A 133,021-nucleotide genomic window follows, 5' to 3' on the forward strand; every position below is an offset into this window, starting at 1 on the left:
CCGGCCAAGCCCGCCCAAGGCCACGGCGGGGCGGGGGGGGGGGGGAAGCACCCACACGCTCCGCACCGGGACGGCGCCGGCCACCCCGACCGGGACCCGGGACACCCGCCGCCGCCGCCCCTCCCCCCGCCTCGCGCCCCCCTCCCCGCGCCGCATTTTACTCGATTGTTTATTATTTTCCAAGGGGCGGTGGCGGGGTGGAGGCGCCGACCAACGGCGAGCGCCGTTGCCCTGACGGGCGACGGGCGGCGGCCAATGGGCGGCGAGGGCGGGCCCCGGCGGTCACGCGCGGCTCTAGAGCATGACATCATCTGTTTGCACGGCGCAGCCTAGCTTGGTGCGGGCGGGGCGGGGCGGGGCGGGGGGTGAGGAGGAAGGCGGGGCTGCCGCCGGGGGGGGCGGGGCGAACAGCCGCCGCGGCCGGGCTCGGCGGGAGCGGCGGGCAGCGCCCGGTCCTCGGCTCCGCCGGCGGGGCGGAGGGCGGCGGTGACCCCGGCGGTTCCCCCCCCCCCCACCCCGAGCGGGAAGCGCGGTCGCCCACCGGCGCGGAGTAACTGCCGGCCGTTGGGCTCGCAGCGCCTCGGGGGCGGCTCTGCCCCCCGCCGGTTAAACGCCCCGCTGAGGGAACCCCGCCGCCGGCGCCTCGGGCCGGGCCGCTGCCCGCCGGGGTGTGGGCAGAGGAAGGTGTTAAATCGTAATAGTGGAGTAATTAAGCGATAAGTGCGTATAATTAAGCCCGTATGGGGTAACCGGGGCGGGTTAAGTGACGTGCCCGGGTTGCGCAACGAGTCAGTGGCGGGGCAGAACGGCACTTGGCCGCTCGGGCCAGCCCCAGCCGAGTGGAAGAGCTGTCTGTCTGTCTGTCTTCACAGGTATTGGGGAGGTCTGTGGAGGTGTCCTGGTGGGGCAGGAGGCGTGGGGAGATGGCTAAATATTTCCTTCGATCATTAACAGAAACTGCTGTTGGGAACGTTAAATCCTTTCGTGTCACCGAAGATGAATGTAGGGGAGGAAAAAAAAAAAAGAAAAAAAAAAAGGTGGAGTTTCGTGCTGGATCTTAGCAGTTTGACTCGTTTCGCCCTAATGATATAAACTCAATAACTGCCTGTACTTCCAAGTATTCAAAAATTATGATGCAAGCTTTTGAGTAGCGTAATGTCAGCTTAAAAATCAGGTTTTAAAAGGTTTTAAAATATGCAATTAGGGTTGGGTTTTTTTCCCTACTTTCTTGCTGGCCCTGAAAGTATACTTGGGTCACATCCATGGCGCATCAGGAACTTGGCTTTTGGTTTAAAATGGAAGCTGAGATGCTCCTTTAATGGGACTTTAAGAACAGGGATCTCGAGAAAACACCAGTGTTGCAGGACTCATAAAGAAAGCCGAGAGAGCTGGCAACACCGCTATGCATTGCTATTTGTGGCTGTTATTAAGTGTACGAAACACTGTTAGAAACCTGCTTCTAGCCACAAGAAGCTGAGCCTTTCTGGGCCTACAAGGTGCAGCTTTTCGTTGGGCCTTGGCAATGCAGCTTCAGCAGAGGTGAGGCTGCTTTAATAACAATTTTTGAAGCGATAGGGTTGAATTTTCCCACTCCCTCAGCTTCACAGCTCCTTATGCGACCAGGTTTTTTTTGAGGTTTCATTGTAAAGATTGTTTCTTCCAGAAAGGTGATCCTGTTTTTTAATGTGGATGACTGCAGTCACTGTACTGCACACAGTGCAGAAATGGGTCACAAATTCTTCAGCAGTGGGTGCTGAAGTTTAGGTGTATGCAGAGCTGAGTGCTTCTAGCCTTAGAGTTCGGTCCCCAAATTGTCAAGATCCCTCGAGGAAAGAGTTCTTCTCTCCACAGTAGTAATGTCACTGTCTCCTTTTGCTACTGTACTTTTCTTCCTTCCCCTCCCCTCCGTTAGAGCGGTCAGTCAGCCAGTTCACAGGCTGAAGTCCAACTTCAATTGATCTTTAAATTGCTGTTCATCACTTTGAGGAAAATTTTATAGTCAGAACGCTGTAGCCGTCTTTGGCAAACCCTTCATGTCTCCGTGGCACAATTTGGACCCTTGCTCTGTGTCTATCTGCCAGTCAGCCAATCTCCCTGTAATAACTGTGGAACCCATTAGCCAGTTCTAGCCAAATTGGGCAGAAAGGTTAAAGTCTCAGAGTATGAAGTTGGCCGGCTTATAGACGACATTTCTTTCTAATCAGCTCACAGGTTGCTCTGAATCAGCCACAAAACCTACTGCCCTTTGCCCAGTCTGTGTTTAAAGGACATAGTAGGGAACTGTGGGAAGAACAAAAAATACACTGAGGGAGCCGCTCTCTCACGGGGTGGATGGGAGGGGCGGATGACATTATTGCAGTGGACACAAACTTCTCGGAGACCAGGCTGCAGGTGGCTTACAAAACAACCCGTCATATACTTGTTTGTGTGAAGTCCCTGTAGACAATCAGCCGTTGTTTAATGTAACTGCAATATAACATCGTTTTATTGAGCGGCAGTACGTTTTACAGTAGATCTCTGTAATGATGAGAAGTTCCAGGTCCCCCACCCCCATGCAACTTTAGTTCTAACAATGCTTCTGCAGTAGGATATTTGTGTAAGAGAGGTAAAGCCAGAAATGTGACCTGCACTTCTCTAACTACCAGCCTGGGAAAATGTAGGTTATGGCAGAATGAAGGAAGGATCATATCTGGGTTACCGCCATGAACTGGTACACTCTTATGGGAAGCTGACACTCTGAATCGACAAAATGGAAGAATGAGAATGAAAGCTGAGCTGACAATAGCCTGCTGTAGTTGAACGTAGCAGCTTAGAAGAGTTAATGCAAAAATTTGCTTAGGAGGATTCCCACCCAGAGTGCTGTCACAGGAACGTTACTTTCCCCAAAGCAGTACGCCAGAGGCCCCACGACTCGTGGGTCCTGCCTGCTCCACGTGTGGCTGAGATCACCCACAGAGATGACTCGGAGCTGCAAAGTAACTGTGACCCCGCCAGATCCATATAATCAGGTACCCTGATAGGTACACGTGTTCTCCATGTAAACCTGAGCGGGGATAGTAGGTAAAAGGAGAGGCAGAGGAAGACACAGCCCTGACCAGAAACACTCCCAGTCTAAGCAGGCACTGTAAAGCGAGCGAACAAGGCTTTCAAATGGCCTCAGGGCTGGCCTAACTTTATTCCTGTTGAAGTCAGCGATAAAACTCCCATAAACGGAGCCTTTTTGAAAATCCCACCCTTGGGGCATTAAAGTACTTAAAGGAAGAGACTGGAAATTGTGCAGGCTTTAGATTCAATTTTGATCAGTTTTTACACGTATTTCAGTGGGCCCAGCCACGGAACGGTGATAAGAAGGGCTCCTCTGTCTTTCTGTTTTGCTCATGCACATTTGGTAAGTAAAACGTGTAGGATCAATTATACTGTGGTTTTAACTGCACCTCTAAACTTGCAGTATCATGAGCACACACGTGCTGTGTGGAGCTGTGAAGAACTGGTACCATGACTTACGTGATAAAGACTGTACGGCTGATAAACCAGTGAATTCTGAAGAGGGCAGATAATCTTGCAGTAAAGGCCCAGGGCTGGCACTCAGGAGATCTAGTTTTATTTCTGAGTTCTGACACGGGCTTCCTGTATGACCTCAGCACAGTCATGTAATTGCTTGGTGCCTCAGTCCATCATCTCTTTAATAGGGTTACTACTTACTTATTTCCTTTCACCCGCCCTGGCCTGCCTTACTTAGACTGCAATTCTGCCAGGGAGTGGAGCATTTCTTACCACGTGCAGGGCCTTCACCCAATACAATGAGACCTAATGGCAATGCCTGTACAGTAATGCAATGCCAATTAAATAAATAAATGAAGATGATAATATCATTTAGGACTAGATTTGCAGCTTGTAATCCGGCCCAAGGTCAAAGTGCTACGCTTCCCTGGAACCTCGGGGACCTGAGGAGGTGCTCTACAGGGAAGTTTCTGCACCGGTCAAAATCAGCCCCAAGCAGCAGCAGGTTTTGGGAAGGGGCCGAGCGTCAGTCACAGCTTCGCAGCCGGCCTTCTCTGGCTAACTGCTGAAAGCCACAAGTAGAGGCTCCTCGGAGACACGATGTTGGACTAAGCGTTTTCTCATCGTGCACGGCCTTGTCTGATCTTGGTTCCTGGCTCTTCAGTGCTACTGCGGTTCTCCTCCCTTACCAGCTGCTAAATCATACACGCGAATGCCAGTATCACAATTGCAGAGTAGCTGGTGTCTTTTTGAGCTGCCCTGCATTCCCGTAAGGGGCCACGTTACAACAAAAGCCATGGCAGGGCTTGCAACGTCGTGACCCAAAATGGAGCTGCAGTGAAAATTATTTCCATTACTCGAACCTGCATTCATTCTGATTAATTCAGTGTCTCCTACTATATTTAGATAGCTGAGGATTAATCGTATGCGTGCTGAAATGCTGTCCCTTGTAATAAAATCACGCCAAACTATTCCTAACTTGAGTGCCACTTAAATTCGAAACATAACTAGACCCTGAGGGCCTTAGCCCTGACTTAGCAGGACGTGTAAGGCACGCAGGATCAGGGCCTTGCCGTTTTCTAATGAAACTGAATGGTTTTCAAATCTCATTGCTTGTCTATAATGCTAAATAAATCAGGAATAATTTAATTTGTCTGCTAATTCTACCCAGCAATGCTTCAGCAGCACACCTACTTCTCAACGCGTGCAGCTGTCTATATCTGGTATCAGAGACAAAGCTACTTTTGTACTATATCTGGTCCCTTGTTTAGGTCGATACGAAGCTAGGCGAGAACTGATACGTACACGTTGCTATGTAATGTATTTATAACTGCATCTGTATTAATAGCTTTATGTTCCTTGGCTTTGTGGGTCACCCCTTTATCCAACCCATAATTAAGTATGTCTTCAAGTGAGCTCCTTCGGAGGGCCTTCTGCTCGGGCACAGCCTCCGAGGAGGAAGTCTGGTGGGATTACATTCACGTGTGGACATCTGAACGTGCTCCCGTATCACCCACAAGCAGAATGAAAGTTTTCGAGAAACGGCCAAACTGGACGCCAGGTTTAGCGTTTACCGGAGCAACTCGCACACCAGTAATTGATGGCCAGCGGAAACAAGTCAGAAAAGAAACGGCGCGCTGTTCCTCCGCCGTGCCTGGCAGCCAGAGCTGGTTCGACGGTGCAGTCCGGGCAGCGAGCGCCGAAGCTGGGCAGCGTCCTGGTCCGGTGGGCCTCACCGAGGCAAGAGGTATGGAAAAGCGAGACGGTTGCCCCTGGTTTTGCCCTTTAAACTCCCGTAAGCGCAGGGAGCCAGGGCTAACGCGACCCTCGGGCAGAGTTACCGCATGCTCCGAGGGACCTGAGCGCTTCCCGCCTAGCCGGGCGACGCGGGGCCGCGGCGGTTCGGGCGGAGGGGCCGCGCCGGAGCGGCGGGGAAGGCGCTTTCCCCGCCGAGTCCCCGCAGCCCCTCCAGCCCCGGCGGCTCCCCCCGCCCCGGGGCCCGCCGCTCCCGCCCCGTCGGGGCGGCCCCTTGCGCGGACGCCGCCCGCCCCTCCGCCCGTGGGCGGGCCGAGCCGTGCGGTGCGGTTAGGTTGAGGCTCCCTGCGTGTGTCTATAACTTTGTGTTGCTGCCGGTGGTTGTTAGGAGGAGGGATGTGGAAGTCGGCGGCGAGCAGGGTGACAGGCTGCTCGGGCGGGCTGCGGCAGGCTGGCTCGGCGCGGGCGGATCGGTTGCCTCTCGCCGGTTGCTCGCAGAGGGAGCGGGCGGTTTGCCGCTTTCCCCTCCTTCGCCTTTAAAGGGAAGGCTCCTCGGAGCTGAAGGCGCAGGAGCAGGAGGAGCAGGAACCATGCAGCAGCGCTGCTTCTTCCTCCCGTGAATTCGGATCCCGATTTCTGACGGTGTGGAGGTGGCTGTTGATTCCCCCCCCTCCCTCTCCCCCTCGCCCTCCCCTCCCGATGTGGCTCTCCCTGCCTCTTCTGCCTGCGCTTTTTAAATGACTTGAGTGAAGAGGGGGGGGGAAACTGTCAAGATGGCAGCAGCAGGAGCAAGGAGGTTATGAATGTGGTGTTGATGCTGGAACAAAACCTATTCTCTTTGGCAGCCCTAGGGAGGGCTTAAAGCTTCTGGACCTGTTGGAAGACTGGCGATTTGATTTGTTCCCGTTGTGTTTGCTTTTTCCCTGCGAGAAGAAGGATTTATTATCTTTTTTTTTGTAACCGACCAGCCCCCGGGGTGGCCTTCTCCCGCCCCCTGCTCCGTCGGCTGCGAGATTTTGGGGGGTTGCTTGCGTGTGGCTTGGGGGGCTCCGCAAAGTGACAGGCTTACGCTAGCATGCAGTTGGATGTGTGCTAAGACTTCGGCTCCCTTTAGGGCGTTCTGAAGAAGGAGAAAAGTCTTCGGCGTAATCTGAAGGACCGCTCTCCCTGCCCTCCTGCCGAGGGAGGGGGGCAAAGGACCACCCCCCCCAGCCCCCCCAAGAGGGAAGATAGCTGCGGAAGCGACGAGGAGCCAGCTCGGAGGCGCCGGGGGTGGGGGTGGGGGTCCTCTCCCGGCTGGATACAGCGCGGTTCCCGCTGGAGCTACTTCTGCATCCGCATGGAGTGAAACATAAACAAACGCACACACGCACCGCGGGAGCAGCGGCCGCCGCTCCGCCGGCGCGGAGGGCAGCGCCGCGGGCACCTCCGGCACCGCCCGGCCCCGCGCTGCCCGCCCTGCGCTGCCGCTCCGGCTCCTAATCTGATTTTTTTTTTTTTTTTTTTTTTCCCCTCTCCTCTCCTCTCCCCTCCCTCCCCCCTCCCTCACACCCCCCCCTCCCCCTCGGCTCCGGAGTGCGCATCGCCCGCGGGGAGCGGGGCTCGGGGTGCAGCGGAGAGCCTGCCAGCCCGTAGCGGAGAGCGGCATGCCCGCCCGGCGGCCCCCCGCCTGCTAGGCTCCCGTCGGCACCGAGGAGGAGGAGGAGGAGGAGGAGGCGGCGGAGGAGGAGCGGGGTCGGCGGCCGTCCGCCCCGTCGCAGCGCCCCGCCGCCGCAGCCGCCCGCGGGGGAGACCAAGATGGCAGAGGCGTCGCCCCCCGCCCCGCTCTCGCCCCTGGACGTGGAGCTGGACCCCGAGTTCGAGCCGCAGAGCCGCCCCCGCTCCTGCACCTGGCCCCTGCAGAGGCCCGAGCTGCAGGCCAGCCCAGCCAAGCCCGCCGGCGAGCCGCCCGCCGACGCCGCCTCCATGATCCCCGAGGAGGAGGACGACGAGGAGGAGGGGGGCGGCTCGGCCATGGCCGTCGGCAGCGCGGCCCCCGCCGGCGGAGAAGCGGCGGCGGCGGCGACGGCCACCGCCGTCCCGGAGGAGGCGGCGCGGCTGCTGGCCCCGCTGCCCGGAGGCGCCCCGGAGGGGCCGAGCCTCTCGCCGGGGGGAACGGCGGCGGCGGCGGCGGGCGGCGGGGGGCTGAGCGGGGGCCCGGCGGCGGCGGCGGCGCCGAGGAAGTGCTCGTCGCGGCGCAACGCGTGGGGCAACCTCTCGTACGCCGACCTGATCACCCGCGCCATCGAGAGCTCCCCGGAGAAGCGCCTCACCCTCTCGCAGATCTACGACTGGATGGTCCGCTGCGTGCCCTACTTCAAGGACAAGGGCGACAGCAACAGCTCGGCCGGCTGGAAGGTGAGGCGGGGGGTCCCGGCGAGGCGGCGGACCCACCGCGCCCGCCCCGACGGGCGGGCTGCCCGCGGGGGATGCGGCCGCGGAGCGGGGCGGGGGGTGGCGGTGGCGGTGGTGGGGTGTTCGTGTGCCGGCGGCTTTCCCCGACGGCAGCCGGCCGGGCGCTGCTGCTGGTCGTGCTGTCGCCTTTGCTTATTTTTCTTTTAGTTTTTGGGTTTTTTTTAAGGGAGGGGGTAAGAAAAGTTTCATCTCTTTCCTGTTGCTGTGTGCAAGCGGTGAGGGCTGCTAACTCGGGGAGCAGGGGGGATGCTGGAGCGGAGCTGGCTTCTCTGGTGCACGAGTGCGTAACCAGGGAAGGAAAAAGAGGGGAAGGAAAAAGAGGGGGAAAATATTTTTAAGGCTGGGGTTTTGTTTAGCGGTGGTGTTTAAGTTATAGGTACCTGTGGTGTAACTCGTACTGGAAATAAGCAGAGTTGCTTTTGTGCAGGGTCAGTCTGAGCCTCAAAGCTCCAGTACAGAACAACTCTATTATTTTCGTCAACAAATACCCCAGTGGTTTCCCACACGTTCCTCAAAGGCCATAGAGGGAAATTCGGGTCTTGACATTTCCTCATAAAGTTAATCAAAGCATGGAGTTATTGGCCGCTCAGCCACGGGAACGCTTGGTTTGCGTTTCCTGCGGTGCCAGTGTATGCGGGCACCGTCTACTGACAAATCCCATATATCCAAGCATTTTTTTGTCCAGCATTGCGACAAGTTAGCAGCTAAGATTACTACTGTTTTAATAAGTGAGGGAAAAAAAATATATCTGGCTTTGTGGCTTGTTTACTTAGCGCGTGCAAAAGCACGTTGCAGGCAGGCAGGGTTTTGCTCTCAAAGACAGAGTCTAATAAGGCCTACCAGCAGCCAGTGCTGCACGTAAAGCACATTTGAAGTGACTTCCAGAACTGCTTTTTTCTCCTCATTTTCCATGTCCATCTATTAGTGTCTGTCGGACGCGGAAACATCATGTACTTGCAGCTATACAGAAATGCAGGTGCTGCTTGGTGTCGATACTGTTTGCAGAGGGAAATCCCGGTACGGTTCAGTTGCTGCCGAGGGCCAATGCTGGCAGCATCCGAGACCGAGTTTTTGAATGGATGGCTGAAGGCGAATTTGCCGGGAAGTTTTACTGTGTTACAGAGAAATTAAATTTCCTCTTTGAACCTCTCTAGCTTTGGATCAGGGGATAACTTACAGTGTATAAATCAGTCAGAAATACCGTATGGATGAAACATTTCTGGCAGTTTTTGTATTAGCATCCCTGTCTCATATTTTGGTGCCTGAGTAGGGCTTGCTGCTAGGAATTGAAGTACAGCTGTATGATTTTTACCTTCCAAATGGAGCACTGTAGAGGAAGCATTTCACTGACAGACTTGTCTCAGGCTGGGGAAAATAAAACCACAAAGTTTATTGGTGGCATAGCTAATTCAAGACAAGGCTTTAAAAACAGAGATCCTTTTTACAGCTTTTGTATCTGTATTAGGTGTTGAATTTTGATCTGACTTTACAAGTGCGACATGGAGTGTGATAAAGGGTTACGTCTTTTGATGACAGCCCGTGCCTTCCTAAGTTGTTTGGTTTCACGCAGAAGCAGTGATGTCAGCTGCTGTGACGAATCCAGCCTTTTTATCTGATACTTTGAATTTTCAGTAAATTCTCGATACCTGATTCAAACGAAGCCTTACCGAACAATGGGGCTGATACTGTTTCGGCTGAATTTGGTGGCAAAACTCCTGTTCACTTCAGCTGAAGCAGGATCTGGGCCACAACGCGAAGTGCTTACATTGATTAGTATGCTTAATACAGTCACAATTTTTCTGACAATTTATACTGTTAATTTGATATTGATCCCTTTGCTGAGCAGCATTAACTGGTACTTGGAGCTAATTAAAATGTTAAAAACTTGGATCCCTTGAGATTCCTCTGATATAATTTAGTTCAGAAGTTTCTCACAAGCCTTTAAGATGACCTTTCTCAGGAGATGCAAGCACACTGGTAGCAGAAAATTCTGCCTCTCCTGTGACTGTGAGCTGTCTCTGGAAGTTAGGGTGAGGCGTTCGATCGGGTTAACGGCAGGTGCAGTTGTGTGTGGGTGGTAGGGGCATACGGAAAGGGGCAAAGGAGAGGTCAGGAGCTAATAATTTGCCAGGCATCCAAAACTGTAAAATTTAATTCCTTAGCAAGGCTAGAGTTTCTTTTAATGTATGCTTATACATTCAGAAGAGGACTATTTCAGAAGAGGACTATTTCAGTTTCTTGGCTGGAACGTCAATTAGTTTGTGCAGAGGCAACACTCTTAAATAGAGACTCCATCTTAGTCTCCCGATGCTAAAACACATTATATGTTATTATCATCTTTGTTTCTCTCAAAGGTAATGAATACAACTCTTCAGGAACTAATGTCAGCTTTTCACATCAGACTTTTTCAGATTGCTAGTTACACTGAGATTTTAAATGAACAGAAGATAGTTCTGTATCAGAAGGCTTTTATCTTAATTTAGAATATTTTTACACAGCTAAATTCGTCTTTGAAGGCAGCAATCCCATTTAACAATATTCTGCTCTGGCACTGAGTGGGAAAATTGTCATTTTAAACAAAGGCAAGAAGAGAACTTGGTTTTATTATCTTATGTATTATTATATATGAAATATTAATACTGTTTCCAGTGAGATGTGCTGAATGCCATAATCCGTAAACATAGCTGGGATTATACTCCTCAAAACAATTATTTTAAGAGCTATAAATTAAAGTTACAACTATCACTTTTTTTTTTTTTTTTTTTTTTTTGCCTGGGGCATTAAAGCAGAAGTGAGTATTTCAGATGTGGTTAGGAAGGCATATATTACGTTTCCGCTAATTCAGATAAGGTTTGCCCAATACTCCCCCCCCTCTACCCCCCCCAACAATCTTCTTTGCTTCCCCCTCCCCATGGCCCCGGTGGGATGTTAGCTAACCTAATACTGCCTGACAGCTAACTAGGGCAGTAGTGTACGGTGCATCGCTGTAGAGCTGGCACGCTGCGGACGCTGTCGTGTGCTACGGGCAGCCTGGTTTGATACAATCCTGTACGCTTCCAAATCACAGGGAAGGCTTTAGCTACATACTTCAATATCCGCTTACTGTCCCGAATACTTACGGAGGGTCGGTATTTTTATTTATCATCACTGGAGGCGGGGAAAAGGTCTGCGGGTAAGCTGGTTTCACTCCTGTGAAATGCACTGTGCCAGGCGGCTGGTGCAGGTACTTCCACGCAGCTCCTCGGTGACCAGAACTACCCGTCTTCCCAAATTCAGGTATCTGTTACTCGGGTGATGTCCTGCAGTCACAAAACTAGTGTGCTGACTTAAAACCCCAAGTTTTTCCCCCTAAATATTTAGGATGCAGTAACTCACTTCACTCAATAGTCTTGAAATAGAAAACTGAAACACCTTTGTGTCCATGTATATAGTAGAGGTGCCTGGTTTCACTATAGCTCAAGTACTTCCATATCTCTTCCTATAATGTTATTTTGTAATTTCTTGCAGCACTCTCTTGTGAAACAGTCTTTTCTACATGAAGAGTACACTAGGGGGACTATTTTCCTCTTTGTTGAGTGGTGTGGCAAGACTATGAATCTGGTCCTTTATACGCAGATATCAGCAATACCCAAATTTAAATGCAGCTGATTTGCTTTGATTTGTTTTTTATATCAGACGCCTATTTGTTTTACACCTGTTGCATTCATCATTCTCATGAAAGATAAATTCTAGCTCCTGGGATATTTACTTTGAAGGGGAGATTTTTGTAAACTTTGTACATGGACATTTCATCATTCCTTACCATGTTTTATTGACCAATATGTACCGAAGGGCTGCAGTCGCTTCAGCATAGGAAATGCATGAGTCTCTTCTCTAATTATTGAGACTTGAAAAGACTTGAGAAATTTGCCAGCAATGTAGACAGATGTCTAAATCTGTTAGCCAGATACTGATATGCAAGATGTGTCAGACTTTTTTTACCATCTTTTTGCAAAGGATGTGGGAAGGAAGCATCACCACTCCCTGTTCTTATTTCTCCTTCCTCGGAGTGGCACACAGCGTCTTTATCAGGAGTGGCAGCATAAAACTGGAGTTTGCATCAGTTTCATTTTTCTCTGCTGTCTTTTTCTTCTTTTTTTTTTTCTTTTAAGACTCTGTTTCCCAGTTAACTGCTAGCATGAATATTTTTTTCCAGCCTTCTGTTATATTGTTATTTTTTCTTTTTTTTTTCTAATTTTGAGCTGCCTTGTTCATCTGTGCAGAAGGGTTTGGGTTACAAACTGTAGCCTGATTATTTTAAGTTTTGATCTACCAAAGCGAGCACGGGTTTAAGCACGTGAATGGATCCTTGGGACTTCACTGGGATTACTTGTGTGCTTAAACTTACTGCTTAAGCATCTTACCTGATCAAAGCCTTACTGTGTTGTGCTTTAACAAAATATGCAATAACATTTGTAAGTGAGTTTTGTGCTGAGCAATGTAGAGTGACGTGCGGTTCCAGCCCCAAAGTTGAAACCACTAGATAACAAGCTTCTTGTATCAAAGAGGAGTATACTTTAGTATCAAAGTAACAAATGACTTTTTAAACTTTCCAGTAGAAACCATATGTAGGTATTAGCGCACATTATTATTTTATATCTGTAACATACATCAAAGATCTCACTTTTCCCCAGCTCATGCAGGCAGGTGACAGCTATTAGAGGAGAGACACCGAGTAGCTCTCCCAGAATCATTGACATCGTTTGATCCACAGTGTGACAGTGAGGAGCACCTCCACTGAAGGACTTGTTAAATGCAGATATATACACATCGCCTTGGTGAATGTCATCAGCTGCAAAGAGTCACAGGCTCTGATAAACTTAACTTTTGATGTGAACGGGAAACCTCCAGTGAATGATGCCGGATAGTATTGCTGTGAGGTAGATCTGCATGATAAATACTGGAATCAACGTTCCTCAGTTCTTTAGAGACAGAAGGTTACCTAAAACACTCAAGCAACGTCGGCGTTGTCTGTAATAGGTTATAAGTGTCAATATTTGAGCATATTTAAAATAAGAAACTTGAGAGTCAGAGGTTGGCTCTTACACTTACCTGCGTGTTTGAAAGTACATGGTTAATGCTAATAAAAATTAAATCACCTTAGTGGCTTTTATATCCACTGTATTGTATTGGCTTGAACAAACACTGTCTGAGACTATCAGGCTGGGAAAGAGAGGTGTCCTGGCGCTCCTGCCCCGGGACGGACGTCCTGCGTCCGCTTGGTTTTGTCCTGGTGAAGGGAGCGGTGCCTTACACGCGAGGCCATTTTGTATTCGGGTCATTTTGGTGGTGCTACACCACTTTGCTGTAATCCTAGGAGATTAGGGGAGGCTGGGCACGTGCTGGTGCATTTAGAAAGACGAGCGATTAGGGTTAGCCCTGTGGTTTTGTAAAAGCTCTTTGTGCTGATGTGGACAAAGTAGGAACCCGGAGTCGGTGGCGTCCCTTGCAGAAGGCAGGCAGCGCTGGGGCGAGTGCGGCCCCCCCAGGCCCCCCCTGCAGCGGCCGGGCTGTTTTCAGCCAGCTTGCGTGGGGTGGATGGGGAGAACAAGCGTGAAATCACCCCAGGAGATTATGGTGAGTGTGCTGGGTTCAAAGGGAGGCCGAAGGGATTGCTTTGGAGATAAGGGAAACCTGAGGATAAACAGCTGAAGCATTTCTCTAGGTGGCAGCCTCCTAAAGGTGCCCTGCAAGATTTTGGCAGCCAGCTATCTTGCGTGGAAGTATGGAAAATCTTTTGTGAGGATTGTTTCTTACTTGCAGTGCAATTACAGTGGGTCTTAGTGTAGTGGTGGCTTGCCAAGGGAGAAACTGAACGTGCTTCCTCATACAGGTTGTTACTGAGACTAAAATCTTTGCACGTTCTTGTTTCTCTCCCGCTTTTTTAAAAACCTTACTACTATCTCTGTCACAGAAAACGTGCCCAAGGGCAGGGTTATGAAATGGCAGCGTTAGTTTCTTTTAAAGGCACGAGGCCCTCTGCGTTTCGAGGCAGACTCTCTCTGGAGGAGGGTGACCTCTGAGCATCCTCCCACCGCTGTTTCGTTTCCCCCCCTGCCGTGAAAAACTGCAATTCCCGAGTCGGCGCTGGAAAGGGGCCACAGCCTCGCCAGGTCCTGGGGCAGGAGGCACATCCAGGTCCCACTGCACGTAGCGAGCATCCCAGTAAAGGCCTGCCTGATAACACAGCGCTTGGGGAGGTGCAGGGTTTTTTTTTGATGTGGCTCTTCTTGGAGCCTACAATACATGCATAGCGCAGTGGTTCAGGAGCAAAATAAAGTGTTCAAGTAATGTGCATAGTCATTCAGTTTTCAGTAGTGCTGGCTCAGCACACCATGAGTTAAGTGAAGATTATGCTTAACCTTTTGTTTGCTCTTTTTTTGTGCTTCTACAAACTTAGGCTGTTCTTTTCTGTTACAATTTCCTGAGCATTGCCACACACTAAGCTTGGAAAATGAAGTGCATTTAGCCAATTTATGGCCTGACATATGTTAATTAACATTAATTACCTGCTTGAATAGTCCATTTAGCACTTATTATTAAAAAGTGGCTTGTCTACAGAAGGGGATTTTCCTTCAGTGTGAGATGTTTTGTTCTAACTTGCTTCAGAAGAAGTCAGGATGGGGTATCCCGTGCTTCTCTGCACGGCTGTACCAGTTTCCTGACGTTCCAGTTGTGTGTGTGGGATACGATTGCACCACTGACAGGCACCAACTCCTTACCCATGTGTATTTGACATTTATTTGACGTCGGTTTAGCTTTCCCACACAAACCAGCGTGTTTCCGAGTGGTTTTTGCTGGCGGTGGGTACAGCTTTTGCACCCCTGATTGAGGCAGCTGGAGGAAGAGCCACGCTTCTCAGCTCGCCAGGAACTGCAGGGAGATCTGGAAGCCTGCGGTGATGTGGCCCCAGCCCCTGTTTGGGGGTGGAGGGGTAGGACAAGCTCAGGTTGGAGGGGGTGCGTAGGAGCTGCTGGGGCGCACCGTGGTGCCCTGCAGGGAGGGCGTCCTCAGCTCTGCGTGGCTGAGGGTGATGGACCTTGAGGCTCCCGCAGCCGCTGAGAGTGGAGTGCGGTCTCCAACAACAGCAGGTTGTGTCCTGCTGTATTCATCAGCTGCGTTACCTAAATTATCTCCTGGGCAATGCGTTGGGCAAGGGTTGTCACAGGTCATTGGTCTAAAAACCTGTGAGATGAGGGGAGTAACAAACAGAGAGTACTCGTGCGATTTCCAAATACCAATGCTTAAAAAAAATAAATACTCCATTCCTCGATTCACCATCCCCCAATTCCTCATTCCTGTCTTGGGAGGCTCCAGGGACGTTATGTCCTACTTCACCTTCTCTATCCTCCCCTTCGTAACACCAGCCGGGGGAGTTGCGTGGTGCATGGAGTGCCTTTGTGGGAAATGGAGGGCTGGCTCGTAACTGCGCAGAGTGTATAGCTGCGTTTCGGTTGGGGATACAGCGTGGAGGCGATGAGGCTCCAGGACTGACGAGGAGCAATTTCAGGGCAGTGAAAGGGGTTGGGAACAAGCAAGTGATCGCGTTAGTGCTCTGCCTCATCCCTGCGGTGAAACGGCAAGGGAGCTGCCTTTCAGTGGGGCTGGAGGAGAAGAGTATCGCTGTGTCGCCATTGCTTTTTGCCAGAATGGTCCCTCCTGATGCTGTGCCTGGCTGCGAGGTCCGGGAGGAGCCCGTCTTGCCCTGCAAAGCCGGAGTCCTTTCTCTGGGCCACCCCCCTTGCATATTTGCTCAAGGACTGACATGCTCATAGCGCTGCTTTGCAGGGAATTTGAGGCAGGTCAGGAGTTGGTGTCTTGTTAATAACTCTCTGTGTGTGCCCTACCTGGACTTTGCTTATTGGGGCAATTTGCTCTATCTATACACTGGTACCTATTAAAAATAAAGGCTATTTAAATGCTCCTACTCGTGTAAAACACCTTTGTAAGATTTCATTGACAGAGAAATGCCTTTCTGGGGATTTGTACTGGTAAAGAAATGCCTTGTGAAAATTAGCTCTTACAACAGACTTGTGCTAACAAATTGAATGGATTGCTTGCTCGATCACAACATGCCATGTACTTAAGAGCTGAATTATGAAATGCTGGGTTCTCACTTGAACATGTTTATTTGGCAAGATGTTCTTTTGCTTTTCTTGTTTATTTTGTCCCCGCTGCTGAGGTTGCCACAAAGTACGCGTAAAGGGAGATGTGCGCTGGGACAGGAGGGCAGCGGCAGCCTGCGGATCGCTGCCGGAGGGCTGCAGGACGGTCCGCTTGAAGTGAGGAGGATGGCACGTGGCACCGACAGCTTGCCGTCACGGCCTTTGCGGCTTGTGCCTCCGGGTCTCCCGGAGAGTGCTGCCCGCCAGTTTTGGGGGGCAAGAGGCTGCCGGCAGTGGCTGCGGGGCTCTGCCTGTGCGACCTCCGGCTGCCGTACACCCGAGTGCCGTCGGGTGCGTTTCCGCGGGGTGAGTCACAGGATCGTGCCACTTCTGCGTCCCTTCACCCGCTGCCTGTGCCGAGGCGAAGGGTGGGTCCGTGCTGACGCCTCCGTGCCCAAATCCTGTTGAGAGCTCTGGAATGAGGGCAGGAGGCGGGAGCGCTGCCAAAGGTGCCGTTTTTCTCCTTCGACACCTACCTCTGTGGCTGCCTTCGCGCTTTGTGTTGTGCCGTGGGTCTGCCTGGAGGCTGCTCGTAACCCAGCCCTCGCAGCCTTGCCGTGCCTTCAGGCCAGCCCGCCGCCTCATCCCCGGCTTTCCGAGACCTTCGACTCTCCCTAGGGAGCAGCGGAGGCCGTGGGCATGCCCGGGATTGCGACCAGTGGGTAGGACGCAGTCCTAGGAAAAAGTTTTCGGTAGGTTTGGTGGCTTCTGAGTGGCCTGAGCCGAAAAGGGTAGATCCAGGCTGCTTGCCGGCACTCGAGCAGCGAGGTGACTTCTGCTTATCCCGACCCCAGAGGAGCGGGAGGCAGCAGGTAGGTTGGAAGGCTGATGAGGACAGACAGCGGTCTGCTGGGGGAGGACGGATGGAGGAGCACCCAAAAACATTGGCCCACGTCCGCTTGGGCTTCGCTCTGCCTCCCGGCTGCTGCGACTGCTCAGTTTGTAGTGGGAATGAAAACTGGTTTGCATGGGTGCAGCCCAGTTTATGAGGGTGCAACTGTCATGGGTAGATGAAGTAAAGAGAGCGGGGTCTGACTCTTGTCCCTGCTAAAGGCCATGTTAAAGCAGCATTGGGGCTCTCCTACGGTGTTGCAGCAGCATGCATTTGCATTAGTGTAAGTAAGACTTAAGCCAGCAGGGCTTAAAATCCTGATTGCAGCTGGGCCTGGACTCCCTGTGAGGACTGGGCATGACCAGGGAGTGTTAGTGACAGTGTTGCACTTAACTAAACAAAGCTTTGTTTAAAAACGTATTAACTACCTAATAATATTCTAATACAAACTACTCTTCTAGTCTAGACAGCCAGCACCTCTGACACTGTAGACGATTTGCCCTTATAACTCAGTTTTTTTCTCATGCTGTACCATGTTGGTTTCTACATGTTTTCCAAAATAGCAGAAGAATAAATATATTGTTCTAAAGAAATCATTTTAGGGCACAACTTCCAGGGCCATATTTGTTTCATCTAGAATGTGGACTGAATTATCTTGATACATACTCCAGTTATGTGTCAGGGCTCTTAAAACCTGCTGTATTTGTTTTTTTTTCCTCTCCACGCTAGCTTTTCAAGCAGCTATTTCAGCTCTCCAAAGACACGTTATGACCAGAGTTAGCCTCACTTTCTCACGTGAAATTTGCAGTGTAAACATGCCTTTAAATGTGAGACTTAATCCAGATGAGAAGTTTCTGACTTTGTGGGTATTTGTGAAGTTAGGCTGTGAACACCTATCTTGTGTAAATATATTTGCTAGTACTTCGTGGAGGATTTATCATTTTCATATATAAAATTCTAAATATGCTTAGTACATAAAATTTGGCATCTGATAAGTGAGAACTGCACTCTACAAACAATGTCTTTGTGCGAGACTCTCACAGGCTCCCACATTATCACCTTTTTTGCTCATTGGGTTTGTGCTGAGAGCAATGATGTGGTTTCCTGAAAGCCTGTAATCTACTGTTTGTTCTGCAAAACTGCTCTGGACCTTAACTAACTTTCAGAGAAATTTTTTTTCCAGGAATTCTTAGGAGAAGGTGACGCCAGTTCAAGTCGCGTCCTGAGATGCTTGTAAGCGGAGACACGTAGAGCTGCTGTTCCTGTTTTTGTGCAACATGATCTGTTGTGTTTAAAAGTTTCACTCTATGGGGGAACTCAAAACCATTTGTCTGAGATGTCATGTTTCAGACTGAATGGTGCTTCTTTAAGTATTCATCAAGACCTACAATGGGAGGCTGCTGGTCCTGTGATGCCTTTGTAGGATAACAGTGTTGGCACCAAGAGTGATGCTGCCACTGAAGAGCTGTAAAAACTCTGAAGCATTTTGTCAGTCTTATTCAAGCGGCTTCTTCTTTGGCGTAGCCTGACCATATATATGGTCCAGATAAATGGGCCACATCTAAAATCTGTGATTTGCAAATGGAAGTCGTGTCAGAGCTCTGCATGGATTGGGCCAGAGGTTTCCAGCCTAGTTTGTGCAGCAGCCAAAAGCTCCGAACCTAATATTATTATTTTCATCATGATGTTGACAGTGTGATTCTCACTTCCCATAGCATGTTGAGATTTATTTCTTGCCCCATTGCTCTTACAGCCTGGTTCATGCAAGGTGAAAATACTTCTGTTACAATGTACTAGAAAGTTTGCAGGCTTGGGGTAGGAGGGAAATCTTTTATGGGGAGCTCTTTTTTATAAAGCTCTGGGGAAGGGAGCCATGTGCTTAAGAAGGTATTTGAAAATCAATAGTGAGGCCATTTTACGTACAAAAAAAGAGGGAAAGTGTGTAGACAATAAGGTAGTGGCATACGGGGCTGGGAGGAGGAAGGATTCTGTGAACTGACAGTAGGGAGTAAATCAACCTGATGTATGTTCATAGACATCTGATGTCTACTGGGCCTAGTGGGGTAGCTTGGAGCAGGTGGAAGAAGCATACTGTTTACCTAATTAGAAACATAAATAAAATCTTTCCAACATTTTTCTAAATTAAAATGCATTTGAAGCATATGTCAGACTTCTCGCATCCAGGAAAGATCTCTAAAACCTGCCGTTCCCCAGGGAGGCTTTCTAGCCCACCTTTTTGAGGGCTCTGCCAGGTAACGAGTCCTCCTGGTCCGAGGGTGGGGTGGGATGTGCATTAGCAGTTGGAGATGTTGAGGTTCTTCCTGAGCACACCCGTACTCCTCTTTAGTCGGTGGGAAAAGGTCTATCATTGGAGGCAATAGACCAGGGAATTGGAAAAAACAAAGAAAATGATCATGGTTGAAATCATTGAAGATGGGATTTCACCTCCGTGTATTTATTGAGAAGCGGGTGATGGTGGGGAGCAGGGCCTGGGCTGCTGTACAGTCAGAGCAGCTCTGTATCTCCAGTGTATTTTAGACACCAAGGAGACAAAGATGATGCTAATTGCAAGAGAAACTACTTAACTGCTTTGTATTATGTGTGAAATGAAGGGGGAATAACGCTGATTGAGTGACCTATTTTGACTTTCTCAGTTTAACGTTTTAGTCTTTTTCTGGACAGTGAATTATAATTTTATCAAATCCTGCTGGAAATAAGTATGTTGCTGGGCAAAGTATTTTATCCTTGCAGTTTTAACTGCAGAATTACCTGTTGCCGCTTGACTCGGTGGCAAGAGTTTCCTCTTTCGGCTGGAAAAGTCTTTTGCTATGCAACACAGTGGCAACAGGGTTTTTTTAATACAAAATATGAACCTGTCACGAAGAATATAAAATAGGTCACTGAAGGAGTCTAATTTAGAAGGAGAAAGGGCATAAATCTCCACCTCTCTCTGATGACAGAAGGCCAAAGTACAGCAGAAACGTTTCCCTGCTTGTAAAATGCTGGCCCTGATACCAGAGAAGTTTTTCTGTTAAAGGCGCAACTGTATCTAACCTCCGTACAAGTTTTTCGACTTTATTTTCAGTACGTAACTGGATGTTGCATAAGGGGATTCTTAAGACGACGAAGCGCCTCCGTTAGGGTCTGCTCTGCTTATTGTGCCGTTACAGATTGTTTGCTGTTTTGGACTGGTGTCAGGCAGAATAATACTGAATAAGTCCCAGATGAATGTGGGTGGTGAAAGGAGAAAAATAACTTCAAATAAAGAGGGGTATTATCAACTGAGGAGCCAGTGTTGATCCTATGGTGCTGAAAAATGGAAGCAGGAAAAAGAGTCTCTTTTTTGCTTTTTTTTTTTTTTTTTAAAGATGGAAAATCTTAGCTGAAAAATCTGTTCTGACCAGAGTTTGGTAGTCTACTTAAACTTGCAGCAAATTGGCATTGGTGCAGCAGCAGTGCGAAGTATTGAGAGGGAGAACAGAAGTACAAACAAGCCCCCAAAACTTGAGAGGATCCTCAGATTCTTTGTCCATTTAGGACAACATGACCTGTAGCGTCACTTGCAGCTGCTGGATCCAAGAGTATAAATAGTGAAAAGAACACTGATTTGGCCAGGATAAAATGTTCATTTTGGGTTTTTCCAACAGCTGTGTCGGGACTTAATCCTGGCAAAAGCTTCTCACGTGTCATTTTTTATTCAGGCTCGTACTAAGCATGTGGAATGACAATGTTCTCTAATGGAAGGGGGAAAAAAAAAAAAAGGAAGAAAGTAGTAAATTGAGAAATAGTGTGGATTTGGTGTCCCCTCAGCCTGAAGGAAAAAGAGTTTGCTTGAACAGTATGATAGCAGTTGTTTGAGAAATTAAGTATGGATTTCCTTTGATTGTAGTTGAATCATGACATCTTACTAAATTTATCCAGTCTTGAGTGCCTGGTTTCTGGTTTGACATTTTTGTTGGATGGTTGTTTTTTTTTGGTTGGTTGTTTTTTTTTTTTAATGCTCTGCATGGGCCTAGAGATGATAGTTTTCTTATTTTCTTCAGGAAACTGTATCAGGTGTCAAACCACCGATTCTTGCAGGTGCCTACAGGCATGTAGGGGCCAGCAGCTCTCTCCCTAGAAGCACCACGATACAGTGGGTGGATTTGAGCAATGCCAGTGATGGGTCTTTCCCATTTTCCAGGAGCAGACAAGGTGTAAGGAAAGTTGGATTTCGCATGACTTGACCATTAACTGCAGATTGCTGGAGTATCTGTGTGGATAGTTCTCACTGTTCAGTGAAGTGCTGAGCAGAAGTACTTAATAAGAGCGTACTTCATTTCTACAAAAATCTGGTCCAAAAAAATGTTTCAATATAAAAGCCAAGTAGTCGGGAAGTACAAAATGTCAGAAATAAAGTTGTCTCTAACACTTGAAATTACTTCTCATGCTGGCTATGACACTGTCATTAGTAACGCGCTCACACACTCTATCCACCCCCAGTCTCCTTGTTGGGCTGGATGCTTCAAGGGGTATTCAGGGTTTCAGCTCGTCCCCCGTGATCTCTGTGTGGGCCCTGTGCCATATTCGTTGCACTCAGCTCTGAGTAAAGAAATACACCCTTCCTGGTGTGCTCATCTGTGTCATTCGCCTCCCCAGTATCTGTGGGCTTCCCCGACGAGCACCGTCCCAGCCCTGCATCCTGTTCTCCCCTCCCTAAGCTCCTTGCCCGCCCTGGTCTCCCGTCCCAGCCTCCTTCCCTGCGATTCCCAGTCCTGCTCCATGCATCCTCCCTTCCTTTTCCTGTCATCTCCCACCCCTCTGCTCACCTCCCCTGGTTTTCGTATCTGCTCTGCTTGTCCAGCTTGCCTCTTTTTTTGTCCAGCTCCCCCTTCCACATTTCTCCCCTGCCCCAGGATTCCCCCCCCCCCCGTTCCCGGTGTCTTGCCAATCCCAGGCCACTTATCCTGTTTCTAATCCCAGTTTCAGTTCAGGTTTGCAGAGCTATTAGGGATGGGGAACAGGGTTTTATAGTAGGAAGTGTTGGACAATACAAGGTGTAGGTGGGGCTCACAGCACCACCTATAATTTACAACATTGTTTATTATTTTTAACTAATCCACCCTTAGGTAAGCAGTCCTGGTGCTGTCAGTGTGCAAATCCTTAGTCACTTGGGTAGTCTTGTTCCCTCTGCTGATAGTGTATACAGAGGGGTTGCTCATTTGTGTAAGAGATGGAGGATCCAACCTTAGAGAGACTTCGATCTCTATTTTAGTGTGGCCTGAGCTAGACAGCAAACAGTGTCTGAGATAATGCAGTTCATAGGGCTACTGAGCTGTCCCTAAAATATTTAATGGCACGTGTAGTAATTGCTCTCATTTCCATGGTGTGGGGCTGTTCCTTTTTCCTTCCCCGTTGGTGAGAAGAGGGGAGACAAAACAAGTTCCTCAATAATACATAAGACATGAAGGTATACAGTCCACGGTCACACCATATTCTGCATCCTCTATTAGGTGCCCTCTGACTTGGTGTATTTAGACTAGAAAATATAAAGAGCCTTTTCCTTGTATAGCTCCATGGTTTTCTTGTATCCTCTGCCTCTGCTGCTAACTTCATGCCTTGTCTTTAATGATTCTGGTAAATGCCTCCACATCTAGGTGGGAACCTGATCACAGGTGTTTTGTTATGAGAATTAGACTGAGAAACTTAGACTGAATTGTTGCTTAAAACAGCAAGGTGATGCCTTGGAGTACAGGAGGATGGACGCCTTTGCTGCTTTCACTGGGTGCAACTTAGCTTCTGTCACGGTCAGTAGGCTGCTTCCAATGGACTTCGTGCTAGATAAGTCATTTAGTGGTGTGAATAACCTTATATTGACCTTTTAAAGACTTTACGCATAGAGCATGCAGTTTATGAGTCTCTTGTTCCTTCGTGATAAAGTTCAAAACTTTAATCAGGTAACAGGGTGGCATGTCTTCTTTCCATCGCAGTAAAGTGCATGCAAACACGCATTGCAACAAATAGTGCAAAGGCAGATCTAGCACGCCCTGCTTCCTCTCCTGCAAGAGAAATCGGTTTATTCTCTGCCACTGCTCCCCAAGCCGTTTCAGCAGCTCGGTCGGCTGGGGGGTTCACTGGTGGTGGCTGATGCCTTTCAGGTACCGTGCTTCAGTTTCCCAGGCTATTGATGACAGCTGTTTAGTCACAGCCCTCTGGGTCACGATGTATGGGGATTTTCTGATGGTTGTGGTGACCTTGGGGGGGAATTAGACTGGATGTAATGTTTCCAAGAATTGGAGACGCCTGTGCCATTGAGCTGGTGCATGTTGCCGAATCAATTACTAGCATTGGCAGGATTTTGCTTTAGGGGAATCTCGCAGCTACATCACAGTCTTGTTATTAGTAGATTATTGTAAATTGGTTTTAATACAGAGCCAGATATTTGCAGGGAGGAGGGACCTTAAACAGTTGGTTTCTGTGAAGTATTTTCCCTATACGCAGCACTGTTGCAGGGCATACCCTGGCAGTGTATCTCACTTTTGTTTTCAGGAAATTTTTATCAGCTCCTGTGTGGAAATACACATTTGGTGTAGAATTGTCATCCTCAGGTGAGGAGTGGCTCTGTGGTGCCCCGACCTCCTCCAAAGCCGCTGGTGACAACCGAAACTCTCTGTGTGGAGATATTGTAACTTTAATGTAATGCGTTGAATCGTGATAAGGGGATTCGGCGCTTTTGTAACTCGGGCTGCTGCGGTGTAGGCCCCTGGTGAGCTTTTGCAGGGGGGCTTCCCAGCGAGACCCTCAGTTTTTACATGCAGCCCGCGGTCTAAACCCAGGTCACCGGCCTCTCCCGCACCCGTCGCAGTCGGGTGGCATGGAGCAGTTGCAACACGACGTGCTCGGGCACTTTTAATTTATGACCTAACAGATTGTGACTGTGCCCCTTCGCAGGTGACGGAGGAGCGCGCCGTGACCCCGCTTCACCGGCGCAAGCTTTGAGCCGCGCGGTTTTGGTCTGCGAGATGGGGGTCAGCCTTCGGGCTGCTCCCCTCTTGCTCTTCTCCGTTTTGTGCCCCTGCAGCGTGGTGTTCTCGTGGGCCTGCTCAGCCAAGGCCCTGCTTAGGTTAGCGCTTGCTTGTATATTAGGAAATGCAGCCCCCCCCGATTCGGTCGGTCCCTTCTTTACTGTGTTTGTAATTGACTGCCAAAGTGGTACATTTAATTCAAGTGCTGGTAGGGTTTTCCTCAAAACGCCTGTGTAGCGTTAAGCCAGTTAGGAGTTACAAATGTAAATATGTTTACACAAAAACGAGGAATGCACGAAAGCTGGCATTGCTTAAGCAGCCAAAAAGCAGCGTGATTATATGCTAGAGGGACGCTGAAAATGTAGGTTGCCGGAGCGCGGCTCCAGAAGTAAATCCCAACCAGAAGCGCTTGCAGTCCCTGCCTTCCAATGCACGGCCTGCCTGCTGCGGCTGCTGAGGCGACGGGGAGAGGGCTCAGGAGTCCGTGGGCATCCTTGTGGATTCTTATAGGAAAGTTTGAAATGCCGAAGGGAAGCATCGGCTGTATCTAAACGGGTCCTTCTTTTAGACTTTCCCAGGCAGCAGCAATATAGCCTGCAGTCGGGGGACCTGTGACGCTAGTGTTTCATAACTGAAAGTTAGGCATTTTTCACAAGCTGTCCTATTTCAGGTTGTGAGCGCGGGCACACGCACACCCCTCGCACACCCCCCGCACACCCCCCCAGCACATTGTTTACTTCCTCTGTAAGTTCTGGGACATTCAGTACTAAGGAGCATGATACGCTTGCATAAACACCCCAGCCAGATTTATCTCTCAAGCCTGTCTTTCCTTTCCTGTCTTGGAAAGTGATTAATCTGCAGCACACATTTTGTTCTTTGATTGCAGGGCATTATTCTGTAATCATTTACAGTTTTGCAGAGCCGTAGCAATAGCTTGATGGAGTATTTCTGTCATGTAGCCGGTGCTGTCGGCTGAAGCTTTAGCTGCGTAACGCAAAGGGAGCGTTACTGTGCAGCTCTGTGTCATGTTAAAACTGTTTTCTTTTTACATTGCGTGCTTTCTGTGCATTCAAAAACCAAATCAAATGTACATATTTAAAGTGCAGGTAAGTGTCTCTGCAGCAATACATGCTGGGGGCTGGTTTGTAGGTTTTAGAAACGGTGTCAGTACTGCAGCATGCTGACTGCCAGCTGAGGTTTTCCTATGCATTTGCGGAGGGTGGAGGAGTTTAAATAACTTTTGTTTTCCATGCTGCACATCATGTATTGAAGCCTACACCAGTTAGAAATTGGCAACCTGTGTAGGTACAAGAACCACCTGGTGTCTGAGGAAAACAGAAAAGGAAGAGATCGAAGGTGAATCAGAAAATCTGTCCTGAGATTGAGACAGCGTTGAGGCTTTTCCATGTGCCCTTTGTGGTTTTTGTTTGTTTTCCACGTTTTCTAGTGTGCGAGGAAAGGAGGTAGGAGAGGTAACAACCTTGAGTTAACATGCCGTGGGTTGAGATAAGCCTATCAAGCAGAGTTCTGTTTGATGCACGTGTCCAAGTGGTAAACCACTTCTTCTTTCAGTAAAAAGGTGTGAAAAGTAGGTAGAAAAAATTCAAAGAAAACTACATGGCCTTGGGTTCTGACATGTTGGTAACTTTATTTTTGCAAGATATGTGCACCTTTCTCTCCTACAAAGAAAAGAGTTTTTAATGGATCTGAAGCCAGTGGGTCTGGACCAATCACCCATGCCAACGAGCATCTTGTTCCAAAGAGTCTCAGAGATCTGGCCTACACACTGTGTCAGACAAAACACTTTTCCATCACCTTACAACAAACCAAAGCCCTGTAGTTGAAAGACAGAAGCCACACCACTGACATACGGTGTGCGAAGACCAGGGAAAACTGAGGGGCGCAGAGTGTCTGTTAACTGAGATGTCCAGAGGATCCTGTGCCAGAAGTCAGGACAAAAAAATCTTCCAACAGCCTTCCCTGTCAGTCTGATCTTGAGGGCAGGGCAGGGCAAAGGAGGGGGGTTCCCTCTGACTATAAATCCAGCAGTTGTTTTAAACGGGCAGGTGTCAGAAGAGTACCCTGCTCTGCCTTGGTGACCTGAGAGCGCTGGGCCGGGGGGAGCACCAGCCCCACATCTCCAATGATGGGCTTTGGAGCAGGCGGAGCAGGCAGCACAGACAAGTAGTGACATGGTATTTTTCTTTTACCCCCTGCCCTCTGATTTACTGACGTATAGGAGTATCTAGAGCATCTGATCGCAAATTTCACTTCTCCATCCCAGAAGTGCAAATTTCTGTAAAGTCCTCATGCAAATTCCTTAATTATAAATAAAGGGGAACTTAAAAGCAAGGAGGAGGAAGACTAAGGCTCTTGTGAAACAACAGCTGTTTAGGAAACCTACCAAATTGTGTAAGGGAGCAACAGGTTCAGAGTGTGTGTATTTATGGAGGTGTCCAATTGCTTGGTTGGGCTCAACCCCAGGATTAAGGTAGCTGTCCTGTGGTTGTTGGAGGGGAATGTGCCGCTTGGGATTGTGAATTTGCGCCATCTCCACCCCAGTGGGACGAGGCCTTCGGTTAGATGGCGTTTGAGGAAGGGGCCAGGTCCATAACATTTTCCTGCAGTTGTGAAGTAGTGCCAACGGCAAGAATCTTAGCAATAGGCGACTTTTCTTAGTGTCCAAGAAAGGCTGAAAATACACCAACCAGTGCCAGCCGCTTCCCGTACTCTGCGTTCCCCCAAAACCAAACGGAGCTGCTGCTTGTCTCCTGACGTGACTTCAGTCGCGCAGCCGATTTTAAGCACTGGTAAATGGGTGGAAGCCGCTCCACGCGGGAGGCAGAGCGGAGCGCAGCGCTGCCGAAACACAGCCTTGTGGTGCGAGTGCCTGTGCCCACGGCTGGGACCTGCTGGGGTGGGTTGTGGCTCAGCTTCGGGAACTGAATAATTCGTATCCAGTGCCCTGCGGTGGGAGCTTCCCCCCGCTGCGCTTGGACGTATGCCATGGGGTCACGGAGCCCAGGTTCAGCATCGCTCACCCCAAATCCCTTATCGCCTCAAAAGGGTTTGTAGCAGTTGTAGTTGTTTAACAGCGAGAGATGAACCCCGTTAATCTCTGTTGTTTATATCACTGTTCATACAGAGTGCAGCTGCCCACAAAGATTTCTAGGACATACTGGGTTCAGTACAAAGGAGCTTCACACTGAAAACTTGAGGCCCCATCCCATCAGGCAGAAAGGAGCCTTTGCCTCAGTGTGGGTTAATTATTTGTTAATAGCTGGCTGAGTAGGCAGGACAGTCATGGACAAGGCATGAAGCTGCTCAACTATGTCCAGAGTAATGTTTCTGGGAGTCAGGAGGGGTTTTCCTTAGCCCTCCAGAAGTGTCAGAGCTAATGTCATGCTGAAGTTATGAATCGTGCCAAAGCTTTGGGAGGAAAAGAAGCTTTGGGCTTGAACATGTTCAATTATGGAGGAATACATGCACTGAGAGCAAGATCCTCTTGAGTGGAACAGGTACCTCTAAGGGAGGTTTTGGATAAGGACCAGGTGCTGGGAACATCTGTCTGAACATCCCCAACCGCTTGCTGGCTGAGTGCAGTAAAAAGCTGCTGCTTGGAGCTCAGCTAAAAACTTAGTATGGCTGGGGAGGTGGAGGTGTCCGTTCCTGCATACAGCCCCCTCAGCTCTGTAGCTGCGCTGTTAATACCTTTACCTCCACACTTGTCTGGTGCGAGGGTGGATGGAAACAAGTTGTGTTTGCTTGAGAAAGACCCTTTGCCAAGCTGGACGGGTGAGTTTATAAAGTGATGCTGTGGGTGTCAGTGCAGAGGAGCCACTGGCCTCCTTGTCATGCATCACATCAGTGGAGAACCCCTGAACCGTGAAAGCGTCCCAGAAGAGGGCAAGAGCCTGTTTGATTGCACACTACCATTTTATCCTCTTCCAGCGCAGCCAAAAAGCATGTGTGTTCTTCACTCAAGGAGTTTGTTTTTAGGCAGAGTAAGATACACCACTGCTAAGTGTAGCTGTTGTGCAACTGCACAATTTTTGACCGTGATAGCTGCAGCTGGGTTAGATCTTCAGAGAGGACTTGTCCTGTGCAAGCCCCAGTAAGATATGTAAAAAACCCAGCAGAGACTGGAACCGACACTGGTGATATCTGAAGGAACAGCCGACGACAGGCAGCTCCCCTCCACCAACACCCCTCTAGCTCATTGCTGGTTTTCAGTCCTTTCTTTTCCCTGAACTGTGAGGCATCAGAGATCAAGTCCTGTGTATAGGTCACCCACAAGGGAAACTGGACATTAAATTCTAAACTTCTAACTAGGCTAACATTTTATTTCTTTATTTCATGCTAGAGATTGGTTCTGGGCGCAGTCTTGAAAGTACCTCCTGTGCAACATCGAATGCAGCCCGGAGAGAGGAAATGAAATCAGAAATGGAGAAAAGTTATTTTAATCATAAATAGCTGCGGTAGGAAGGTAGATGTTTATATGTGCAGTAGTACAGTACCTACTGTGTGTATTTTAGGAGAACCTGAGAATAGCAGCTGTGCTGAAGTACTTGACAGCGAAGTCAAATATAGTTTAGGTTAAAAAAAAAAGAAAAGAAAAAAAAAAAAGAAAAGTTGCCAGGGAGGGTGGATTTGCTGCGTGAAGTCTGTTGGTGTTATCTCCGCCGCACAGCACAGAACAGCCTGTGACTCCGGCGCTTGTTTGCGAACGCGGAGTTCCCGTAACGGGATACGTCCCGCTCCTGTCAGTGTGGTATTGTGCCGGGGTAGACACTCCCCCGCCTCCCAAATTTCCCCGAGAACCACAGGAGGCTGACAGCTTTATTTCTCCGAAGGCTGCCTTTTCTGAAGCGCCACTGGTTTTGCATCTGATGGACCTGTTGAGTTTTCGATCTATAGAGCTTGGAAGCAGCGAAGCCGCAGGCACTAAAACCAGAGCTCTTGCTCACGCGCCGAGGTCAAAAGGATCAAAACCTAAATTAAACTTGTCCCTGAAATTTGGCTCTGAATCACAAATTCAGGAAGTTGTACATGAAAATCGGTCTGGGCACTGTTTCTCTCTTAAGAGTTCTTCTGCTAAAAATAATATCTTGCGCTATAGTTATAAATAATACGGGCTTTTTTTTTTTTTTCTTCCCCCATCTAATTAAATTGTTACTCTTGCCACAATGAAGGGAAAGGGAAAAGATAATAACATGAATCTGGTTGAACAAGTATGTAGCTTGCAGGTTTCAGCTAGAGTGTTTGCAGCTGCAGCCGATGCTGAACCTTACGCTAATGCATTTAATTGTCAAAATGAAAAGAGGGTGCTCTGGAGAGATCGGTAGTGTTTTCTGCGTGTCCATCATTTGGGAAACCCTCTTGAAAGCTCACCCAAAGTGGGTTTTTCCTGCGCTGTCAAAATACAGAAGAAAGGGATTTTTATCTTATGATTTTTTTTTTTGGTGAAGGAAACTGCAGTGTTTTTTGTAAAATTGTGTTGGACCATACAGTAAGAATTTTTGATGAACTGATGTCTTACTAAAATGACAAGCAGTGGCCATGGATAGCTGTGCCATTACAAAGAGCGGCACTCGGCAGGTTTGCCGCAGGTAAATAGCGGATAAAGCTGGAAAAACGAACTTTCCTGCATCGTGATCGCAGCACCAAGATGCTCTTCGAAAGCTTCATGGGCAACCTGGCCGTGGCCGTCTGCCTGCTGAAGAGTAACGAAGCAGCCTGGCGAGACGGTACCTATCTCACCTATTGCTGCTTCTGTGTTAGCGCCCAGAAAAGTCCCGTGTGTTTTGCTGCTGGGATTTGTCAGCGGCCGCTGGGGCCTTTTAACAGCGTTGGGGGTTTGCGGTGGATTGCAGGGGCCGTCGGAGAGGCCATTTAACGCGGCGCAGCTCCTGGGAGAGCGCTGATAATGGTCAGTGAAAGCAGTAATCCCGGAGGCCTAAGGGGATAACGACAGGCAATAACATGGCTGCCAATCTTTAAGCTTAATCATGACATCTTTCAGGTGGCGAGAGGGGTTATTTTTCCCAGACGAGGCCACGGTGGGGGAAAAAAAGAAGGCTCCTCAAAAGCAGGGTACCGCGATGGGGCTGGCCCGTGCGGGTGGCAGAGCTGGGCACGGGCTCAGCGATTGCGACTTGCTGTCACTCGTGAAAAAGCGGCGAGGCAGCTGCGTTATTTCCCTGGCAGTGATGCAACGCGGGTGACACACCGGGACGGGAGGGACCGGCACGCTCTGTGACAGCACGGCATGTACAGGGTGTCAGCCGAGCAGGGCCCCCGCGGCCTCCGCTTCGGCTAGTGCCGGCACTTCGGCTACGGCTTCGTTTGCAAGCCAGTATTTATTTGTACGTAACAGCTGGCAGCATGTTTTTGAAAGTCACACGTAGTTATTGCACGCGTACAATTTCCAGAACACCACCTTTGCCTCTCCTATTTGCTGTGCTTTAAGGGGTTTAAGACTTTTTTTTTTTTTTTAATTTATTTTATTCCTGTGCAGACAAGGCATTTACTAATTTCTCGTTCACTTGTCAACTGCTCTGCAAGAGTGAAAATCTCACAGGAAAACACTGTGCTAGGATAGGGTTGTAAACAGAAAGCAGAAATCATAGTATTTTTTTTTAATGGTTTACTGTGTCGTCCTGAAGTTGTCTGCTGCCCTCCAAAAGTTAGCAATGGCACAGGCAAAAAGAATACTGTAATACTGAAACGAAAGACCCAAAAAGCAGAAACTTAAGCATTTTTTTAAGAAAAAATGCAAAAGGGGTGAGGGAGAAAGCTGGTGAGTAAGTGTGTGTGTTTGTTTAAGAAATTGAATGGGTAGCAAATACTTTTCCATGTGTGTGGAAAATATGAGTTGGCTTTTGCAATGGCATTTTATGGGAGGAAAGATCAAGGGTTCAGGAGCTGAAATACTTATTCATAAAACGTAGGGAGCAAAGACAAGCTCCTTGTTGTGCTTCTGCGCATTTGCTGTAAGTCCAATCTAGCTGAATCATTTCTAGGAATGGAGTGGGTAACTGGATTTCCAGCCTCCTCTCCATCCTTGGCTTCTCTCCTGCATGGCTGCTGCTGATTAGTACTGGTTGTACTGCGCTTTATGGGGAGGGTATGTGCCTGTCCACTTGATTGCTAAAGCTTTTACCACCTTGGGATCTAAGCACAATCCACTTGAAACTGGATTAAAACAGCCAACTCGTTTTACACAGGCCTTTTAACAGCTATCAGGCAGCAAGCAGAAGCTGACCCAGGTGGGATTTTGATCCGATGCCGGGGAAATGAAAGGCCCTTCCCCATCCCCGGTCCCATCGCCGCGCTCTGTGTGCGGTTTCTGACAAAAGCAAACCCAACCCAAGCATTTTCCCCAGCGCCCGAGGTCTTTCGAAAGGCTGAAGACGTACGGTCTGCTGCGTGAAGCCAAGCCGTGCCACAGGTGTAACGTTTATTATTTCGGTGAATATGATCTTTTATTTGTATCTCTGAAGAAATTTGGGGTTGGGCTGCACGGGCTGCTTGCCTGCAGGTTTTTGCCGCGCCGGCTGGATGATTTGAGCCCCACTCGGCTGCCGGGACGTGAATATAGGTCAGTACAGCAAGCTGGGCTCGGCTGCCGCGCCGTTCCGCGCCCGGCTTTGTTTAATCTGGCGCCTTCCCAGCTCGTCTTAAATATTGCTGTATGCCTGAAGTTGGTGCAGCTCGGCAAGGCTGCGCCGCAGAGGGGCAAGGTGGTTTTGTTTTGGTTTTTTTTTCCCCCTTCTTTTCAGTAAGTGTAACGGGAAGGGGAATTAAAACGGCTGTTCAGAATATTTTTGAAGAGCTTTGAGAGGGCGTGCACCCCTGTGCTTTCCATGGGTTCCAGGAGGAATTGATGCGGCAACCGAGGACTAAAGTTTGTCCATCTGTCAGGAGGCAAAGGGGCTGGGCTGGTGCTGCGTGGGCTGAATTTGGCTCAGTTTGGTTAGAAAAGGCAGCCTCGGTTATCTTGATGAAGAATATAAACCCTTCTGGGTGTTAGCTAGCAAGTTTTAGTATTTAGTATTTTTGAAATTTGGTTCTGAAAGAGGCACGGTTTGGAGCTTGTGTTCTTTTTCTCCCAAAAGAGGGAAGTGCTTTTTTTAATGGTGATCTTGGTCCAAAGTGCAAATGTTTTTTAGCAGCAAGGAAAGAGCTTTCCAGAGGAAAAAGGTTCTTGGTAAAACTGTCACCTCTGCATTCTGCCATTACCCTGCATTTAACAAATGGCTTGGGAGGGCTAACAAAGTTCATTAAAAGCAATTTGTTTACCGAAACAAAGCCCCTGTGAAAATGCCATGACTGAAGGGACTCAAAACCCTCTAATGATTTTGTGGGGAGGAAAGAAAGTTTTCTTCGCCGTTTTTTTTGTTGCTTTTAATCCTTAAATGTGATTCCCCTTCGCCCCTGGCTTTTCTAGCTCTGCGCCCATTTGTGTGTGTGTGTGCTTGTGTGGTTATCAGCCCAAACGCGGTTCCAGGTCCCTTGGGGCAGCAGCCTTGCCTTGCCTTATGGCTCTGACAGGGCTCCGCACAGCCAAAAAGATCCCGGCGATTTACGGTTACCACCCTGTTTTTATTGCATGCCTCTCGCAGGCTCCTCCGCCGAGGCGATGCTGTGCCAGATAAGAGACTTTTCTCCTCTTTGGGAGCAGCTGTTGTACCTTGGGGGTATTCCTGCTGCTGGGGGGTGTGGGGGAGGACGCTGGCAGGCTGGGCAGAGCAGCTTCAGCCAGGATGCTGACAGCTTTCCCTGCCCTCTGCTGAGGTCCCCCCATTTCTGGTAGGGGCAACCAAAGGGAAAGGGTCTGTACGCCCCAGCACGCTGTTGCAAACCCAAATAGGGGCACGCAAAGGGCCAGCGTATACTCACTCCTGTACGTACCGCTCCGTCGTGGTGGTGTACGAAATACCCACCCCATTACCTGTGCCATAGGGGCTTCCTTCCCTTGCTGGCTGCCTCCTTGGCTCGCCCGGTCAGATGAGTATTTGGGCAGCCGTAGCTTCAGCAAGGTTAGGGGAGCGCTCGCCGAGGCTGAGGGTCCGGCTGTGGCTGCGAGGGGTGGCCGGTTGTAAAGGGGAGACGATGGCCAGCCTGCGGGGCGTGAGGACAGAGGCGTTTTGGGCTGGCATGCTCCCCCCGCGGTTTCTTGCGAGTCCGAGGCTTCATCAACAGATATTGGCTCTACGTGTTACCAGCCGAAGCCAAGGAGATATTTCAGCCTGCCCTTACTGCTCACCTCGGTGAACTCGAGTCCTTTCCCATTTAAAACAGCATGGATTAATGTGAAAATCGGCCAAATCGACGCCAGTGGGGTGCTGATGGCAGAATGATAATTAGTGGCTGCTATCTCTTTCCTTCTTGTGGGTGAAGGCCCCCCCACCCTGAGCTGCCAGGACAACCTGGTCCCGGTGCGGGTACCAGCACATTGGTGGTGGTATGCTGGAGTTGGCGTGGATGCTTAGGACGTGAGTGCTGCGTCCCCCAGAACTTCTGCAGCCTTTTGGGAGACCCGCTGGTGGGGACTTCCCATCTTCCTCTGGATTCCCCTCTTCCCGTGGGGCGATGTCCAAGTCAGGGACTGGAGAGCCATAAAGGGAAGATCATAAATGTATGTGATACTTCAATCGGATAGCATGTCTGCGTTTAAATACCTTTTTGGCTGCAGGAACTAGCCTCTCGTGCCGAACGCTGTCATTTAAAGGAATAAATAGCAAGAGATGGGACTGAATTGTTTTTTAAGTATTTTAAAGCTAGCTGAGATACAGATGCTCCCAAGACCTCTGGCAAAAAGAAATTAAATTGTTTTTAATCTAGTGTATTAAGGGGATCAAAGGCAACCTGTCTTTTAGGAACCTTCTGCCTCTTTTTCACCAACCACCTGGGGAAAGCAAACCTTTCTTTAGGAATTAATATTTCTTTATGGTGCTGGGACACAGTTGTCCAGTCTTCCCATCTTTGCCATCTCCAGTCAGTACTTTATTGAGGGAGTTGTGTTTATTCTTTTCAGCCTGAGAGTTTGTTTCAAATTAGTGCTGTGCTTCCACATAGAGTCAACTCAGATCCTTCAGCATTATCTCTAATACATGAAGCAATTAAGATCGTTCGGGATTCTGCAAGACAAGCAAAATCCAAAGACGTCCCTCTCTCCTCCCAGCCTCTTCCACATTGTGCAAGTGGTTTCACTCAGAGGCCACGCGTTTTGGGAGGTTTTCTGACTTCCTTGCATGTTGGGCCAGCAAAATTTAAATCCTAAAGGTTGAGAGGCAACTGCCTACGTGATCTTGCAAGTGTTGCCAGGTATGAGGTGATCCTACCAGGCCATTTGAAGATGGAGGATGTTGACACGGTCTCGCAGGGTGTGATTTACAACCATCCTCCCTCAGGCAGGAGGTGCTGGGGTGAACCAGAGCCAAGTGACCAAAAGGCTCTGTTCATTGCAGAGTCCAGGCAGGTAACTCAAAAACCCCAACGTTTCCTTTGCAGCGTCTTAAAAATTTGATTCTGTTGTAGGTAATTAGGTGTATTCAGAACAAACCTGCGATGGGCCACATATTTTGTGCATCATTTTCCTATAGCAAACATTAGTGGGTTGCCATTACCATTGGATCACCATTTTGGTGAGGAGCTACTTCTCCATACCAGAATGAAGATGTGTTAATAATTACATCAGTGCATAATATGCTAGGTGAAATGGTTCCTCCTCAGCAGAAATTATTTCAGAATTCAGATTTAATGGAACGGACTTGAGAACAGTTTTGTAAACTCCTTGCTTATTTTAGGTATTTCTCAGTGGTTAGGTTTATTTGCCCTCCAGTAACCTCTCCCTTTTCTTTGTCTCCAATGATTATTTTTGTGTGGGGTTGTTTCATTAGCCCTGTGCACGTGGTGGTCATAGTTTGCTGCCCAAGAGGAGTTACTTGGATTCTAAGCAGGAAAAAGGGAAAATTAATTTGTAGTTGCATACTCGTCATTTTGATTTTATCCATATACAGATGCAGGATTATGCCAGAGAAGCATTTAATGCAGGTTTAATGCAGGATGTTCTTCTGTGTCTTCTGACTCAGAAAGGAGGGAATGAAAATTGAGTTAATGTCATAATGTGACATTAATTTTGGACTACAATTCTGTTTTTCCACAGACTCTTAAGGAACAGTGTGAACAACTTTCCCAGACAATAAAAGAACATATTGAGAATTTTTTTTTTTTTTTTTTTTTTTTTTTTTCACTTACCATGTTTAGGCATCATTTTACAAACTCTTGCTTTAGCATGACAGTTGCTGCTCCAGAGTCAGCGCGGCTTGGTATGGGGAGAGGGTTTAGACTGTGCTTAAACAAGTTCTGTCCAAGAAGTTGGGCACTTACAGAAGCAACCTCTTCTCAAGACGGGAAAGGACAAGGCGAGAGGACATCACTGTGACTTAGGACGGTTCTGCAGTCAAGCAGGACACGTCTGTGTGTGGATGACGGTCGCATTAAGGCAGCACAAAAGCTGGCTCATTTGGTGTTGAAAGGCTCTGCCGCCTGCCTCTCTCTGTTGGGAGCCTCTGTGCTCAAAAAGAATGTCATTTGGACTTTTATTATTGTTTTCAGTCTGGCTCTGGGTGTTGCTGGAAAGTAGCTCAGACCTTCAGTGTGTTATGACAAGCTGACTGAAATTAATACCATATTTTACATTGTTTTAGAGAGTGACCTCTCCTCACTCGGGAAACATAAAGGAGCTCATCTTATTTCCCCAGCACTTCTTTCTAAATCTATGTTCATTTCCCCTTGGTTGGGCTGAATTTATAACACTGGAAACAAAGTCAAATGCAGAAGATTTAAAAGAGCTGGTTCTTGAACTTTAAAAGTTTCCTTGAATAGACTGGGCACTTCTGAATGTCTCCTTATTTACAGATTTTTTTTTTTCTCCTTCTTTTCCTTTCTGGAATTCCTGAATCAGATGAAGGAGATTTCCAGTATTACTGTGCTGGAAATTTATCTGTGCTTTCCATGATACTTTAACAAAAAAGATCACCAACACCCCACCCCCCCGCCAAAGCTGTATTTCTTTCCTTTTGCATTGTTAATCTAATTATTTAAGTGTAATCTTAAGACACCTGATAATCAGATAGAGTATACAAACTCTCTTTGTTGCATTTCTCAATCACTGGCACCTGAACGAAGGGCAGGGCTGACTCCGCAGCAGTCGCCTTCCATCTTCCTTTGCTTGAAGAGTAGGTGGCAGTTGTAACCTTGTACCCTGAACCCTCTTCTCTAGGCACTTGGTATGATAAATTCACAAGGTGTCCTTTATTTTCTGGGGATTTTTTTTAGAAATTGCAAGTAGTGGAATAGAACTGAGTCCAAGATCTGGTATATTTTATCAGAATGTTAACCTATGGGTTTAAATGGTGTTGAACAGCGATGATGGAGGTGCTTATGTTCACCCCTCAGTTGCCTCTCGGAGCTTTGCAAGAGTTCTATGGAGTAAGTTAGTAGATTTTTCTTAACAAAAGCACTTTTTTTTTTTACTTCTAAAATTGAAGGACCTGGTATCTTCTCTCATCAGCAACTTCTGTCAGTTAGAACTTGTGATGGACTCTTTGGATAATTGCATTTTTTCCCTAACAAGATTGACACAGTTGAGATGAGAGCTCCTTGGAAATTTTTCCCAGAGCAGTCCAAGCCTTTGGACCCAAATCATCTCGGTACTGATGCACTTTCTGGCAGTCAAAGGCAGGGTCCTGCAGGGCTTTCAGGATCCCTGACAGCTGCTGGAGACCTCAGCCATCTTTTTGATGTGCATGCCCCTTGAAGTTTGTTGTACCCCTATTTATGGGTTTCTAAGCACTGTGAACCCTGACTCTGATGGACAGAAAGGTGAACTCTTGACTGATTTATGTGAGCCAGTTTTAGCTGTGGTCTTCAAGCAAAGTGTTCAGTGGAGAGCTCAGATCTTCATGTAGCTGGTCTAGCAGCTTTTTGAACATAGTCAAACTTTGCCTTTATTCGCAGATTGGTAATTATTGCCTTACGACACCTTTCACATTGTATTTTGTAATTTATTTTTGGTGGGAGGACCTGTTAGGCACAGCCCGAGTCTTCTGTCGTCTCACTGTGCCCATTGCTCTAGCGGTACTGGAGGACATCCCCTGACCTGGACCACATGCTCCGACACATCCCTTCTAGCTCCAGGGGCTTCTCTGAGTACTTTGAGTGACTGGACTTTTTACTTTTTTACTTTTTTCTGATGTCCTCAAAATTTCCTGGCTTCCCAGGCTTTTAATTTTCCCCACCCTTCAGTAATTCAGATTAGAAGCAAGTGAGCGGTGGTTGTTGGAGGCTGTGGACCCAGGTTCCTAGTGTCAGAAGAAACCTGAGCAGTAATCCCATTTCGTCAAAGAAAACAAAAGCTGTGCTTCCCTCACCGGACAGCAAAATGGCTGAGCTGAGCAAATCTGTTCATTAGGTCTGTGACTTGCTTCATCTCCCTCCCATGCAATTATTTGCAGAGAGAAAAACTCCCATTGCGTATTTTCATTCACATCATCCATGCTTGAGGACTTGGTCTAGAAAGATTAAACTTGCGTTCTGTGTTTGCTGCCAAGATGCTGCAATCCACTGGAGATAAAATTAATTCCTTTTTGCTGAGTGAGAATTCGAAGCTATTTATTAATAAGGAAAAGAAAGTACCAGATCTTTCTCCTTCCTGTCTCATATGTGTGGGCATGTGAAGGGTACCGGTCCTGGTTTTGACCCTCCATCACCCCTTTCCAAGGGACTTTTTGTATAAATCAGCATTAGAATTAGCATGTTTCTGAAACCAGGTGTGACAGAAATGGCTTTAATTTAAAGTCATTCATGCTTTCCAGTGTTTCCATTTGAACAGTAATGAGGAGACTTTCAGGTTTACTAGCAGAGTTGGGTCTCTCAACTCCTGTTGGCTTTTACTGGGATACAAAGAAAAAGCTGTTGCTGTTGTCCTTGAAAAATCCCTCTGTAAATACCTAGTATTTTGTGATGAGTTGGTGTTTCTCTCTGGGAGTCTTTGAAGCTAGTATTTTCCTCAACTTACCAGAATTACCTAGCAAAGCTTTATATTCAAATATTTAAAAGATTGTAATTGCTTTAATTAAAAAAAAAAAAAAAAACAACAAAAACATGCACGTACCTGTATTTGATTTATATTACAAATACCTGTATTATCAGGTTGTATTTGCCAGAGTAAATACCTGAAAGGTTTTAAGAAACTCATTACGTTGAAGCTCATGGACTGAGCTGGCCTGTTTCTCAGGTTTCACAAGGTTTTGTCCTATCTTCCTGTGTGTATGCATGTTTATATGGGTGTATGTGTGTCCTTGCATTTACCCTACCAAAAAGCAAGCAGCTTGAAGAGCTGTAATCATTCTTGGTCAGGATAAATACACATTGCCGTGTTTTCTAGAACTACTGCAAACACTGGTAAAAGGGTCTTGAACTGCACGAAAAGATGTGGTTTGCTCCCACGTAGGCAGTCTATGAGTCTCTCTCCTGTGCAAACTAAAGCAAAGTGGAAAAGTTTTGCTGCAAGCGAGAGCCAAGCCTGGAGCCCCCAGCCCTTTCTGCCTAGGAGTGCGTGTTCTCCTCAGCAATGTCGCATGGAGCCACCTGAGAATTGCTGGCATGAAGAAGAGGTGTGCAGGTGATCTTCTGCTACCTTGAATTCCCCCCCACACCTTTGTGGCGTTATATCGGTTGCTTCTGCTCTCACTTAAAAATATACGTTGGAAGGAGACACTAGGTAGGAGACAGCGTTTTCTAACCTGTTCTGTAAGGGATTTAACGCATGCTATTGAGCAATATATCTTACCACCTATATCCTTCAGCATGTATTTCTACAGCTGTATGTAATGGTGCATCAAAACACGTCCTGTGGTGGGGAGTTTCAGCTTGTGTCCCCACGAGAGTTGGGGACCAGTGTGAGCAAAGCTGCCCCGTTCCTTGCAGGAGCCGAGGTCAGGGCAGGCATTCTTGCACTAAGCTAAACTTCAGGAAGTCTCAGGAATTCAGCAGTTAAATTTCACTGAGAAGTAAGTAATGTAAATCAAATAAAGGGCAAATATTATTTTTCCCAAGAACAGTACAATAGTCCAGTTGTATGTGCCTTAAACATGAAAATAGCAGGGGAGGCTCTAAATAACAGGGGTGACAGGTGGGAATGGGAGGAGAGGGAAGGGAGTGGGAAGGTGGGAGCCTCTTTTTTTTCACCTTTGTCCAAGGAGCGGAGCTGTAATGGAGGGACTCCCTGGATGGGTGATGGGGGTTTGAAGATACACATGCAAAATCTGGAAAGAGCTTTCAGTTTGGGGTGCAAAAGAGCTATCTTTGTTTGAAGGTGGTCTTGGGGAGGAGCAGAGCAAACAACGCTATCATAATGCATCTTCTCTTCCTTGGCGTGCAGTTGTCACGAGAGATTTGTAACTCTTTTCTTGGTTCATTGTTCCCCGGCTAGTGTGTACTCTCCATTCAGTAGTGCCAGAATTAAGATGAAGCCTGCCTGTTTCAATAAGGCGGCTTTGTTGTCCAAATGGCAGCACTTGTATAGAAATTGGATTGACTCCAGCAGAGCTTGCACGATACACTGCAAAACTGTTGTCATATGATCCTTTTTATTACTAAGAAAAAGCCTGTTTGAAAAAAACAGACTAGTCCTTTTTTTTCTGTTTTGTTGGGGGGGGGGGAATCACCAGAAAATTCTTTCTATTAATAATTAGCTGCAAATTTGAAAACTATGCCTTATGATTGACTGTAATAAAGAGATCGGATTAAGTGAAGTGACATTAATGTAGAAATATGATGGAGCCCTATCTACTTCATTTTATGTAGCAGCAACCTTGATTAATCAACTTACAAGTGTAAGTAAGTATGTACCATTCAGCCTTAGCAAGAAGGGGTGGGAGGTGATGGCACAAAGGGGAAGGGAGAGATGTTGGAGTGATGCAAAGTGCCGCTGTGGTTTCTGAAAAGTATGTTTCTCTCACCTACCTGCATTTCCTTAAGATGCGGAAAAGAGACAGCTTGCTGTAAACAAGCTGGCTGAGAGAGCGGGCATCTCTTGGTACTCTGCGTTTGTATAGCACCGAGCACTAGGAGTCCCTCATCCAGGCCAGGCACAAGGTAGGATGCATCCTTATAAGAAAGTAGCTGCTAATGTCTGCTCGTGCTAATGATGGAAATTGCTATTTCAACTCAAAGTATTTTATTCTCTAAGAATTTTTTTCTCCATTCTGGAATAAAGCATCCATAAAGAGAGCACTTCTTATCAACTAAGGTCCAGGTGTTGGATTTGAAAAGAGAATTCTCCTCCCTTTATTCTTTTTTTTCCAGTCATGTGCAGAAAATAGGTGAACACATTTTGTTATAATTATTGATACTAATTGTTAAGTAAGAAGTGTTATTAAAAAAATAGTGCGTTAACACTGGGGTAATGTGAGGAGAAATTGCCTTAAGTCTAGATGAATTTTATAAGCTTTTTTTTTTTTAATTTATTAGTGCACTTCTGTCTTAAGGTGCACTAAGAAGCCTCATTTTGCGATGCTTTGTGATTTGTAAACTGTTTCTTCTTTAGCTTGTCTTTTGCAGCAGTGTGATAATATTTGTATAGGTTTTGGTAGCTACGAAATGTAATTGAGTTCCTAGCACATACGGAGTAGAATTAATAGATTTGAAAGCTGGAGGGACCCATTATGCTCATTGTCTGACGTCTGTGTGACATACAGGACATCGAATTTCATCTAATAATTCCTGCATCAAGCACATAAATTCTGGCTGAGCTTGAGGGTACTTTAAAGGCATCCAGTCCTGATTTAAAGACATGGGATGATAAAGCTCTTGGAAGTTTTTCCAGCGGTTCATTACTTTTTTTCTGTAGGAAGTTTGGTACTGCTTTTCCACTCTGAATTTTTCAAGCGAGTGGGTTCTTTTGTATTCTGTTTTCATGTGCTAACTTCAGCCGATGCCTGCTATGAGAGATCTTCCCTTAGTGAAGGTACATGTGACCAGGTCACTTCTTAGTCTTCTCTTAGATAATCTGAATCAATTGGACTCCTGTCCTCCCTGAAAGGTGTGTCTTTTAGGGCTCTACTCTGGTAGTCCTTTACTCTTCTTAATATCATTTTATGTAAGTATTGCTCATTATGGTTTTGTTTAGTTTTTTTTCTATTATAGACACTCTAAGCTTTTTGAAATAATGGAATTCTCTAAAACCCTATTTATTGTTCCATCAAGTACTAGTTCCACATCCATCTGTAGGCACTACAAAGTATAATTTGTGTTTGGTAGGTGTGGAGGTGACTATTTGTACATTGAGTGACTGAGGAACTGTCTATTTTTAGCTGCTCCAAGAGTCGAGAGGGTTGTCTAGTCATATGCTAGATAGGTGTGCCAGGTAATGTGATGAGAGACACGTATGTCACATTTTAGAAAATTCTGTCTTAACTTCTCTCCCCCATCCCTTCCCTGGCTGAGAGTAGTTATCTGGAGATTGATAGTTCAGCACAAATTGTAAGTCTAACAAATAATAATTATGTATAGCGAAGGCCAGTCAAGCTGCCCTGTGTAGTGTCAAGTGTTGTATACACCAGGCGATGAATAAATTGCTTCTCACAGCTAGGGATTCAGGATCTTTGAATTCAGTTTGATTGTGAAGCTAAAGGTACAAATGTGCTTTCCTTTTGCTCTATAGCCTGCAGTGCTGCTACTCCACATGTTTAGTGTCTGCTCCAGAGTATTTCTGCAGTCTTGATGGGAAAATTAGCTCTTACCTACAAATTACTTCTTTTTCCTAATTGTGACTTTTTTTCTCCAAAGATATTTGTTTACATGGGACATAAAGGAAAAAATATTATTTTATACCATTAGTGGAATTCAGTAGGCAGAGGTTAATGGAGTGGGCTTGGTGGATGGGCTTTTTACAACACGAAAATCTCACCTCTGCTCCCCAGTGTCCCTGAGCTGCTGGCAGCAGGAGGGACCATCACCCTGTGCCCCCCTCCTCTCAGCCTCTTCCCCAGACACCTGCTGTGGACCACCCGTGGTTACTGGGCTAGAGGGACCTCTGGTCCCACCGAGGGTGGGGGAATTTATCATGGTGGTCCTATATCACAAGTAGAAATTAAATCAAAGGTTGTGTTTGCTGTTGGATAAACCAGCCTGTTCACTGTGAACTGCAAGACTCAGTACTATCGGCCACTTCTTTATCTTGTATTATAACAATTAATATGAATAAATTAAGTGCTTTAATAATATTCAGGAAGGACTTCCAGGGATGAATATATTATTGAACAGAGACATTAGGGATAAATACATTACTGAACAGAGACATTTCAAAACTCTACATTAGATGTTCATGAAGACGCATACTGCCCTTTGCTCTTCAGATTGAACTATGAGGCTTGGAGCGTCCCGTTGTTGCAGAGACGTGTCGGTCAGGTCTGTTCTGCTGTCTCCCCTACCTTTAGCAATCGAGGGGTGGGCACCAAGTCGAAATCCACAGTCACTGGCCCCTGTGTAGTTAGTGGAAGGAGAGGCAGGGTGATTCCTCATACCCGTCCTATTGTCAGCTGAGGCAGTCGTGACCCCTAGCTTTGTACGGACACCTGACTTTCGGGTGGACAAAGCTGGTGGTAGGAGGAGACCTTTTCCCACGCTGATCAGGAGTTTGTGGGAGCAGAACCCTCCTTGTGTGCCTGCCTGTGCAGAGACGTCCTTTGTAGCTTGACACGCAGCCGTACTCTGTGGGATTGGGGACAGGAGCTCTCCTCTGCCTTGTCTTCTCTCTCACCTACTTCAATACCTCCTGAAAAGTGCTTGCAAAGACACTTCATAGTATTTGAGTCTGTTCTCTAGCTCCACAGCTCCGTTGGTAGTACCTGTCTTTGTAACTGGAGTCTCCATGAAAGTTCATTTCTATTAGAAATTTTCTTTTACTAATAATTTTTTTGTTCAGTATTAGGTTTTTGTTTTAAACTGAATTTGCTTTGCGGATTTTTGTTTGCTTGGTATTGTAATTGAATATATTTCTTATGTCAGGGTTGCAAAATGCCCACTTCCCTCTCTATGCCTCTCTGTAGGGAAAGACAGATTTCTTTACCTACCCAGATATGCTAAGTGTTTTGTTTTGATTTAAGTGGAAATAATGTCCTTTTTCTGTGTTCTTCATCCATTTCCCTACTCTGCTGTGCATGTGGTGAAGAATTTAGCCTTTTGTAGATGAAGGAACTGCAGCTCTTCTAAACCCACTGAAACTCCAGCCTCCATTTTCTGCTGCTTTTTGTTTGCCTGTTACCTCGCACTGCAGTTTGTGTGAGGAAGTAGAGCTGAAGGTCTTGAAGAGAAGAAGGGAAATGGTGAGCTCTGGCGTAGCAGAGCCACTTGCAGCAGGCTGCAAGCCCTTTTGCCAGCGAAGTCAGCAGCACGTCGGGAACCTTTTCTACCTGCATAAGGGTGTAAAAAAAAAAAAAAAAAAAAAAAAAAAAAAAGTCAGAGGAGACAGTGTAGTATAAGGTGGTTTTTTTCCGGCGCTGAAGAGGGAACTGCTGTTTGTGTCATGTCTGGGTTCCGTTCCTTGAAGGTTAGCCGTGGAGAGGGAGGTGCTTGCATCCACGGATGGTTACAGCGCGGTCTCCATGCAGGGAAAGGCGTAGGCGTCTTCCCTCGCTGGCAGGCCACTGGAAGCTCCATGACAATTTTGGCTTGCTTCTGTCTTAATCCAAATCCACAGCTTTCCAAGTACGTGGCACAAGGGAGGTTACTATGGGTCACTTAGTTTCCAAGTTCGGTGAAGCTGCTGTGGAGCGCTTATTAAGGGGATGGGAGTATAACAGGTAAGCCGAGTAAATGGATTAGCCGTAAGCAGTCCTATTGTTGGCACCGCCTGGAGATGGGTTGTGAACCAAGCAGGCGTGTCTTGCGAGCGATATTCTTTTATCCCACAATTACGGAAGAGCAGCATAAATAGAGTGGCCTACATTGAAATGATTCCTGGAGGAAAGAGGCATTTAAAGCCAGGGACGGTTATGGGTACTTGGAGCAAAGTGTTCAACCACAATACCCTTTCCAAGAAGAAGGGGAGGGGAGAGGGGAAGGAGCATTAAGCCAAGCATCTCTCTGTCCATCACTGTCTGAGTGCTTGAGATGTTAGGGACAAATGATTCCTTCAAGGCACGCAGCGCTGATGTTGTCTTTAGGACCTCCATGGAGCAGCTTTTACCTTTAACTATTTTTAGCAGTTGGCTACTGTTGGCTTGAGGGGGAGTTGCAGGAGGAAGGTTGCTTAAGAGGACGCCTTTGTGTTTTATTAGCAAGACTGGTTGGGGAGGGGTAGAAGCATCGTACACTTGTAATGGTGCACGTTGACGTGTTTAGAGAAAGCATCACTCTGCAGCGCAGGAATTGCTGATAAAAATCACGGTTTGTGCCTGTAGTCCCAGTCCAAGAAGGATATTTAGCCTTTGAGTCCTCTCTGCCCTAAACGCAAGAGAACGTGGCTTGCCCGTGCTGGCCAAGCAGCGCGTGGGACGGGAGAGCCGTCCGGCCAGTGTTTGTCCCCTGGGTCTGGAGGGCAAGCCCTCCTTCCCTCCGCTCTGTGGCTTGCTTTTCAGCAGAGCAGCTGGGGCAGGTTAGTTTTCACTGAGATGCGTCACGGTATATGCTCGGTGGTGTGTTTTTTTGGTGTCTCCCCCAGCCTCCTGGCAAGGTTTGCAGCGCTGCGAGTGTTTGGTGGTGTGGCTCGCTGGGATCAAAGATGCTCAGGAGGCTTAGGGTTGGATACTTACGCATTTGTTTATTACCTACTATTGTCAGTCATGTTATCTAAGATTAACTGAAAGAGCTCGGGCAAAACAGTCGCCTCTGCAGTTCTCCTTACTGTGTCCCCTGCACTCCGGGCCTCTCTCAGGGGAAGTGGTCTTACCTGGAACTGCCCCCCCCCCATCAGCTCCTCCGGGCACTGCGGCATCCCCCAACATGTGGGCACCCACCAAGGGCTGCGTGTGCCCAGGGTCCTCTCTGTGGGCGAGGGAGGAGAGGGTCCTCCACATCACAGTTCACGTTTCTGCTGGGTTGAATCGTACCCTGGAGGAAACTCGCTCCACTCCCCATCTTTCCCATTATGGCACTTAGGTAGCACTTAGCTACCACGGGTGTCTAAATCTGGTACCTTTAGCTCAGAAGGAGACTCTTTCCCAATCCTGGCATCGGTCTGGGCTTTTACCTGGGTATAAACAAGCCCTTTCAGGTGGGCTGAATGGGACAATAAATACACAAGAGGTTCTGGGCAGTTTCTGTCCCACCCCTGCTCCCCCCACCCCCACTCTCTCTTTTTTTTTTCTATTTTATTAAGCTAATGGGATTTTGAGCTGATAGCAGGTCTTTGATGAAGATAAAAAGACATTTTCTATTGTGTGCATTAAAGCCCCGGTAAGGTAAATGACTTCCATGCAAACCACATTGTTTGAAGTGTCCTGCTGCTTCTGCCAGGTGGAGTTGCAGGAATTAACACAGTTTTATCACCTAGAAACAATCTTATGCTATCTGCAGGCAAAAAAAGATTCTGGGAGATAGAATAAAAACTCAGGGGCTCTGTATGTGGAGACTAAGGCTGTTTAGAGAACATGTTAAGTGTTAAAGGAACGCAGGGACTTGTCCTTCCCTCTGGGACTTCCCTCTCCCCAGCGTAAACCCCATTCTGCAAAGACTTGGGCGTAGATGTCTGTGAATCAGTTGAGGGAGCTGGGGGGAAGCAGCACGCATCCAGAAACACGCGTATTTGGGATCAGCTCTTCCTCTCCTCTGCCTCACCCTCTGTTTGTGTCCATTGTCAGGGACTCCAGAGCGATCTGGGTCTGTGGCAGATTTGTTTCCACGTGTAAATTGAAAAAATTTTGCAATTTCTTCAAGTGCATATCTATCTTTTGATGTTTCTCCCACTGAGTAATAGGATTGGAAGTCACAGTAGCGACTGAAGCCAAGTTACAAATAGATCCCTCTTCTGACACCCCTCTGTCCCAGACCTGGCACGAAGGGCAGCCCACGGCATCGCCCTGACATTGGGAGGGCCCACTGGTGTTTTGCGGGAGGACGTGTCTTCCACAGCTACTGCCGTGGGAGGTAACAAGCTCCGTCAGCAGCTTGTGTTCATCCAACTCCCCTAGAAAGCTCTCCGCTAGTGCAAGGGAGATGGAAACAGCCTAGGTGTTTTCTAGTTTAGCTGTTAGCACCGACAGATTTTAGGATCAGAAAGAACCGTGTAGCCATGTACTGTATCAATTTATCCAAAACTTCCTATATCAGATTGGAGTTTGTTGGAAATACAGCACGTTTTTTTAGAAAGTCATTGACTTTAAACAATTGGTCTAATAGGATTACTCATTTTCTGATGCATTTGATTTTAAATCTTTGTAAATCTCTGCATGGCTCATTTCCCCCTCAAAATTATTTTTTTTTTTCCATGTGAAATATTCTACAGTTATACTGAACAGGATTCGTATTTAACACAGCATGGAAATAATGTAATTTGAGTATGTCCAATTTTCATTTGATTTTTTTTATTTAAAAGATTTCTATTAATGCAGATCTTAAAATACCATGCAACATTGTCTGCAAATACAGGCATGAAATGACTGTGCTGCTGAGCTCCGTGCAATTTGCCAGCGAGGCTGAAGAGCTTTCTCAGTGCCTTGCAGCAGGTCAGAGGAACTACTTCAGCTGCATTCTTCGGCTGCCATTTCTGTGATTGCACATTGCTTCCACTGTAGGAATGATAAAGTGGTATTTCACATAATTTTGCTCCTTTGGCAGTTCTTCACGGAGAACTTTGTGAAGCTGCAATGATCCATTTGAACTCCACTTCAAGCGTTGAGCGTGTCAAAGAGTGGGTATGTGCCATCAGTTTTGGCCTCATTTTAAGTGGAGAATTGATGAGTTTCATTTCAGGAATGTTAATTGAGCCATTTGAGTTCAGGTATGAACTCTTTGCATAACTGCCTTCCGTCGAGGGAGTGAATTCACGTGACCCTTGCCTGTCCCTCCTCACTTGTGTTGTTTCTTTTTTTCACCGCGGCCCCGCTCCTAGCTTATTCCATAATCTAGATTATGGCCAAAGGCAAGACCTACATAAGCATATGGTGCATGTTGCACGTTGCATTATCTGAAGTCATGAGGGTGTGATTAATGGGCTTAGGGTTTTAGTTTGGCCTGTCTTACTCTCGTGTCTCTCTCCAGTGAGGTTGCAAAGCCCGACAAGTGGCTGCGGGGTGCGCACGCCGAGTGGCGAGGTGACACGAATTTCCTTGAAGTGCTGGGCAGCTGCCCGAGGTAAACCTCTGCTGAGGGAGGAGGAGGGGGCTTGCTTCAAACTGGCCAACCTGGTTTAGATGGCATCGTTTTGTCAGATCCTGGTGTCTCAAAGCAGCTCGGTCTCTGCCTTCTGAGCTGCGGTGGAGAGAGCAGGTGGTCTAATTAATGGGTCACATCAAATGATGGCAGTTCCCTTTCAGGTGTTGCTTGGCCTTCTGGAGCGGCGTAGAGGCTGCAGGTTTGGAGGAGGGCACCGCTTCCAGCATACTTGCTGTGATAGGGTTCCACAGATGTGCAGGTACTGTCAAAGAAAAGCACGTAGGAGCTGGACCAGGGGATAAAATCCTCCCTGCGCTGTCAACACCGGTAAACCAGAAGTCTGATCTGCCTTGCAGATTTGTCATCTGGAATTTGAAGGTTGTACCTTCTTCATCAAATTTAGTGCATAAAATGATTTGTTAGTGCAATACATGGCTGTCCAGGAAAAATTCGGTAGGCGTCTGTCCTGCACATGTAGCAAGAGGCACTGGCTGGCCTGGCAGCTCTCCATGCTAGAGAGACGGGGGCTTTATCGCGCTGTTTGGCACAGCGGGAGAGGATGAGTAGATCAAAGCAGCAGGTGCAGAGGCTCCTGTATCTACACTATATTCAAACTGAGCATTTTATTCCAGACCAGGTCTAGTCTGGTCCTTTGGACCAAATGGTCCCACTGCATATGTAGGTTGAATCTGTCCAAGCGACCGCTTGTTTCAGATCCTTCGATCTCCGTTAAAAGACGGGAGGGCATTTCATGCATCCCTGGACCTGAATTTCCCATTTAGTTTTCTCTGAAAGGAGTCTCATTTGGGCCAAGCAGAGCCGCCCTGTGAACCAAGGCAGCTTGCAATGGGAGGGATGGCCAGGGGAGTTGCTTCAAAACTGCTCCGGACCACCCACTCATATGGACGCAGCCAGGGGGATCGTAGCCGGAGGTTTAGGAATTCCAGCTTTCCTTTGCATCTCTGGCACCAATGGGTGCTGGGTGGCTGGTGGGAAGCCACGGCACCTCGGACTGCCCCATCTGCTTCAGGTAGGGTTGTGTGAGCTCTCCAGGTGAAACCTGCTTTTCATCACAGCTGAATTCTTCCTAGCTGCTGGGGTTCTCGTAAACATTGCGTGTGTGTTGTGGTGGGAGATGGGGACCTTGCACTGCATTCATCTTCCACACTGTTGCCTTTGCTGCTTTCGCAACAAAACCCACTCTTCATTCATAAAATAATCTTGAACGTCTAGCCCTGCGTATGGGGCATGCTTGTCAAGGTATCGCTTGCTGTCAGCCCTGCTACCTTGGTGATATTTCAACAGCAATAGAAAGATTTATGTTTACTTGTAGTAACTCACCTTAAAAGCAAAAAGAGGTGAAGCTTCAGCTTGCTTAAGGTAGTGAAATTAGCTTTAGAGATACAGAAATTGAAGTTGTGTCTATTTTATCCACGGTGTGGTGTTCAAACAAACTAAATGAGAAGCTTTGTTTGTGAACTGAGAGTCAGAATTTTAAGTTTTTATTTATCTTGGAAAGATCTAATGGTTTGTTTTTAGTAATAACAATTCTGCTAATTTTTATGTTAGGCAGCCAAACGTTGTTGGCTTAGATATCTGTGTCCCTCAGAACTGCTGTTTTTAATTTTTGGATTTGGAACAAACCCAGCATCCAAAGTTAAAAGCAAAACTTTTCTCAGCAGGTTGAGACAAAAAAGAAAGTGATTATATCACAGAATATATGCATTTAACAGCCGAGGTTTTTGATTCCATGGTTACGACAACAAAACAAAAAACCCCACACATATAGCCAGTTGGTGATTTTATTGTTCAAGTCGGATGGCCTTTCTTAAAATGAATTTTAATGGATAAGCAAGAAAGAATGTATTGCTGTACTTGTGCAACTGAAGTTTATGAAATAGGATTGGAAAAATACACAGAATAATTGGGCACATCCTGTACTTAGTGAATCACCGAGCTAGTGCAATAAACATTGCTACGTTCGGGAATTTAGATCTATACCTTGCTTTTGCCAAGAACATTGGGAATTGCTTGGGATCGTGGATGATCTGTAACACAAGCTACCTGAACCATACCCTGTGCAAAGATTTTTCTTCTTTGCGTATTTCATGTTCAGAGGTAATTCTTGTTTTTGTGACACAGGCATTAGTCTGTGACACCTCGCATCTGCTTAGACTAATTCTGTGGAACCTAGGAGGCAAATCAGGAGCCGTACATAGCAGGACCTCTGCAGGCATTGGTATGGTAAAGGAAAAAGATTCCTGAGCACCAAAGTATGTGATCTAACCAACATCTTCCTTCAGAGAAACAGTCTTTTGTCTTCAAAAGTCAAAACAAAAGCTACAGACTTTTGATAGCTTCAATATTGTTTGCCAGATAAGAGGGCTAAACTTGTGAACATGTTTAAGAAATTACTGAATTTCCAGAAAACAATCTGTTATTTAAGGGACATGAGAACCATTACGAAGCCAGAAACAAACACAACATCCAAATCTGCTCTTGAATACACACGTGGCTCTTGCAAATTCTGAGAGCTGCACATGCACAGGCTTAATGGGATCCTGATGGAAACCATCCAGGACTGGAGTCTGGCTCCTGGTGAAACTAGGACTGCTGTCTGGCTAGGACTGACGTTCGGGTCTCAGGCAAAGTGATGGAGATGTTTTCTTCCCTCAAGGAAATATGTGTTTAGTCGTCAGCCAGAAAGACAGGATGGCTTGTGTGCAAGGCTTTTGCAGCGTTGCTTAGTGTTAGTACTGGGCTTCTTCCATCTTCTTTACTTCCCCAAGTCATGATATTCTTCTAAGAAGAAACTTTACTGTTTTTCCCAGTAGCAGAGTGAGTAAACCAGTAAACTGAAGGCTGTGCTCCTGTTCTTTCACCCTGCAAGGACAACTGCAGTCCAGGGGATGCAAACATCATGCATTTCTAGTACCATTGAACTGAATGGCAGAATTTAAGTTTTCAGTCAAAGCAACCAGTAGTTTCCTCAAGTGTCTGCAAACACGGATTGATAAGTCCCCAAAGGGTCTTTTACAGTTCTGCTTCATCTAGGGAGCAAAAGCCAAGAAAGCAGGAATAGGTTGGAAAAGTCTCACTATTCCCAGAAAAGTGCTTCTGTTCGGAGTAGTAGGGCAGCCAGAAAGAAATGGTATCACTGAAATTTCTATGTTAACAGAATTTCTGGAGGTTAAACTTCAACAGCGCAGCCTTTTTTGTTAAAGATGTAGCCTCTCTTGTGGGAAGAGAGCAATGGATTCAACCAGCAGAAGGTGCCTGCTGGTCTTCCTGCCCTCCTGGATAAAAGCTGTAAAGGTTCAGGACATTCCTGGGGAGGGGAAATCAATTCCCTGCACTCCTCAGTTCAATGCAGATGCAGCCGTGGCTGTACAGTAAGTGACTCATTCTGTGGCCATCTTTTTAATGATGAAACTGTTATGTGCTACATCGCCCATTCAGGCATTTTGTTTTCTAATTCTCTACCCCTGGTTCCCAGAAACGTGAATAATGAGGCTTTTAGCAGAGAGGTGGAAATGCACCCTGAGACACAACGCCAAGGCAGGACATGCTGTTGGTTGATGCTGTGGATAATATTACGGATACGGGGGCTAATTGGCTTGAACTTTTGCTCACCCCTAAAATTAAATCCAAAGCTTTTTTATCAAGTTCAGATAAGGTCCCTGCCTCTATTTGACTCCCATTAGAGCTCCGTCCTTCTGTGTAGCTCCTGGTGGTGTCTCCTTCCTTCTGCTTGGGGTTTCAGGTGGGAATGGCAGCGGATGCAATAGTTGAACCCTAGCCTACAAAATCCAGTGAGCTCAGATGATAAGGAAGGGCAGTTTATTACTCCAAGAGCTGCCTTTCCCACATCAAGTAGATTTGCATCAGGCAATTGCATGAATCAGATCTTGATCTTCATTACCACAAAGTACAGCAAGGAAAATCCCATTTCTGAGAGTCTTTCTACTGTACACAGATCCAGATGTAAAGCACCGCTCTGTGCACAGCAAACGGGACTCGTATGTATTTTATTAATGTAAGTGTAATGTAATTATTCTCTTGTCCAGCTGGCAGGTGGTGTTTTCATTAAGAAGTGAATAATCTAAGCTATAGGCTCTGTAGAGGGGGATGAGTATGGAGGAGATTCAGGTCATCTGCTGTGGGACCATAAATAGAAGCTAACAAGGGAGCCCTTGCTGTCCTTGTCTACTGAAACTGAAAATCTGTTGCTTTTATTTTTCCTTTAGCAGACTGCTCGCAAGCTTAGAAGCTAGTCTATTAATGAAATCTTTTCACCATCATGCAGTTTAACTCCTCATTTATGGTAGTGGCTGGAGGCACAGTGTGAAAAAATAGGTGTTATATAAGAGAACGAAAACTAAGTCCTTATATAAACCACTATGCATAGGAAGATAAGATGAAAATCACGCTTCTGGAGGTGCCCGGTATGTCTCTGGGTGTGAAGTACTGTTTGAAAAAGATACATGGATTACTTAAGAGGTTTTATTCATGTAGAAGGTCCTGATTAAAAAAAGCAAAACAAAACACACACAGAAGAAGAACAAGCCTGAACTGTCCTCCAAAAAGTTTTGAGAAGTGTGGTGTGTGGAGCTTTCTAAAGGAAATCTGGTTGCTCTCTGACCGTCTGTGTGGCATCGTCTGTTTCCAGACAAAGTTTTCTGATGTCCACATGGAAACAGGAGCAATTTCCTCTTTCCACGTCCTAGCAAGACTTTTCTTGGCACAAGCGACAGCGCAAGGCCTAGTTTGAGTTTTGCCCTGGAAAGATATAAATATCCTGGCCCTGACCCAGGAACGTTCAAGCAAGGATTAGGTTTTATTTTTTATCTGGTAACATTCAGGGAAACCTATCCGGGTGACCAGGCTGGGAGGGGTGTTCGTTTAGTAAAGGCTGTAAGTCAAGAAGAAAACTAAGCTTTTAAAAAATCATTATTATTTTTTATTCTATCATTTTAAATTTAGGAGGGGATGCTGAAATGATGCTGAGTGTCTTTTCCGCATGTACGGTGTAGGTATTGCCAGGCAGAAAGCTAGAGATTGTTGTTGCCCTTTTGTAAAAGCACAGACTTCCATTCAGACAGGCTTGTTCTTTCTCGGAGGATCCTGCTTATTTTCATTCCCAGTAAAGCTCAGGTTCAGTTGCTGTTCCGCCGGGGTGGAATGCGGAGGCTGCCGCACCACCACTTCCAAGGAAACACCTCTGAGGGTGCTCATTACCCTGGCTGCAGATAATGGGAAACTGAAACCAAACCTGAGCAACAGCCCCTTGAAAACAGCTTTAGAGGCTGGTTGCCAAACAGTTTAGCGCTGTCTGGAGGTGCTAGTGTGATCCCTTCTCATTAAGGATGCTGCTGAGCTTCTTTCTTTTGTGGGTACTGAGAATACTTGAGATACTTAACTACTGCCCAACTTAGTACAAGGAGCAATGGGAGTAGGGACAGTAAATAGAGCAACCCCGGCAAATGGTGAGCTAGAGCTTTGCCAGGCTGTAATAAAGCATGGGTGACCCTTTGCCAGACGTGCTCTTCCCTCTCTATTTAAAGATGCTCTTTATCCCCCAGACTTCATGAGGTGTTATCTGGAAAGGCTCGCTGTGCAGATCAGTCTTTACTCTAAGCCTCCTTTGATACACTTTGCTTAGGGGGGGTTCCACAGTTACTGCAAGAGTCAGTGATCTCAATGTTTAACAGTTTTATTGTTTCAGGCGAGAATCCGCTTCTCTGAATGCATCAAGCCTCAACCATTTGTATGTATGTGTGAAGGTCAGTGGGCTTGTCAAATACCCTATTGTAAATCCTGTCACTAAATCAATTTCTTTTAATTAAAAAAAATGCACTGCTCTTCAGAAGGAGTGCACCCTTTCATCTGGACAAAACCCATTATATCCCAACACAAACACGATAGCCGTGAGCTCTCTGCTAGCCTCACGTTGGCTGCTTGTCTCAGCTGGTCCGTTCGTGGTTTGGATATCTTGGTGGTCAGAGGGGGCTGCATTTTCCCTTCCTCTGAAGGAAATGGCTACTGTTATTACTCTGTCATCATCTAACTTTGCGATGTCAGAAGCAGAAAAAGTCAATAGTGGAAAACAGGTAGCCACGCCAACAGGTGGGAGATGTTCAAGCCCCCCTCCTCGCTCCCCCCCAATGCCTGCACCAGAAGCGCGCCGAAGTCTGACACAACAGCTAAGAGCAGGACAGGATTTCGCATTCATTTAGTAATTCCCTTGGGGTTATACTCTTAGATGACTTAATGACTTAGTGTATACCCTGTCTGGAAGATAAGCAGGCATAATTCATTGCAGGCAGGTCATTCATCCTTTGAGATAACCAGCAACTACACGCCATAGGCAGCAGGGAGATAAAGATACTATACATCAGCAGCAGTAGTTCAAGGTTTCAACCTCTCCGCCTCCTTCTGTGACCCAGAAGTCATTTGCAGTTGATTATTCAGCCATTTGCTTTCTTTAGAGAGAAACACACTGGCACCGGTTGGCTGAAGTAAGTACATTGTCCATTCTGCCCATGCCTTTCAACGCAGCCATAGCATATCTCTACCTGGAAGTAGGCATCCTCGTGTCGCTTAGAGGCTTTATGGCTGCATTAAATGCTGGTTTTGAAAACTTACTGTAAATTGCTTCTAGTTTTTCTGGTGTTATTTAAATGGTGAGTGTTGTTCACCTACTGCTTGGGATGCTTGCACATTGTTAATTTTCAGTTTCAGTCTGAGAGAAGCCTTTAGGAGTCCAGTTTATGTGTTAGCAATATATATGGTCCAAACTGAGACACAAAGAGAGAAAGAGTGTGTATATAACATAGTATATTATATTTCTTGGTTTTCTTGTAAAAATAAAATTACTTTCAGTGTCGGCAGGTACATTTTAGAACTGAACAAGTCATACAAACCCATGCTGCTCCTAAGCCAATAAATATTAGGATCAAACATACAACATGACTTCTCCCTAGTTAATATTCCCTCCTCCAAAAATCTGCAGTCCATAAACAGCGATCTACATCTTGAGATCCCCTGCGTTACAAAGATAAATGATTGAGTCAGCAGGTACTTCATGATGACTAACTCTCAGTGAAACATTTTTTCTCTTGTCTACAGGCACAGCAAAAGAAATAGCAAGTACAAGACTTTTGATACGGACATATGATGGCCGTAGTGTGATTCACAGTCTGTGATGTTGCTCTATTTGAGGAGGAGTGGAGGGAGAGAAAGAAAAGTCTATTTTTGTTTGTTTGTTTTCTAATTACTTGAGCTTTTTTTTCTTTGACTCGGCAACTCTGGACAGTACATACTGTACTACTGTAACTGGCAGTTCAGGGCTGGGAAGTCGAATGATGGTGATGATAAAAGTAAATATCTTGCATTCTCAGAGGGATTAGGAGGAGATGGAAGAATTAGTCTCGTTATGGTTTTGTGTGGTGTCACAGTCCCTATTTGCATCAATGCTATCCTGTATATGTAATCTTTAGACCTGTATTTCTCAAGTGAAGTACTAAAAACAAACAAGAAATCAGAATAGTTTTACTTTCACATATTTTTTCATTTACAAACCCCATTTGTTTAGGTGATGAAAACACCTTGCACAAGAAAACATGCTGCAAGGAAAACAAAGGTGTCGTCTTGTTTTAAGTAGTGCTTATGGCCTGTTTGGAGAGCGTCTTAAGAACAGAGCAGAGAGTGATTTTGATTGATGTGAAATAATTTGATAATTGACATGAAAAAATTTGATTGACATGAAATACCCAATACCTCGTGATGCTTTCCTGTCAGTCTGTATGCTACACAGTAAGAGTTGCACTCATCATGGCACACCTTTGCTTGGTTGTCTCATTCAAAACAGTTTGAATCCCAGCTTCCAAGGTGAGCCCTTACTACTTTTAAAGGTGTTAAGCTGCATTTGTGTTTTCACGTAACGAAACCCTCAGGCCTGTAATGGATTGCAAGGGATTCTGTCTGCAAGGGGAAGTGCAGCCTGTGGACTGCTTTGTGCAGGAAAGGATGCTCACTAACACACTTGTCATCTTCACGTTCCGTGCCAACCTGCTTTGTTAATGCAAGACATTCACATGTCAGGATATGTTTAATACAAGACTTTCTGGCTCCTTGAGGCAAAAGCCTCACTTTAGCAAGAGTCATTCACTAAAGTTAGTTGGGTGTGAATTTTAAGCAGGATATCCAGGCAGAGGAGTTGGTGTTGAAGGTCACTGGGGAGCAGATTCCAGAGACCTTTCAGAGACGCATGGCCCCTCAAGAACTGGGAATTGAAAATTGTTTCTTACTCTATTTTACAGGCTAAAAGCCCTGCAAAGCACGTTCTTCCCTTTTCCAATGTGCTCTTCTGAGAAGTTCCAAGCAATGAGGAGGCTTTGTGGAAAGACAGTGGGGTTCGTGGGAAGGATGGGCTTCCCACCCAGTTTTTGCAAGGGTAGCAGTTCCCATCTGGTTCCTTTATAGAGGCTGCTGTTACAGATTTTTAATGCTTTATTCTATGCTCTTGCTTCCAATATTCATCATAGTACTAGAAAACCTAAATATGTCCTCTTGCAGCCTTTAATTATGTGATAAAAGCCATGTCCATTTTAAAGCCTATTCTTTTTCCAGACCGGGTGACCTGTGGATGGCATTCTCTTGCGAAGGAACAGGTCTTCACATTTGCTGTTGCTGGCTTTCCCTTCTTCTCTCTTCCTTACCGTATTTTTTTCAGCTCAGAATTGTTCTCTGTGATTGTAATTGCGCTAAGTACATTCGGTAATGCAGAAGTGACCTATTTTGTACACAGTTTAGCTGATTCTGCAGTTGCCTGTAGGGTTTCCTAGCAATGTTCTTCAGCCGCTCCTTGGCTTACAAAAGCCTGGTAAGTTAAGCATGGCCAGCGCAACGTACTGGATGCAGGGAAAGTTCAAGGTAGTGGGGGAAGATGAGCCATGTAGGTGTGAATGGGTTGGACCGAGTGTTTATAAGGCAAGGTGGAGGCCTCTGAAACAGATTGGGATGACTAGAATAGATGTCATTAAACGTATTAAACTGTTGGAGGTCCTTTGTACAAGTTCGTTAATATCCAGTGACATGGCCAGATATTGTGCCCCTGTAGGCCCAGCAGTTAATGTATGATACCTCTGGCATCTGAGGTACATACTCAACTATAAAAAAATAGATGAGCTGGGACCCATTACCATTACTGCTGTCTGCAGCACTACTCCTGGTAACAGATTGTTCTGTGCCTCATTAAAAAGGAGATAGCACTGTCAGAGGAGTCAATGCTTCATTTTGCCGTGTTTGCTACATAATCAGTTAATTTTGCTTAATAGTGGATTGCGTCACAGATGTGCAAAAGGGCAGAGTCACTTCACTTTCTGCATAAAACCTCCACTCTGGTGCAGCTGCAATTTTAACGGAGCATGTTAGCAGGCAAGCTGACTTCAGCCGGTGTCCCTGCCTTACCCCCCGTCCTGGCTTCTCCCAACAGTGCTCTGGCCAAGCTCCATGCTTGTAAAGATGCAAGGTAAAAGTTCCTCAGACTAGAAGTTAGATACAGGTCTATATGAGGGTGGTCATTCAACGTCTGCTGTGCTTGTGCTTTTTTTTTTTTTTTAAATCTTGTATAAGGTGCTGTCAAAGACTTCCCCATGTTTCATTGGGAAGTACTTTAGTGCCTGTCTTTCATCTAAGAATTACTTAGAATATGAAAGTTAGCACTGCTGGTTTCTAATGAGATGAATCCAAATACGTCTATCTTAACGTGGATCTTTACATTTTACTGCCCCTTGAGTGCAGCTTTTGGAAAGATTACTAGCAAGTCGAATACGGTAAGACAAAATATGTGGACAATCTGAGTTTAGACCACTGTTTAGGGACAGATTATTAAAGATTACAACTCAAGGTTTTAGAAGATGAGCATATTACACAGTAATATGGCATATCCAACAATTAATGCTAATCATATACTGCTTAAATTTGTAGTGAAACTGGGTATGTGTAAATGGTGTTCTTCAGATGAAAATTAATATATTCAAAATAAGTATGTTCTGTACTCAGCATATCCCAGTCTGAGAGTATTATAGGGATCTAAAAATAACTGAGTTTATAAACTCTGTTTATAACACAGTTGTATAAACTTCTTGCTTAAAAAAAAAACAAACAAACATGCAAAAAGTAATACTAGATGTGTGAAGGGCCCCTGTTTAGAAAAATAGGTAGACATGTAATTAAGTTCATCTTTCTTCAGAAAAGCAGGCAGGTACCTGCTTAAATGTAAATGTGCTTAAGTTGTGTTTACTTCAAGAAATACTTAAGTACATTTGAAGCTAATCATCTACACAAAAGATTTTCCCCAATAAAGACTTGCATACACACAAAGGGGGGGAAGGCGCTTCAAAACTTAAGTATGATTATAGGTGTGAGTGATGGGTTTGATTTTAGAAGAACCTGAAGGAAGTAAATGCACAAATCTAATTGAAATTCAATGAGTCTGGAGCATCTAATTGTCTTGGGTCCCTCTGAAAGCCTCAACCTCTTTTAAATGCTAACAGCTGAGGGAGGTGCTGGCTCTTATGAACTGATTTCACATTAGCACACCAACACATCGCTGGATGTTTCTCCCCAGATGCTCAGTGTGGGAATGTAACCCTCTGTGTATGGTGTCTCCAGTATTGCCAAATACTGGTGTCGCTTTGAATGTTTTTATGAACTAAAAAACTACATCAAAATGCCAGTGTATTTACAAACTCCAGTATTCATCTGGAGATGAGAATTGCAGAAGGTAAGGGATGGGGGGGGGGGAATGGTGGTTCAATTGCAGTGCTATGAAGTTGTGAGCAGAAGAGCCTTTTGGAAGCTAGCAGGGTCCAGGTGAGATTTTTAATTAATAGGTGCCTGACCTGGCCCCCTACCTTAGTCCAGGCATCCTACACAGGAAGATTTGGATCTAAATTTTGTATTTTGCTCTTTCTCTACTTCCGAAAGTTGAACCAAAACTTTTAAAAAAATCCGTGAATTTGGGGTGCTTGGTTGATTTTATCTGAAGCCATGGCTGTAACTTCCCAGCGGATGTTTCCACGCTCACAGAGGCTAGCTGCATGTTAGGGCACAGGGAAGAGGGCTGCTTTCGAGAGCCACGTTTTCCATGGCTTTGTAAGCTGACCCTAAGAAGGTCTTTGGTTGTCCTGCATCCTCCCTCCTCTCCCTGCGTCCCCTGTTGTTTCCTATGTCCTCCCTTTCTCTACCAATGTCAATTCTTCTGCTGTTCAGCAGGCCAGTTCAGAGAGCTGATCTGGCCAAAATCTGTCAGGAAGGAGAAAAAAAAAAGGGGGGGGGGAGAGGACTGTGGGAGCCCTGTTTGGACCGGTGCCACCCAACGTGAGCCTGCACTCACGTCGTGGTGGTGGAGCTGTGTGTAGGCAGGCAGCTCTCTGGATGGGGGAACTGCTAAGGGGGGAAAATGATACACCAGGAGAAAATCAAGGGTATTTTTACATAGGGCTGGTTACCCACTCATACAGCCACCTAAGCATCTCCAAAAAATCCTGGGGGCCAGTGCAGGGACAGGCCTGGGCAGTGGGAGAAGAGACCCTCTTGAGGCAGCATCGCCTCTGAAGGACGTGTTCCTCCAAGCACGGCTTTCGTCCTGCTTGGCAGGTACGTGCTTCACAGCTGTAGCAGCAGAGATGCGATGCTGTTGCAGACAGATGCATTGGGACGTGAAGCTGAATGCCTTTAAAGAGAAAGGAAGGTTTGGGGGTGACTGGCATTAGGTTTTAGGATGGTAGGATGGGAGTCTTGTTAGCGCGCTGTGCCTGGCATGGCCAGCCCTGGTGTTTGAGCTGTGGGGTCCCCGGCCGTGGGCAGGCAGTGGCCTGTGCTGCTTCCAAATTGCACGTTGCTCAAATCAAAGGGTCTTGTGTAACGGGGCCTACAGGATCTCTAGGATGCCTTTTTTTTTTTTTTTCTTTATTAAAAATGACTGGCAACAATACGCCCTTCTGAGGTTGGCATACTTCTCCATTAGCTCTTCCACTTGCGTGTAGACACGTACAGTCAGACTTGCGCAGCAGCCTGTCACATGCGATTTGTATTTTTTGTTTGAGAAGCACCCTATAGACAAAACCTGTTTGCTTCTCCCTTTTGTTGCATTAAGCTATTACTGAGGGGATTTCAGAGGCACAGATGGGTTAGGCACCTGATTTCTGCTGACTTGAGTAGGAATCAAGGCACCTACTACTGCTTCTGGTGACTGAAATCTCCCCACAGGTTTTGGCTCGCTGAAAGCTGCTTCGTTTTGTGTGGAAAAGGATGCATAAGTCTTTAAATAAGGAGTGTGTGCTCTTTGGGGGTGAAGGCCTTGTCTTAAAGCTCTTAGTATGCAAGCTAAATAAAACGAAGCCTTAAATACTAGGGCTAGTAGTAGCTTCATTACGTCTTTCCTTTAGTCACATATTTCCACTGCAGGGAGCGAGGCAGCCAGCCAGGACTTTCTGCTGCCCTGCCTGGTTCCTTCTCTTGTTAATTTGGTGATGGCGGATTGTGTCTCCACGGGACTGCTACACCAGGCTGGCTTCTAGTGTGGGTAGCGTTCACTGGAGCCTGGGGAGAGAGGCTTGCAGGCAGGAGTTTGGGTACGGGGGCTTTTAAAGCTGCGTCGTACCTGTGCTCTGTGTGTGATGGCTCTCCCTTGGGATCTCTTTCTGAGCCTCACACCTTTTCCCAGGTTGTCTCCTGCAACACCAAAGTGCAATTTCTCAGTTATTTTTTGCTTTGATTAAAGGACTTAGCCCTGGTTATTGGATTTGTTGGGGGTGACACGGACTGTTAGATGCACAAGGAGTTTGCAAGTGCTGGAGAAATACCAACGCACAGGTAATGGCAGGTTTTGCATAGTTAGTAGGTTTCAAAAGCTCACACCAAAGCCTGTTTTTAAACAGGGAACCACTTTGAAGGAAACCAAAAACATCTCGCATAGTGCAGTCTACACTTTCTATCTCAGATCTTTTCCTGTCTCTTTATAGTAGCCAATCCTTGATATAGCATAAGCACCATAAAAACTTAATTTTCTCTAGATGCTGTTATGTTTAAATCAGAGTAAGTTAAAACATTTAATAATTTAAAATTGTCCATGCAGTATAATTGCATTTCTCTTTTGCTGTCTGCGGCTAGGTTTAACACCCAGGCATTTACAAGAGTCTTCTGCATCATATGGGACGTGTTCTGCTCTCACTCTGTTTGCTGAGCTACTGCTGGTGTGAGACAGAGGTCCTGTTGGAGCTGCAGGAGAGACCAGGATTGTACCTTTTTTTTTTTTTTTTTTTATAGCTGCTTATTTTCTGAGGTGCAAGTTTGGATTTCCCAGTGCTGACATGGAGGTTAATGGTCAGGATCCCAGCTGGTGCTGTGTGGCCGTGCCATTTCTGCACCCACTGCCCAGGGTGCTGGGGTGGGAACAGTAGGTTCTGCAAGCTTTGCTCCTGCATGATACCTATAAAGTTAATCTGCTTTTAGGCTTGTTTGCGCTTCCTTCTTGAACAATGTGTGCTGTGTGTGTTGTTTGTTTTTCAGGCTTTTAGTCAAGCAGAAAGGCAATTTTTTGCACTTACTTTATGCCAAAAGCAATGGAAGTATTTTCCCCATGTTCGTAATTGGACTCAGTAATGACCTTAACCATTTAGTACCTGTTGTAAAGTAAGCTCAGAGGGAGGGAAAGGGTTTAAGAATTGTTGTAGTTCAGGCATGCACTGAAATGTACTTCTGCTTTATTGGGAGCTGCACAGGTATTCTGGTCAGTGAGAAATACAGAGGAACTTGCAGTGAAATCTTAAGCAATCACTAACATGGGTGATTTTGATATGTAGATTAATACACAACGAATAATACATGTTCTGGTTTTTGAGCCAAGGCTATAATTCAACTAAGAGGCTCGATACAGTACAAATGAAGGTAAGATCAACACTGGCTCTCTTGTTTATTCCTACAACTTTCTAACCTTTCTTCCAGTTTTTTGATGGGGTCTCTAACAACACCAGTGGAGAAATATAAAAGGCTAGTGGGCGTAACCTCTGATTTGCATGTCATTCTACCTGTTTGTGTTTTTTTCGCCAGTTCTATATGTCTTCAGTGGAAAGGAGCTAGCAGCAGTACTGTAAGTCCCAGGAAAGGTGCTTCCATTTTTCAGTTGAGAGGGCAATGCAGTATTACAGAGTGTATTGCAGGCTTCGTATAGCCCTTATTACAGTCACGAGTATTATGATTAATGTTGTGACATGTGAATTATTATTTTGCAATGCCAGTCACTGCAAGCATCTCCTGTTGCACTAAGTGTAAGGAGCAGCATATTGGGTTCGGACAATGGATTATGTGAGGGGAAAAAAAAAATATGCAGACTGCAGTGTTTCCCGTAACATACTGTTTATTTTCACTGCTTAGGCTGACTTTTTCTGGCAGAAGCCCAGCACCTGCACCTGAGGACTCTGTGCCAAGCTTGGTACAGTACAGTACATCTGAGAAAAGCAGTACAGCAACATTGATTTTTTTTGCAGAGATTTCTTTCTGTAGGAAAGGGCAGCGTGAAGGCTCTTCACCAGGATCGGTAATGACAGGGCGCAACAGCCTCGCCGCTGCCTTCTTAGCGCAGCGTTACGAACGTGTTTCATGGAGCCTCCATCAATGGCTTTGCTGGCTTTCAATAGGTAGCAGGAGGAGCAAGGTCTCCATTAGGACCCTGACTCACGGGGTGGCGGGGTGAAGCTGGCACCTTCTCCAGGCCGGGCAGGCAGCCGTGCCGTGCCAGCGGAGGCTCGCCCCGGAGGCCTCGGTCCCGCCAGCCCTGCCCCGAAGGCCGTGTCGGGGATAGACGGCTTCATCTTGTGGATGAGGCGGGAGACATAGCCTCATCCCGTGGGTGGGGATTAGAGCCAGAGGCTGCCGGAGGGGTTTGTATCCTGGCCGTGCACCTTGCTGGCTGAGGGCACCCTCTGAGGAAGCGCTGGTGAGCCTCCCGTCCCGACAGTCCCGGGTGATGCTGATGGGGTGCTCCCTGCCCCCTCCAGGCTGGCTTTCCCTGCCCTCTGCGCGCAGCTGATCCCGCCAGACCTGGGGTCTTTCCCCAGCCCGACCCCTTAGGCAAGCATCGGTGCAGCCTTTCCCCTCCATCCCACCAGACAGGCGAGTTTCGGCATCCCCCTCCTCCTGCTGCAGCAGCCTGGGGGTGCGAGCCCTTGGGGGGACCGGTGGGTGCAGAGCCGGAGCCTGAGCCCCCCCGGCTGCCCCGGCAGCCCCTCGGCCGGGCGCCTGCGTTGTGGCTCGCACGCCTGCTCGCGTCCCCTTGGGTCTGGGCTCTGATCCTGGCTGGAAATTTTAAATATTGACAGAGTTAATTCCTGACTGCTTCAGACTGCAGAAACCGGTCTCTGATAAGGCTGTGTTTAATAGGGATATTCGGGGTAAAGAGCTTTGTTGGCTAGACAGAGCTTTACAGACAGAGCTCTGCTCTGGCAGGCGAGGAAGAGGAGGTCCCCTCCCAGCGTGCTCCCTTCTTGCAGCCTGGTGGAGTAGGAGACACAGGGGGGTGATACCTCTTTCTTCCCCTCAAAAAATACCCGCAAAGTACCTTTACACAGTTGGCTGCAAGCAGTACGAGGAGCCAGCGTAAATGTACTGCTGCAGTAAGCCCACACTCTTAAACAAATGCCAAAAATAAAAGCAGCCTACCTTACTTTTTCCACCTTACATAGCAGTTTCCAACCACATCAAGTGAAAAGTCTAGGTGGGTGTATAGTGTTTATCATCACTGAGTAATACACATTACATTAGCTGGGACGTTTGTTTTGTTCCTGACTACTGGTTTTAAAATGGTTTTAGTGAGGGCAGGAAAAATGATTTTAGTTTATATTGTCACCTAAGAGATAGGAGTGTGTTCTTGATTTGGGGAGGAAAGCTGGGGATGTAAGTAATACTACTTTTTTTTTTCTTTCCCTTTTACACTACAACTGCAAGTAGGTTGAAAGGCAGACGTTGGAAGTGCAGAATTAAGCAATGCAGGCTTGCTTTCTTTAAGAGATGGTGTCAGCGTGGTTTCTGTGCCTGCATTTGTCTGCAGCAATTGTGTTCTCCAGTATTTGAAAATTGTTTACATAGGTGGCAGCAAAATTTTATATCCAAAGCAACAGAAAATTGAAAACAGATCCACATCTGAAACTGTACTTTTTTTTTTTTTTTTTACCCCCATAGTACCTCTTGTACGAAATATTGCAAGCCTCTTTGCAGGGAGACTTGGCCCTGGCTAAATTGCACCCGAAGGTGAGTGCTAACCCGTGCACGGAGGAGAGCTCGCTGCAGTGCGGGAAGCAGGCGATGGTGCCGCATCTCTGACCTGGGGGTGGAATTGGGGGAGTGGAGATCACTGAGGGAGCGGCAGACACGGCGCATGTCATAGTGATGCTTTCCAAGTGAAGAGGGCAGGTTTTGTCAGCCGTGCTTGGGTAAGGTCTGCTCTGAAAGCACTCAAAACAGCAAGTCACAGCATGCAAAAGTTTTTGGTCCTATGCATTCTGCAAACGGTGGCGGTGCGATGCTGGGGCCGAGCGGGCTGTGAGAGGATGTTGCTGGTACATGGCGAGGGATGGATTGAGTTGGTCCGTGAAAGCAGGGTGAGAGGCAAAGTCCAAGTCTACCAGTTTTTTACAGGCTCTGAAAGTCAGAAACATACCAAATACAGACCCAGAGGATACGTAAGAGCTAGGGTAAGGGGTATGCTGGTGCATCTGGAAGTGCTGGACAAAGAAAACCTTGTTACCTTGCGGGGCTTTAGCCTTTGATGCATTCATTTCAGTCACAGGATGTTCAAGTTTAGCCAGGAGTTGGCAGACAGATGGGCTGCGAGGCAGTTCACAGAGTGACTCAGTCTAGGCGAGCGTGAAGAGTCATCCACATAAAGGTAACCTATTACAGTATTTTCACAGAAACTTCTTTTTTTTTTTTTTCCCCTGGGTTCTCATGTTTTTGTGGTAATGCCTGGGTTTTTGTTCGTGGTAGTTTTCCAGTTGATATGTTGCTTCCCGCCTGCTCTGCCACCCAGTCATGCCTCCACCTCCGCAGAGCGGAGATACAGGGCTTTTGTTTGCCTGACCCATCGCCTGGCTGTCGTTGGTGGCCAAGCGGTCTTGCCTTTTCAAGGAGCTGTCAGGCAGAAGTATGGTCAGCATAAAAATTGTGGCAGCATCCCCGTATTTTCTCGCCGCCTCCTCGCTCTCCTTCGCTGGCCGCAGCGGTTGCGCTTCCTTGTGTTAGCTTCATGGAGGACCAAGAAGCATCTGTGATGTGTGATTCAAGGCACTCGTCCGGCTGCTCATTGCTTGGTGTGACGCTGTTTTCTGCAGTCACGCAAACTCTTCAGGAACAACTGTTACACTTGGCCTTTCTTTCTAGAAAGCCGTGGCCTTGAGGCTGCATGCATCACATGGTGGTGGTTTTTTTCTAAATGAAGAGGGTAGGAAAAGCACTATATTTGTACTGGGTTTTCTCAGAGGGAGCTGAATAGGAAAGTTTCTGGTCTAAACAAGGGTAGAGATTTTGTCTTTGGATCCAGGTTTATCAGTTTGTTATCTTGTTATTTGATGCCTGTTAAATTGCTGTGGAAGCGCCAGAGTGAGGAGCTAGTGATCTTTTCAGAAGTAAAAGAAATTAAAAAATGAAGGATTAGTTTACTCTCTGAGGCCAAAATTACAGGTATTAAGTGCTTTGTTTTATTAGTAGAGAAATCTTTATTGTTTGTTACAAGTCATTTACTTGAGAAGGGCAAGAAGAAAGTCTGTAGCCCCTTTCTCTTGGTTCGGATGAATTACTGCGTGTGTTGCTATTACTAATTCCTCTTCCCATACCTCACTGTCTGCCTGCCCTCCCCCTCGTTTGGGGCATGAGTGTTGTGCTCCAGTCACTCTAATAGAAACACCATAGTCTTGAGACAATTTTCCCCTTTTTCATATGCTATTATTATCATTTGGTTTATTTCTCTGGGCATGCAAAGGTGAGAACAGCTTGCACAGAGCTTGCAATCTTAGCCATGAAAAGGGAGGAGCTGAAGGAAAAAAACAACTTTAGGGAGAGAGAAGAGGAGAAAACCGTTGCAGTCTAACTTCAGGTGCCTCTGTGCCCCACGTGAGCGGTGGGGCAGTTGTGATCTCGGGTGCTCTGAAACAAGCGTCAGGTCTCAGGATGCCTCAGGAGCTTCAGCTCCCAGCTTGGACATCCAAAGTGCCTAAAGGTGGTCAGTGGGACTCATCCCACTCTTCCTCACTCTCTGTCCCCAGTGCGGTGCTCATCTGCCAGGGATGTAGAGGGTGTATGCCCCAGTATTGGGATGTTTACTGTAGGGCTGTGTGGGGTTGGTTTAATATCAAAGTAGTTTTAAAAACAACCAGGCAGGCAAGACAGTGGCTGCTGGTAAAATGACTCTGGGAAGATGCCTCAGGGGGGATTAAGATACAATGCCGAAGCTATTAACTGGGAAGATCCTACCTCCTCAGCTCCAGTTTGTTTTGCCAGTGTTAAGAAGGAACAGATCAAAGAAACTATAAACAGTTAAAAAAACTTCTCCAGGCAGAAAGGAGGCAGTTATTTGGGAGCCGCTCAATGGGAGCAGACACCTGCCTGCAAGTTTACAGCAATCTCAGCTTCTCAGCAGCTCCTGAAACACGTGGTGGCTCGGGACTGAGCTAGGAGAAACATATGTCCTCTTTTGTATTGATTTTAGAAAACATCATGCTGCCTACCTTCTGGTAGTAGTAAACCATATTTTGATTTGAGGAAGCTGTTTCGTGGGGCTGCTGGTGCCAGCGGCCAACAGGCCCCGGGTGTCCCCAGCCGTCCCCGAGCACCGGTGGGCGCTTTTGGAGAGGGAGAAGGGATGCAGCCATGCCCGGGGGAAGCAGTAAATCCTTGCTGGCCCTTGAGGAGGAGGAGGAGGAGGAGGGTGTGATGGGACTTGGGCAGGTAAGGTCAAGCACCTCCCAGCCGTCCAGCAGCAGTGCCGCATCCTTGGTGGGAGGCAGTTACGGCCACGGGTATTGGCACAGCCTTCACCACAAGGTGTGTAGCTCCAGGAAGCCTGACCTTTTTGAGCAGTCTCCTTTTCAGTCTGCCCTGCCTTCTCTGAGGATTTGAAAAATCTACTTTTCCAGTAAACAAGACTCTCAGTCTTTCCCCTTGCGCTTCCTCGCCTATCCCACTCCAGAAAAAGGAGTTGCTTGGCCTCGCTGGCCGACAGCCTCTCATAAATCTCCGCAGGCCGGATGGTTTGTAATTTATTGCCCACCTAACCCACCAAATATTTTCAAATTACTCATGTTACTTGCTGGCCTGCCTTTTGCCGTCCGTTTTCCCCTTCTTTCCCTTCTAGCAAAGTATTTATCCAAGGCCTTTCACACATGTTAAAATCTTCAATTTAGATGCATCAGTTTCGAAGAAGTCCATCTCCTTTGCTTTGGGTATAGTTTGTCCTTCTTGACTTTGACTTCTCTGTAATAGGAACCTGTGTCGCAGAGGAATCTGTGGCTATTGGGTTGCCTCCTGCATCTGCTAGAGGTGTTACCTGAAGCAACAGCCTCCGAATTTAGGAGGCTTAAACTGTGTCCTTTCCTGGATCTCTCCTGCCACATGTCATTTCTTGTATGTGAAGTTGTTTATTTGGCTAGATGATGGCAGTCTCTGGCTTTTGCTATCTCTGCAGACGCATATGGTCCTGCTGATAGAGAGTCCTGTGTGTCTGCCTCAGATTTGCGGGTGACAGTGGCATGTGCAGAAAGAAATGGGTGGAGTTGGCTGCACTGTATGGCGTGCAAGGCTCTGCAAAATCCCTATCTGTGGGAATTGCTAGTCAGCTCTTATCGGTCACGTCCCGACGCAGTGAGTTGTAGAAATCAAATTAGCAGACAAGTCAATTGCTTACGTCAGTCAGAAGTTTTGCACTGGGGATGATGTGATAGTCCAGGGCCCCTCGCTGGGTAGTGTTCCTGGGTTTGATTACGAGGGCTGTAACAAAATGAAAACCTGACAGTGCAGTTTTGTTTCTGTCTTGCTTTTTTTTTTTTTCCTTCTTTCTTGCTCAAAACATTTTTTCTTGCTGTCATTTGGGGCAAGCAGAGCAGAGAAACTGTCCTTGCTGTAAAAGCAGAGAAAGCTCTGCCCTGTTATTTTATAAAACAAGTTGTTGTGACATACCACACGGTTCCTCACATCACTCACTAGTTCATTTAGACTGTCACTGTACAAGCATATTAAATGACAAGCTAAAAAACGCAAGACAGTACAACGGTCCATTAAAATTCATAAAGGATATCAAATATTCAGAGTAAGAGATGTAAAAAGAAGCCGTTTGCTGTAAATACTAATACCTGTAGTTGCATAAACATAATGAGGAAGTGCTGTACAGCACCGAGCAGCGGACCGCTGCTGACAAACCCACGTCTGCCTGGGAATCCCTGCAGTTAAGTATTTCCAGAGAGCTGCTACTGCTTCAGCAAAAGGTCTCCTTCAGAAGCTCCAGCCTGTCATGTGAACCTCTTCTCCTAAACAAACACCATGGCTAACTTGAAATCGGAGGCAAGATCAATTACTTTCAAGCTCTCAGTGGCACAGAGAAACAAGACATGATGTTACTCATTTCTTGTGTCCAAGGCAAAAGCAATGGACCTCTGGCTTAACATTTTGGAGGGCTTTTATTTTTTTTTTCCCTGTACTGCTTTCCCTGGAGTATTTACATCATATGTCATGATATCCTCTAGTAATTCTTAACTGTCTTCATAACTGCAAATGCCTGTATTAGCAAAGCAGAACCGAACTTCCCAAGGCAGCAGGCAAACTTTAAGATTTTAAGGACAGACCTTCCGAATAAAAGCTTCAGAGCTCCATCAGTTCTTTCAACAGCAAATTCCAAGTTCAGTTTTAGCTTCATCCCACCTTTTGAAAGAATATCTAGCTGTAAATGCAAAAACTTAAAGCAGTGGAGAACCCAGCCTGCTTTTAAGTGTATTTTTCAGAAGGTTAATTACCTTTACTGCTAATATGTACATGTTGCTTCTGCTGTGGTTTCAGTTTCCAAATACTTGGGCCTTGTTAAGGCTTTGTCTGCTAGTAATACAGTCCCCAGCCTCCTCTACCCCAATCTGTAATAAATTAGTTTGCAAGGCTTTTGTCTGTAGCGATTCTAAAAATAATTTCTTATTGGAATCCAATTGAATCCGAGGGAAGCGAGGTGATAATCAAATGATGTCACCCTCACGTCTTGCGCTGCCTCTCGCTGCCTGCCAAAACTAGCAACTGTTGCTATGTACCCAGGGGAAGGTGATACTCCCAGCCTTTTCTTGGTGCTGGAAAGCACTCCTTTCCAGTGCTTGTCAGGCCCCTGAGAGCTGCTGACATCTGTCCCAGGCTTTTCATTTTACCCTTACTTGTTGGGATAGCCATGGAGGAATATGGATCGTGTCCTGGAGGATGCTTTGAATTTTTCCTGTTCCTGAAGAAGACAATTTCTTAAAATGACTGCCAGTCTGCAGGACTGATGTGATTTAGCTCACGGAGTGCCTGTATTGCAGTGCTTGGGCTCTGGGGTGGGGAGCTCGCTGCAGCGTGTGTGGTGATGTCCAAAAATCCGTGCATCAGGGCAACGGCATGACACCGTGACGTTTCCCAGCCCGTTTATTTCCTTTTCTCAGTAGCAGCCCTGCAAACGTGGCTGATGGTGGGACTCTCCCCCCAGCTTTTCTCTGGGTACTTCCAAAAGATCAAAAAACCACACCAAAACAGCAGGGCTCGTTGTCATATGACACATCCTCATTTGACATGTGGGGCTCCAAAAGGTCTTCAATGGTGAACCCAATCCTGTTGTCAGTGGTAGGGAGGTGTTGCAGCAGGTTGCTTTTCTCTCCAGTAAGAGTCAGCATGACCTGGGGGATTCAGTACCTGGCAGATGACGTTCAGCACGTTGCAGGGACCTGTCATCAACAAGGCTGGAGTTGCAGATTGTTTTTTTTTTCCCCATGGTCTCCTAGCAAAACATGCTGTTGGGGTCTCCCAGATCTGCTGTTGGTGAGGCTTCTTATTGGCAGGGTGTGCTCATGAAAGGGTAGATGCCCCTCCTGACGAGCATGTGACGACTATTAATACTCGCAGGAGTCAGGCTCTGACACTATTACCTCCTTCCCGCTGGCACTGCTCCCCTGCAAGGCAGAACCCTGGGTTTCCAGAGACCTCTCCGACACCCCCTGCGACACACTGACCTCCCTCGGCCCATGCCTGGGACAGAGCAGACAGGGCTGGCCATACTCCCCCTGCCTTGGCTGGGGTGTTTGCCTGCCTGGAGCCACGCAACCCTGTGTCCTCCCCTGGCTCTGCCGGCTGGCCCCTTGCCCGGAGGGAGGGGAGCTCCAGGTGCCCCCGCCTGTGTCCCTCCATGACTTCCACCCACCCGGGACTCGGGGTGGAAACCTGGGAGCGAAACAAGTCGAACGTTCGTAAGGCCCCGGCTAGCTCCAGCGCGGCTTGGCAGCCGCTCCCTGCCCTGTCTGCATTTAAAAGGGATTGCTTACAGGTTTTGCCTTCGTTTTGCTAGTTATTTAAACTTGCAAGCTCTGTCTTTGTGTTTGTATTGGGTTTGCGTGGCAAGGTTTTTGGGGGGGGGGGGGGGCTACAGGGGGGGCTTCTGTGAGAAGCTACCACAGTGGGTTTGGGCAGCGTAAGGGTGCTGGATCACAGGCAGCCTGAGGTACGATCCTGGTTTTGTACAGGACTTCATTTTTTATGTTAAAGATGCATGGTGGCAAACAGCATTGTACCCAGGTCCAGCAACATCCCAATTCTGAGGAGGGAGAGGGGGACGGAGAAGGGGCACGGCAGAAGAAAGCACTCTGTGTTCGCTGGCTGGTGTACCAGAGCGATGGGGTAGGGTTGAAGCACCGAGGTGTTTTACGGCATTATAATTCCCAGGGAGTCTCTTCCAAGCATGTACACCATCCCAATATGTAGCAGCAATCCATAGCTAATTGACATGTAAGTGCCCATAAATGATGGAGCAAAGTTATTTAAAGTTATTAGTTACTTTGCCATTCACCAAGTGAAAAAAACAAAGTTATCTAAGTGGAAAAAAGGAGAGGAGGAAAAAACCGGCAGAGTACCAAACTGTGACTTGTTCAAAGAAGCTTGTGAAAGTATCTTGAGGTCGTCTTTCCTTGAAAGCCTTTGAAATTCAAAGACTATGGACTCTCGCCTCTTGGCGCACGGACCAATTCCTTCTCCTCCTCCTGGCAGATTCTGCCTCTAACAGTTGCCCTTTTTTTTGTCCTTTAAATACCCCTGAATTACAGAGCTTGCTCATTCTGCTTTTCTTCATTCAGGTCTAAAGCCTTAAGGACTGTGTTGAAGTAGCAAAGAGGACAGCATGTTCTGGATGTTAGAGCCAAGGGAGAGGGGGTGGGCAGAGGGAAGAGATGACCCTGTCTCCAGGCTTCCGTCCTAATCCTGCAAATTTTTTCTCTCATAAAGAGTTCTGCGGAGGTCAGCCAGACTTCTTGCACGAACGGCAATTACTTGGTATTCAGCATCATGCTTGGATTATGCTTAAAGTAATAATAATAACACGGCCAGATAAGGCATGGATGGGGTGCTTTAAGCCAACTGAACAGAGAGGCTGCTGAAGACATGCGTGGGATTAATTAAATAGAAATTTTGCTTGTTTGGCAAGCAGGGCTGAGTTAGGCCAGACTCTGGAGCTCAGAGAAAGTGGCTTCCTAAAAAGAACATATAAATGCAGTGCCAGTGGTGTCCAATGTGCAGTCCCTGGCATTGGCCCCAAGGAGGAAGGTTAGTCCAAGTGCACATGATCTTTCCAGGAATTATCTGCCCAGGTGGCCCAGTTCCCTGCGTGCCGGTATCTTGTGCACTCCCATGTTTGGCACTGCCATCAAATCAGGAGGCAGCGTTTCGAACCACCCCGCACTGCCGTTGCATTTGTGATTACGTTGTTGGCTCTTGCAGTGGGAACCATTCATTGGGGCCTGGAGCTGCAGAGCCGCTCGCCTGGTACAGCCTTGAGCCAGGGCTGTTCCTCACAAGCTTGGCACTGGAGCAGCAGGAGGGAGGTGAAAATAACCAAAATTTCACCTTGTTGTGCCATAATGCCTTATAAATACATTTAGGGTCTCCTAATATAGGAAGTCTGTCAGATAGCTGCAGTTGGCTTCCTGGAAAATCAGCTTCAGTCCTTACTGCTGTGCTGGACAGATATTTTCTGGCATATGCCTATATTAAGCTAGTTCACTGAAATGCAACTTATTAAAATGCAACTTAGGAGCGACACGGAGTCCAAAGTGCCCAACACTTCCGCAGCATTGGAAAAAAGATGGTCCTCTAGGCATAGAGCTTTAAGGTTTCTTGCTGTCCTGACTTTAATTGCTTTTGACACACTCATTTAAGGGCAAAACTCTTCAGTGTGAGTTAAACAAGAGGAACCCAAGTGCTGCCTGCTCCTGCCCATGCAGGCAGAGTGCCACGGAGGCAACAGCTGACGAAGATGGCAGCTGCTGCAGATGCAGGAAAAGACAAGTACCCATTTGCTCTCTCCTGCTGTCTTCCCCCTCCGTTGACAGGACTGCTGTTTGTCCTGCCGAATCCTCATGTGGCTATCGCTACCCATCTCCCCGAAGGCCCAGAGTATGGTGAAAGGCTGGGCTGCCTCCCAGCCTCTTCCTCCTTATTTATGTGTCACAGGAGGAAAAAACCTAGGCGGAGATAGGTTGTCCAGGGTCATCCTGTTGTAGTTATGATGATGGCAACAATTCATAGCTGAAGCATTTGATTTGTTAACCTTATAAAAAGATGCCATTAAATACTGTATTTAGCTCCTCAGGGGAAGTAGCCTAGTTTCTTTTTCATTCTCCTTTTCTCATCCCTGTTTTAACAGTAGTGACTCAGATGTCACTCTGCTTCGGAAGGGCCGCTGGGGTTATAGCTGTGATTGGATGGCACCAAGAACCCATTTCTGCTGAAAATAATTAATATGGTGCGTTTTCACCTCAAAAAGAGCCTGATGCAAAACTACTAGAAGGTTTTCATTAACTTTTGCAAGCTTTGAAACTTGCCTGTGAAGGAAATTGGAAATTTCTGTGTGTCTCCTCTTGTTTATCCTTGTTAACAAGGCAAAGTCTGGCAAAGACCGGTACATATCTAACCCTACGCATTGACGGCATTCCTGTTCAAGTCCACAAACCAGCTCATGGGGTATGCATTTAGATACATGCAAAAGTCTTTGCAGGTGAGAGTCTCACTTTGCAACGGGGCATGTGGTCAGATCCTACAGGCAGAATGAGTTTCTACCAGCTCTGAAAAAAGTTTGGCTAGAGACAACTGTGGACTCTTCCGTCGCCTTAATTTTGTCATTTCCCACTTTGATAATCTTAACCAAAATGTAGGCTTGTTCATTTCTGTTTTTCTACATATCCCCTCTCCTCTAAACTTTAAAAGCATAAAGCTAGTTTGTGTTAGCCCATTTTATATTTTGCGTATTAGCTCATATTACAAAAGTATTAGCAGACCTGTCATAATGTGTGCGCATACATGTCGCTCAGGGTGCTTGGTAGTAGATCCCTTCCCTTTCCCAGAAGGAGGGAAAATATCCCCATAAGCATTTGCCAATGCTTGCTCTTTCTGCCCTCATCTGTTCAGCTGCAACTTGAAGGTGCTTGTTTCTTGTGTACCTTTGTTATGAAAATGATACCTGGCATACTTAGGAGGCCTTGCATTCTTGAGCTATGAATACTGTGAACAGTGTCATAAAAAAAGGATGATGTACAAAGGCACCATCATTCTTAGCATCATCCTTTAAAATTTGCCCTGGGTCTTGAACATGTAGGTGTTGAATAAGGACTTACTGAAAGCAGTGTAGTTCCACTAACATAACTCAGCGTTTTCCCCCTAAAAGCAGGATGTGACATGTGTCCACCCAACCCACCTGAGGTCTGGGACCAGTTTCTCTGAGAAGCAGGAATTCATCTGCCTGTCCAGCGGTGTAGGAGAGCACCTATCTGGAGGGATTGTGGGACCATCTCAGAGTACATACAGCTACTGCAACCCCAAGATGCATAGATTTTCATTCAGCAATCAGTACTTACAATTTTCCAGAGCAGGGGATGGTGTCTGTGAAGTGACACCATCTCAGGGAACTGAGAGGTTGCCTCGGTGCTTGTCCTGACGGGCAAGTAAGGCAAGACTGGTTTGTGCTAGCAAATGAAACCAAAGCAAGCCTCTTGATTTTATGTTCTGTAGCATCTTTATTGAATTAATGCTACTTTGTCTGCCTGTTGGGGCTGTAAGCTTCCAGATGCAAGTGTCTTCTACTTGTGCAGTCCTTCCCACAATGGGAGCTCAACCAGACTGCAACCTACAGAGTGGGTAATTCTTGTCCTGGTACCTGGTGATGACCTTGGCTGTTGGCACAGTCAAGGTCCTGAAACCCATCGCCCTGTGGCTCTGCATCTGCCTCTGAAAAATGTCTCAGTCTATGTACTGAGCGATACAAGGGCCCCACCATGGCCCAAGTGTTGGCTTCAGGAGGGATTACTCATGTGTGCAGGTTCAAACCGGGAACATGAAAGGGCTCTTCTACTCATCGTTCTGCTATTTGGGCTCCGGTGTTGGGGTGGGGTACTAACAAAGCACTGGGAAGTGCCAAAGCATTTTGACACAGCCTAGCTTTAGGATCAACATTTAGCACTTGCGATTGTGATTGTATCAATGACAGTGATCTTAGTGTCTCAGATTAGGTAAATAGCCTAAAAAAAAAAAAAGATTACTTTCATACCTGTGCATTTACCTGGGTTGTGAGGTTTCTGGGATGATGATGCTGCCAGTCACACATGAAACAGGAATGTCCTGCTTGCTGTAGCAAAGGGCTGATTCATTGGCAGTGTAATAGGTGTCATCTTCCCTTTTGACAGCTCCTCAGGTATATTTTACCCCTGCAGCGAACAGAAAATAAATTAAAAATCCAGTAAAACCAGTAACATGCAAGTCATCCGAGTGAGGTGAGGTTCGACAAAAACTAAAACAGTTCGTAAGTGGGGTTAGGTGAGGCTGGGATGAATCCAGAGGGGTAGAGGGAGAGTTGGGTCTGAGTGAGGGCGAGTGCTCTGAAGCTGCTATGCCCTGGGAGGTGCCGGGAGCAACGTCCCAAAGCAGCCCAATCCCAAAGGCTCCTTGTGCGAAAGGTGAGATCCACCTCCATCAGCGGAGAGGGTTAGGCACTTCCAGAGGAACACGGGAAGATGGGCTGGTGGGCTTATTTGCCGGAGACGCCTGTTTCTCCTTGTGACGGCCAAGGGGGGACAGTGTCGCTAGCTTGGACGTCAAGGTCTGACCTGAAGCTGCCCAGGCTGGGTAAGGAGAGTTAAATTTTAAAGCTGTAAAAAAGCTTTTCTCCATAGGGGAAAAAAAAATTAAAAATCTAATGCCGTCAACTCGGAGATTACAGCCAGGGCATCACAGCATGGAGACTAAAGCCACGTGCCTTGGCGGTGAGTTTGTGGGCAGGGCTGGTTTTGGGGCTGGGTGTCCCGATGCAATGCGCCCGTGGAAGTCAGATTAAAGAATGGGCTGAGGGAAGACTCATGAAGTAAACCCACCTCACCACTGTTCGTGTAAAAACAGTGAGGAGATGGATGTTTTTGTCCACCCATGTCATCTGGCACGGCATCAGCTTGGTTTGTGTATACAGAAGCAAGTCTGTACGATTTTTCAAATGTGTTCCTAAATGCAGTGTTTAAAATATGTTCCCCAATGCACAGGAAAATGTCGGAAACCGTAAGAATCGGCGAGGCCGGGGAGGACCCCTGTGTTATTCTCAGGATGAAAGCAGAATGCACATCAGAATACATCAAAAGGAAAACTGATCACTTTCTACTTTCAAAAGGCATTAATATTTTACAGCTGCCATTATGTTTTGAAGAGTGTGCAGGTATTTATTGGTAGTGCCATAGCTACACAGTCCCAAGTCCTGAAGGAGGAGATACCTGTTTTTCAAGTTGTTCTGTTCACTCCTCCCTCGTCTCCTAATTCACACCCCGTCCACACTGGCCCTGCAGTACCTTGGTGAATACCTGGAGTCCTGGTTGTCTGTTCCTACAGCGGCTGCCCTTCCCATGAGGCTCACAAGGGGTTTTTGCCACTAAAAGCCAGTGGGTCAGACCCGCTGACAGTCGTGCTTAGGTGCATTCCCAGCTTCCTCCGGTGCTTGGGTCTGTGGAGCAGGACTGTTCCCTTTGCTACGTCAGCTGCTGACTGAAGCACATCATATTTTAGAATGCACTTTAAAAAAAAAATAAAAAAAAATCAGTATCTTCTGTTTCAATACTAAACTAATTATGTGCTTAAAATAGCACAGGAGAGGGGTCCTGTTTCAGATTAGTCTACATAGCAGAAGTGCCGGGGGCTGTTTTGGAGGTTGCTTGAAGGCTTTCTCGCGAGAAGGTCTCAGGTGCCTGTGCTGGCTTTTGAAGGGCTTGCTCGGGCCTGATCAAACTCGGTCAGGCGACAGCGTATCAGATCTATTCCTCTCATCAGTCACATGTCAGCCGTAACTGTCACCAGATTTGCAATTTAATGTGCACAGCTCAACACTTCCAATTAATCTAGCCGGGGTATTTAACCATCTATCATTTCAGAGCTAGCGCTTCACAGAGCCGCGTGCAAGGCAGCCTTGCACTTCAGTAAGGCTTTCTTCAAGCACACGGATTTTACTCTTTCCCTGCCACTGTGCGGTGGAAGTTACTGCTGGTTTAGTTGCATTTCATAGGCTTAGGAAGTGTTTAAAAAAAAAAAATTCAACACGTGACCACAAAAAAATTTAAAAAAATGAAGATTTATAATAGGTGATTCAGCAATGAGAGGCTTTTGTGATCTTCCATGGGAAGCTACTATTTTTAGTGAATTATTATAAGCAGTAGCATCACTCGCATTTATTTATAAAGGCATGAAAGAACGCCCATACGTGTTTCTAAATAGTTGATGTATAGTAACGGCCATATGCTGAGAATGAGCAAAAATAGAATTGAGCGCTCTGGTTTCCACAACACTGCGTGAGGGTTGTGCTGGGATCTTTGCATCTAAGAGACGAAAAACAGAGGGAAATTTTTTTTTTTTTTCTTCTAGTTCTTCTTTCTAGCAAAACAAACCCAAAGCCTTCAGGGTGAAAGTCTGCCTCGCAGTAAAATTGCATTGTTTTCATTGAGGTCTAACTGGGTGACCACTGAGGTTTGTGAAGACTCTTCCAGTAGCTTCAGCAGCTGGCGGATTGGGGCTGTGCTGAAAGTGGTAGCTATTTTTATGAGAGTTACTGTATGTATAATATTTGGGTTGATTACTTGTGTGTGTCTGCACTTCTCTTGGGGCTCCATGGCACAGAGGAGGAGAAATGCAGCAGTGCTGTGCTGAAGGGGCTCCACAAATTCAGCATGGTGTAATTTCCAAAGTTCCTACAGTGAAAATGCTTTAAATGCTGGGGATTGCCATTAAGAAACAATATTTTTTTATGGTGACACCCCTCCTGAACAGAAATTAGAACTGCTTTGATCTGCGTCTGCAAAGCCATGCTGTCCATTGCAACTTTTTTGTATGCAACTCCTTGGGTTTAAGCTCAGTAAGGGGAAACACCTTCCATTCTCTCGCTGACTCTGTTCATGTTCCAGTAAAGTCTGCGCTGACGTGCCTTGGGGTTTTCATGAGTTTAGCACCTTGCAAGACCAATGCTTTAAAGTAAATTCCTACTCTTAATTAAGTTAAATCCTTTGACTGAAATTAATTGTGTTCTTGAATTTTGGGCAGCCGTGATACGAAGCATGTGGAAGGGAGTGAAAAAGGCAGCTCTTGACAAGGTGCCTTTAGCAACCTCCCCATGATGGTGCCTGCCTCCTGGTTCCCAAATCCCATTTTAACATGGAAAAGTGTCAGCATCGCATGCAGAGGCTAACGCTTTATTTTTTAGGGGGCTTCCTATAGCAAAGGGTGCTGGGGTACGTGGCTCCTGATGGCCAGAGGAGTAGCTGAAGAGCCCAACCTTGTTCTTGTGCCGCAGCTGCATTAGTTAAAGTATCACCATTTTCCTCGCTCTCTGCTTCCCGTCTCCCAACACCCAGTGGAAAAAAATAAATGACAACCAGCATGCTCTACTCACAGCAAAACAAATGTTATTTATTAAAGTCCTCCTGTGGTCAGAGGACATCTGACTGTAAAATAACTGGAGATTTTTCTGCTAACTGGAAGCGTGATGCTCTGAGACAATTTCCAGGCAGTGTATATTTTCAGCTAAGTTTTATTTACGTCAGCGTAGCGATTTGCAATATCACTGTTTGCAAAGAGTGAGGCAGCAGTTGTTTTCGACAGAATAAAATTTTTATTTATTTATTTTTTTACGAAAAACTTTTGATTAAGTCATGATTCTGTTCCCGTAGGTCCATGCATTGAAATGTTTTGCTTTTCAAAAGGGAGGGCATAAACCTCCTCGGCGGGCACGTCGCTCGCCGCCTGCCCTTGTGGCAAGGAGCAGCTGGGGCGGCGGGGAGTGAGGCGCGCGTCGTTAGGGAGGGTTTGTTTTCCCTGTGCTAATCACCTTCTCCTGTCGTAATTTGGCACGGCGCGGCGCCCAGCACACGGGATGGAGGCAGATTGGCGTACTGCTGTCCGATCTGAGCCAGCACATTTCGGAGGATAAATCTTTGCCAGACTTAACGTTCTCCCAAGGAGTTTTAATATCCCTCAAGGCTTTCTGCTCTTCCTAGGGGTGGGGGACAACGGGCAGAGACGCAGGCAGAGAGCTAATTACAGCAGGGGCCTCTTCTAGCCATTCCCCTCCCGCCAAGGGTCAGAAATACTCCTTTGAAGAGAGGATGAGGAGGGCGATCCACAAAGCCACCCTTCAGATGTTGAGCTGACGGTTTCCCCCTAAATCTGTGGGGTTTGGGTTTTTTCCCCTTTTCCTGCAGGAGGGCATGCTTGGGTAGGGCTGAGCCTGTGTCATCCCACCGATCCTCTCCAGGGCTGTGAGGACGGTGGCCTTTGGTAGCCGGGTGCGAAGGGGTGTACCCTGCGGGACCCTGGTGCGCTCTCACCTCCTGCTTCTGCTGAACATCTGGTGGGATTTGCAGGAGCTGCCTTAGGAGCTTGCAGATGACACCAAACATTGAGCATTGAAAACATTAGGGTGTCAGGAAAGATTTCTTTTTGTGTGTATAATTTGCTTAATGCTTTTTTTCTCCCCACAACTTCCATAATTTAGGGAAAATAGAACAATCTGCAATACATAATATTCAGTTTTATATGGGAAAAGATGTACATTGGTACAACATGGCTGGATAGATATTGTGGGAGGAGGACTTTCCTTATGTTTTATTTGTTACTTTTTCTGCATCTCCAGACCACCTTCACTACTTTATTAAATTAGATATATTTTTCTGTTTTGCAAAAACTCATGGGAAAGAGGAAGAAATTCTGAGACTTCTTTGGGTTGGGGATTTCAGAGTTCCTTGGGAAGAGCAGCACTGCAGCCTTACAGAGCTATGCAGAAAACGACTGTATGGAACCAACAGATTGGTACTTCCTAAAGATGTCCTTGCCTAGACTCACAAATCCCTTTCACCAGAAATTCCTACATACGTCCACACAATTGGCAACTCTAATTATTCATAATTTTGGAATCACTGTATCTGGTTTTTTGTTTTCTTGCAATTGAATCTCATTGGGGACTTGAAAGCAAACAAAATGTAAAACAAGTAGTTGAAGCAAATTTGGAATTACTTCATGAGAAGGCACGGGCACTGGTCTGGATGGGTGGGCAAAAGGTGTTGCATTATTCACAACCTCCTGTTGCAGTAACAACTGAATGCAAAGAAAGTAGTTTGTTTCATTTTGCTTTTCTTAAACAAATAATTTTTGGTGGAGGCCCTCTATAGGGGTGTTTATCCCAAAGGAGATTCATGCTACAACATTTTGAGCAAGGTGACATAGGCTGGAAACTGATGTTCAAGTAAGCAAGCAGAGCCATGGAGAAGTGGGGTCCCTCTGGTCAGCTGGAGGCTGATAAGCTGGAATTATTTTCATGGCTTCTTTTCAGTGGTATTAGATCTGATGCCTTTCTCTACTGCGTAGCTGCCAGACAACTTCATACAGTGAAGTTAGAACATTAAATATGTTAATACAGTATAAAATAAAGTGTAATTCTCCCAAGTGAGCATTAGCAGCATTTATGGGCCTGCAGATAGCATTTGTTTTTCTCCCATCATGTCCTAGTATCCCACTTGTTAAAATAAACAACTGCTTTTGATTTGTAGCCGTAACTTTACAGTTCAGGAGCCTGTATCTGAAATAACGAATTAGCCACTCATTACAAAACACTGAAATAAAAACAGACCAGTGTGTAACTTGGACTCGGCAGCCACCAGCTGCGCCTCATCTTGCTAATCTTCAGGCATTTTTTTTTTTTTTAAAAAAAGCAGGGGCTTTTAAGAGTTAAGTTACACAACTCTCTTTTTATTTTTAAAGTGAGTGGATTCCTTGTTGCGTTGTTGAGGATGATAAATTGATACCACATGTTGCTTCCAGACAAAAAAGACTCTGTACTGCAGTAGAAGCACTTGCAGCTGGTGTCTGAGTTAATGGACGGGCTCCACAAGGTAAACATGGCTTGGAAGAGGCCGAAACACGCACAGGGAGGGGGAATTTTCTCCGTTTTAAAGGTTCAAGCATTTGCTGCTGTTGCCTGACCAGGGCTGAGTGTTGAAATAACACGCGGTCCCAGCCTCCCCAGGAGGCTCATTCAGTTGCTCCTATCAGATGAGGTATATGGCACTTTGGAAATGTCTGAGTGTCCTCTCTGGGAGCTTACTCATGTGTAGTCTTCTCAAAATATCAAGAGAGACACATATAATTAGGACATGGCAGCCGATTTAATTTTTTTTTTTGTGAGCAAAATGTGGCTGGTTCCCTCGAGGACTATTAACTGAACAAAACGCGGTGCAGCAGATCGACATTTATAGCAGCTGAGAGAGTGGCCCTGAGTTTGGGAAAGTGCTGTTACCCCCTTGTGTTGCTGCCCTGGCTCCTAGTGGGCACCCAGCGGCACCCCTTCTCCTGATGCCATCAGCCTAAGCCAAGGTAGGGTAGCAGCGCCGCTTGCCTGTGGCACTGTACCACCCTCTGCTCACACCACATCCAACCTGCCTCGCGTGTTCCTCTGTCCAGGTCTTCCTCATCTCCAGGGCCGGTCATTCTTCCCCGCAGGACTACTTCCCTGGGGTACCAGGACCCAGCTGGGCTGGGCTCAATGCCGTACGGGATGCTCTTGATCTTATCTGCAGGAACCTCAAGTCTTCTGGCTCTTAGCAGAGAGCACAGCATTCTTCAAGTCCGGTATAAATAGTAACACTAATAAAGGGAGGAGCTCATCGTATTTCTTTTCTGCTCTGTTCTTGTACAGTCCATATGTTCTACCCATCGGTAGTATCTGAGCTCTTTCCAAGGTGTCTGCAGCCTGGCTAGCATCTGTCCCATCTACATATGGTCTCCAGGACAGATTGATGGAAGTTCCTTTATAGATCTTTTAAAGTTTCTCATTGCATTTTGGCATGGAAAAATGTGTTATGTTTCCATCATCATGGCCTAATCTGTCTCCCACATAAGTCAAAGACAAATCCCCATTAATTTGATCAGCAGTGGGTTCAAATGATAAACTGTATTTTCTTTGCTTCCCCACCTCCTTTGTGGTTTGTCGCCTGGTCATATATTACTAATGCACGTGGTTGTGAGCAGAGAATGTCCCGTGATATTTTCCTATATTTTAAGCAGATGGGAACATTCTTTGACAGGTCAGAAACCAGGTAGAAAATACAGTTATTTCCGTCCAGATTGCAGCCTGGTGGCACAGCACAGCAGCATTTACTGATGTGAGTTGTCAATCCTGGTGACTTCTGTAGTAAAATTGCATGTGAAAGGATAATAGGATCCAGCCCTAATTTGATTTGGCAGAGCATCCAACACAAGGAGAAACCAAGAAACTCAGATAATGTTGCTGAAGAGGTTAGCGGGGGAGGTTACGTGAAAGTAGTGGGTTTTAAGGCAATGTTTGAACAGAGGGTGGAGATGGGGTACACAAAAATAAATTGGCCCATAATTATGCTTAAGAAAACAATCTTCCTACAGAAGAAAAGTAAAGAAAAACAGAAGCCGGAGTATAAGTGGCATATTGCTTAATGTAAAGGAAAACAAACTGCTTGGATTTTTTATAACCACCAATTTTCAACGCAGAAGTATTATTACATTCTTTTATTACTTGTGTAATACCAACACTGAGCAAAAAGATATAAGAAGAAGAAAATTACACATGTGCACACACATGCAGGAGCCCTCATCCTGAAAGGTGGTGCTTCAGTCTCACAATTTTACCATTTAGGATTTTTCATGGTTTTAAGCCAAATGGTTTCATACTATGGCTACCACCAACAGAAATAAGCCGTTTTATGAGAATACTATAGGTGGAAAACTGTTAGGTGCTGGCACTTTGACTGAGTGTTTTTGTATCTGAAGCTGTGAGTCACGCTGCGTATGCTACCTTGGGTGTTTCTTTTCTGTGTTTTCTAAGATTTTTTTCATTAGCAAGAGTCACAGTGCTGTGTATTCTTATACCCACCATTTTTAGGTGGGGAACAGCATGGTTTGTATGGCTTTTGTAGCCTGGCTTGGTGTGGTGGTCTAGCTCTGGTTGTCCTCGCCCTGCCGCTGGCTCTTTGCGAGGCGAGATCCTCGCGCAGATGTTCTCACAAGTGGTTGTCCACGAAAGTCCCAGGGGGTGAATGTGAGAGCTACCTGCACTGATGCAGTACAAGCTGGAATATCAACAAAGGTTATTTTTAAAAAAAACAGCAGTTCTCCAGCCAGTTGGGTGAAACCTGAGAAAGTAAGCAGTGGCGCCTAGTTATTAGAAGTTAGAAACAGACTATTGCCAGACTCAAAATATAGTTAAAATGTCATCAGTTAACTAATAAAAAGCTCTTTCCTTCCTTAGACTGAAGAACTATTATGCTGCAACTCAATCCACCATATTTTGATGGCATGATAGTTCCTTAGAAATGGACAAGTTTATAGCTGAGGCACTGACCCAAACTTCTCTTGAGTAGGTCTGCGAAGTCTGGTCTGCTGTTTTGTGCAAATTGTTTAAAACATAACAGTTGCTATTTTGAACCGTGGTCCATATGATTTCTCTTTTCATTAAGTGATAATCACAACCGCGTCTGCTGTCTGCGTGCGAGAACTTCAGGCATGTTTTCCATTTCACAATCTGACAAAACCCACAACACTTAACAGGGGAAAAAAAAGGCATTATATACTGAAAAAAAAACTTCAAAAAAAGCTGGGCTGTATTTCTTCATACATCAAATGTGTCTCCAGTTCACTTATGTCAAACAACCATTTATCCTAAGGATGCAAATGTCGAGATTCTTGTGAATGATTTGTTGATTGATTCATTCTTTGCCCATTTAAATCTGGAATTTCTTCACTGCTTTGTAAATGAAGGACACTTACCTTGGATGGTTTGATTATGCTATAGTCCTTTTGACTTTGTGTTTTTAAAGCATGCTGGTAGAACAAATGGGATTTTATCCTCTTTATAGATATACCTGGTAATTGCCAAAATTTAAGAAAAAAGAACTCATGCAACTTTTTAAACTTAATCATCTTTAACCTGGAGGAATAGCACAACTGTTTTGTCAAAGGAATATGGGATAGCTCCAGAAATCTTTTGACTTGCACATGGAGGAAAAAAACCAAAACCTGGAAGCATTCTCACTAACAAATACCACTTGCTTGTCCTCAGAGTGGACTGGGATTTTCATCTTGGTTATTTCGGTTTAAATCTGGAGTCATTTCACTAGGGGTACCGTGGGCTGGTTTTCTTGGCCTCTTTCTCACTCTGAGATGATTATCATCGGTTTGAGCCAACGTGGTTTTTGGACAGTAGACATTGCTGACTAGTGCAAGCAGGTAATATGCAAAAGCAGGCAGTGCATGGGCTCCCCTGAAAGTACTGTATTTTGTATCGTCCTGTATGGCACGGGGTATCTGACTGTGTACAGCAGCTTTACACAACTCTCTGTCTAGCAGCTTACAGGGACGGGGATATCGTCATGCACTGTGTCACATCATGTTTTGAAGACTGTGAGGATACTATAGCAAGGGGACAGCTGGCCAGCTATTGCAGTACGGGTGTAATTCTGGTGCCTCTAATCAAGAGAGAAAGTACAGCTTAGTCATGCACAGAGTGCCTGTGGGAGAGGAGCAACAGCACTTGCAGTTTTCTCAAGAGTTATTATAACCAGTACACAATACACATGCACATGAAGAATTAAAAAGACATTTGCAGAGGCTGCAATGAGTGTGACTACCCCTCCAGTCAGATTTTTGCAGTGCCTTTGCAGATTTTATTTCAAGGAACTGATGGCAAGATTGCTGGTAGTATAGAGGTTTGTCCTGAGTCAGAAGTAAGGGAGAAACATCTAGCTCTTTGCTAGCAGGAGTAGGGCTGTGTCACACTCCTTTCCTTAGAATGCAGCTTTTGGGGGTGTAGGGATGGGCAGCAGGAATGCACCGCTAGTGCAAGCACGGGGCTTGTTTTACAGCAGCATGCTGGCATGCTGCAGTCACACTCCAGCCCTCCCATATCCACCATCCGAGGAAGCCGTGGTGATGTCCAGGAGGGCCCAATGCTTTTATTCATGTTGTTCTTTTCATGTGATGTTGGTTTAATGATTAAGATTTGGATAGTAAAAGAAGTGGTGTGCTGGTCTTGACGTTTTCTTTTGTTCTTTTCCTGCAGAATTCAATCCGGCACAACTTGTCACTCCACAGTCGATTCGTCAGGGTGCAGAATGAAGGCACCGGGAAAAGCTCTTGGTGGATGATCAATCCAGATGGTGGAAAAGGTGGCAAGGCGCCCCGGAGACGTGCTGTGTCGATGGACAACAGCAACAAGTACACGAAGAGCAGAGGGCGGGCGGCTAAGAAAAAGGCAGCCCTGCAGACTGCCCAGGAGACAAGCGAGGACAGCCCTTCTCAGCTCTCCAAGTGGCCAGGGAGTCCCACCTCCCGCAGCAGCGACGAGCTGGATGCATGGACGGATTTTCGCTCCCGTACAAATTCAAATGCCAGTACGATCAGTGGCCGCTTGTCACCGATCTTGGCGAGCACCGAACTAGATGATGTTCAAGATGATGATGCTCCGCTTTCTCCCATGCTGTACAGTAGTCCATCGAGCTTGTCCCCATCGGTAAACAAACCATGTACTGTGGAGTTGCCTAGGTTGACTGATATGGCTGGGACAATGAATTTGAACGATGGACTGACAGATAACCTCATGGATGATCTCTTGGACAATATAACACTCCCTCCCTCCCAGCAGTCACCCACAGGAGGGATAATGCAGAGAAGCTCCAGTTTTCCTTATGGTTCCAAAGGTTCAGGGCTGGGTTCCCCGTCAAGTAGTTTCAACAACGCCGTGTTTGGGCCATCGTCCCTGAATTCCCTCCGCCAGTCACCCATGCAGACCATTCAGGAGAACAAGCAGGCCACCTTCTCTTCCATTTCTCATTACAACAACCAGACACTGCAGGATCTCCTCGCCTCTGATGCACTTAGTCACAGTGATGTCATGATGACACAGTCTGACCCACTCATGTCACAAGCCAGCACAGCTGTGTCTGCCCAGAATTCCCGCAGGAATATAATGCTCCGCAACGACCCCATGATGTCGTTTGCCGCGCAGTCCAGCCAGGGCGGTCTGGTCAATCAGAGCCTGCCCCATCACCAGCACCAGTCCCACAACTCCTCTCTTAGTGGCAGCCGTGCCTTGTCCAATTCCATCAGTAACATAGGCTTGAGTGACTCAAACAGCTTGGGATCCACCAAACATCAGCAGTCACCTGTCAATCAGTCTATGCAAACACTTTCTGACCCGCTCTCAGGCTCCTCTTTGTACTCCTCTAGCGTGAACCTCCCAGTCATGGGACACGAGAAATTCCCAAGTGACTTGGACTTGGATATTTTCAATGGGAGCCTGGAGTGTGACATGGAGTCCATTATCCGCAGTGAACTCATGGATGCAGATGGGCTGGATTTTAACTTTGATTCCCTCATCTCAGCTCAGAACGTTGTCAGTCTGAATGTGGGGAACTTCACTGGTGCTAAACAGGCTTCATCACAGAGTTGGGTACCAGGCTGAAGGATCTTTGAGAACAGGGAAAATGGGCAAACAGGTCAGTGCCCCATAGATGTGGTAAAATAATTGGTTCCTTAGTTTTATTGGAGTTTGCACCAAACCCATAATAGTTAGCGCACACTAATAATATTAATTTGGCTTGCGATGGCTTGCCATGTGTTGGTATGCAGCAGGCACAACCAAGAAACATTTGGAGGTGTGGAGGGAAACGAGGCTAAGCTATAAAAGCTGTTCAGCTGCAACACTGTCAGCACGCATCTGATGCTTTGTGTCCTTCTTAATTTAGGCATGAGAAACGTTAATGACAAATCAGGCAAACCAAGGTGGAATATTTGTGGGTTTTAGGAATCACAGAGCTCCAACTCGTCGTCTTTGAAGTCGCAACAGATGGATTCTTCTCTGCAGCCGATGCCACATCTAGCCAAGCTGTGTTACATAGGGATGGGGCAAGGGGCTTTGCAGTCAGTGGAGCGATGTTACTGCAGGGGAGGAGGAAGAGTGTCTTTGCAAGATCAGTGCATGCGCTGAGGATCGGGTGTGTAGGACAGATCTGGACTGAATTAGAGTTGCACTGCTGCTGTGGTGCAGCAATGCTAGAGAAGTTGTTTGGGGTTTTTTTTGATTGTATTTCTTGGCAAAGAAAATGCAGCAAATGGAGGAATTATATATTTAAATAGCAAAGGTGGGATCCTGGTCCCAGGAACATCCAGTATTTAATGTTTTAAATATGTAAAAATTGTTGGTCTCCTCCAGGACTGGGGTGCCTATCATTTTCTTTTGGACTCCACCAAGAGAATATCTGTAGGTTTGGGTTCTGACATAGACGCTTTTCAAATTTTAGCCTCTTCAGATTAATTTTTTCCAGATCGATGTGGTTTTTTTCCATTGCTTCTTTTCCACAGCTGGGGGCATTTGAACTTGTAAACATTTTTTCTGTCATCCTTTTGTGATTCTGCAGTCTTCTGCCCATACCTCTGCCTGCTCGCACATACATACTCACTGACTCATAGGGTAGGTGCCACACAAAGTGCCCTTTCTCCTTTGTTTATTTATTAGTATAAGGGAGTAGATTTCAAAATATAGTAGGATAAAAGGTTAGCTATAAATTATTGAAAGTGTTCTATTAACTTCAGAGTAGTATGTGGAGTATCCCAGTGGTGAGGTTAAACAAGGCTTTCATTCAGTTTGCAGCTTACTTCCAACTTTCTTGAATTTTCTAGATGAAGGATGGAAAGGAGGAGTTGATGTCGTTTGACTTTACGGTACATAATTTGCCCCTTTCATCTTTAATTGAGTTTTCCTTCTGTGTCTCACAGTTAGATGTTCAAGGGGAAGCTTTGCGGTAGGTGAGCAGTAGTGGTGAACCTCCTGCACGTCTCCCTGTGTGTATGGAGTACCACAGGAGACGTGTGCCGTGGTCTGCCGCCTCTGAGGGAGAACAAGACTGCACAGGAGTCCTCCCTTCAGTCGTTCTGCAAAGATGCCTCGCTCCGGTGGAGGCACTTTCTCTGTTGGTGGGAGGATTTCCTCAGGTTCTTTCACATCTTCTCGCCCAAAGCGAGAGCGTTGCAGTGGAGGGCCTGGAGACAGGCTGTGGAGGACACCACGTCCCGCTGACCCTGCACAAGATGGCGGCTAGGCAAGGCCAGGGCCACAGCTGAATTCTGGTTTTCCTCCGGTGCTGGAGAATTTAAGAAAGGAAAGGGGGGAAAAAAAAGAATTGACTCATGAACCAGGAAGTGAAAACTTGCAGAAGGTCACGCTTGCTGACCAGTTCTGTCTTCCTCCAGGCGCATGAGCTGTTTGGATTTAAAAACCCTTTTAGCATGAGGTGAAACCAAAAGGTCGTAAGAACTTCATGGCAGTGGAACATCCAACAGTACAATCTGCCAAATGGGGCCTAAAAACCAGGTGCTATTGACAACTTTGCTTGACGCAGGCCGACAGGGCAGCCTCCTGCTTTTGTAGCGTGGTTTCCTTCGTACGGGGAGAATCCGCCCGTGGGCAGACCTGCCGCGGCAGCACGCCACGCCACCGCCTCGCCGATGCTCGCCGGTGCCTCTTCGCCCTGGCCTCTGCCGTTCACGGAAAGCGTAGCTGCTGTGATCTTTTTCAGGCTGCTCCCTCCGAATAGAGGAGCTGACACATCTGTGTGAGCGGAGTCTCATTGCAGAGGACAGATTTATTAACGAGACAGTTCTCCTCGGCGGATTACTGTCCAGTCATCTGTGGAAGCCTCTTTCCCTCTCTCTGACAAGCGGACCGGCTGCTGCGGGGTGCCTCTGGTATCAGGTGCAAGCGCAGATGATTTCTGCTGAGCTGGTTCATCATGCACCCTTCCTCGGCTGTTAAGCAGCGCTGTTTGAGAGTTTGCCTCCCTGTGAGCATCTCGTATTTTGTTAGGGGCACCTTGCATGACATCAGATGCAGTCGTCCTGAATTGCTTTCTCCGTTACTTCTCCCCTTGGCTGTAGCAATAGGCACCCCTGAATTAAAATCTTCTCTCAGCAGTGTTCGTGACCCCAATAACGAATCTTTACAGGCTTGAAGACTGGGGAACGCTTTCAGCAGAACAGCCTGGCACTTGCTCATGCTAAATCCGTTTCACGAGGGTGGCCAGGTGTGTTTTGCAGGCAGGCAGAAGCAGTTACAATGGATTATTGGCATACCTGGGAATAGTGAGTGCTGTGTTTTCTATGAAAAATAAGAGAAACGTTGGAGTCAGTTTTCGGGAAGAAAAGAAAGAAGCCAAATACATAGGTATTTATTTTATACGTACTCTAGGTATAGAGGGGGTTTACTTTGGAAGAAAATCAACTACAGTTTCTTCATAGGGGAAGTAAAAAACCTGTACAGGAGATGCCACTGTTGCGGGTATAGTGGCTGTGCACGTTTGCTGCACGTAAGCCTGTGCATGGTCCCTGGAGAGAGCCTTGCCCGGTCCAACCGTGCTGGCCCTGTGCCCATGAGGTTGGCCATGCCCAGCCTTTCAGAGGGTCCTTATTGAGGCATATAAATGAATTTGGGTTTGTTTTGTGTTGTTTCTCTTACAAGAAGGAAAGGAGAAAATCAATATGCTTTTTTCTTGCTTTACTCACTCAGCCATAATTTTCCCCTGTTAAGCTGGCTGGGGCCTCTGTTCCTCTGTCTCTGCCTGCTTCCCAAGAGCACTGGATGTGCCCTCCTGCCACTCAGATAATCATCACCTTGGTTTTTCAGCTTGTTTATCAATAAAGACAGACGTCACTATTCCCTCACCTGTCTCTAGAATACCTTTTATGTTTAAATTAGTGGGTTCTCTTTCTGCCTGGGGTTCCCACAACTCTGCACTTTGCTCCCTGGTCCTTCTCAGCCAGCAAGTCCCAAGGGACTTGGCATTCACCAAAGAGTAGTCCCAAGCAGAGTGGCAGGGGAGACTATTCGGGACATTTACTGCTGCTTTGGAAGGTCAGGAGCTGGTGATCAACTACCGCTTGGGCAAACATTGCCTCCAGCATCAAAACCCATCCAAGAAGTTGTTTTTACCTCGATTGTTTTAGTGATCCAGTTTACAGTGGCACTGCGCAGGCAGCGATGCTGACAGGGCTTGGGCAGGGGCTGGAGGATGGCTCAGTGCAAGCAGGGCAGGAACTTCTTGAGCTGGTTTCACTGTCTGAAAAACTCATCTAGCTGCATCTCCTGAGAGAGACTTCGATGTGCCATTTAGCAGGATGCCTGTAACAGAGCTGTGCTGGAGTCACGTTGGCTTGTTTGAAAATTACAGGTGAAATACTTCGCAGATCAGTTAAAGTCACTCATTTTACCCTAGCATCATATAAGTCCCAGATCATCTTACTGTAGCCATAGAGTGCACAAGCTATGTCATGTAATGTTCACACAATTTGATGATTAACATCTCTGATAAATCAAAATTCTAGGAAATGTCATGAAATGACTGTTGGTATTTCATTAGTCCGTATCAGTTTGGACTACTTGCCAATTTGTTAATTCATGTTCAACCTGTTTCTGGGTGAAATTCATACCAAAGATAGCTAGCACATAGGTCTGAGGATGACTTACTATTCACAACAACACCATCTTAAAAGTTGAAGTAGATAGCGAAAAGATCTCCATTTGGGTGGAGTTTCGAATCAGAGAGCTCTGGGCAGTATGCCGCAAGGAAGATGATTTTTATTCTTTACCAGAACCTTGTTTTCTACTCATTAAAGCTGAAACGTGGAAACAGAATTGGTGGACCTCTTGCCTGAGGGTGCTGACAGCCTCAGGACCATAGTTGCACTTCCTCCTCTCTGATTTTCAAAAATGAGGTCCTAGGGGTAGGGCTGGCAGGTTTCTTACATGGAGCCAAGATGGGGCTGGCTGCCTTTAAAAAAGCTAAAGGAAATTCAGGAGCAGCAAATTCTTCTGCTCCATTTCTAACAGGTTACTGGTTAAGACGGTGGCGTATTTCTAACATATAAGTGTTGTTTCAGCCAGCCCAAGTTTTGAAAGGTGGTTTTGTGACTAGCTAAACATCACGCATGCCAAGTTTAGTCTTTGAACAAAAATATCTATGTAGAAAACGTATTTCGCTGGGAACAGGGATGCCATTAACTCCAAGGAGGGCCTGCCCCAAGCAGGCTCCTCACTCCCCAGGCACGCACCAGCGGCACGGGAGCAAACTCGGCACTTGTGGCCACTGGGGAGGGGGAGAGGGAGAGGGGAAAGCCGGGTGAACCCCACTGGGGCTGCCCCCCTGTGCAGTCCTGCTGGCCGCAGTGCCCCTTGAAGCCCCTTGCACACAGGGGCCAGTCCCACGCTTGCAGGGATGCTGTGGCTTTTGCTGTGTGAAGGCAGCAGGAGCTGACACACACGCGCAATGAATCGCTCGCTCCTTCTGGGAGTAGGGCTTTTTGGTTTTGGTGGGTTTTTAATCTGGGTTTATGTTTTGGGCTTTTATTAACACAGGAAAAAGATCTGTAAAAACCAGGATTGCCTCCACAGCCTTGTGTTGTGAGTGTACAACAGCTGAAGCCAGGACAGTGGTCTGATCTTGTGGTTTGGGTGTTCTTCTGTTGGTGTTTTATATAGATACATTTTTTTAATACCTCATGCTTTGTCATGTGATTCAGCAGCAATAATTAGGCAGAAACTTGCTGTCCCTGCAGATGCCAAGATTACAGGATGACATACTCTCACCAGATGACAGCACAAACTGATATTTTTAGAACAGCCCGCATCAACTGGTCTCCCCAGTGCTTTCCTCCCTGGATCAGCAGCACGCAGGTTTTATTACAGAATGAGTCTACACAAATCGTCTTTCTCATGTGAATGAGCCGCAATGATTGTTTAGAGCCGCAGATCAGCGTTGGTCCCCAGATGTGCTGTTGCCTGATAGCTGGGATGGTTACAGGTGGTTTTTCTTTTTTCTTTGCTTCTTTTGAGCCAGACATTTAAGTAGCCCCCCCTCCCCCAAAATGTATTTTCTTGAAGAAGTGCGTAATAAGAGATTCTTTTTAGAAACATAGCGTCATGCAGCTGAGGAAAGGTCAAGATCTTTTTTCATAGCAATTCAGTGCTCAGCCAAGGTGATGAACTGACAGCCAGAGAGGTTTAAGTCTTGTGTTGATGACAGCCAAAGAGCACGGGTACAGCGTAGGCAGCAAGAGTGCACATATTTCAGTAGTACCCTATGTAAATAGCTGGCCTTTCTCTCCTGGCCTGGGGAGGGAGGATGAAGGAAGGATGCTCAAACAAACCCCCCGGGCTGCCAGTGCCACTGGTGGAGAGTCTCCTGCAGGATGCTCCCATCAGCGCTATCCCTGATCGAGTCCTACACGGTGCATAGGGACACTGACCCCATTAAATCGGGTACCAGCGGCTGGGTGGTGGGAACGCCCAGCTCTGGTCCACTCTACGGGCGCTATTTAATCAGCTTTTCCACTCAGATTACCGCACAGGGTGGCAGTTGTTGGAGTCTGGCAGAGCGAACATCTGCTGAGCGGTAATCGGACAGAGACGCAGCTCAGCTAACGGAGGCCGCTGTGTAGCTGCGGTTGTCTGCCATTACTCCAGGAAAAAAGCCACTTTTCCCAGATGATGCCATGGAGAATGGCTTGTGTTTATGCACTTTTACAGCTGAGCTGAATATCTTGCCCATTGTTTTTCCCTTGTACAGCCTGCTTCTCCTGGCTTTCATAGGTAATTTGTTTTTGTACAAATGCAGAAAAAATCTGGGTTTGAGGAAGGACCTTCCCTCTCTTGTCTTTTCTACCACTTGTAAGTCATCATAGAGGATGTCCTGCCTTATATCAACATCGTGGCAATCTTTTTGTGTGACCTGTGTGAGCACTATTGGCCTGTCATTTTCAACTCGCTGCAGAGGAAAATGTGAAGACTCCATAGCAGGAAGGATGTTTTTAAAATAGGCTTGGTACCTGGCAGAGAAAAAGAAACTCTCTATAAGGACATTCAGAATAAAGAGTACCCAGCACATTTCCATAGCACTATAAACCCATAATTCAGGATATTTCCAGCCACGCAGGTCCCTTTTACTCTAAAAAGTGGCTCTTGTTCTTCAGATTCAAAAGTGCAAGCAACGTCCTTCTCTGGTCTTGCACAGGTGCAGTAGTTATCCATCCTTTTCTGATCCACAGTAGAGGTCTCCTTCCCAGTGCTCCTGAATGCCTAAAGAAAGCACTGTTATTCCTGCCAGTGTACTTTACCCCTAACAGAAGATGTATTTTGCAAGCATTTTTGGCCTTCTTCCTCTAGTCTAGCAGCATCCTGCCTAAAAGGTGCTGTGTTGAACACTCAGGCTGATATCTTTCAATTAATGGCAGTGTCACCCATAACTGGCAGGATTTCCACCCCACTCCTCAGGCCCCTGAACAAAAGGCAGGGGATAAAATTCACCATAAGTTTGTCAAGTAAGAAGCCTGGAGACCTTGTAGAGAGATGATGTCCTGTATCTAAGCTCTCTTCTGTTGGCCAGGGCAGAGGATTGAACCCAACCAGATGTAATGGTTCTCAACAGCAATTGGGTATCAGCAGTGCTGGTGCTGGAAAGCCAGCATAACTGCACGCTCACATGCCTGTAGGTGTAAAAACAAGTGTGTCAGCATATGGTCTTCTTGTATGGGCAACAACACAGTGCACAGTGATGCATGTAGTGGAGTTTGCATGCGCCTGCTTCTCTTTGCAAGCAAGTGCAAAATTTCCTGTGAATTTGGTTGTTCTGTATCAGGTCCTGATACATTAGGAAAATCCTGATCTACTTTTCCTTTTAAGTGTGTGAGCGTGGGTGGACCAATTTCTCACTGGGTGTCTCCTTTTCATCTGTAAAATGGGTGGAAGGGACCTTACCCACCTTTGAGGATAAAATGAACTGTCTGGAGAAGTGGTGGATTCTCCCTTGCTGGAAATATTCCAGACTTGGCTTGACAGGGCCCTGAATAACCTAACCTGAGGCCCTGCCTTCAACAGAAGGTTTGACCAGATGATGCCAAGTCCCATCCAGCCTGGACTTTTGTATGATTCTGTAGACGAGTGGGGTATCAGGATAATACGTGCATCAGTAGTCGTGGCATGTCACTACAGTTTTGGGCAAGCATTTCATCCCAGGGAGATGAGACGGGGTGATAGAATGATCTGCTGTCTTTAGTTACATTTACTTCCAAAATACTTGGTTGTCTGCTATGGTTTGCAATGTTTCTTGGAGTGTAAGAGCAGTAACGGAAGGAAAAGAGTCACTTTCATGCTTTACATGCCTGAGCAAGTACCAGCACAGCAACTTTTTAGCTCCCATAAGTCTTAGTTCTGTGCTGGAGTTCTTCCTCTTTCCATCCTTCTCCTGCACTCTCTGCCCCCGATTCTGAGCTGGAAAGATCTATTTTTATGAGTAGAACTAAAAGAGAAAAAGTGAAGTTGCAACGTGCCTGAAAGTTCAGGAAAGAAAGCACATTAAGTTGCCAGCTCTTTTTTTTCCCCTTGGGATTCACACCCTGACCTCAGCATTGTCTCTCAGCACAGAGCCATCCTAGTGCAGCTAAGCCTTTAGGGTGTCTCTGTGGCATACCTGCCATGGCATCGGGATTCCTAATTTTTATTCTGCTTGAACAAAAAATCTCATGCTGCAGTATTGTCATTATAGAAGAATTGGCCACAGTAGTTATCTTCCTTACTTGTTTCTAAACAAATACTGTGTATTCTTCAGTCTTGAGCTGTGAAACCTCAGGCAGAATATTAACTTGTAACCACACGTAATCAAGTCTTGCTTTTTGAGCTTACTCCCATTTTGGAGTAGAAGGTGTACTGCTGGTGGCGATGACAAATCAAGGGGCTGAGGCACCAGAACAAATGCACATCTGTCACTAAAGGACGCAAGTTTCCTTCAAAACATTTGCATCCCAAGTCTCTGGACAGTAAAAGTAGTTATTGGGATTTCCTGTCCCTGGGGAGTCGTTACAGAGTGGTACCCAGGGAAAACACTTGTTTTACAGATAAGTGGTGATATTTTTCAAGATGTGATCCACTCAACAAGCCTTCCAGCCAAATCAGGAGGTCCTTGATAGGCTGCCATACAGAGGAGCTGTGTGTTGGTAGTGCACTTTCTCATACCGTAATTAGGTAAAGGAGCACATAGCTTTTTTTTAACAGAAAACTGTATGTGCTGATTGTTATGTTAGCTTACTGATAAACTTACCACCAACACACGTTATCTGTGCCTCGCTCTGGGGAGCATCGACGCATCACCTTTCTATTCTGAAGAAATTTCCAGTGGTGTGTAATTGGCACCATTTGGAATCAAAGGGAGAAAGCAACAAGTGGCAGATGATCCTTCAGAGCTGTTCTGATGGTGCACTAGCTGGCTTGGGAGACAGCCATCCGGTTAAGTGGTGGTATGATGTGAGACAGAAGTGAGGAGATGTTGTTGCTGGAGGGAAATCGCAAGCAACAGCTCAGCCACAGAGTAAAGCAAGAGTAGCATTTGTAACTGGTCAGTAGCCAGGTAGAGGATGAGAGGGCAGAGAAAAGGACAGAAGAAAGGGGCATCTCATCTGCCACATAATTGCTTGCAAGCTGAAGAATTAGAAAATACAGAAATACTTGCTTTTTGGTTTACACTCTTCCACCAAATAGGATAAACAGATTTAGCATCTAGGGTTCAAAATGTCTGTGGGACCTGACAAAGCAGGAGTTCGTCCTCACCCCTCGCTTAATGCTTTTTCTGTTTCTGTTTTAAAGTCATTATTTTCACCAACCACATGCATATATGCTTGCATAAGTTATAGCTTGATATAGCACTGTAGATTCTTCTAACGTCCAGCAGATGTATCTTGTTCCAGCCTTCTGTACCCAGGGGGTCAAAACAGCCATGGTGGAATTGCCTCTACTCTCAGTGCATGTGTGTGTGACAGAGCTCAGGTACCAATGCAGTTGTGAAGACTGCACTCCAAAAGAAAGCCTTCGCTTTCTTCAGAAGAAAGTCTTAAGAAGTCTAAGAAACTTTGGGAGAAAGTCTAAAATTCCTCCTTCCTTTCCACTCCCCGATGATTGAAAATGGGCTTCAGGTTTGACAGAGGAGCTTTTCAAGGGAGAACTGAATTTTCCAGGGAGTGGCTTAAGGAGCACAGCCAGGTGATGTTTTCTAGTAGTGCCCTTTTTGGAAGTTCCCCCCAGCCTAAGAAACAAGAAACCATGCCACACATAAGAGGGGCCTCAATGCCTTTGCTGTGGCAAGTTAGTGAATGCTGCTCTAACCCACTAGCCCTGCTAGACTGCACCTTTCTTGTATGCATCCTTGACCTCTGTTCTATATATTTTTTCATCACTCCTTGTGCTCATATTTCTGCTGCTCTTATCCCCTAAAACAGGTCCCAAAAATTAAAGGCCAGGAAAAAGGATAAAGGGGCGACTGGAGTGTTTTACCTGGAGAGCTGCATGTTGCCCTTAGAGGACAGCATTGTCCTGGCTCACCAGAGGAGAAATCCCGTCTGCCTCTGCAAATTCAGGGTGACGCTCCAGAGGACAAGCTTTTCCCACAGCCATTGGGAATGGGAGAAAACCTTGTGTTGGCTCAGGATGCAGCTGGAGAAATTTGGATTTGGGGGCAGGGAGAGGGGAACACTGGGGAGTTGTGGTTCAAGACCACTGATAAATGGAGATGTAACTGATGTGCTTGCTTCCCCACCTGATACAGTTTTCATTGCTATGACGCAGCAGGCTGCTAACTCAGGGCTAACAGAGGCTTTTTGTGGCGAGACAGAAAGCGAGAGTGTGTGGTTCTATTACAAACTTTAATGGGGTAATTTGAAGGCAGGCAGGTTAAGACTTTGATCTACTTTTCATTTTTTAATCCATTTGCAAAGTCCATGTAAACAGCTGTGAAAATGGAGCGTGGTTTGGTTCTGCTATGAGCAGATTTCACCTCAGCATTGCGTCTGTCTCCTAAACATTGGAACTGTCTGAAGGACGGGTGTCCTCACGAAAAAGTATCGGGCAGTGCCACTACCACAAATGATGCTCATCATCATCCATCCTCCAGTTTTTTCTCTTACCGCTTTGTTTCATAGTATAATATTTTACATGCATTTTTAATTTAAACGTTAAACTACTCTGGTACTTCATCAGGAGTTCTGTGCTTGTTTACTTTTAATTACTAGCTCCATTCAAAGTCATCAAGACTTCTCACACATGCTGAAGTTAAGCCCATGCTCAGAATAACTGGCAGCTGCGTGAGAGTGAGATGGCTTGCTGGGCTGCGGCACGTGGGACCCAAGCCTTGCCTTCGGATGAGGTTGTGCTTTGGGAAGTCACCCAGTTCCACACACACACCCCCCTCCCCAGTGCTAAGGCTTTAAGGAGAAGTAGAGAAAAGGGCATGCACTCGTTTGAGCTGCATACAAGCCACTAGCCAGGTTTTACTGGGGGCTCCCAGGCCTGTCTGGGTATCTTCTGCTGACCTTGTTATGGCCATCAGGACACACTCACCAAATGGAGTCCTTGCCAGGCAGTCACATTAACGAACGGCTAGCGTTAATTTGCCCTTTGAAAATGAAGGAATCAATATGTTGATCCAGTCGGAAATCCCTTTATTCACAAAACAGTCTACCCCAAACCCCTCCACATAATTAAGGCTAAAGCCAAATTTTGTTTGGGTGAAACACACAATCTGTCTGCTCCCTAAGCTGTGCTGAATGAAGTTCTCCCCTAACGGCACAGGGAGCAGCTGTCACGCTGTTGCTCTAATAACCATGAGACAAAATGATTAAATTTCCATCAATCATTTAGCATTATCAGAATAGGTCATTTTAATAAAATGTTATCATAGGATCAGTGCCTGGCACCTTAGAAAGGAGAGGGCCAGTGATGGAGAGTCATCTCATGACGGCCTTTGAGTCATCCCCCTTGCAGGAGATGCTCGTCCAGATTAATCCAGCAGTTCCCCTAAAGCCACCATTTTTCATGAGGGTGCCTGATACCAGGATCTTCTGAGAGTAAAGACATTCCTGTAATCACCTCAAATGGCTTTTTGGTTTCAGCAAGTGTCCCCTTGTTCTTGCACTGTATAGAAAAAATCACTGATCATTCATCTTGAGGAAAATCCTCAACAGGTTGTAAGAAGTGTGGGGGACTAAGCCCTGCTTTCAGAAGCCATTTCAGACCCAGAAGTTACATGCCCAGCAATGCGGATGGCTGCCAAGTGGGCTTTCGGTAAAAGGATTTCATGGGAATGTTTAAATCTACATACTTCCCAAAACCCTACTTGGTGCCTGTCTGTATTTTTAAGCCACAGAGTACCTTTAAAAACCTGGCCCCTTGGCCCCCTTAGTTGAAATGTTCATCTGTTTTCAGTGTTTTACCTACATACCATGTCCATTTGTAGTCATCTCCATGCTGCATCCAAGGCATCTTTCTAGCATCTGTCCCTCTGCAGAGAAGTTTCATGGCTACAGAATAAGCTGGACCCTAACCCTGTTTTTAAAGCCAGGTGGACCCTGTCTGTTGACAGTGTGTTATACAAGCAGGAAAACGGAGAACTCCAAAGTCCAACCCAAAATTCTTGGCTCCTCGCTGCTTCTCTTGAGCAGCCTCTTTTGGCTGTCCTTCAAGGGTGGTGGTCGATGTCAGATGCTGATGGAAGATTTATCCAGCCTTTTGGTGATGCTGAGAAAGGGTGATCATGAAAAATGGAGAAATGATGGATGATCCTTCTGTGCTTCACCTGGAAATAACCCTTAACAAATAGATGATGCACTGGGTTTCTGTAAATCCAACTCAGCCATTGTTTTTCTTTGGAGAGAGGGTTTTTGCTTTCCTGCTTGGGAGCCGGCAAAGAAGCACGCTCAAACCTTGGGAAGGGGGAAACATTTTCAGGCAGGGTCACAGTGCAACTTATTCCTTGCTGTAAGTTTGAAGTTTCTGGGTGCAAACAAATCAAAATTACTTGTCAGAGTAAGCTGTTGTTGGGTTTGGAGGTTCGCTTGGTTGCCTTTTTTGTTGTGTTTTTTTTCCTACATGCAGCAGTCTCACTGTCTTGTCTTCTTTTTCTTCTTCCTCTCCAGGCCCTCAAACTGACACGAGATGTAGAGAGAGAACCCTTTGCCAAATCTGCTGTCAGCAAGTGGACAGTGATACTGTTTACAGCTTACGACCTTTGTGAACCCTGCATTATTTTCCTAACGAAGCAGACTGTTAATAGGCCCCTTACCGGAGTGAAGATCCTCCTTTTTTTTTTTTTTCCTCTTTGTTTTTTCTCTTTTTTTGGGGGGGAATTGAACTAATTCTGAAGTATGCAAAATCTTCCTTTTCTGGGATGGCCAAGCACCTGCTGTGGAGACAATGTTCAGCACCATCCTGTTAAGAACACACTGTGTAGCCTTTATAGTAGTTACTTGTCAATGAGTATGTGGTGTTTCAATATATTAATGGTTTCTGGGATGTTTTAAGTTGGCTTTCTTTTTTGGAGGTTTTCCCTGTCTGCCCACCCTCCCGCTACAACCTCCAGTTTGATTTCCTTAGATTTTTGACCATTTTTGCTTTCTCTCCCTGGGAAATCTGAAGTACTGTGCATGTGCCAGGAAATGATCATAACCCAACACTGCTCAGACATCAGGGTTTTCTGAGTATACAGCATTTGTTACACCGATCAACCGGCTGAATTCCAGAGAGAGGTGATGTGTGTGGTCTGTTTGTTTGTTGGGTTGGTTGGTTTGTTTCTTTCTTACTCTTTCCTTAAATTTAATGGTACACCCCCCGTTTTCCATAAGCGTCAAACCAGGGTTGATTGCAAAACAAGGGAAGCCGGCAAGTTTGCCTCTTGGCTCGTGAGGATGGACTGACAGCGGGTGCCGTTGCCCGCACGTGCACTGAGGCAGGAGCCCGTTTGCTGCCCACCAGAGCAGGCTCCCCTCCTGCCTTATGGTAGCTGCAGCGAGCTGGTGAGGAGTTATAAGCGGAGCTGCCAGACAAGTTGAACATAGCCACTTGTAAAGATGTGTTTGAAAAAGCGAAAATTAAGGGAAATACGTCACTTCGCAGAAAAGCTAAACGTAGAGGCTGGGCATCGGCAGGTGACTTGCAGTGGCAACGCCGGGAGTTGAGGCACAGGTCGTTGCAGGGTGTGTTAATGCATCAGTGATCCTTTTTTTTTTTGTTTTGGACATATCCTCGATTATTTTTTCCTTCTCATTGTGTATAACCTGTTGTGGCAGAAGAAGCAGGAGAGGGAACGGCAAGGTGACAGTATCATACAAATGGCTTTTCATAGGAGCATAGATTGTAACAGGATAAATGACACTGAAAGACAAGGCAGTTTTATATATTTTGCTTCTAAGATTTTCTTTTGTAAAATGAATAATAATTAATAATAATAATGAATAAAAGGTATGGTGCTGTATAGGTCCTCTCTATAATCTGGAAAGTTTGGTTACTTTTTATTAGTATTTTGGGGAGGGGAGGGAGGGATACAAAAAAAAGAGGGGAAGACAACAATGGTACATAGGAACTCGGTATGAAGAGATTCTGAATAGGACAGTGTATACATAATTCTCCAAAGCGATATATGAAGTTTTTTTCTTTGCATAAAAGCATTATGCATATAAATATATAAATATATTTTATTATGTACAGAAACGGATCATTATGCATGGATGTTAGGAAAACAAACTAGCATTTTAACCCAAAGTCTCAGTGCATGAGTTCCCACCAACCCGTGTCCCATGCAATGTGGAGTGACTCCCTCTCCCCACTGCCACCGCACATGCACAGTCATGCGCGCGTGCGCACACACACACACACACAGAGACACACACAAGCATTCGTGGGCCCTTCCTCGCTCCTTACTTTCCAGGTCCCTGAGGTGACATTGGTGAAACAACAGCTCCTAGTGTGATGGAAGTTTTGTTTTTGTATCGTAGCCCCCACGCTGTTCTCTCGTAAAGATGCATCTCTTGGTTTCTCCCCGCAGTTAGGACTGTGTAGACTCTGTGCAGTTGTGGTTATCGTAGCCCTGTAGCATATCAACTCTTCCAAGCAGCCAAGGGTTTATCATTTGCCTTTTAAAAAAACTTCTCTTTTCTTTTTACACCGAGATGGTCTATTTGTCAGCGTGGGGACTAGTTTGTTCCATTTGTCGGAGTTAGCCGATGCTCATTGCCCATCTCTGTCAGCAGCCAGCCACCCAGGACGCTCGTGTGGGGCAGTGGTCACCTGGGCTAGAGGTCCCTTTGCTTATCGCAGTCCAGCTGCAGGCACCTTTTACCAAAATTGCTTGAGAGCTTGATCACCAGCCTCCTCCGAGCGTGTAGCGTTAGCTCTCAGCTTCCCGGTACACCCCGCAACGCGAGTGTACGCTGAAGGACTTCTCTCCGGTGCTCCTCTCCCCGAGGCTCCTCTGCGGCTGCTGCCCTGCGGGGGGCTTGTCCCCCCTGCCCGCAGTGTCGGCTGCCGGCAGAGCCCACTCGGTGCCTCCCCGTGCCGGGGCGCAGCGTTTGGCCCCTGCGTGGGTGAGCCTCTGGTGAGACCCGGGGTGCCTGCCCGAAGACCACCGACCAGGTCACAGACAGCACCGGTAAGGCCTGACTTGACGGTATGGCCAAGGTGACCAAAATCCATCCTTTTTTTTTATTATTTTTTCTTGGTACGGATGCAGTTCTTGTGAAAGGCAAGGGAAGGCGCATTAGCTTAAAACAAATGGGGGCAACTTCTGCTCTGCTCCGGCAGCCTAGCCCCACCGAGTTCAACGGAGCTAGCTCCCGCTGGCAGAAATGAGGGAGAACGCTATGGTCTGCTCTGTTCAGAAAATGGAGAAAAAAACACTTGATTTAGAGACAGACCGTCAATAGCAGAGAAGTTTGGTGTTTTTTTTTAAATAAAAGCTGAAAGGCTTAACCTGCCTCTCGGCAATGTCAAGGAAAGCATTTCCATTGGCGTGGCTGGGACACCTTGGGCCCCTGCTTTGGAGAACATCCTAGCGCTCACTGGAAAGGGTTGGACTTGGCCAACCTCTTTGGTTTGGTTTGGTTTCTGTTGCTCGTTTTTGGGGCCAGAATTTTCAAACAGAGGTGCCTGGTGTCAGGCACTGGACGTCGGGGGCTCCAGCGTCATCGCAGGGGGCGAGTTCCTCTGCCCTCGTGGCTTCTCAAAGGAAGGAGAGGTGCCAGGTCCCCCCAGGCCCAGGGGAAGGTCACCACCCTCTGCGCCTGCTGAGGTGCCCAGCAAATCCCCTCCTCTCCAGAGGTGCTACATAAATCTCGCTGAATTCAAAGGGCCGCTTATTTAGGTGTCAAAATACAGACTTGAATGGCTAATTTGGGGAACCTACCTTTTGAAAATTTGGCCTTTGAGTCTTTGAGCATGTTTATGCCTAGAATTTTTCCTTCTGAAACCATGTAAAACAGATGATTGTCCAGAACAATTCCATAGTTATCGTTTAAACACTTGGTCTAAACAAAAGGTCTAAAAAGGTGACATTTATGCAGTTCCTAGTCACAGGTTTGGGGCTTGATTTAATGATTTTTGTAAAACAATTTTCTCTTGAGAATATTGGGTAGTTGACCACTGCTTAACTCCAGAAATTTTTGTGCCACCGCTTCAAAAAGTTACCTTTTAGGTCATGTTTTTCTCTAAAATTATGTCATTGCTTGGCAATCGGTGTCCTGTAAGTGTTTTCTAGTACACAATATACCTTAGGAATTGCCAACAGATGCGAAGGGGGACCAGATACATTTCGTTACTATGGGTTGGAAAAAATGGATTGTACATTTGGCTTCACATGTTTAACTTTTTTTTAAAAAAAGTTGCATGATTGGAAAAAATATGTATACAGTATCTGTAAAACTGTTTTATCTGTTTTTGTTTCAAGCCATGTAAATTGGAAGAATATTAAATCCACAGCCTTATCGCGCATGGCCGTCTTTACATACCGAAGAGCTGAACAGTTTATACTTTTCATTTGGGCTATCTTGTACTTTCATTTGAAAGCAGACACTCTCATGTTGCAGTCTTACTGAGGATTTTATATTTAAAAAAAAGAAAAAAGATGCTGCCCTGGAGGAATATACTACCTTACTACACAGAGGTTGGAAGGAAGTTTGTTTTGGAGCAAAACCTGCCCCTTTCCAAACAAAGTAGAGACGCAGTGCTTACTCCACTTGGTGTTAGTAGATATTGCCTTGTGTATTCCATTTTAAATTGTAATCTAGTTTGTAAAAGAGATGGTGACGCATGTAAATAAAGCATAATGGATCTCTACATTGCACATTTGCCTTCGCTCTGTTCTGTTGTGTTGTGGACAGACATCTAAATGCAGGACCTGGAGAAGGGGTGACTTCTGAGCAGTGGGTGAAACCGGCTGGTGGGGGGCTTGGGGCTGGGGCAGGGGCCTGATCCTGCATCCACTGGAGTCTGTAAATGCATTATTTATGTGGCCCTCTGCCTTTCAACCCTTCAGCCAAGCCAGCGTAATTTTGGCGGTCAAATAACACCCAATGGGATCATTTACTGCTGCTAAAAATCACAACGTTCACTTTATTGGGGGGGGGGGTTGTCCCCTGGGATGGCAGCTGCACCCTGCAGCTGCAGCCCAGCTCACCCATCCTGGGAGACAACCAGCCCAACTGCAAGTCGGTCAGGAGAAAAGTACCCCCCCCCCCAGCCGCCGTGGGCTTGGCTGGGTTTCAAACTGCCTCTGAAAATGCCTGGAGTACTTGAAACCACCCGTTCGGGATTTGGGATAAGAAAACCAGCAGCCTGACTCAGCAGAAAGTTATACCAAGGGCTCTGGCCAAGGCACAGGAGAGCGTGCTCAGAAACATGAGCCGTGTCGACAAAAAACACTTCTCCCACCCTGACGGGAAGCCACAGATGTATATGGGTTTTTGGAATCATTTTTCAAGAGCAAATGGTATTTTCAAGAAAGAGGAGCCTTTTTGTGCAGCAGGGAGGGGTTTCCCATGACTCGTGGCGGGGGGACGACCGCTGTGTCGTCCACGCAAAGCCCATGGGAGCGTTGCGCTGAAGTACTGCAGTATAAAGAGCAGCTCAGGGATATCCCTTGTTCAATAGAGCAAGAGCTATTCAGGCTTTGTCCTAACTAAAGATAGCCTGAAATATTACAAGATCCAGTCAGAAAATAGCCTTTGACCAGGATGAAGCGTGCGTTAGCCTTCCCAGAGCGAGAACGCGCTCGTCCTGCAGCAATTGCAGCTTCTTGGAAATGGAGCAGTGTCGCTTGATTTTTCTGAAGGCTCCTCCGACAGTTGCTCTGGCAGGGAAGGACCCGTGTCCTCCGCCTCGCTGGCATCGCCCCACTGGTATTTAGGACAAACGATGACAGCGTTTGGCCCGGCGAGGTGCCAGGTGGAAGGGCCTCAGCTTTGACCTGAATTTAAGCAGGGGCAGCAGCAGCGATGACGACCTGATCAAATCCTGCGCGAGTTTTGTGCTGAACCTACTTGGTGGTGTTGTGCAATGCCTTAGCTGTGACCTTCAGTTTACCCGGCCTTGGAATAGATCATTCTTATCTTTCAGAATACTTTCAAAATAAGTCCAAACATTTTAAACTTCTCCAAGTTGTCCCAGAAGACAAAAGGCTTTTCGAGCTGCTGCCGAGACTGGTGAGGCAACCGAGAGCTATTTTGGGAGCTCCCCACCGCATATGCTGAGTTGCGAGTTTGACCAGACCAGGGAAAACAGTATTTTACAGCTCTTGTTTGGCTACTGCTGCCAAGGAAGTTAGGGGTGCTTTCAAGAAGATTGAGATAAGCAAATCTGGGAGGCTACTTCTTTTTCTGGTGGAGTCATCGTGACGGGTATCTCCCCGTTCAAAAGGAGGCCTTCTTGGGTGAAGTGGAGCCCAAGCCAGATGGAGCAGATACAGCTCTTGCTGGTGCACAGATTCATCCCACTGCCAGTGACTTCAGCAGTGTCTCATCGCTTCTCTGTTTGTCCGACCCAGCCCACAGAGCTTTTTTCCCACTGGCTCTGCCTGTGGAATTTTTTCAAATGAAGGTACTTTTATCATGTAAACACAAAACATAGGAAATTCCATTAGAACAAAAAAAATTTAAGCTTTTTTTTTTTTTTTCATTTACTGCTGTTTAAATCTGTAGAAAACTTTGGAACTGTCTGACAAAATGCAGAAACTTTGGTTTGGATTTTTTATTTTTGCTTTTGGGTTTTCTTTTCATACTAATGACACCAGTAGTTTTGCATGTGCCACAACATTTACTTATTAGAACAAAGCGTCTCCTGCTTTTATTGTTTGATGCTTTGATGACATACCAAGGAACTGATTTAATCTAGAAAATGAGATAAAATGTCTTGATTCAGTAGGAACAATTGGCCTAAATGAGGGTAACTGTTGTAACATTATTTTATTGTTGCATTATGCCATGCAGGTTTAACGATACCTATATCCTATGAAAGACGTGGTGAAATGAGGGGAAAACAGCAGAAATGTACAACATCTCACAAAAATCTTCCCAAGACAAATGTGATCCTGATCAAGATCCCCTCCCCCTCAGTTTTCACTCTTTTTAGGTGATACCTTAAAACTTTGGTTCTGCTGAAATTCAAAGCACAGGGCGATTCCCAAGCGCTGCCTTGCCCCGGGGGTCAGCGACGCGGCGGTGCCGGCCGGCCGTGCACGCTGCCCTGCTCCGCGCGCCCCGGCGGGCGTTGAGGCTGCTGCCAGCACCCGTGGCGCGTGACACCACGTGGATGTCAGGTTTTCGGCTCTGTTTCACGCCCTGGGGGCCACTATAAGCCCTGTAAGAGCCCGCGGTGGGTGCAGCGAGGTGCCAAGGCAGGCAGATGGGGAGGACGTCAAGCACAGCAGATGCCAGCACCCTGCTCTGGTATTCACGTGTCGCGTGGGACCTCCCTGAGGCTTCATCTGCTGCATGGACAATGGATCCTTCTTCTGTTTGTAACCACCTTGGGAAAGGACGTCATTGGTTAGAAAGTGCTAATTAAGAAATACGGGTGTACTCTACCTCTCACCTCCAAAGCAAAAGATGGAGAAAACTGCCTTGACGCAGCCACCTCAGAGGTCCTTCGTGGGGAGCGGTGGAGGATGCTGCTCCTGACACCTTCCCCTCCAGGAGGGTGAGGTCGAGCTTTTCCAAGCCTCTGCTGTGAACGACAGGCCTGGTGCCTGGGCAGCCTTTCGTGCTGCATTTGTTGTTTCGGTAGAAAACTCATACTTCACCAGCACTTTATTTTAAATCTCTGTAGGCTCCTCTTAATGAAAGCGATCCAGGCTTGTACACCATTAACTAGTTCATGGATGAATGTCCTGGAGAAAAGTCAGTGCTTAGAAAGCAATTCATAAAAGACATAATATAAAAAAATCCCCACTTAGTCCTTTTACTCATTAAATGAAACCCATTGTTATTCACACTTCTCTTGAGAGTCATACTTGCAATATCAAACTGCGTATCAACCTCAGTGTGCATCTGTTAAGCAAAATTTATGGCGAGGCTCTCTCATTTATACAGAAGTTTTTGCTATGCACTGTCACTCAGCCTAGCAGACTCCTATGGAAAAGCCACAATTTAAGTCAAAACTCTACTGTGCCAGCACAGTTATAAAATTATAGTGGCTTTCAGAGCTAGGAGATATCAAAGTCTCTTCCTGGGGAAGGCAGCTACATTCAGGTGTCTGCTCTGAAGCTTCTGCTTCTAAGACTACAGCTGGAAGGAGAAGGTAGCACAGGGGAAGGTCAGGCGTGGAGGTACCGGGGGTCTTCACTTTGCAGTCGAGTTGTGTTTGCTCTGCAGTCCGGGTAAGGTGGGCTACCTTGTGGTCTCCAAAGGGTCAGTGCTAACTAACGTACCACAGAGTAGGAGCGGTTATGTGGGAAGTTACCCTGGAGTAATACAAATACAAAGCCTCTCTTCCCTTTCTCTATCTCATCTCATCCATAACTTGCACTTCAGGGTGAGCCGATTTCACTCTGCTTTTCACTAGAGGACATCAAGGTGACAAGTTGTCTGCAGAAATGCCCTGAATTGCTAGGTCTTGGGGGACTTGGCTGGGATTCTGTCACTACATTTCCAGCTCTTAAAGCTCCTGCCTGAATATCTTTGCTTTTCCACAATCTCTTCACCTTACCTCACCAAAGCTTTGTTCCCTTCTTGAGAAAGGGCCTTGGGGATGATGACATGATGTTGCTGTTAGCGGGAACTTCTCACAGTTTGGTTTTCCCACACAAATGCATGTGTGAGGAGTGGGGGGGTTGGCTCCCACCTTACCTATCTCATGGGCCATGCATCAGAATGGGCTTCTCTGTGTGTGCAGAGAAAATCTTAAGAGATGTGAGGGTACAGGAATGGCAAATAAGGTGGCACGTGAAAAGGGCCTAATAAAATCATAGAATCATAGACTCATTTATGTTGGAAAAGACCTTTAAGATCATTGAGTCCAACCGTCAACCATGGCCACTAAACCATGTCCTGAAGTGCCTTGTCTATGTGCTTTTTGAATACCTCCAGGGATGGTGACTCAACCACTTCCCTGGGCAGCCTGTTCCAATGCCTGACAAAATGCTACCCTTTGAATGATACGTTGCCATGGGGGCACCTGAACCACTTCAATCATTCTTTGATCCATGTCTGAAGTCACCAGTGTTTCCCATTGCTGTCAGCAATGGTCTTGCTAACTTTCGATCCCCAAGAGCCTTTCTTTGAAGAGAAGTCTTTAAGTCTTCTTTTTTTCCCCCCATTCTCTGACTTTTTACATTCTCTGTTTTTCTAAGGCCAGTTATTAAAATGTTTGTGGGATCAGTGATGTCAGTTGTGGATACACTTATTTTTAATGATGTTTTTATACAAGCGAGAAGCCCAGGTAACACAGTTACCTGGCAAGAGCTCATTGCCAGTACAACTCACTCCATTCCAGCTACACTGGCAAGAAGCACTCTTTTTTTTTTTTTTTTTCCTGCGTCAAGCTACGTCTGAGTCTGAAGACACAGTTCGCTGGTCTAGCTGCATCAGCCACCTTTTTCTATCATAGGCTAAACCTGGAACATTGCTTCATGCAGAATAGCAAGTTTGCAGCCAGTGTGAACTGGTGGCTGTATTCAAAGGTCTGCTGAGGGCAGGAGATGCAGAGCTGAGAGTAAGTACAAATGGTTTGTGGACCTCTTACCAGGTATGGCTGCTCAAAGGGACACAAGCAGACCACTTCAGAGCAAACCGCTACAGCCAAAGGAATGGGAAAAAAATGAATGCCTTGATCTTTTTAAAAGTGTCTCTCTTTGTTCGTGGTTTGCTGAGTCTTTCTGTGAGAAATGGATATTGTGAAGTAGCTTCATACAGCCTAGATGCAGCCTAGAACAACCATCTAGATAGAGTTGGCCACGGTGCCTGCCCTCTCGCAGTGCTGGCACTCGTGACCTGTAATACTTCCCTGGGCCATAATCTGCAAAATAAAATTGAAAACCTGTGATTTTCTCTCTCTTTCAGTGAGTCAAGAATCTGCTAGCTTCTCCTCTTGAGGGTTAACAGAATTTGAACGTTTTATGCTGATCACCTCATCCATAAGCTAACAAAAGGCTTATCTGTTTCTTTTCCAGTGTAATTGACAATCCTCTTTAGACGCATGTTCAGCATTTCAAGACTAACTTAAAGGTCAAATTTATCATACAGGAAGATTGGATGAGCTCATGGTTGAGGAAAGACCATCTAAAGGTGACTTGTCTAACATATCGGTACACACACACACGCACAAAGCCCCCACACATTTCTTTTTGGTCTAGCCTTGTCTCAGACATCACCTGTGTACCAAGAGTCTCAGGACAAAGCTGTACTAAAAATGTTACAGGTGGGCTGAACTTGGCACCTGGAATATAAGAGAATAATAAGGGTCTGAATGAAGGAGATGCATTCAGAAATGGACAGAGCAGAATTGCATTCTTCTGACCCTTCTTACCTGAAATCTCAATTACTCCAGACTGCTGAAGTACCCCGTTTGTCTTCAAGCAGTTTACTCCCAAATTTTATGTATCCAAGCATGGGTCTGTGCCGCACCAGAGAAAGTGTGCAGACCCCTACATCTCCCTGCGCACGTCTGTGTTCAGCACAAGCGCTGCAACAGCCGATAAGGGTACCTGAAACAAAGCCTGGGGACTCTCGTAGCCCGCACAGGGACCGTCATCAGCAAACGCTGGCCTGTAACACCGTGCACCCTGGGCACGTGCTAAGCCTTGCTCAGAGCACAGCTCCCAGAGAAAGTAGGTACTGCACGTGCTCGGCTTCTTTACACAAAATTAATGTACGAAACTCAGAGTATGATAAACTGTAGGCACAGGTGAAAGTGTGAACTGTGTAGGGGAGGTGGATAACTTCCCCAGTTAAAATCAGTATCTTCAGCAGCAGCTCCGCCACCCTATTTGGTAGGGGATGCAGACTCTCCTGTTGGGAAATGGTGATCAGCTAAAAGTCCCTTTCCCCTGGGGATTTCTCTGTTGCGTCCCACAGACTTTTTGGCCGAGTGTCAGTTTTCAGCCCCTCCACCCTCCTCCTCCAGAACCATGGGTGGTGGCCACAGAAGAGGAATTTGGAGCTAGAAGCTGGTTTTTCCACTGAGACGCTTCAACAACTGTCAGCTCTGGCATGCACATCTCCAAAGCAGGACCTCCACGCTATCTGCCCTCCCACCTGTCCCGTCCTCCTCCCGTGAGCCTAATCTCGTGCCCCACTTGTCCCCCTGGTCTCCGTGCCGCCTGCCGCGCCCAGCCTTGGCTGGATGCCCATGGCCGTGGAGCCCTGGAAACCCCAAATTTGGCAGCAGCCTCTGACTGCTGGTGCGTCAGCCAGCCCACCAGCTGGAGGGCACCTGCCCCGCACCCTCAGGAAGGTCCTCGTGCAGAACGAGGGGTGCCACCACGTGTCACCACGAGGAACTGGGAGGGAAGAGCAGCCGGATGAAATTCAGTAGACAAAGGTCTGAGGAAGGAGAGATGGGCTATGCGTACGCTAAGTGGGGCACAAGCAGCGGCATTGGAAAAAAGGTGCTGTGGGTAGTAATGAGCTCGGAACTGCCTGAGCTCCTGCCGTGGGGTTGTGGCACGGGGGCGGTCCTGGATGCTGGAGCCAGCGGGAGAAGAGCAACGAGACTGAGCAGAGTCAGCGAGAGTGGGGACCTATGGGAGAAGGCTGATTTTATTTGTTAGAACAGGTTGAGAGGGGACACAGACTGCCCTTTACATAGATTACTAAAAAAAACCCCTTCCTGCCCACTAAGGAGAGGACATAGCTGCGTTTCACCTGCAGCAAATGTAGGTTATGTTCTCCTAGCTATGAGGGTAATTAAGAGATTTCCTAGAAGTGTGGACTTTTCTTCATTAAGGGTGTGTTTGGCAGCAAAACATTTGCCTAGATTTTCCTTGGCCCTGCCTCAGAGCAGGAGGATGATCTCCTGAGGTCCCTTCTAACCTCATGCTCCTATGGCTTGCCTTAAAGAGTTAAAACAGCTTTAAAAACAAACCAAAAAGCACAGAGGCTTCTGCCCTTTCCTACCTGAGGCACATGTCTCTATGTACAGTAGGAAATTGTTAGCTTTTCTCCTGGTTTGAGTGTAACACGTATTGAGTAATGTTGTCCTGGTGTGTTGACGCATGAGCCAGGGTGTGCCCCGGACCCCAGAGAGGTATTGATGTAGCACAACCGCCTGCTAAAAGTCTGGTATTTGGTTTCCTTCTGCTCTCTAGCATCTTGCTTTGCCCCCCAGAGAAGCTGCATGTTGTCCTAATTCGCTCTCCAGGCACGTCTCGCTACAAACAGAAGTTGCTCTCTCCTGTTCCTGGTGAGACTCAAAGCTCTGAGAAGATGTCTTGCCCCGTAGGTTTCCTTTTCCTGATGAAAGCCAGTGCAGAAAGTGCTCCTCTTGGGACACCACATGCTCCAGCATCTGTCGACCCCTCTCGTGGCTGGGTGCCTGCAAATCTGAAGGACCAGAAGTATAAATGCAGGTGAAAAGGCAGATATTCCTGCAGCAGGTCAGGTTTGTTTCAGAGGTGGCCAGCTTCCCCCGCCGAGGGCACGTGTTGGCCGTTCCAGCAGGGAGGACGGGCTGGACCAGGAGAAGATGCAACCAGCAAAGCCCCACTGACCGTGAGCAGCAGGGCTGGCATGGGCAGAGACACAGGAGGCACGGCAGGGAGACGCAGCTTTGGGTGAGAACTTGCTTATCAGAAAACCCAGGCCCTGGAGAAAGACACAGCCCGAAGCCATTCGGGGTGTCCCCATCACTGCTGCCAGGCCACCAAGACTGGTGGCTGGCAGGGCGTCCCACTGGCTCGGGAGGAGCCGGCAACCGTGGGCAAAGCTGAGGCATTCGAGCCGGCGTGTGATGGGCTGTGCAGGAGGACGGCAGGGATGCTCATGGCAGGATCAGCCTCCTCTCCTGCCGGCAAAGAGGAGCGGCCGCTGCCTCCTTGCTTTGCCGTGGGGCCAGCAGTAACCCCCCCAACAGGGTCCTGGCATAGTCAGCCAGGAACTTGTACCAGACTTGGGCTCCCAGACAGAAAAAACGAACCACTGCGTGTTCAATGTTTACATTAGATGTTTATTTTACAGTTCATTTCACAATCCGTTTCTCTTCTCCCTTTGCTGCGAGTTGATTTATGGTGCTGCAGATCCTATCTGCCTGCCCTGCCCAGAGCACGGACTTGGAGAAAAACCTGTCAGGGGTCTCTCCTTGTCGTCGTTGCTGTTTTGTCTACAACTGCCCCTACCTATGAGTTCAACTAGAGCAGTTTCTTCCAAACAGCACTAAATGAGTTTCCTGCTCCCTTGTGCTTGTATTGGTGTTTTGAGGGGTGGGCAGCTCAGGGTCTCTGAAGAAAACAAGAGCAAACAAGCATGGTGCAAAGGGCTGCCCTGAGCTTCCCTCCGGCCGGCTTCTCCCCTGGCTGGACTGGTGGGGCGCTGAGGACTCCTGGCACGCTGTGGGACCGCAGACCCTGCGCCCCATCCACTGTGCCCCCCCGATGATGAGGCGCCGTACCTGGCTGCGGGGCAAGTCCCCGGGCTCTTGGGATGGCCAGTGACCACGGGAGGTGGCTAGTCCCTGCCCGCCCTGTGCCATAAGGGACTGTCAGGGGCTGCTGGGATTAACTGGGATTGCTTGCTCCATGGTACATTTAAATTTTGATTTTTATGCTGCTGTGTCTTAGCGGCTTTCAGGGAGGTGGTTTAGCTTCACTGGTTTGATCAAGGCCTTTCCTCCACAGTTGAATGTGCAAAAAAGATGCACTGCATTTTACTGAGAAAATAAGAGATCTGATCTGAAGATCTGGTGCGAAATCCCTGAGTAAAACTTGGCCTTCCTTGCTGGCTGCGTGCTTTGGAGAAGGAGAGGGATTCACCGCTTCCTCATACAGAGCCAGGTGCTCCCCATGAATAACTGGACCCAACCTAAAAGCAGAAGGAAGTGTATTTAAAAAAACAGAGGTGTGGTAATGACACTATCGTGCTTTATGTGCATTGTGTAATCCGTGATGTGTGTGTGGCTCCTGAAGAGCCTGCTCCCCAGTCACGGCTAAATCACACCTTGAAAACAACAATAAAATCCTAATAAGCTGACTGTCTAGAGACGTTTGTTCCTTTTCCCCAGGAAAATGATACTCACCACAAGCAAATGTGTATTTTTGTGGGCTGAATGCTCATGTGACAGACATGATGTCTTGTATATATCCAAGCCAAAGGTTTTGAACAAGTTTTCTTTACCAGTTTTCTTTATCACTGCTAATTGCCCCAATGATGACAATGTGAATAGATGGTAAGAAACAGAACAGTTTCGCATAAAGGGCACTGAGACCCTATGATTACCTAAATTAATAGCTAAATAAATGTCTCCCCACAAACTTGTTTAGCAATTTACACATTTCAAATTGCAGTTGTACCAAGTGGGAGGTTTAATGTTAAGAAATTGCTTTCATGTTTAACCTGATGCAAACTAGACCCTAAAAGAAGGAAATCGATTTGGCAAGATATGTGTTTGAGCTCTGACTCACTGGTCCAAATTAAGCCCATTCCTGCACTGGTAAAAGTTCTTAAAGGGAATATGAAAATACCTGCTTTTTCCTCCTTTCCTAGAAAAACCATATGTACTTTCATTTAACCGTGGAGTGATTCTTTCTTATCTGTAATAATTCTGCAGGCATTGCAGAATGATGTTGGAAATAGAGAAATGAAATGGTCAGGGAAGTATGAACTTCTTTGCTTTTGTGCACATGAGTATTAAATACTTAAAAGGAAGATCTGCTACATTTCACCATTTTATATAACACCTCCAAACAGTACATTAAAGAATAAGAATCCAACACTGTGAGTATAAAAATTGACCCTATATTAGCCAAAATTATATCTGATAAACCACAATAAAACCTAAACCATTTGCATCAGTACTGTGAAGGTAGGGTATGGTTTGGGGGTTTCTTTTCCTCTAATTGAAACTGCGCATTTTAGGAAAAGCAGCAAGGGTAACACTGCTGGGCAGCCTGGTGTGGACACAATCCTAAAAGCTTGTAAGAAAGTCAAAGGAAGAAGTGCAAAGCTGAGGGGTGGCAGCGCTAGCGAGGGCAAGGATTATTTCTGCAGGATGATCGGGAGGTGCATTTCGTAAGAAAGAAACCTTCTCCCTGGATAATTTTTCATAGCTAGCAACCATGCCTTGCAGTTTCTGTCTTGCAACAGAAGTCGTATGCAGAGATTTTGTCTCCCTACCTGACCTGTCTGCCCTGCAAGAGGGGTGTGAAGCCCCCGGGTTTCCCCTGGGGACTCCTGCTGACACCTCCTTGCCCGCCTTTCGTGTCCCCCAGGCCATGACTGATGGGGCTGCAGAAGCAGGGGTGGGTGCTGAGGGTGGATCTGAGACAGGGTAACCGGAGGAATGGCAGCTGGACTTCTCTGGGCTGGAGTCCCCCAGGCGTGGACTGGTGGTGGGGCCTCCCAGGGCTTGATCCTGAGCTCAGCTGGGCACCCCGACACAGCAGATACTGTGGGTACCCCGGCATCGCAGCATCACCATGGACAGCCCAGCACTGCGGAGGTGCCGGGGGTACCCTGACATTGCAGAGATGCTGTGGGAGCCCCAGAAGCCACCCGCAACCTCTCGTGCCCGGTGTCAACTCTGCCCAAAAGGTATTTGCAGAACACAGGCTTCCTCCTCACAAGCCTGCCTTCATGTGGAGCAAAAGTGGAGAGGTCGTCCCCCCACCTCTCCTGCCAGCCTCGCCTCCCCGACCAAACTGAAAATCCCAAGGGAAAAGATTTCACTGGTGTTTTGCAATATCCTTCCTCTGTCTGTTTTTGCCAACCCTGTTTCTCAGCCTGTTGGCTAAGATCAAGTATAATATCTCAAGGACACCCTGGTCCCATCCTCCTCTGTTCCTCAGGAGGGAACAAAGGAAGATGCAAACAGTTGTGAAAACACTTGTTTACATTATTTTGTAATTTCTTGGGAATCTTAAATGAAGTACAGCAACCCTTGAACTGAAAATAACCCAAGGGAAGCAGTCAGTAAAGGGATCATCAATATATGGAGTGAGGACTGAAACATGGCAAACATAACTCAACTAAAAAAGAATGGAGATACAGCTGGTGGGATCTGGGTTTCTCTTGTCTGTAAGCCAAATTTAGTGCCCAGTGAGGATGTCCAGCCCCCAGTTCCTGAACAGTTTGACTCCTGAAGCCCTGCTCCTTGCACTAGGCTCTGTAGGTTTGGGTCTCTGAAGTTTTTTCTTCAAAAATTCTGGCAGTTCGTGAGGAATGGTTTGCCAGCACGTTATTCCACCACATCTCCCGAGAATGCGGTATAGGATTAAGGCAAATCTACGGTATCTCTTCGGAGCAGTTTGTACTTAGCAGTGCAATACATGTAATATTTATACAGGTAAACCTTCCCCCAAACATACGTGCTAGACATAGGGCAGGAGCACCCACAGCCGCATCCCAGGGAAGGGCAGCTTTGGGCTAGATCGGCCGCTCAGGGGTCTGCCACGGGCCGCGCCGTGAGAGCTACGGACCACAGGCATGCAGACCAGATGGAACGGAGCAAACTGCTGGCATAAAAAAAACCTCGTGCTCTTTATTCAGTATTCAGAAATGGCCTGTGATATCGGGAAGGGACGGATCAGAGATCTGTGGAGTGCTACTTTTTCTTGCTGATTGCAGGGGACTGCATTAATAGGGCTGCTGAATGTTGATAAGGGCTGCTATAGTGAAAGAAGCCAACCGATATGATAAGGCATGTATTTTTGTGTCACGTTTCAAGCCATTTAATAGCACTGGGTGGGGGTGGGGTGAACCAGAGCCAAAGTTGGGTTAAAAACTGTCCTTTATGTTAAAGGAACCTACCTGAACTCACTTTCCTGTAGTTTAAATGGGAAAGTGGGTTAAATTAGCTCTGATAAAGCGCTAACTGTGTGAATTATGTTCACGGGCAGGAAAAGTGCAAATTTGTATCCCAGTTCTGCCCATGCAGCCTTTTGGGCTTGGGGTGGGTTATTTATGACCCCCCCCTAAGGACTGTGCTTGAGGCCTTTCCCAAATAATAGCATCAATTGTAAGAAACTGCATGAGGATTCTGCATTATTGCTAACCCAGGGACAGGGATGCCAAACTTGCTTTCATTGTGGATGATTTGATTAACCTTTTATTGAGTCCGTGAAAGGCTATTGAACTGACTCGGACACGTTTTCTATGTTTCAAAGACCCGAGGTGTTTTTTTGCCCAGTCCCTCCCCTTTCCCTCAGAGTGCAAAAAGCCTGCAATTACGGGCAGCTTTCAAGGCTGGCAGGTCTCGTTAGCAGCCAGGACTTGTTGGGGCGTAGAGTGGAGGAGCTGCATTGCACTTGGACCAGAATGAAAGCCATTTCAATGGTGCCACTCAACCCCCCGGGGACTGAGGGGACCTCCCCTCATTTCTGGATGTGCATGCTCAGAGGCCAGGATTTGGACTTGGAGGAGGAGTAGCCCATCATTCAGGTTGTAATCACTTGCTCCTCTGCCGTGGGGAGCCAATACCCAGTGGACATATATGTGGTTCCGTGTCCTCTGCTGGCACCTGTGACCCCTCTGGTCATGCCTCCCCATGCAAACCAGGAAGGGGTAATGTTTGCAGGAAAACTCACAGGAACTGCGTGATCACTGAGATCCTCATGTCCTGCCATGCTGGACCAAAACCAGCCAACGGTTTCAAGAGCTTCTGTGCAGGGAGCTGACTTCAAAGTCTGACTTTACACAACTTGTTTCTGTAGAAAACCCAGCTTGAACAACTCCTCAGCTGACCTGAGTGCCTTTGCAGAAGATGAAATTTCTTCACTTGTCTCCTATTCCCTGGAGCTCTTCAGGGGGTTTTGGATCTTTCCATGACCTTTTTCAAGCCCTTCCAGAAGCCTTACCTGAAGCATGAATATGCTTGCAAGCTGGTGTTTTTCATCAAGAGGCTATGGTAGCATTAGCATGTGGCAACATCTAGATGAAGAGCACACAAAGGGCATCGCTGGAGGAAAGGGGAAAGGCATGACCTCTAGTCTTCCCGGTGAACCTCAGGGCCTTCCATTAGAGGACGGTGTCTTGCTCTAAAATTTAACTGTGATGAAGTGGCTTGCTCTTGTAGGACTCACCAACCGGCTCCGATGTACCTAGATCTACATTTAAACCTAGGTGTCCTGGTGGGTGCTTCACAGTGTCAGATTTGTCTCTGGAAGGGATCTGCCTCCGGCACTGCAGGCAGCTCTACCCCCTCAACCTGCAATTTAGGTAGTTGGCTAATTTTTACAATACTGCAGTATGTTTATGGAGGGAGGGGTTTTTTTCCTCCTTGCAGAGATGATTCTGGGGCTTTCTGCAGCAGGAGGGCTGGCAGCTTTTTGTCTTGGCTCACAGGGTCGTTGATGTTGTTAACGGTCATAAAATTATTGCACCCTTTCCTAATATCAGTTGACTTTGGACTTGAGAGCCAGTGCTACCTTTTACACTTTAGCATTTCACAAAGACTTTAAATGTTGGCAGTGAGAGCTGGGTATGAACTAATCTGGGCAGCAAGTTACAGCGTTGCTTCACTGAAGCTTTTCCACGTGTTGACTTCAGGATCAGAGTTTCTATGTGACTCCACTTTATGTAAATGTGAGAGTTCATTTTTTCCCCTGCACTTGTTGTGACTGAGCTTGAAAAATTAGTTCCTCTGAATGCCAGTCTATTTTAGGTTTTGCTAAAGTGAACTTTTCTTTCCAGACAAGTGGAGTACTGGGCTAAGATTAAACTTTGTGATTCAATGCTTCAGCTTGCAGCCACTTCTCTCCCTTGGCACGAGGCTGAGGTGACACAAGGTAGATACCATTTTCTTCAAAGAAAAAGCAAAAAGTTCTAAGAAGGCCTGAAATATGCATAGCCTGAAAGCTCCTTCAGGAATTTAATTTATGGTGCATGTTGGTGGTGGGGGAATATCAGGTAGATGTATCCCATACATTTTTATCTGTGCAACGTGCATGTCTCTCTGATCCTTCACTCAGAATTTTATTTTAGTATTACAGCTGAAGACATGTATTTAATTGTTGTGGTGCCTATAAGAAAATACAGGCTCCTCTGAAGTCCTCTGAAACTGTGAAGTGTTTCACAATGTATGCAGAGGTAATTTGCATTGAGAATCAATATGCTAATTACTATGTCAACACTTATTGTTTTGGCATGTTTCTTGGCTTCTTGTCCCAGGGTATACAGCCACGTACAGTCCCAGTTCGTCTGTGAGACATAAGATGTGCCTTGGCTCTGTGACAGTCACAGGACTTGTTAAAAGAGATGCAAACCAAAGATGAAGAAGACCGGCACAGTTTGTACTGTCTTATCCAGTCTAGCTTCATTCTGTCAGGGAACATCAATTAAATCAGATGAAGAAATTAGGGAGCTTTTGTCTAGCTGGTAAGTTAAATAAATATTGATTAAAATAAAATGATTGTTAAACAGATGAGTCAAAATAACTATCATACCAATCCGTATGGTTTATACAATGTCAATTGGTGTTGGAATACAAGTGTCAAATATGGGCCCAAAGATGTTCGCCACCTTCATTTTATTTATTTTGAAGATGGTTGTGCCCTGAGTCAGGGACCAGGAATAGCTGTGCCAGGAGCTGCGCTACCTCAGAACAAAAAGATGAAATTTGCCTCTTGGCTTCTTCTGCAGCCTGACGGCTCTTCGGGACACCAGGGCGATGCACTCAGGGGGAGCATGAGAAACAGGCGGTCTGTACGGCTTTTTAACATTGTGGCTCCCAGCATGAAACAGTATAAACACAGGACACACGCAATGTGTGACTGCAGAATATTTGGCTGCAGAGTTTCTGCCATATAATCCTCTGTGACGGGGCTGAGAGCCGTCCCGGACGTCAGCCGAAATGGTCCTGGAAGCTTGGAGAAAGCAACCAGAAAACACTGGCTGTCTCTGCCAGACCTGTTAGTTCTTAATTGCTCCGTGGTAACTAATGGCTAAGCTGCATAGGAAGAATTATCATGCAAACTTGGATTATGCTTCCAGTCTTTTTAAAGTGCTTGCTTTAGGGTCTCTGTATACGTGCGAGGCATGGGGAAGGCCGGTGAAGTGGAAAGGTGCTGTGGACGGGGATAAGTAGTTATATGAGGAGAAGGTGTCTCTCTGCTCACCCTTAGTGACCCTGGATACACTGAAAAACAGTGCAGGCAAAAGGGACGGGTACACGCCGGAGAGCTCCTCGCTTTCCCGGTGTTCACAGCCCAGACGAGAGTGGCTGCGCCTCCTGCAGTTGCCCGAACAGCCGCTGCAAACTTTCTGGCAGATCACTTCGCACCCATCCTGTTGTTTCCTCCTCCCCTGGGAAAAAGGCTGCTGGATTATTGCTTTTCCAACCAGCTGCTAACCCAGTAGCACACAACCAAGTCTGACACCCCACTGGGCTCAGAGGTGTTTACCAAATCCTGTTACTTGTCCCCACAGCAACAAAATGGCTCTTAAGCCCACCCTGTATATGTCTTCCCTGGGACAGGCGGATCTGCTGCGGATCTCGGTCGCGGAGGGCCAGGGGCTGGTGGTGGGGTGGGCGATGCTGGGTCAGTCCCACACGCTCTCCACGTTTGCTCCCCACCTCTACCACAAAGTAAATAGCTATTATTTGCTCTGTCTACTGCAAAGGTAAAAAGCAAAAGCTAGGAAGGGTTTGTGATCTATTTATATTTACAAATAATTTTCAGATATAATTTTTGTAAGTCTCTGTGATCAAGAACTAGGAAAAAAATATTTGTAGATGGTGCTACTCCGCACCTCAGACAGCCATCAAAGCCTTTATTTTTTTTTCACAAGTAGCTCTAGTTTTACTTTATGGAGGCTGCCAAGGACCTTCAGAGGCTTATGACAAGCCTTTTCATTTGAACAAGCACATTTTTGGGTGGGTTTTCTCCCAAAAAGTGAGAGACGATACACATGCAGGGTGAAGCTAACCTAGAGATGACCTGCCCTGCTGCTGGCTCGTCTTTTTTTCTTTTTCCTGTTTTGTTTTGGATTTGTTTTACTGGCAAATTTCTGGGCTACATTTGTTTGGCTTATGTTCTAACACTTTACCTAATATTTGCACTTTATGTGTCGGCTTTTCGTTTTCAAGTTGCTAACTGCTATCAGATAATTGAGGTTAACAGAGGTTTCTTTCTTTAGCTGTAACTTAGCAGAGAAAGAGTACTTCACTCAACTCATATCAAGTCCCGCTCAAAATTTCGCAGGGTGCTTTCGCTCCTTTACCTGCAGTAATTAACCTCACCCCCCCGCAGCCCCTGGTAAGCAGCTCTGCCAGCGGGACACCTCCAGCAGCCGCTCTGCCAGGTGAGCACAAAGGCTCACAAAACAGAAATGCCTTCGGGCCCCCGGCGTGTCAATAGGTCTGCTCAGCTATGCCGAGTTTAGTCATGCATTTTAAGTTTCTTCCTGAACCCGGGGTCTTAATTCTTGTGCCATTTTACTGGAACAAAGAGGTCAGATTATTTAAAAGTCGGTCGCCTTTGTGTGCGTGCAGTTAGTAATGCCTTCGGTGCTCTAGTTCCTGGGACTCTTTTTCCCTCCAGCTCTTAAGTCTCAGCTATTCTCTCCTAATGCAATAACAGTAATTATCCTATCGCTGGCCACCGCAGCACCCTCCATTAGCGCCTACCTTACCTAGCGTACAGTGCAGGCTGGGAGCCAGGTAAAGCCCGTGTAATTTATAGCTCATCAGAGAAGCCAACCAGCCCACGGTCTTCCTGTTTTGTAAAGAGATGGACTTATCACCGAGACGCTGCTGCGACGGGTGCGCTGGAAAGGCAGGAACATCAAAGTGGTGTACAGGCAAGCTCTGGCCCCGTCTCTGTTTATATTCTCTCTTGTTTCATCCAGGCATGCAGTGAAGTAAAATCATCATGACTCGATGCAACCAGAGGACAATATCGACGTGTTTTTTGCTCCCCAGTAGACCCACGACATTTCACAATGTAATTGTTGTTTCGCATCCGGCTGCTGAGCGCAGAATGAGAGACGTGGAGCTGGCCCTGCTAAGGCCAGGTTTCAGCACAACGATTACCTCTTACACGTTTTATTTGACTGCCGTCCTATAGCATCCTGTAGGGCATGCTGTATGGCACAGGGACTGACTTCACAGCTTCTTCAGTCCTCATATTTCAGGGTGCACCTGTGGCTCCTTTGGCCTGAAATCACAATCCAGTCCTCTGATGTGTGACTTTGTCTCAAAATTGCAAAAAAGGAGCTGAATGAGGAGAAAAAAGACCTGCTCTGATCTGGAGAGATCGGTCAAGGAAAATCTTCTCCGACACCATTTGGACTTGGCCTGCTTCTGTCCTCCAGGTAGCAAGCAGCATTTTCCGCCGTGCCTTAGAACACCTTGGGCTGATAACCACATGCTTCCCAGCATAAAAGTCTCTGGCAACTTTTTGCTGAGAAGCTTTCGCACTTCTGATGGTCACACGTGGCCTCTGAAACTCAGCAGGAGCAAAGCTGCAGGGTCAGAAATATTCTTTGTCTTTGTTCCTTTAGCTGCTGCTCGTGTTTTTGGCTGACATAAAACCTCTTCTGGAAATTATTCATATCTTCACTCAGTGCTTTGGCAATCTGAGGAGACTGCATTACTCGATGGTGCTTCAAGCTAGCAATGGTAGGGCCCAGATATTCTCGGATTTGACAACCAACACATGTCTTCATCAGTGAACTCATACAAGGTGGTGTTGTTTTGATGTGCAATTAAGTTACTAGGGATCTAGTCACGGAGCAGAGCTTTGAACTGGGTAGCTCTCACTGTTCGAAGCAAACGGGGGAATAAAGAGAAATACGTATGCATCCGGGACTCAGTTTGCCAACGAGCAAGCTGATGAAGTGGGGTGATGTTCCTCAGCAAAGCTGGCCCAGGCGGAGAAGGTGGATGCTTGAGTGCAGAGGAAGCACAGGCAGAGGCGTGGAGGTGAGGATCCTGCACCCCGCCTGCTCGCTCCACCTCTCCGTGGCACTCAGTTCTCCGGTTAGTCCTGGGGAGTCTCGGGAAGGCTATTGGGAAGACACAAGGGTTCACAGGCTGCAGAAAGAAGACCTGGTCATTTAGAGGTCAAGAAATGCCAGCATAACTGTCAAAAGCAAACCTGAGCTGAAACTTGCAAAGTATTCCAGAAAAAAAATGGGAAAAACTTCTTCAAATGTCAATGTAAGACAGGAAGGAAAGCGGAGTCAGGCTGCTGTGTAGTAAATGAGATTAAAGATAATCTAGGCATGGCCTAAAATCAAAGGAGTATTTTACCTCTGTTCTCGTTTAAGGAAGACAAATCCTAGAGGCAAAAGCTGGCTGGTTAATGGGAACAGGGATATGGAAATGGAATTGCTACTGTGGGGAAGCAAAGCTCAAAGAACAGGCTGCGTTCCTCTTGGGGGGGGGGGGCAGGTCATGCCTGTCCAGGAATTCTGGAAAGACCAGCATGTGAGGTGGCACATCTAATAGCAACTGGTTTTATACATCTGTCAAGTCAGTGAGGGACCCTGTGACTGCGGAATATCCATTACAACATGTTTGGTTGTGCAGGGTTAAAAAATAATCCAGCCAACCATCATCTGTGTAACTCTGACCTCAGTGGTATGTGGGGCTTTGGAACATGCCTTGAAGGTTAATTAAAAATGCAAAGGCAGATCAAAAATGGGATGAAATGCAACTAAAGGTACATCCTGCCAGACTAACCTGATGGTTCTCTTTGATAAAACAATTATTTTTCCAGACAGGTGATATCTGCCAAATTTCCTTTATCTAGACTACTTTAATGTATTTGCTATGATGTCAAGTGTGAAACAACTGATGTTGCTGGAGACAAAATAGATTATCAGAGGAATTCCATTGCTGGTAAGAAGAGGAGACAATGAGTGCTGAGGGTGGAGATCTCAGGCCAGGAGGAGTTATCTGGGAGAGTTCTTCAAACAGGAGTTTTGGGACCAATTTTGTTTTAATCTTTGCATTAATGGCATGCTCCCGGCCCATGTGAGCATCGTGCTGATGAAATGTGCTGCACAAAGCCGTGACGCATTGCTGGCACGGGGGTGGTTTGGAGGCCAGGCAGGACGAGCGGGGCACCTTGAGAACAGCTGTAATAAAAGCAGGATGACATTCAAGTAAAAGACAAAGAGTCATGCAGGTGAAAACTGGTGTCAGAGGCAGCATTTGCTATTAACAGGGAGTGAATCAGTTGGGAAAATAACTAAGGAAAAAGAAAAATCAGCATTAGATAGTCATAGAAGAGTTGTGTGCTGCCAGCTTGATCCTTATGTTGCATCTATTTCCAGTTGAGATGAGGAACTATTAGTGCCAACATACGTGGCCCAGATGGACTCTCCTCCCTTCCCACCCCTCCTTTTGGGAAAGATGCATTAACAGCAGAGCAGCTGCAGAGAATAGCTGCAAGGGTGACGAAGGGACCAGAGACCCTCTCTCCCAGGAGGCCACGGGAAGGTCCTGGAGCACATGCGTGTGGGGATGGGGATGGAGCTGATGGAGCAGGCACCCTCCTGCAGTCTCGGGCTCAAGTATCCAAACGCTGCCTGCACGGGGCTGCTCTAGCCTAAGGCCAGCCCCCATTGCTGCCAGCTGCTAGCGCACTTACATTTATTTTCTTTGGATTAGAGGCAAAAGCAACCCCTTGGGCAAGTGGTATAGGCAGGGGTAGGGTAGAGGATGGAGGAAAGGCCAGGCTGGACCAGTCCGGTGGTGTCTCCCAGTGCTTTGGCAGCAAACGAAGCCCTGGTGCAACGTTTCGCCCTCTGTCCTGGGAGTTACCAGCCCTTCTACCAGCACCTCACGCTGCAGCTGGGCTCAAGATGTGCCGCGGTATCAGAGGTCCGACTCCAACGATGGTGTGCCATGAGGAGCGGTTGCAGTTGCGTGCAGTTACATTTGTTTTAATATTTTTCCTCGAAGCTTGGAAAAGCAACTGAAAAATGAATAAAAACAACGGCCTGTCGGCACGATTCACAGCCAGAGCGATAAACTACGTATTGCTCTGCCTAGCAATTGCCAGAAGTTTTTCTGCATGTGTTATGGAGAAGGGATTTTGCAGGACCCCCAAGATGAAGCCTAAACAAACAGGTAGGAACAGAGTCCGACCCTCTGGCCATGCCTCAAGCCTGGGTCTGGAAGCTGCATTGCCGCCTTTGTTGGGGATGCTGTTGGAGAGGAGCTGTTGCTGGGGGCTGTCAGATAAGGCCCAGCAAGTTTCTGAGAAACGGCTTCCAGCCCAGCTTTGTCACCCAAATACTCAGGTCAGCAAGGGGAGCAGAGGTGCTCGGGGCTGTCAAAACTGGGCTGCAGGGCCGTGCCCTATACGGAGGGACTGCGTGGTTACATTTCTGAATTTCTTTTGCTTCCCTAGGAGCTAATACTGTCTCCATCACTGATGCCTTTCTGAAGGGAGGGGTGAGAGGGAAAGGCAGAGTGTGAGAGGAGAGTAAATAAGAAAGAGAAGAGCTCGATGCCCATGCAAAACTGCAAGAATTAAAAGTGGAGGCTCTTAAAGCTTGTGTAAGACCCACGCGGCGTTTGCAGGTTTGGCAAAGCAGCCAGGAGGGCTCCTGCTCCTCTCACGAGAGCAGCTGGGAGCAGAGCGGGACTCTCCCACCAGGGAACTCTGGCAGCCTGTTGATAAACACATTGGTGTTGAGCAGCTAAGTCAAATGCAATTATTAAATTGATTATTCATATTCCATTCTGTTCACTGTGGGAAGATACTCCTTTTGGGGTTAGGTTTATGGGCCATACAGATTGTCGGAGTGAATCTAATTAGCAAGAGGAATCTGAATGGAACAATGACTGGTAATTGTTGTTAATGATGCAAGCGTATTATACCAGCTAAAATGAAACCTTGGGTTGCAAGCAGCGCTGAACGGCAAACGAACATTAACAGTTGTACGTTAAAACACTGCGAGTCCCTACCTCGCTGCTGTCAGGTGTGGTTAAGGTGAGCTCCCACCCGTAAAACAGCAGTGACTTGCCAAATGCTTCCCGGCGGCCACTGGAATAAAATGCTGCAAGAAACGAACGACCTGCAGAGCTGTGGTAGGAGAGGTGGTCTGGAGCTGGCGTACGGGCTGAAAGCTATCCCCTGCTTTGCTTTCACCGAGGCAAACCTCAGCCGCCTCCGGAGCTGATTTAAAAAAGCAGGCTCCTTTTTACTTGCACAGTCTCTGGATTGTGCCTCTGTGCAGGTGCAGGGCCTCCAGCCTGGGAGTCGGACCATCCCGGGCTCCCCAGCTGCTGGTGCTGCTCTTGGCACGCCTCGCCAGCTCCACCAAGCAAGCGTGGGGCAGGCCGCCGTCCAAATATTTTGGATTAAATTTGGGTTGTGAATTATGCAATACACACACACACACACACACGCACGCACACACAAAACCTATTTTGTTGCTTCTGCCACTGGAGGTGGGCACGCAGACCTTTCTGACCGTACAGCGAGCTGTGCATCTGAATACGTTGGAAAGATTTGGTCCAGTGCCTGCATTTTGGTTAGCAACCCCCAAACAAGAGTGCTGATGGCTGGCACTCTCAGGCTGTGGAAACTGCCGGGCTTAAACAGCCAGCGGAGCTGGGACAACTCGTAGCAGTCGTGGATTTGGTCCAGCACTGAGCTTCAGCTCTCACAGGGGATGGCGCTGGTCCCATGCCTCGTTTCTCTCTTTCTAGCCTTCGAAGTGTTCTGGACTGGTCTTCAGTTCAAGACCCACCTATTCCTTTGCTTTTTCTTGGGTAGGATGGGTTTGTAAGAGGTGAATTGTATAGAAAAGTTCTTGGGAAAGGTGGTTCAAGCTGCATCATTTTGTTTTTCAGAGGTTAAACGCAAGTTAGCAGTTTTTTGGCAATACTATAGATGTAAATGTGATGGGAAGCCTGGACAGTTGAAACATTTTCTACTTATTTATCCTTCCAAATGTGTGTGGGCAAGACAACCTGGTACAGACAAAAATGCAGACTCTCCCTTACATTATTTACTTTATATTTTCTGTAGCATAAAAGATGAGAGTTATAATGGCCAAGGGTGGGAAGGAAAGCAGAACGAAGAATGTGAGAGTGAGAGTTTTAAGACCACAGCACTGGATAACACCTCCATGCTTGCAGACCACTGCATCCTTGACCAGAACATGCAAGCTGGCTGTTAAATATCACTTCATTGATACAGTGTTGGAGTTGAAGCTGGGCACTTGGCTAAAATGAAAATTTTTTAGTTAAAAAAGAAAAAAAAGTTTATATTAACAGTTGTAGAACTTGAATAAAAACAAACAAAAGGGCTGGTAAAATCTGATCCACATACTTTTGTTTGAAATAGCATTTAAGACTCATCTGAGATGGTTGGTTTCTTATAAAAACCCTCAAAATTTCAACAATAATTTTCAATGTGTTGGTTTTTTTTTAATAGGTTTGTCAAAACTTTTAAAAACATGTACAAAAGAAACCTTTCTTCTCTGTGGTCCTCCTCTTGCTGATGCAGGTTTGAGTCATTATAATGAGTCCATTGATAGGCACTCTGTTTTGCCAAGGGCGCATAAGGTTAAAAATTAAAAAGCTGTGAAAGTACTCAGTACATTTAATATATTTTAAGGACTTTTGTTTGAGTTTTTCCAATGACTAGCATAGAAGTTTTTTTCATATATCCAAATTCATACCTAGAAATGTATTTTTCACAGCTAAGAGTGTCATTATAACTTCATTTTTGTCTGTTAAAAATAATGATGAGATTTGACTTTTTCTATGCTTTTATTTCTATGGTGATTTTTTTTATTTCTCTTTGCTATTCAGATGTGTCAAGGAATTTCAAAGAAAAACAAAAATTTGCCATTGAAAACAAAATTCCTATGCTGTCAGGCAACCCTTGTTTTAAACATCAGGAGAGAATGCATAAAAAAAAAATGTCCATTTTTTGAGCTATTCAAAACTCAGTTGAACAAGGCATTGAGGAGCCTGAACTAGTATAGAAGCTGGTTCAGCTCTTAGCAGGGGGTTGTACCATATGAACTCCAGAAGTCTCTTCCAACCCAAACTATTCCATGATACTAAAATCAAATTTTCTTACTTCACAATTTTTAGTAAATTCTTTCTAGTCTTATTTGAATCTAGAGTTCTTCCAGATTTGAACACTTCAGAGTTCATTTATCTCTTCATTATTATCATTACAATAAATAAATCTGTTACCTTCAACTGGAAGGTTAGGGAATGATTAAAAATTACAGAGAGACCTCTTGGTATCTCTTTAACAAGAGTGAACAAATGCTCAAGAGGAATCTTCACAAACCATTTTGCTAATCCACTTACAAATACTGTGTAAGAAGAAGTAACAGAACCAGCAAGGTATCTCCGATCATATTATAACTGAGCTTTATTCTGTAACAGCTTCAGTATACTAACAAAAGCCTTATGTCTTTATTACCAAAAACCGTAGCACTGTATCTAACTTAAATTGGCTGGTGTTTTAAATGCACTTTTACAGAGGAATCTTTGTAATACAAGTTTCTCACATGTATGCCTTGAAATTATCAATCAATGGAGCATTTAAGAATATGAAAACAGGTGAAGCGTGGCAGAATAGGTCGTGATGGGCTCCCCAGCGCAGAGCTGGACTCTCTCTTTTGCAGTAACATAGGCAACACACCATATCTCACATACAGTCCCCAGAATAGCCAAGGACGTAAGCCTTATTTATTCTAGAATCCATGAACTGCACAGGTGGAATTAGTTTATTTTGTTAAGCCACAGATGAATCTTCCAAGCCTGTTTCTCTTAGCATGGCTGCTGCGGGTTTTCAGGAACTAGAACTATCCCACCTGGGAGATGGTGAATCTAGTGGCCGAGTGGCTGTCAGTGGCACAAAGACTTGTTATCAGAAGCTTAAAGGACAAAAATGGCAATTAAATTTCTTGATTTAAATGGCATCATCACTTTTTTCCTTGATGTACACCCAATGCTATCCCAAGTTGTTGTCCAATGTCAGTGTCCACTCCTCCTTTTTGTCCACATGACTTCTTCTCCATTCATTTGCTTTCCTAGGGGTTGACATTTTGTCTTGTCTATTAATACAGAACTGGAGGAGGCAGCAGCAGGAGGTTAAAAACCAGCAGCTATCCAGCTGGGATGGGAGAAAATGTGCTGTGAACATGGAAGCGTGAGAGGAGATCTGCATCAGAGCAGTATCAGGTTTATGGTATCTAAATTCCATGCCAGTCCCAACACCTAACGGGTGCTGTTGGACGTTAGTTCATCTCCTGAAAAACACTGGTTAAAAACCCCCAACATTTTTTAACCTCATCTCCCTAATGCAATAAACCTTCTTAACCTTATAAAATGTGATTATCAAAGAACAAAGAATTCCCTCTGCTTTCTTTATTATGTACAATATACATACTACCCCATCCTTCCATTGCAGGTTGGTAATATTTAAAGGGCACTGAGATATGACAATAACAAGTACTATGCTTGCTGATGTATTATGAAATGTATCCCATTAGTCACTTTATATCTGAAAGGCAGAAAAATTTCCACCTAGCAACAGAAAGGCTTTTAGGATTGAAAAAAAAAAATAAATTTGGCAGGCAGTAGGCATGTTAAAACTACACCAGGAGGAACCCAATTGGAGGTTCCTAGAGACAACAAGAGCATAAATAAGTTACCGTCAGTGTTGCCCACCACAGAGGGGGAAGACAATTCAAAGGTCTGTAACCTGAAGGAGCAAAATACAAGTGAAGGGCAGCCCAGAAGCAGCCGTGTGCTGGCTGTGGAGATCTCTGGGAGGAACTATTGCCCTCCAAAGCTGCAGAGAGAAACGTGGCAGCAGCTGCTCCAGCTCACCTGATCCCCACTGTGCCACACTCCTGCTCGTCATGCGGGCCATAAAGAAGATGCCTCACTTTCTTACCTTAGAAAAACTGATCCACTACCAAAGATGCTCTATTAGTGATGGTGCTGGTGAGAGAGATTGAGGGATTCTTGCCAAGGCTTTTTTTTTAACTCCCATGTAAGAACATAGCTGGTGCAAGAGATCTCAACACTGGAAACCAGAGCAAGCAGAACACTTCAGTTTTGGACACAAAGCAAGTGAGACAAAGGACAAGAACTTTTCCTGATGTTTGTTTATATCATTAACTACCTAGAAAAGGGTTTTTTCTGTGATCTGTAATCTATCCTGAAGCAGAAATGTTCCCAAAGGGCCAGGCAAAGGCTTTTTCCAAGAGGACCATGTTTTAATCACATTAAAGTTTCCACTCAACTCTTTTCCTTTGGAGAAGGAGCCCTCTTAGCAGAAGAGGAGTATGCAACCAGCAAGCCTCCTTGCATAGCTCAAGAGTGGCATGCTGAAGAGAAATAGGCAGCAATACTTTACTTCCCAGGTGTATCCAAGCCCAGGAACGGGGCTTTCAGAAGGCAGCCAGGGAACTTCTACAGGCTTCAGTGAAGATCAGAAATCTTCTCCTGCCACAGAAGGACACATGCCTCAGCCTCACAGGGCTACACTCCCAGAAAGCCATCCTAAAATGAGATGGAGGAATTGCTTTTTCCACCTGTGAAGTGACACTGCTTTCATATCTGACCACAATGAGTAAAATGAGCAAAATGAATATAAATGAGCATAGTGAATGCATGCGACCCCTCAGTCTGGCTTCTGGTCCTGGAGGGAGCTGGTTTATTGACAGGACAACCTTTCTGCTGCACAGCGAAGACCACCAGACAAGGAGGCCTGAGAAAGGACAAGCATCGTCAGCCCCAGCCTTGTTGAAGAGGCAGGAGATAAACCCGCAGGAGTCGATGCTCCTGCCCTCTCCCCGGCATCATTACACGGATATTGGCGGACAACTCTGGCCGTTTGTCAGGAGGAATGGATCACTTCCTCAGCTGGGGCTCACCAACACCCTCCCCCAATGGGAGGGGAAGATGTTTCCCTTATTTTATTAGTGGTGAGTAACAGTATTTGTGCCAAACCTTCAGGAAAGGCTCCACGCTGCCCAAGACGGCAGCCGGGTCGCTCTGAACCGAGTGCTGGGCAACAGCGAAGAACAAAGGAACACCCTCCGTCCCCCCCGCAGCCTGCCCCCCAAAAGCCTTCCAGCACAAATGGCTCGGTGGTACTCCATGGAGGATGCCAGCGAGCAAAGCAGTGCTGGGCAGTGGGACGTGGTCTGCTGCTGGTTGTCTAAGAAGCCTTCAGATGCTTTGTTTCTTATTCCCACCTACTGGAGATGGTGCTGGGGCTGATAAATCTCTGCCTGGAGTAAAAGTCTTCCCACTCTTTATGTTAAACAGAACCCACTTTACTCTAGTTTGAGGACAAGTCGTAAGCTGTAATTTGAGGATAGCTAAAATGGCTGTGCACTTCCCTTCTGTTCAGCCCAGTCTTTGTGCTTCCTATCGTGAATTAGGTAGGGCAAACGCAGCCAGACAAAACAAGGCCTGAAACCTGCCATCAGAGCTCGGCCCCATCACACAACCAGTGCCCGAGGCTGGAATTCGATCATGGGGGAGCTAATAATAACCACACACAGCAAAGAGCAGAGTACTTTGCTGCTGTTGCTGAAAGCATGAAAAATACCATCTTAATTTAGAGACTTATTACGGCAGGACATGCCAATAAATGCGGAGCAGGTAGAATTGCTATGCTATGGTATGTACTACTATTGCAATAATAAATAAAAAAATTACCTTCTGAAAATACGGTTTCAAAAAAAGAAAGGATGTTCTGCTGTTTATTCAACAATAAAATCAAAAAGCTATGACATCCACAAAATGCTCTCTCTTTAAAGTGGGCAAAAATAAACTAAAATGAACCAAGTTACTTTTCTGCCTCTGAAAACCTGTAGCCTGCAGAATATTCCACACAACTGCTTTGTATCTTTTTCAGATTTGTTTTTCATCATACTTAATACGTCTATTTTATCAAATTTTATTCTTAAAAATAACAAAACTCGCGGCCAAAGAAACACAGGCACTTCAAAAGCCCGGTGGCACTCCATGGCTTTCATTTTCCCTGGATGTGAGAAAAAAGCTAAAAGCCTTTAAGACACAGCAGCAAGCTCGGTTAGGATGCAGCGCTTGCGTACGTGTACCAGAGGCAGCAGCACGTGTCCTGGGCCCACCAGTCTGCTCTACCGCCTTCCAGTGCCGCTCCAGCTGGGAAAGCAGAGGTGGGCTGCAGACCTGCTGGAGGCTCCCATGGTTGAAGGAGGATCTCAGCTTCAGAAGGACTGAAATCCCTTGCTCCTCGCTGCCCTTGGCTTCCCGGCAGACCAGGAATGGGAGAGGTGGAGAAACTCAGGGGTACCATGGGGTTGCTGTCAACCAACACTCCTCAGGCCCATTGCCAGTACTTTGTCGGCACCAGGGCTCCCCAGTGCCAAGCTGGACTCAGGCTGTTCTTTGCTCTTCCATGGCATCTCCTGCAGCACAGTGGATAAAGCCACCGTGGTACAGGAGCAGGCTGCACCACCAGCACAGCCAGAGCTTTCCACATGCACCCCGGGAGGTGACCGGCATTTCATTTAACAATAGCTTATAACAATTATCCAGTAATTGTAGGAGGGTTTCGTAGTGAAATACTACAGAAATCCTAAATTTGGTTGGAAAATGATCTGCCTCTTCTGTCTGCAGTTACTTTGTGGAGAAATTATTCTCAGGAGTTATAAACCGTTCTCCAGTAAGGAAGGAGTGTTTGGGATTTCCAGCATTAATGCTCATAAGAAATCATCTGGCTGTCACTAACATTATGTAAATAGCTGGTTCATGTTTATACTCCACAAAATGCATTTACAAGAAAAAGGCTGACTAATTCGGAGGTCAGCTTCTAATTCAAGATTAGTGCTCAACAGGTTTTTTTCCCTGACAAATAAAACCACTAAAGGCTAAATTAAAACCATGTGCTCTAACCTACCTTTATGTACTTACTGATATAAAGAGGGTGGAAGCAGTTTTGCTACCAAATTTAATGCCACTGTCTCAGGAGTGAAGTAAAATGTCCTAGAAAAGCTTTTGCACAAGGACGCACATCAAGACTAGCCAACCTAGAAAGTGTGAAGTGCTTGAGTACGTGAAAGCCACCTTGCAGTGACCTGTCACTGTTATGGACTAGAGGCTTGATTTCCCAGGAATACATTGAAATAAATAGCAACTTAATCAACAAACCCTCCTCTTCATTAGGAAGAGCAATTGGCTACAGGAGAAAAAAAAAGTCATCAGCATGATGACATTTGATTCTCTTTTAGATGTTTGGATATCCCAGTCATGGTGAAAGAGGTTAGGTCCATTAACTCCCTTAGACCCATACTAGATGATAATATTGAAGATGGCTGCCAAATTTCTGAAAACTATCAGCTGCTAAAATTCACACCAGCATTTTATTCTCCCTTCTAGCTATTTAGCACTGCTTAAAAATTATCTGGTCTTTAAAATTTCACTTAAAACCAAAATGAAAACTAAACCCCTCTCTTTTTTTACTAGCTTCTCTGGTGTAAGTAAAACTTGAAAGTCACCCAGCATCTTCTTAAAACGTTTTGCCTGGAGAGAGTGGGAGCGCTCACCTGAAGACTTGAGCAGAAGGTCAGTGATGCTACTCAACTTCTGCCAGACTAGAAGCAGGGTGCAATGTTTCTGTTCAGCCCCGTGAGCATGCTCCCAAATGGTTTGAGGACTGAGGTCTGCCTGTCCCCATCTCTCAATCTCTCTGTGTCTAAGAAATGTTTGGCCCAGGTCTGTGAATGTGTGTCAGGGTGATAAAAACCCAAGAGGATGCAGTACTTGTCGAGCGGTGGGACTGTGGTGTGCAGACAACTAGCTCCCATGCAAAGCCAGCCTGGTCAGGAGCTTCCCAAATCCTTGACCACTGAGCTATGGACCTTGCTGGGGTCATGTAGCTTCTTCCACAGATCCCAGACAACGCTTCTAGTGCTTACAGCTGCAGAAGAAAACCTCCAGTTTATGAACGGAGAATTCAGTTGTGCAGCATTTGTCTGTAGAGCCAGCCAGCTCAGACAATAGATTTCTTTGTGGCAAAATCATTGTGGTTACCTAAAGTAATCTGCTAACTTTGGAGTAAAAAATACAAGTTAAATTATGAAGTAAATCACAAATGTTTGCACTTCATTGCCCCAGTAAAAACAGCCACTTAATTTGTGTTACAGGGGTTTGCACCCCTTCCACAGCATCAAATATTTCACCTGTTTAAGAGTTCTAATGTCCTGTTTCTCGCAATGTCCAGCTTTTATAATACACTTATAGATCAGAGTGGCCGACGTGCATAACGCAGACTACTAGGGCTGCAAGGAAATGCAAATAACATCTAACTGTAGGATGTGTCTTCGATTCAGCGAAGGCCAGGAAATAAAGACCATCCAACTGCCGCGGGCAGGGACAGCACAGCCGTAGGGCGGCTGTGTGCGGGGCTGGGTTTGCCGTCCTGGCTGCCTGCTTCCACCCAGGTCAGGAAGGCTCCTCTGCCCGCCATGGGACTGGAAGGGCAGCGAGAAGACCGAATACCTGTCTACGGCCCACGGCCGCTGCAGGGTGCATATGGCAAAGGAGTCTCTCAAGTGCTGGGTATTTGTGTTACGTGGAGGTGCGCCCTGCCCAAAATGCAAATAACGGGCAGGGCTCCGAGTTCGAGGCACTGGTTCAGACACTAAACTGATGCTATAGGCTGAAAATTACTGAATCTGTCCAGAGCGTAACGAAGATCTCACAACTACTATGAAAAGTGCTACGTATTCACTCTCCCAGAAGGATTTCTCAGATGCTGAACCGCCGTCTCTGCTGAAATCTCTCTTATTTCCCAAACCCTCTCCTTATTTCAGGTGTTACATCCATATGGTACCTTTAAACCCAACAAACCCTAAATTTCTTTGCAAACAGAACTATCACCAAAATGTAAAAAGATACAGTTTAAATATGTGCCTAGACTAGAGTTGGTGACACTAGAAGAACTGCAGTTAGCATCATCTCATATGCAAAATTTTAGTATCTAAAAATGATGACCACACACTTTTATAATAGGCTCAGTACTGCCTGTAGGTCTAGCATGGTCTTCAGGGGTGTAATCACCCAGCAGAGAGTGGGAATAATCAGAGTGATTATAACCTAACGTTGAGTCTATGTAACTTTAATCGATCATGTTGCATCTGTACCTGGATTCTGACCATGACTGTAGTGGTAACACACCTTCCACAAGGCATGATACGCAGCCTGAAAAAAAGCTTTAGGTTTTTGGATTAAGTGGAGAAACAGTTTTGAATGGATCGGCCAAGACAGCAATAACTGCCATGAGGCTTAATGTAGCTCGTGCAGAAAATGTTTCTCAGTTGCTTATGGGGGATTGTCAGATGTAAGAGCAGACAAATTGAGCAGATTGTGAAAATAATCCTGGTATAGCTTCCAACAACAGAAGTTAAACTTTTTTGTTGCTAAGAAATGTGAAATTACAAAAAACAGTAACACTGGTTGCTGCAGAACCAACAAAAGCATAAAATATCGTTAGCTGCAATCATTCATTATATATCATCTGATTAAAAGAAATTGCTAA

The 133,021-nt window shown here is 46.5% G+C and overlaps 1 protein-coding gene and 1 long non-coding RNA gene across 7 annotated transcripts; both read left to right on the top strand.

Moving 5' to 3' along the window:
• The first annotated feature begins 5,579 nt into the window (after window positions 1-5,579).
• Window positions 5,580-102,193, top strand: FOXO3 (forkhead box O3). Of its 6 annotated transcripts, none has more exons than XM_075046733.1 (4): window positions 5,580-5,906; window positions 6,371-7,653; window positions 84,055-85,489; window positions 97,998-102,193. In XM_075046733.1, exons 2-3 carry the CDS (start codon window positions 7,054-7,056, stop codon window positions 85,453-85,455), a joined length of 2,001 nt encoding a protein of 666 aa, XP_074902834.1. In that variant the 5' UTR covers window positions 5,580-5,906; window positions 6,371-7,053; the 3' UTR covers window positions 85,456-85,489; window positions 97,998-102,193. The 6 variants fall into 6 exon arrangements, with proteins under 6 accessions (XP_074902834.1, XP_074902836.1, XP_074902835.1 ...); XM_075046735.1 differs by having other exon boundaries at window positions 6,833-7,653; XM_075046734.1 differs by having other exon boundaries at window positions 5,580-5,898.
• Window positions 102,194-108,531: 6,338 nt separating this feature from the next.
• Window positions 108,532-111,644, top strand: LOC142039795 (uncharacterized). Its single transcript, XR_012653062.1, has 3 exons — window positions 108,532-108,949; window positions 109,783-110,113; window positions 111,173-111,644. It is a non-coding gene; the product is annotated as an uncharacterized LOC142039795 (long non-coding RNA).
• Window positions 111,645-133,021: the final 21,377 nt, after the last annotated feature.

The sequence above is a fragment of the Buteo buteo genome, chromosome 15 (assembly GCF_964188355.1).
Source record: "Buteo buteo chromosome 15, bButBut1.hap1.1, whole genome shotgun sequence".
NCBI lineage: Eukaryota > Metazoa > Chordata > Aves > Accipitriformes > Accipitridae > Buteo > Buteo buteo.

Coding starts and splice junctions, on each gene's coding strand:
- FOXO3 (XM_075046732.1), top strand. CDS start 7,054: ATGGCAGAGGCGTCGCCCCCCGCCCCGCTCTCGCCCCTGGACGTGGAG. Junction 7,654..84,054: donor ACAGCTCGGCCGGCTGGAAG/GTGAGGCGGGGG, acceptor CTTTTCCTGCAG/AATTCAATCCGGCACAACTT.